Below are 144,179 nucleotides of genomic sequence, written 5' to 3' on the forward strand. Positions count from 1 at the left end.
ACCGCACATCAAAGGTCCTCTCCACGAAGGGAAACTAGACGCGTAGCGTCTAGTTCCCTTCGTGGAGATTACCTTGGCTGTGCAGTGCGCGATGACGTCATCGCGCACCGCACAGTAAAGGACCTCTCTACGAAGGGAAACTAGACGCGTACGCGTCTAGTTTCCCTTCCCAGCGGACAGCGGCAGCAGGGGGACAGCGGGGGCCGGGGGGCACACACTGCAGCAGCGGATCTTGCCCTGGTGCGGCGCCCTCCGGATGGCGCCCTGCGCCCTCCGGAAGGCGGCGCCCCGGGCAAAAGTCCTGCTTGCCCGTGGCAAGATCCGCTACTGGTGCCTTGGCATGGAAAAATTTCTTTATTAGATATGTGATCCAACAGACAGTCTTCCAATAATATACAGGCATAAAGTCCCGGCACTCCTCTTAGATAAGGTAAGATTGCTGCGGTGCCTTCCCAGAGGTGAATTCCTCAATAAATATATTGTAGAATGAGGGCGGCACTCACGCAGACTGATGCAGGTGAAAAAAGGTCAGTTTTATTGATCCGACATGTTTCGGGAACTAGCCCCGTCCTCAGGGCTTTAACAACCCAAACTGAGCAAAAAACAGACATATATACCCTACCCAAAACCAAACAATCATGATAAAATACCACTCACCTGCTCCACGGCGCCATACTGTGCATCCGAACGCCGAGCAGCGCGTTCATGTCGCTCACCACTGACATCATCCAACCGCGCCACGTCACCATCGCCTAGGTAACCAGACACTACTCACGCTGGAAGCCAGGGAGTATTCCGTGATCCACGCTGACAGCCCGTGATGTCATCAGGTGGCGCTCTGTGGTGCGGTTACCGTGGCAACTACAACATAAACAAGAAATAAAACACAATATACATACAATCAGTGCATGGCATAACAATCCTACCGCCTAGATAAGCAATACGTAACAACTATCATATTATTAATGAGACTGTATCAAAATATACTGCTGATATGCTAACTTAGATATCCGCCACTACTACATAACAGCTAAATCTACATTAAAGCAGTTAGGTATCAAGGTAATATACATATTAAGAAGGTTTATAAAAAACACTGAAGGCCAAGATTTTCATTCAGGCCATGAGGAGAAAGGGTACCCAGTTTATGAATCCATCTGGACTCATGTTGTAACAATATTCGATCCCTATCACCTCCTCTGATGGTCTTAGGGACTTGATCAATCAAAATGGCCCTAATACTTGCCACCCCATGTTTATATTCTAAACAGTGACGAGCAAAGGGTTGGTCACTATGACCCTTCTCCAAAGCTTTTTTAATGGCACTTCTGTGTAAAGCCATACGTTCACGAAACTGACGTATGGTCTTGCCCACGTAGGCAAGACCACACGGACATGTCAAAAGGTACACCACATGTGTAGAAGTACATGTGAGACGATATTTAATGGGAATCTTCTTCCCGGAGAGGGGATGGTTAAAGGTATTACCAGTCATAAGTGTGTTGCAGGTGGCGCAACCCAAGCACCTAAAACAACCCAATTTAGTTCTCAAAAAGTGGGTTTCCTGTGCACTAGTCAATTGGGTGACATCTAGTTTAACTATATGATCACCAATGTTTCGGCCTCTAGTATAACTAGGCAATAGTGAAGTGTTGGCCAATGATGACAGAGCTCCCTCCGTCTGTATAATTGGCCACAATGCTTTAGCCTTTTTAATGTTCCTATTAGTGGCCGTGGTAAATCTACTAACCCAGGGCAATTTATGGTTAACCTTACTGCAGGATTTAGCCTCAGGCCTCAAGGCTTGTTCACGAGGAATACTAAGAGCCTTAGATTTCGCTTTTTTAAGTTCCCCCAGGGGATAACCCCGTTGTGCAAATTTATGCAACATACTATCCATAGCTATCTCAGTATCCCTAGGATCTGATGTAATACGTCTTACCCGCATAAATTGTGAAAAGGGTATTCCCCTTTTCAATGAACTAGGATGAAAACTGCGATAATCAAGTAACATATTCCTATCAGTGTTCTTAATAAATAAGGAAGTAGACAGCTTGCCCTGACTAATGGTAATGGCCACGTCTAAATAATTCACAGTGGCACCATCTATAACAAACGTGAATTGTACCGGGTGCTGGGTTGCATTGTGACCCTCCCACAGGTACTTTATTTCAGAAGGTACATTGATGACTTGATAGTATTATGGCAGGGCACTAGAGAGGATTTGATTAACCTATTAAGAACACTGATAGGAATATGTTACTTGATTATCGCAGTTTTCATCCTAGTTCATTGAAAAGGGGATTACCCTTTTCACAATTTATGCGGGTAAGACGTATTACATCAGATCCTAGGGATACTGAGATAGCTATAGATAGTATGTTGCATAAATTTGCACAATGGGGTTATCCCCTGGGGGAACTTAAAAAAGCGAAATCTAAGGCTCTTAGTATTCCTCGTGAACAAGCCTTGAGGCCTGAGGCTAAATCCTGCAGTAAGGTTAACCATAAATTGCCCTGGGTTAGTAGATTTACCACGGCCACTAATAGGAACATTAAAAAGGCTAAAGCATTGTGGCCAATTATACAGACGGAGGGAGCTCTGTCATCATTGGCCAACACTTCACTATTGCCTAGTTATACTAGAGGCCGAAACATTGGTGATCATATAGTTAAACTAGATGTCACCCAATTGACTAGTGCACAGGAAACCCACTTTTTGAGAACTAAATTGGGTTGTTTTAGGTGCTTGGGTTGCGCCACCTGCAACACACTTATGACTGGTAATACCTTTAACCATCCCCTCCCCTCTCCGGGAAGAAGATTCCCATTAAATATCGTCTCACATGTACTTCTACACATGTGGTGTACCTTTTGACATGTCCGTGTGGTCTTGCCTACGTGGGCAAGACCATACGTCAGTTTCGTGAACGTATGGCTTTACACAGAAGTGCCATTAAAAAAGCTTTGGAGAAGGGTCATAGTGACCAACCCTTTGCTCGTCACTGTTTAGAATATAAACATGGGGTGGCAAGTATTAGGGCCATTTTGATTGATCAAGTCCCTAAGACCATCAGAGGAGGTGATAGGGATCGAATATTGTGACAACATGAGTCCAGATGGATTCATAAACTGGGTACCCTTTCTCCTCATGGCCTGAATGAAAATCTTGGCCTTCAGTGTTTTTTATAAACCTTCTTAATATGTATATTACCTTGATACCTAACTGCTTTAATGTAGATTTAGCTGTTATGTAGTAGTGGCGGATATCTAAGTTAGCATATCAGCAGTATATTTTGATACAGTCTCATTAATAATATGATAGTTGTTACGTATTGCTAATCTAGGCAGTAGGATTGTTATGCCATGCACTGATTGTATGTATATTGTGTTTTATTTCTTGTTTATGTTGTAGTTGCCACGGTAACCGCACCACAGAGCGCCACCTGATGACATCGCGGGCTGTCAGCGTGGATCACGGAATACTCCCTGGCTTCAAGCGTGAGTAGCGTCTGGTTACCTAGGCGATGGTGACGTGGCGCGGTTGGATGATGTCAGTGGTGAGCGACATGAACGCGCTGCTCGGCGTCCGGATGCACAGTATGGCGCCGTGGAGCAGGTGAGTGGTATTTTATCATGATTGTTTGGTTTTGGGTAGGGTATATATGTCTGTTTTTTGCTCAGTTTGGGTTGTTAAAGCCCTGAGGACGGGGCTAGTCCCCGAAACATGTCGGATCAATAAAACTGACCTATTTTCACCTGCATCAGTCTGCGTGAGTGCCGCCCTCATTCTACAATATATATATATATATATATAAAAAATATAATATAATATATATATTGACCCGGAAGTATATATATATATATTTTTAATTAGCAGACAGCAGCAGCACGTAGGAAGGAGCCCTGGAGGACTCACGAAGACCGGAGGAGGAGGAGCTGAGACATGCGCACCAGCTGAAGAGACGCAAGGTAGCAAGCCGCAGGACCAGGAGAAGACCAATGCCAGGGAGGAGCTGCCTGTGCCTGTCACCAGAGCCGTCTGCGCTGAGTGGAGAAGACGCCACATAAGAGGAGGAGTTCAGCCAGCAGGACCGGGGAAGTAAATCCAACCTTCAGTGGAGCGGGACCCTGCAGCAATGGAGGAGACTGACCAGCAACAGGAGCACCGGCATCACGGAGGACACCCGCTTGCCGGAGCAAGGACCCGCAGAAGACCCTGGCTGGCTTAAAGAAGATGGTGCGGAACAACGGGGAGGACGGCGCACTTCAGGATCCTGCAGCAGGAGAGAAGATCCCCCTACAGAGCGCAGCAGACCACACTGAAAAGGGTGCATCCCCGGTGCGGTGCTCTGCATCCCGGGTGGCGCCGAAGACGTGGAGTGTCGGAGGTGGCAGAAGCGCCGCAGCTTTGGGTGAGAAACCGCTGCAACCCTTCCGCTGCTAAACTCTGCAAATAGTCAAATAAGAGGGTAGGCTCCCCTCACCACAGTACCCCACAGGATTAGTTAATTAAGGGCCCCACAGGATTAGTTAATTAAGGGCCCCACAGGATTAATTAATTGAGGGGGTAGGATCCCCTCCCTCTATAATGTGAATTTTGGCTCAAACCGTGTGCTATAATGTGAATTTCGGCTCATACCGTGTGCTTTAGGGGTATATTCAAGTGAAGTCGAAAACTGACGTCTGTCGAAAAGACGTCAATTTTTGACTTTTTAAGGTCGAATCGTGATTCGACCTATTCAGTATTTTCGACAATTCGGTGAATTTGACTTGTCAAAAAGCACGTGGATTGGCAGAATAGCTGCCGATCCACGTGCTTACGGCCCCCTTTTCGACCATTTCAGTCCGACATCAAAAGATGTTGGACTGAAATGCGGACCAGAGGAGGAGAGGGGGGAGAGCCGCAGGGAGACGGGGTACTGCCACGGACAGCCAGAGGAGATCAGCGCTACAGCACAGCGCTGCAGCAGGATGTCACAAAGCCGTGCCGCTCACAGCAGTGTCCACCCAGCTCCAGCAAGCTTGCTGGAGCCGGGTGGACACTGCCGTGAGGTCGGGCGGCTGTGTGACATCCTTCTGCAGCCCTACGGTAGCGCTGACATGCTCTGCCTGCTGGCGGCTGTCCCCCGTGGCTCCCACCCCCTCCTCTCCTCCTCCTGGGTCACTCATCTCAATTCGACTTGAAAAAGTCGAATTGAGATGAGATTTGAATAGGGGTTGCCAGATCCATTCCGACAAATGCATGTCGGAATGGATCTGATTTCATTTGAATATACCCCATAATGTGAATTTTGGCTCATACCGTGTGTTGTAATGTGAAAGAGGCACCAGTACTGGATAGTATAAGGAGACTTACTACATTGACGGACACGCCCCCTTTTGAGTGACCACGCCCCCTTTTCGGGAGCACGTGCGCCTTCGGCTCGCGCATAATTGCAACCTTCCCTATTTCATTCCCTCTTCAAAAATTCCTCTTCGTCCACTGCACCTACATCTGTACATACACACCCTCATATCTTTATATACAGTGACACCGGTGGTGTGGGCACATACTTTCCCTTTTAGTTTTGTTTTTGGGATGGGGGGGGGGGGGGGGGGGGGGCGCCATTATTGATCTTGCCCTGGGCTCCAAAAACCCTAGCTACGCCTCTGGGGCCGGCTCTGCTGTACTGTTTATTATATGTTTTTAAAGTTATCTCTTCATTGATATTAGTTCCAGGATTAATAATTATGTGTGGATAATTAGATTATAACGGTAATTCAACCAGTATTTCTTTTTTTACAGTAGTGCAATTCCAATAAAATTATCAATCCCATTGACATTGAAAAAAATAATGAGAAAAGACAATATATGAAACTTTTTATTTTAAAATGCGTGGAATGTTTACAGACAGAACATGGTGCCCTTATCTATTTCAAAAATACACAATATTAGATACTGCAAGAGCAAGAATAGAGGTAAAAATGATACTGCTGCGCAGACCAAAACTTCCGCTGGTACAGGTCACTTTCACGTCACCTGCCGAGGACTGGGAACTGAGTGAACACATATTTTTAGTGGCACAACCCCGAAAAGCAGTCGATAGTTTTGAAGGAGCTGTGAAGAACAAATATTAATATTAGTGAAGAATTCTTGTAACTTCTTTAGTACCTGTAGATAAAATTGTGTGAGAGAACAGTGAGATAACATTTGCCTTTCAAGTGACCCAGGTAAAGTTTGCAGTCGGCCTAAAACATCAGACTATAGCTCAGTGGCTAAAACAATGTGATACAGTAACTATGGCCCTCATTCCGAGTTGATCGCTGGCTAGCTACTTTTAGCAGCCGTGCAAACGCATTGTCGCCGCCCGCAGGGGAGTGTATTTTCACTATGCAGGAGTGCGAACGCCTGTGCAGCCGAGCGGCTGCAAACACATTTTGTGCAAAACAAGACCAGCCCTGTAGTTAGTTATTCTGTGCGATGATTGCTGCGACGAATGACACGGTAATGACGTCAGATGCCCGCCCAGCCAACGCCCGGCCACGCCTGCATTTTTCCAAACACTCCCAGAAAACGGTCAGTTGACACCCACAAATGCCCACTTCTTCTCAATCTCCTTGCATCTGCCAGTGCGACTGAAAGCGTCGCTAGCACCTGTGCAAAACAATGACGCTATTTGTACCCGTACGTCGCGCGTATGCATTGCGGTGCATGCGCAGATTAGCCTTTTTTTTTTATTATCGCTACGCAGCGAACAACGGAAGCTAGCGATCATCTCGGAATGACCCCCTATAGTAGATGTTGTCCCCAGAGCTACAGTACCTGGGTCTCTTCAGTGTCCAACACCCTCTTTTTCTCCCCCCCTTACTCCATCTCTCTCTTCCCCTTCATCTTTCTTTTTCCCTTATCAGCACCTGATTTTATTATATAGATTACTCTTAGCATTATCTCTTTCTTTTCATCTTTGTATGTTTTTCTGGTTCCCTACGGTGTATTTTTTTTCTTTCTGTATGTGGCCTGTGCATCCCAGTGCGTCTTTCTCCTTTCTTTGGTACTGTTATTATTTTTTTAGTTGTGGATAATGTTGTGTCGGCATATTTTATTTGGGTGTGGTAGTGAAAGTCGACAGTAACTAGGTCGACAATGTCTAGGTCGACCACTATTGGTCGACAGTAAAAAGGTCGACAGGGTGTCTAGGTCGACAGGGTCTTTAGGTCGACATGTTCTAGGTCGACAGGTCAAAAGGTCGACATGAGTTTTTCATGTTATTTTGGTGTAGTTTTCTTCGTAGAGTGACCGGGAACCCCAATTAGTGCACCGCGTCCCCTCGCATGGCTTCGCTCGCCATGCTTCGGGCATGGGGCCTTCGCTCCGCTACCGCGTTTCGCTCGGCACAGATTACCGTTCCAATCGTAGTCCACGTGGATCGTTAAGTATGAAAAGGTTCAAAAAAAGAAAAAAATTGTGAAAAACTCATGTCGACCTTTTGACCCGTCGACCTAGAACAAGTCAACCTGAAGACCCTGTCGACCTAGACACCCTGTCGACCTAGTTACTGTCGACCAATAGTGGTTGACCTAGACATTGTCGACCTAGTTACTGTCGACTTTCAGTCCGGATCCCTTTTATTTAGTGCCACTGTGATACTTATGAATAAACCATTGATATTTGACATGGTTTACCTGTCTAAAGATCTCTTGCTGGGTTGCCTTCAACCTAACGACGCTGGTGACGGGCTACTGACTGATGAGTATACATGCCAGCTATCTGCACATACACATTTTGCTACAAGCCAGGGGAGACTCAATCTACACCTAGCATAAGCGGTATAGTCATAATGGATGTCATAACTTCTTCTAACATCAAAACTGAGGAGTAAAAGGGGTTTTGACTCATTCTTCAATGGTACACTAATGGGGGAATCAACTAACCACGTTGGAGCAATCCAATTAGCAGTGATTGCCCTGCGCATAAATCCTCAATGAACTTTGACCCTCCGTAAACATTACAGACTGTTCCCAGAAATCTGGGTTATCCTCAGTATGGGAAACTGTGTTCCATGAACTGGCTTGAGGGGGAGAAATCCCAGGGAGAGTTGCACAAAGAGTCGGGAGACGTGAGCTGTGGTCAGGGGCTGGCTGGCAAATTTCAGCCGGGGGTGCAAACACAAGCATGTAGCCCATGTACTGAGGGGATGTGGGGCGGGATGTACTAAAGCAAAAATGCGGTAAAACCCCCGAAAACTGCAACCCGCCGACACCGTGGACCCGCCGCAGACGCCGACCCCCCTCCCCCGCAGCTTACCTTCCTCCAGGCTGCCCCGGACCCGGAAGGTAATCTCCTCCTTCCCCTAGCAACGCAGCCGGACGTCCTTCCGGCTGCAGGGGGGAGGAGGAGGTGCCGGGGGCAGCCTGCTGCTGCTTCCCAGCATCTATCCTGTGTGGGGACCCCATGGAGGTGACGGGGCCCCCTCCAGACCACCTAACAGGTATCGCGGGGGGCCTCCGTCACCGTATTGCAATGTTGATTGCATATGTTAGTACATATGCGATCAACATCGCTGCGGTATCCGGCGAGGGGCGGCGATGTATGTTAATACATCCCGCCCGTAATGAGATATGAATGTGTATGAAAGTTATGTTTGCCGTTCTGGAATTTGATTGGTTGGAGACTAGAGGAAAGTGTTATTGTGCGTGGGAGGGCATACACAGAGTAAGTGCAGCCTGAAGGAAACCCTGCAATCATGAATAGGAGAGAGCAATGCGTGCGGATGAGAGACGCAGATCTTGTGCAGAGAGGAGAGGTCGATATTGGGAGTTATTTTGAGATAAGCAAAGCAATGTATGTTGGTGTAGTTTGGTTAATGGCCTTGTATTTAAGTATTTTACATTGAGGGCCTGATTCAGAGAAGTATGCAGAGAACAGAATAATAATCTCAGATAACAAGTGCTATTCTGATTATGAATCTGGAATATTAATAACATATTTGGTATTAGTAGACATATGACGCTGTGTTTGGTAGAGAACAGAAATAAAAATATTATAATTACCATAAATATTAGTACGTTGGAGAAGACACATATCTTCACTTCCAGTGCATTGCACGGTGTCCCCAGTGTAACACCAGTCAGATGTAGCCGAAATGCAAGAACGACAGGTCAGTCCATTTGGCTGAGAGTTATCGCTGGGTACTGTGATACATGAAGATAAAACATCAAAATGTATAACTTAAACCTACGTCTAATATAATCTGCTAAAGTAAAATTTTGAGTGAATCTGATTTCTTGACATCCAAATTAAACTACATTGATAATTTAGTCCACACTCCATATGTATCGAACAGGAATCATTGCTGTAAATAATTATATATGCATCTTAACCACAGAAGAATTCTACAACCTTTTAAAAGCATAAGGCGTCAGTTCGCGGAACCTTGTGACTCTACTGCTTTACAGTCAGGGTACATGGTTACCTGTAATTCACTGTGAAACAGCTTTTAGGAGGTGATCTTATATGCGGGTGTTTTACAAGCTATACTTGTACAGTGTTCAGCGGTGGGATGTACAGTATAAGGTTATGATACTTTGGCAAATAAAAACAAAAACAAACGTGCAAAAACAATTATAATTCTGGGATAGAAGAGAAAACACTTACATGCCGAAGGTGATGGAGTGCAGTTATCTGTATTACAACAGGTGATGCCTATCTTTATCTTGATATCAGCAGTACTGATACTTCCAGATGTATCGCACTGATTTTGAGGTATACAAGACATGACAAAGACAGATGATGTGACCCCACCTGCAGAAAAAGAGTTTATTAACTGTCCAAGCCAAAGATACACACCTCTGTGGAACTGCAGGTTACTCAGAGTAACACGGTAGTCAGCCAGGTGTAATCTATGCAGCTAAATGGGTGTAACTATGCTGCCATGGGGCATTAGGGATGGTCATCGACCATCAATGATTACTTATCATCGATGGTTTAAGGCCGATGTCGAATGGTTTTGCAATCGATGGGAGAGAACAAGATGGTTTCCCTCAATCGATGGCTTAGCCTAAACGAATATTATTATTTTTTTACAAGATGCCGGGATACTGAGCATAGCTACACCCCTGACATTCGCAAAGTCCCACCCCCGGCTGTGATTGGCTGGTGGGTCATTCACACAAATAATACGGATTACCATTTTTTATGCTTATAACACCCACCATATGCCAATCACCATTCACTCCATCCTACATGTCAGCCAAGCACAAACACCAGACAGCACAACAACTAGATCATCCGCAATCACAAAGCCTAAGTGGCAAAATAATAATATACAGATGCTGTATATACACTGCTGTGAGATGATGGATGCAGAGTTGCTGCACTGCAGAACAGTGGCGGTTTTAGAGCGGCAGAGGCCCGTGTGCAGGCTCCGTCAGGGCCCCCTTCTATTTAGTCGGCGGCAGCGCTGTAGCTCGGGGCACTAGGCTCCCTAGTGTCCCAGAGTCTACAGCACATGTGCAGATCTCCGGGAAAATGGCTAGGCGGACATTTTCCCAGTGATTTTCTTACTGCGCATGTGCAAAACACCGGGAAAATGGTGTCATGCCATTTTCCCAGTGATTTCTGCAGAGCTGCTGCTTCCCCATGGCACTCCAAAGGATGAGTATTAAAAATAATGGATGCAAGGTGTACGGTGTGGGCCCCCCTGGACCGCACACACTGCACCCATTTTAAATTCGCCAGTGCTGTAGACAATACAAAGAGATGGAATAACAGAATGAATTGGAACAATGCGGTGTGTGAGTGTAATGAGTGCCGGCGGGCTGTCTGTCATGTGGGGGGCAGGGCCACATGTCAACAAACAAAACAGGCCTCCCATACACATCGGCCCACCTGGAATCCAGATACATCACTCCTATGAATTGCAATTTGCATGTAACATCTGCGAGACAACAGATATAACAACATGAAAGCACAGGTCGCACTCAGCAGGTTCACTAACTTTTGTAAACAGTGTTTGGAAATTGCAACTTTTAAATGTAATTCACCGACTCTGCATAACATACTTGCTGTGGATACTGTTCGGGTACTGCCGCAAGCGTTATCCGCGGGGCACGTCATGGTTGTTCCGGTGCAGGAGGAAGAGCCGGTGCCCACACACTGGTTGCAACTGAGAGAAAAACCTGCAATTGGGAATAAAAAATGGAGCAGGTGAAGAAGCATAAAATGAGCACACTGGGTGACAGCCTATGTCTTGTCCTTATAGATGGGATTATTATTATTATTATTATTACATTTTATTTATAAGGTGCCACACGTGTTTCGCCGCGCCCAGGGCCGGATTAACCATGGGGCGGATGGAGCTGCAGCTCCAGGCCCCCCATCAAAATAGGCCCGAAGACTCTGTTGTGACTGCTGTAAAAAGGATTTTTTTTTCCTGCTACAGCAGCCTTCTAAACGGGTGTCCGATGCCCCGCCCCCCAGCCGCGACCCCTCCCCCCCAACCGCGACCCCCCCTTCTCCTGCTCCTGCGGCACTGGCGGCATACTGTGTGTGGTGTGTGCTAATGGCGGCGCAGTGGAGGCTGCGTCACCATCCCTGGCCTCACAGCGATGTCAGCACATGTGACGTTGCAGAATCACCGGCCTGTCACCACCGCATTCACTCTGGAGGAAGCAGCAGCAGGACGGTAACAGCCACTGAGCAGGCTGTTCCGTGTAGGCGTCCTGATGAGCCTGGCAGAATGGCTGAGCATGAGGTGAGGGGCTGGCTTCTAGTATAACTTAGACACTGACTCTAGTCTATGGCTATGTTTATATAAATATATATATATATATATATATTATTTATATATATACACACACACACACACACATGCACACACACACACACACACACACACACAGACATACATACGTATACCGTATGTGTGTGTGTGTGTATATATATATATATATATATATATATGTGTGTATTTGTCTATACTGTATATATCTATGTGTATGTGGTGTATATACATATGCACCATATGTGTGTGTGTGTATATATATATATATATATACACACACACACACACACACACACACACACACACACACACACAATAAAAGAAGACTGCGGAACTCAGGGTCTGATAATTCAAATGTGTGTATTAAAACACAACAAAAGTGGTCACATAGATCTCCAATGTTCCTGGACCTTACTTCCCTTTGTCAAGGTGTGACGTATAAATAAAGGGCCATAACTAGGTGTGGGCGGATGGTGCACTAGTTCTGTGGGTGCACCATCCACATACACCCCAACTGGCCACCGTCAGCATCAGTGCTGCCCGCTACATTTTATAACCGTAGCGTTGCACCTAGCTCCCTCTCTGTCGGACGCATCGATGCTGATATAAAATAGTCGGCAGCGCTGGGCAACAGTGTCAGTCTCCCTGTGTGCTCCGCCCTGCTCCTCCCCTCCTCCTCCACTCGTGCAGCAGCCTAGTGTCCTTCCAGCATACAGGCTGGCCCAGGAACGCGCCTCCTCCCAGCAGGGGGATGCACAAGGGATGCCGGGAAGATGAGTTTGAACAGCGACAACTCCCGCCGCTGACGCCGCCATGGCAACCCGCAATTCTCAGGAAGAGAGCTCCACTGCTGCCAGGTAAGTGCACTGCCTGCCACCAGTGCATAGGTACCTGTGTCTCTGCCCCATTTGCTCAGGCTAGGCTATGGGTACTTGAGCCTAGATGCTGCCTGCTGTGGCTCATCTCTATCCCTCTACCACCGCTCTCTCCCTCTCCCCCTCCCACCCCTCTCTCTCTGTCTCCTTCCCACCCCACACTGTCTCTCTACTTGCCACCTTTTTGTCTCTCCCTCCCTCCCTCTCTCTCTCGTGACTACCTGCCATACTGTGTAAAAGGGGACTCTACCTGCCGTACTGTGTAAAAGGGGACTCTGCTGTACTATGTAAAAGGGAGCTCTGCCTGCCGTACTGTGTAAAAGGGAGCTCCACCTGCTGTACTGTGTAGAAGGGAGCTCTGCCTGCCGTACTGTGTAAAAGGGAGCTCCGCCTGCCGTACTGTGTAGAAGGGACCTCTGCCTGCCGTACTGTGTAGAATGGAGCTCTGCCTGACGTACTATGTAAAAGGGAGGTCTGCCTGCCTTACTATGTAAAGGGAGCTCTGTCTGCCTTGCTATATAAAGGGAGCTCTGCCTGCCGTAATGTCTAAAAGGGGGCACTGCCTGCCGTAATGTGTAAAATGGGGCTCTGCCTGCTGCAACGTGTAAAATGGGGCTGTGCCTGCCGCAACGTGTAAAAGGGGTCTCTGCCTGCCGTAATGTGTAAAAGGGGACTATACCTGGTGTAATGTGTGACAGGGGCTCTACCTGGTGTAATGTGTGTAAGTGGTGTAACTGCAGCGTAATTTGAATAATGGAGACTACTGTGCAGCGTAATATGAATTGGTATTATTTTGTGGCCACGCCCCTATACTTTTGTCGGCGCGCACTGCCTCTATTTTAAAAATTGGGGGGTGCACCAATACTGCTTCTTGCACACAGCGCTAAAATATCTAGTTATGGCACTGTACATATATATATATATATATATATCTCAGGACAACATGGGCAGCTGCAAGGTGAATTTCCAGTGCAGTAAAATTTTCCATGAATCTCCTGGGCAACGCCATGGCTCAACTGTAGAAAGAATAGGCGGCACTCCTGACATATTTTCAAGTGATATATTATTCAATCGAAAGTCAATCTATATAGTCAATCTATATACACACACACATACAGTTATATATATATATATATATATATATATATATAGTCCCAGAAGAAAAGAAACCAGCACCTCCAAATTACTGCATGATAAAATCTTTATCAAAAAATAAGATCTTAAAAGCACCAGAGGCAAGAAACATTAGTAGAAGCACATGGGGTGTCAAAAAACTGCATAATATCATATCACCATTTCAACGTGGTAAGTAGTGCAAGCCTCCAGCAACAAACAGGTAGGTCGCCAGCTGTTTCGGTGCTCAGAGGCACCTTCCTCATGGACAGGAAGGTGCCTCTGAGCACCGAAACAGCTGGCGACCTACCTGTTTGTTGCTGGAGGCTTGCACTACTTACCACGTTGAAATGGTGATATGATATTATGCAGTTTTTTGACACCCCATGTGCTTCTACTAATGTTTCTTGCCTCTGGTGCTTTTAAGATCTTATTTTTTGATAAAGATTTTATTATGCAGTAATTTGGAGGTGCTGGTTTCTTTTCTTCTGGGACTATTGTAACATATTATGTATCCAGCACTCCTAACATGGACAATACTGTGTGCGGCAGGCTATTCCACATATATATATATATATATATATATATATATATATAATATATTGTAATATGCTCATATTATTACATTGAGTTTCCTAGCATTACATGCCTAGGTATGTTCTCCGTTGGAGCTATGCTGACATGAGATAACGGGATGTTCAGAATTTTTTGTGTAATTTATCTAGTCCTTTAAATACTTTGGATCAGTGCTATGATATGGTCCTTACTGGTCCATGCATGTGCACTGTTGTTGGTAGCTGCATTGATGTTTGTGTTACATGGGAGTAACTACTGTAGTTGTGGACATCCAGTTTTGTGTTCCAGTGCATACAGTTCTCAGGGCCGGTCCTTGCCCTGATGGCACCCCGGGCAAAAGTTATGGGCGTGGCTTTATACGGGCGTGGCCAGTCACGCCCCCATTTGCAGCGCCGCTGAAAGGAAATGAAAAAACAAAAACAAAGCATACTTACTATCCCCGCTCCTGATTCCAGACCTGCAGACTTCCGACGACGCCGCTCTTCTCCTCGGATCTATGGGAGAAACGTCAGTCATGACGTCTCTCCCATAGCACAGCATAGGCACTAGAGGTCAATTATGACCCCTAGCGTCTGTGCCACAATTCTGTGCAGTGCGCGATGATGTCATCGCGCACTGCACAGCAAAGGTCCTCTCCATGAAGGGAAACTAGACGCTTAGCGTCTGATTCCCTTCACAGCAGGGGGGGGACCAGCGCCACGAAGGGAAACTAGACGCGTAGCGTCTGGTTTCCTTCTCACAGCAGGGGGGCGGGGGGCACTGCTGGGGGGCACACTGCACAATGGCGGATCTTGCCATGGTGCGGCGCCCTCCGGAATATTGTTCCGGTGGAATAAATAGAAAGGCTTGTGAGACAATGCTGTAATCTCTACCTGATATGCTGTACTTGTGCTTTTATGCTGCCCTATTTGCAAATGTTCTGAGGAATCAAAATGCAGACTCTTGACTTGTTGGTATGCGTTTTGGTCAATAAACGTATGATATTTGTGAGTAAGTGCCCTCTCCTCCTAATGGAATAATGTGGAAATCACTAAAAGCTGGTACAGCGCATGTGTTAGACTGTGTATGCACAGGCGCTGTTGGAGATAATTGGGTATTTAAGTGCTGGGAGTTTTCTTTTTTTCAAACACATGCCTACATACATGTATACAGTACACACACACACACACACACACACACACACACACACACACACACACACACTCATAAAGTACATATACAGCACTGATACCCCCCCCCCCCCCATATCAGAAGCCACACACCCATCATGCTGGTCACACCCTCTTCAGTGGCAAATAATAGGCCCTTCAGAAATTTCAGCTCCAGGTCCATGAGGACCTTAATCTGGCACTGGCCGCGCCGTACAAAGGACAGTACAGGGAGACAAAACATAGCATTACAGTAAATAATTAACAGAAATAGAGTACAGGTAACAGAGCACCACACGTTCTCAAGACATAATACAGCTAAGATGTAAGTATTGATGGAGTGATCATCGTACTACTAGAGGCTGGTGGCCATAGATGGAGATGAGCCTTTACTAGCAGGATAAAGATGGTCGTTGAGTAGGGGAGAGCTGCGAGTGAAATGTGTCGAGACAAGGGCTTAGATAACAAGAGGAAAGAGGGCCCTGCTCTGAAGAGCTAACAATCTAGTGGGGAGGGGCGACATACAGATGACAAGAGGAGCAGGCAAGCGGGAGGTAGCCTGATGGCAGTATGCAAGCAAAGCTGAGATGTTCACGGCATGAGGCAGGGGAGGTGGAGGCGTGGCTTCAGCACTGGGTTATGCATCGGGAGGGTATGCTTTGATGAATAGGTGGGTTTTTAGTGCCCGTTTGAAGCTTTGCAAGGTCGGGGAGAGTCTAATGGAACGGGGGAGTGCGTTCCACTGAAGGGCTGCAGCACGGGCAAAATCCTGAAATTGTGCATGGGAAGCAGTGACCAGGGCGGTGGAGAGGCGACGGTCATTGGTTGACCATAGGGGGCGGGATGGAGTATGAAGGGAAAGGAGGTTGGAGATGTAGGGAGCAGTGGAATTAGAGATGGCCTTGAATGTGAGGAGTTAGAAGAGGATTCTGTAGGGGAATGGGAGCCAGTGTAGAATTTGTCGAAGGAGAGTGGCAGATGTGGTGCGGCAGGAGAGGAAGATAAGCCTAGCTGCGGAGTTCAGGACAGATTGGAGGGGAGCAAGATGGGAGCAAGTGAGGCCAGTGAGGAGGACATTGCAGTAGTCAAGTCGTGAGATGACCAGTGAGTGGATGATGAGTTTAGTTGCACTCTGGGAGAGATATGGGAGAGATATGGCCTGATACAAGCAATGTTGCGTAGCTGGAAATGACAGGATTGTGCCAAAGCTTGGATGTGGGGTGCAAAGGAGAGGGAGGAGTCAAGAGTGATGCCCAAGCAGCGGAGTTGGGGAACGGGGGAGATGGTGGTGTTGTCAACAATGATGGAGATATTGGTCGGGGGTGTTTCTCTGGATGGGGGAAGATGATGAGTTCAGTTTTGTCCATGTTAAGCTTTAGAGAGCGTTCAGACATCCAGGAGGAGATTGGGGAGAGGCAGCTGGAAACCTGAGAGAGGACAGAGGGGGACAGATCAGGAGATGAGAGGTAGAGTTGTGTGTCATCAGCATAGAGGTGGTATTGAAGGCCAAATGAGTTAATGAGCGCACCCAGGGAAGAGGTATACAGGGAGAACAGAAGGGGCCCAAGGACAGAACCCTGAGGGACACCAACAGGAAGGATGGAAGGGTGTGAGGTGGTGCTGGAGGCAGACACAGAGAAGGAGCGGTTAGTGAGGTAAGAAGAAAACCAGTCAAGGACAGTGCTAGAGAGGCCAGCGTTTTGGAGTGTGCGGAGGAGGAGAGGATGATCTACGGTTTCAAAGGCAGCAGAGAGGTCCAGAAGGATGAGCAGAGAGAAGTGGCCCTTGGATTTGGCCAAAAGCAGGTCATTGGTGACTTTCACCAGGGCAGTCTCAGTTGAGTGGAGTGAGCGAAAGCCAGATTGTAGTGGATCAAGGATGGAGTTGTCATAGAGGTAGACTAGTCGTTCAAGTAATTTGGAGGCGAAAGGGAGAAGAGAGATGGGGCGGTAGTTAGTGGGTGATGAGGGGTCGAGGTTGGGTTTTTTGAGAATAGGAGAGACCAGAGCATGTTTGAATGGTGAGGGGAAGATGCCGGTGGAGAGGGACAGGTTAAAGAGGTGAGCAAGGTGGGAGCAGGCAGTGGGGGAGAGGGAGCGGAGAAGATGGGAGGGAAGGGGGTCCAGGGGGCAGGTGGAGGGGGGGGGGAAAGATGAGGGAGTGGACTTCCTTTTCTGAAGTGGGACAGAAGGAGGACAGGGTGGGATAGATAGAGGGGAGGGATAAAGGGGGCAGGGGGTAGCAGAGGGGTGATGGCGGGAGATGTCGTGTTGGATGTCCTCAATTTTGGAGATGAAGAAGGAGGCAAAGTCAGTGGAAGTGAGGGAGGATGGGAGGGGAGGAGGAGGGGGGCGAAGGAGAGTGTTGAAAGTTTCAAAGAGACGGCGTGGACAGGAGGACTGAGAAGAGATGAGTACTTGTAAAAAGGATTGCTTGGTGAGGGAAAGAGCAGAGCTGTAGGAGGAGAGAATAAACTTGAAATGGAGGAAGTCCGGCAGACAGTGAGATTTCCTCCAGGAGCGTTCAGCGGAGCGTGAGCATTTTTGTAAGAAACGTGTTAGCTTGGTGTGCCAGGGATGGGGTTTGGAGCGGCGGAGGGGGACAGAGGAGAGGGGGGCCACAGAGTCGAAAGCAGCGGTTAGGAAAGAGTTATAGAAGGAGGCTGCCTGGTTGGGACAAGTTATAGTGGAAAGAGGAGATAGGAAAGTTTCGAGGGAGGACATGAAAGTGGGGTTGAGAGACCCGAGATTGCATCTGGTGGTGGTGGGTCTGGGCGTGGAGAGGAGGAAGGAGGATGAGAAGGTGAAAGAAAGCAGATGGTTGTCAGAGAGAGGGAAGGAAGAGTTTGAGAAATCAGAGAGATCACATCGGTGGGTGAAGACAAGGTCGAGGGAGTGGCCGAGATTGTGAGTAGGGGTGGAGGTCCATTGAGAAAGTTCAAAGGAGGTGGAAAGGGCGAGAAGATTAGTGGAAGCGGCATTAGTGATGTCAATAGGGATGTTAAAGTCGCCGAGGATGACAGAGGGGAGGTTAGAGGAGAGAAAGTGGGGAAGCCAGGCAGCAAAGTTGTCAAGGAAAGGTGAACAGTGGCCAGGGGGGCGGTAGATCACTGCCACAAGGAGGTGAATGCACTCACTTTGCCAGTGGTCGGGATAATGGTGGTCAGGATACCGAAGCTGGAATCCCGACCGCTGAAAATGCAGACAGCCGGAATGCCGGCTAACACAAATGGGAATAGCGAGCCCGCAAGGGGACTATTTGCACTCGCAACGCTGCCGTAATACTGGCGGACGGGATGCTGGTGACGATATACTGAAGGCTGCCGGTATTTCATTCCTAACCCTTACAGATTCTGTGCTAAATGTGTAAACGGTAATATACTGTATGTATATAACTATATATATATATATATATATATATATATAGATCTCCCTTTGTTGAAGTCCAGACACTGACGGACAAAACGCGTTGGGGCGCTTTGCAGATATCTCCTTTATAGACAGATAAGCTTTATATACCTTTTAATTTTGGACGTGTGTTTTTCATCCATTCCTGTCATTTTTTTATATATTAAATCTATATATTTTACACTGTTAAGGCTGACAATTCCTGTCATTTTTTTATATATTAAATCTATGTATTTTGCACTGTTAAGGCTGACAATTGATTTTAATTGTGAACAAGCTGGTTCCCTAAATATGCCTTGCAATTCCAGACAGTGATATATGACACTAGGTGATTCATTGCACCCTATGGGCGCTCTTCACACCGTCATAAGGGGCTACGCCCCCTTAACCCTTGCACACCCTTGTGGCGTGCAATATTTTTATTATATGGAGTATTACATCCAATCATAATTCTGTGAGTGGTTAAATATTGCACGGACAAAGGGCGTGCAATGGTTAAGGGGTGGAAGTCCCTTGTAATGGCGTGAACAGCGCACGCAGGGCCTGGTGAATCACCTAGTAGGTGCTTTGGTTGGAGGAGTAGGGGGTGCGGTGAAGAGGCGGATGGGATCCTGGGGTGCCACGGGAGGGGCGGTTGCGGTGGTGCCGCAGGTGGGGGAGGGTGCGTGGATGCAGCGGGTGGTGGTCCGCAGCCGCTGTGGGTGGGGGAGGAGCAGTTGCGGGGTTGCCCCGGGTGGAGCGGATGTGGTGGTGCGGCGGGAGGTACGGGCGCGGGGTCTCTGCGGGTGGGGGAGGGGGTCCGGAGCTATTGCGGGTGCTGGAGGGGGGGTGTGGGGGTGCCGCAGATGGGGTGCGGAGGTACTGTGAGTGGGGGAGGGGCGGGTAATGCTTCTCCTGCTTCTCTTCCTGTCAGCAGCTAAGCTGCTGTCCTTCCTTTGGCAGTGGCTCTCCCGGAGACTCGCACAGCAGCCAGTCACTATTGTTAGCGCCAGTGTCCCAACGCGCCGCATTACTCGGAAGATGTAGGTAAAAAACTACAGCTCCCAGCAGCCCTAAGGGGCGGAATGCTTCAGTGCTAAGGGCTGCTGGGAGCTGTAGTTTATTTAGTGCGTCTACTTCCCTATAATGCGGTGCGTTTGGACACCGGTGCTAACAATAGTGACTGGCTGGCAGAACTGAGTGACTGGCTGAATCACTGTAAAAGGTGAGTGTGCTGTACAGTATCAGTGACACTGCACACAGGGTCGGCGCTAGCAGCTCAGCAGAGGGATGCAGTGCAGGGAGGCACCAGGAAGGAGAGACGTTCTCCCTGCTCTGCATCCCTGTGCTGAGCTGCTGCTGCTATCCCTGCTGCTGCCGGCTGCTGTCACACATGCAGTGGCGCCGGAAGCACAAAACCTTCTCTCCCCCTCGGCACCAGCAGCACAAAGCCTCCTCTCCCCCTCCCCTTCCCTGTGTGACATTCAGTGGCCGGGAGGGAGACAAAAAGGGCAGAGCTGGATGGGAGTAAGGGGCGGGGCTACACAGGACCATGCTGCAGCAGGAGGATGAGCTGCTACAGCTTCGGCCAGCCAGAGTTCATTAGATAAGTGTCTGGAAAGCGAGTGAGTGTGTGTATGTATATACAGTGTCTGTGTATACTGTATATATGTGTCAATGTGTATGTGCGTAATGTATGTACAGTATGTGTGTGTGTTTATATATATATGTGTCTGTAGTGTGTGTGTGTGTGTGTGCATGTGTGACTGCTGCATAATGTGTGTAAGCGTCACTGGTACAGGGGGCGTTACGTGTGTAAGCGTCACTGTTACAGGGGGGGGCGTTACGTGTGTAAGCGTCACTGTTACAGGGGGCGTTACGTGTGTAAGCGTCACTGTTACAGGGGGCATTACGTGTGTAAGGGACACTGCTACAGGGGACATTACGTGTGTAAGCGTCACTGGTACAGTAGGAGTTACGTGTGTAAGGGACACTGTTACAGGGGGCATTACGTGTGTAAGTGTCACTGGTACAGTAGGAGTTACGTGTGTAAGGGACACTGGTACAGGGGGCATTACGTGTGTAAGGGACACTGCTACAGGGGGCGTTATGCGTGTAAGCGTCACGCTACAGGGGGCGTTACGTGTGTAAGCGTCACTGGTACAGGGGGCGTTACGTGTGTAAGCATCATTGGTACAGGGGGCATTACGTGTGTAAGCGGCACAGGTACAGGGGGCGTTACGTGTGTAAGCATCATTGGTACAGGGGGCATTACGTGTGTAAGCGTCACTGGTACAGGGGGCATTACGTGTATAAGCGTCACTGCTACAGGGGGCATTACATGTGTAAGCGTCACTGCTACAGGGGGCATTACATGTATAAGCGTCACTGGTACAGGGGGCATGACATGTGTAAGCGTCACTGGTTCAGCGGCATTACATGTGTAAGTGTCTCTACTACAGGGGTCATTATGTGCGCTGTGCGTTTGTAAAGTATGCGAGGGTGCAAATTTATAGTTTGTAGGGGGGCGCCGAACACCGTAGCACCGGCCCGGACTGCACACCCACTGCACTGCACAGCACTGTCGCCTTTTACATTGATTCAGCGTCCTCCGCGATATCACCCTCCATATCTGCTACATTAGCCATTTCGGGGCTCTCAGGCCAGCAGGTTTATTTACATGTATTAAGATTCAAATGACGGTTGTCTGACCAATGCCTACTTAAAACAGATAAGTGATCCGAGCCAAATTTATTATCTCCGGTACCTGCTCTCACCTTGTAATATTTACACTTTTGGGCGCTTGTATTCTCTGTTTCTTGCATTTTATTTTATGTGTATACCCAACACTGTTTCCTTCTTTACAAGCTGCCGCTTACACAATGTATGAGGAGTGTTTCTATTGACTTCAGGTGCCTATACGCTCTACGCAATTCAGTACCACGGATTGTACCCTAGTGCCGTAGCTTCTGTTCTTACACAATATAATATATATATATATATATATTAGAGATGAGCGCCGGAAATTTTTCGGGTTTTGTGTTTTGGTTTTGGGTTCGGTTCCGCGGCCGTGTTTTGGGTTCGACCGCGTTTTGGCAAAACCTCACCGAATTTTTTTTGTCGGATTCGGGTGTGTTTTGGATTCGGGTGTTTTTTTCAAAAAACACTAAAAAACAGCTTAAATCATAGAATTTGGGGGTCATTTTGATCCCAAAGTATTATTAACCTCAAAAACCATAATTTACACTCATTTTCAGTCTATTCTGAATACCTCACACCTCACAATATTATTTTTAGTCCTAAAATTTGCACCTAGGTCGCTGGATGACTAAGCTAAGCGACCCTAGTGGCCGACACAAACACCTGGCCCATCTAGGAGTGTCACTGCAGTGTCACGCAGGATGTCCCTTCCAAAAAACCCTCCCCAAACAGCACATGACGCAAAGAAAAAAAGAGGCGCAATGAGGTAGCTGTGTGAGTAAGATAAGCGACCCTAGTGGCCGACACAAACACCAGGCCCATCTAGGAGTGTCACTGCAGTGTCACGCAGGATGTCCCTTCCAAAAAACCCTCCCCAAACAGCACATGACGCAAAGAAAAAAAGAGGCGCAATGAGGTAGCTGTGTGAGTAAGATAAGCGACCCTAGTGGCCGACACAAACACCGGGCCCATCTAGGAGTGTCACTGCAGTGTCACGCAGGATGTCCCTTCCAAAAAACCCTCCCCAAACAGCACATGACGCAAAGAAAAAAAGAGGCGCAATGAGGTAGCTGTGTGAGTAAGATAAGCGACCCTAGTGGCCGACACAAACACCGGGCCCATCTAGGAGTGTCACTGCAGTGTCACGCAGGATGTCCCTTCCAAAAAACCCTCCCCAAACAGCACATGACGCAAAGAAAAAAAGAGGCGCAATGAGGTAGCTGTGTGAGTAAGATAAGCGACCCTAGTGGCAGACACAAACACCGGGCCCATCTAGGAGTGTCACTGCAGTGTCACGCAGGATGTCCCTTCCAAAAAACCCTCCCCAAACAGCACATGACGCAAAGAAAAAAAGAGGCGCAATGAGGTAGCTGTGTGAGTAAGATAAGCGACCCTAGTGGCCGACACAAACACCGGGCCCATCTAGGAGTGTCACTGCAGTGTCACGCAGGATGTCCCTTCCAAAAAACCCTCCCCAAACAGCACATGACGCAAAGAAAAAAAGAGGCGCAATGAGGTAGCTGTGTGAGTAAGATAAGCGACCCTAGTGGCCGACACAAACACCGGGCCCATCTAGGAGTGTCACTGCAGTGTCACGCAGGATGTCCCTTCCAAAAAACCCTCCCCAAACAGCACATGACGCAAAGAAAAAAAGAGGCGCAATGAGGTAGCTGTGTGAGTAAGATAAGCGACCCTAGTGGCCGACACAAACACCGGGCCCATCTAGGAGTGTCACTGCAGTGTCACGCAGGATGTCCCTTCCAAAAAACCCTCCCCAAACAGCACATGACGCAAAGAAAAAAAGAGGCGCAATGAGGTAGCTGTGTGAGTAAGATAAGCGACCCTAGTGGCCGACACAAACACCGGGCCCATCTAGGAGTGTCACTGCAGTGTCACGCAGGATGTCCCTTCCAAAAAACCCTCCCCAAACAGCACATGACGCAAAGAAAAAAAGAGGCGCAATGAGGTAGCTGTGTGAGTAAGATAAGCGACCCTAGTGGCCGACACAAACACCGGGCCCATCTAGGAGTGTCACTGCAGTGTCACGCAGGATGTCCCTTCCAAAAAACCCTCCCCAAACAGCACATGACGCAAAGAAAAAAAGAGGCGCAATGAGGTAGCTGTGTGAGTAAGATAAGCGACCCTAGTGGCCGACACAAACACCGGGCCCATCTAGGAGTGTCACTGCAGTGTCACGCAGGATGTCCCTTCCAAAAAACCCTCCCCAAACAGCACATGACGCAAAGAAAAAAAGAGGCGCAATGAGGTAGCTGTGTGAGTAAGATAAGCGACCCTAGTGGCCGACACAAACACCGGGCCCATCTAGGAGTGTCACTGCAGTGTCACGCAGGATGTCCCTTCCAAAAAACCCTCCCCAAACAGCACATGACGCAAAGAAAAAAAGAGGCGCAATGAGGTAGCTGTGTGAGTAAGATAAGCGACCCTAGTGGCCGACACAAACACCGGGCCCATCTAGGAGTGTCACTGCAGTGTCACGCAGGATGTCCCTTCCAAAAAACCCTCCCCAAACAGCACATGACGCAAAGAAAAAAAGAGGCGCAATGAGGTAGCTGTGTGAGTAAGATAAGCGACCCTAGTGGCCGACACAAACACCGGGCCCATCTAGGAGTGTCACTGCAGTGTCACGCAGGATGTCCCTTCCAAAAAACCCTCCCCAAACAGCACATGACGCAAAGAAAAAAAGAGGCGCAATGAGGTAGCTGTGTGAGTAAGATAAGCGACCCTAGTGGCCGACACAAACACCGGGCCCATCTAGGAGTGTCACTGCAGTGTCACGCAGGATGTCCCTTCCAAAAAACCCTCCCCAAACAGCACATGACGCAAAGAAAAAAAGAGGCGCAATGAGGTAGCTGTGTGAGTAAGATAAGCGACCCTAGTGGCCGACACAAACACCGGGCCCATCTAGGAGTGTCACTGCAGTGTCACGCAGGATGTCCCTTCCAAAAAACCCTCCCCAAACAGCACATGACGCAAAGAAAAAAAGAGGCGCAATGAGGTAGCTGTGTGAGTAAGATAAGCGACCCTAGTGGCCGACACAAACACCGGGCCCATCTAGGAGTGGCACTGCAGTGTCACGCAGGATGTCCCTTCCAAAAAACCCTCCCCAAACAGCACATGACGCAAAGAAAAAAAGAGGCGCAATGAGGTAGCTGTGTGAGTAAGATAAGCGACCCTAGTGGCCGACACAAACACCGGGCCCATCTAGGAGTGTCACTGCAGTGTCACGCAGGATGTCCCTTCCAAAAAACCCTCCCCAAACAGCACATGACGCAAAGAAAAAAAGAGGCGCAATGAGGTAGCTGTGTGAGTAAGATAAGCGACCCTAGTGGCCGACACAAACACCGGGCCCATCTAGGAGTGTCACTGCAGTGTCACGCAGGATGTCCCTTCCAAAAAACCCTCCCCAAACAGCACATGACGCAAAGAAAAAAAGAGGCGCAATGAGGTAGCTGTGTGAGTAAGATAAGCGACCCTAGTTGCCGACACAAACACCGGGCCCATCTAGGAGTGGCACTGCAGTGTCACGCAGGATGTCCCTTCCAAAAAACCCTCCCCAAACAGCACATGACGCAAAGAAAAATTAAAGAAAAAAGAGGTGCAAGATGGAATTGTCCTTGGGCCCTCCCACCCACCCTTATGTTGTATAAACAGGACATGCACACTTTAACCAACCCATCATTTCAGTGACAGGGTCTGCCACACGACTGTGACTGAAATGACGGGTTGGTTTGGACCCCCACCAAAAAAGAAGCAATTAATCTCTCCTTGCACAAACTGGCTCTACAGAGGCAAGATGTCCACCTCATCATCATCCTCCGATATATCACCGTGTACATCCCCCTCCTCACAGATTATCAATTCGTCCCCACTGGAATCCACCATCTCAGCTCCCTGTGTACTTTGTGGAGGCAATTGCTGCTGGTCAATGTCTCCACGGAGGAATTGATTATAATTCATTTTAATGAACATCATCTTCTCCACATTTTCTGGATGTAACCTCGTACGCCGATTGCTGACAAGGTGAGCGGCGGCACTAAACACTCTTTCGGAGTACACACTTGTGGGAGGGCAACTTTGGTAGAATAAAGCCAGTTTGTGCAAGGGCCTCCAAATTGCCTCTTTTTCCTGCCAGTATAAGTACGGACTGTGTGACGTGCCTACTTGGATGCGGTCACTCATATAATCCTCCACCATTCTTTCAATGTTGAGAGAATCATATGCAGTGACAGTAGACGACATGTCCGTAATCGTTGGCAGGTCCTTCAGTCCGGACCAGATGTCAGCATCAGCAGTCGCTCCAGACTGCCCTGCATCACCGCCAGCGGGTGGGCTCGGAATTCTGAGCCTTTTCCTCGCACCCCCAGTTGCGGGAGAATGTGAAGGAGGAGATGTTGACAGGTCGCGTTCCGCTTGACTTGACAATTTTCTCACCAGCAGGTCTTTCAACCCCAGCAGACTTGTGTCTGCCGGAAAGAGAGATCCAAGGTATGCTTTAAATCTAGGATCGAGCACGGTGGCCAAAATGTAGTGCTCTGATTTCAACAGATTGACCACCCGTGAATCCTTGTTAAGCGAATTAAGGGCTCCATCCACAAGTCCCACATGCCTAGCGGAATCGCTCCGTGTTAGCTCCTCCTTCAATGTCTCCAGCTTCTTCTGCAAAAGCCTGATGAGGGGAATGACCTGACTCAGGCTGGCAGTGTCTGAACTGACTTCACGTGTGGCAAGTTCAAAGGGCATCAGAACCTTGCACAACGTTGAAATCATTCTCCACTGCACTTGAGACAGGTGCATTCCACCTCCTATATCGTGCTCAATTGTATAGGCTTGAATGGCCTTTTGCTGCTCCTCCAACCTCTGAAGCATATAGAGGGTTGAATTCCACCTCGTTACCACTTCTTGCTTCAGATGATGGCAGGGCAGGTTCAGTAGTTTTTGGTGGTGCTCCAGTCTTCTGTACGTGGTGCCTGTACGCCGAAAGTGTCCCGCAATTCTTCTGGCCACCGACAGCATCTCTTGCACGCCCCTGTCGTTTTTTAAAAAATTCTGCACCACCAAATTCAAGGTATGTGCAAAACATGGGACGTGCTGGAATTTGCCCATATTTAATGCACACACAATATTGCTGGCGTTGTCCGATGCCACAAATCCACAGGAGAGTCCAATTGGGGTAAGCCATTCCGCGATGATCTTCCTCAGTTGCCGTAAGAGGTTTTCAGCTGTGTGCGTATTCTGGAAAGCGGTGATACAAAGCGTAGCCTGCCTAGTAAAGAGTTGGCGTTTGCGAGATGCTGCTACTGGTGCCGCCGCTGCTGTTCTTGCGGCGGGAGTCCATACATCTACCCAGTGGGCTGTCACAGTCATATAGTCCTGACCCTGCCCTGCTCCACTTGTCCACATGTCCGTGGTTAAGTGGACATTGGGTACAGCTGCATTTTTTAGGACACTGGTGAGTCTTTTTCTGAGGTCTGTGTACATTTTCGGTATCGCCTGCCTAGAGAAGTGGAACCTAGATGGTATTTGGTAACGGGGGCACACTACCTCAAGAAATTGTCTAGTTCCCTGTGAACTAACGGCGGATACCGGACGCATGTCTAACACCAACATAGTTGTCAAGGCCTCAGTTATCCGCTTTGCAGCAGGATGACTGCTGTGATATTTCATCTTCCTCGCAAAGGACTGTTGGACAGTCAATTGCTTAATGGAAGTAGTACAAGTGGTCTTTCGACTTCCCCTCTGGGATGACCATCGACTCCCAGCAGCAACAACAGCAGCGCCAGCAGCAGTAGGCGTTACACGCAAGGATGCATCAGAGGAATCCCAGGCAGGAGAGGACTCGTCAGAATTGCCAGTGACATGGCCTGCAGGACTATTGGCATTCCTGGGGAAGGAGGAAATTGACACTGAGGGAGTTGGTGGTGGGGTGGTTTGCGTGAGCTTGGATACAAGAGGAAGGGATTTACTGGTCAGTGGACTGCTTCCGCTGTCACCCAAAGTTTTTGAACTTGTCACTGACTTATTATGAATGCGCTGCAGGTGACGTATAAGGGAGGATGTTCCGAGGTGGTTAACGTCCTTACCCCTACTTATTACAGCTTGACAAAGGCAACACACGGCTTGACACCTGTTGTCCGCATTTCTGATGAAATACCTCCACACTGAAGAGCTGATTTTTTTGGTATTTTCACCAGGCATGTCAACGGCCATATTCCTCCCACGGACAACAGGTGTCTCCCCGGGTGCCTGACTTAAACAAACCACCTCACCATCAGAATCCTCCTGGTCAATTTCCTCCCCAGCGCCAGCAACACCCATATCCTCCTCACCCTGGTGTACTTCAACACTGACATCTTCAATCTGACTATCAGGAACTGGACTGCGGGTGCTCCTTCCAGCACTTGCAGGGGGCGTGCAAATGGTGGAAGGCGCATGCTCTTCACGTCCAGTGTTGGGAAGGTCAGGCATCGCAACCGACACAATTGGACTCTCCTTGTGGATTTGGGATTTCGAAGAACGCACAGTTCTTTGCGGTGCTTTTGCCAGCTTGAGTCTTTTCAGTTTTCTAGCGAGAGGCTGAGTGCTTCCATCCTCCTGTGAAGCTGAACCACTAGCCATGAACATAGGCCAGGGCCTCAGCCGTTCCTTGCCACTCCGTGTGGTAAATGGCATATTGGCAAGTTTACGCTTCTCCTCCGACAATTTTATTTTAGGTTTTGGAGTCCTTTTTTTACTGATATTTGGTGTTTTGGATTTGACATGCTCTGTACTATGCCATTGGGCATCGGCCTTGGCAGACGACGTTGCTGGCATTTCATCGTCTCGGCCATGACTAGTGGCAGCAGCTTCAGCACGAGGTGGAAGTGGATCTTGATCTTTCCCTAATTTTGGAACCTCAACATTTTTGTTCTCCATATTTTAATAGGCACAACTAAAAGGCACCTCAGGTAAACAATGGAGATGGATTGATACTAGTATACAATTATGGATGGACTGCCGAGTTCCGACACAGAGGTAGCTACAGCCGTGGACTACCGTACTGTGTCTGCTGCTAATATAGACTGGATGATTGATAATGAGATGAAATCAATATATATATGTATGTATATATAATATCACTAGTACTGCAGCCGGACAGGTAGATAATATATTTATTAGGTATTGGTAATGATGACTGATGACGGACCTGCTGGACACTGTCAGCTCAGCAGCACCGCAGACTGCTACAGTAAGCTACTATACTATAGTAGTATGTACAAAGAAGAAAGAAAAAAAAAACCACGGGTAGGTGGTATACAATATTATATATATATATATATATTATATGCAATTATATATATATTAAACTGGTGGTGATTGATTATTAAACTGGTGGTCAGGTCACGTTGCAACTTGCAACTAGTACTCCGAGTCCTAAGCAGACAATCACAAAATATATTATTATACTGGTGGTCAGTGTGGTCACAACAATGGCAGTGTGGCACTGACTCTGGCAGCAAAAGTGTGCACTGTACGTTATATGTACTCCTGAGTCCTGCTCTCAGACTCTAACTGCTCCCCACTGTCAGTGTCTCCCCCACAAGTCAGATAATACACTTACAGTCACACTATCTAATCTATAAATATCACTTCAGCAAGTAGTATAGTAGTATACAGTATAGTAGTACTCCTCCTAATAATGCTCCCCAAAATACTGTGTCTCTCTCTTCTCTAAACGGAGAGGACGCCAGCCACGTCCTCTCCCTATGACTCTATAAATATCACTTCAGCAAGTAGTATAGTAGTATACAGTATAGTAGTACTCCTCCTAATAATGCTCCCCAAAATACTGTGTCTCTCTCTTCTCTAAACGGAGAGGACGCCAGCCACGTCCTCTCCCTATGACTCTCAATTCACGTGTGAAAATGGCGGCGACGCGCGGCTCCTTATATTGAATCCGAGTCTCGCGAGAATCCGACAGCGGGATGATGACGTTCGGGCGTGCTCGGGTTAACCGAGCAAGGCGGGAGGATCCGAGCCTGCTCGGACCCGTGGAAAAAAGCTGAAGTTCGGGCGGGTTCGGATTCAGAGGAACCGAATTCGCTCATCTCTAATATATATATATACACTCAGCGGGAGCTGCGACATGGCACAATGAAGTAATGAGGGAACACGCTATTTAAGGTATGCATGTTTCTTTGTCGTGTGTGTGTCAGGGCCGGATAAAGGGCCACATGGGCCTGGAGCTGAAAATATTCAAGGGCCTATTGTGAGAAATGGGGGGTATGATCAGTGCTGTGTGGGTGTGGCCAGAGCCATATGGGTGTGTACATCCCCTACACCATCAACTCCAATATCTCCATAAATATGTAAAAATATTTTAAAAAAATGCATAAATATGTGAGAAAAAATAGAAATACAATCTTAATAGTTATGCTTCATGGCAGATCATGTGGCCAGCCTTTGGCTAATGACCATCATGCTGCCATGATGATGGGCCTATTTTTATGCAGAGACCTGGAGCTGGAGCTCCATCCGCCCCATTGTTAATCTGGCCCTGATCTCTGCATCTGTCTCAATTGCTTGAAAACAGGCCACATCGCACTAGTGTATGGGGCCCTTACACTTCAATCAAGAAAGTACAGAAAAATAGAACCTTGTTTTTCAACTTTAAAGGTCACAATATGGGTCATGGGAAGTGCAAAGCCACTAAGGCGACTATTTATTATTAACATTATTTTTACTAAAAGAATGTGAAAAGGGGTGTATTATTTTCACATTATTTTAGTATCACTGAACGTATTATAGGGCATTTGGAACAGTTTCCATAAAAAAACTGCTCCAAATCCTTTAATTGTCATTTTTAGTAACCCACATCACATTTCCCATACTTATGCGGCCGAATTTACTAAAAAAATATATATATATATAAAAACACTGCAGTGTGCCCAGTGATAATAACGCCGGCTCAGGCTGGTGTAATCACGGGGCAGCACTGCGATCTGCAGGACACGGCCAGTGTGATCAGCTCTGTGTGTCTGATGGACACACCAGCTGATAACCTTTAAAAAAAACAACAACATACATACCAGTGCCAGTAGCCGGTGCTCCGATGAGCGCTGCCAGGCACCGGGTCCTCCATGTGCTTTGCAGTGACCCCTGTGCAGTAAATTGATGCTGCAAAGTTGCAGCTCACTTTACAGCACTGGGGGTCACACACAGCAGCAGGATCCGGCACCCGGCAGCCTCCTGGAGCAGCCGACACCAGCTCCTGGGACTGGTAAGTATAAGTACTGCCACTGAACACTTCCAACAGTGTATTTTCACCTGTATTTCTGCTATCCTACTGCTCTGTTCATTTACATCCACCACCCCTATTTCCAAATTTATCATACTATATCACCCCCAAATACTCCTTGTCTGCCCTATCCTTTTCTCTGTCCCCTGCTCCCACCTCTATCCTTCTCCCCTAGTCTCCTACATTTCCTCCTCTCTCCCCTCCTTTGTCTCCCATCCACTCCACTGCCTCACTTCCACTCCTCCCCTGATACCCCACTGTCATTCATCTCTACCCTACCTACAGAAACTCTGATAATCTCATTCACATCACTCCCTTAGACTCTCTCCCTCAATCCTGTGCCCTCTGGAATGCCAGATGTGTCTGTAACAAACTGGTCCCCATCCATGACCTTTTCATCTCAAATTCCCTGCATCTCCCTCTGACACAGTTTCTCCAGCTGCTCTCTCTGCTGGGGGTCTCACATTCTCACACACACCCCGACCTGGGGGTCACCACGGTGGTGGTGTTGGGCTCCTACTACCCTCTAGCTACTTATACCAACTCATACCACCAGAACCATCCCTTACATTATCTACATTTGAGGTCCATGCCATACGCCTCTTCCAACCTGTTCATCTTAGAGTAGCTGTCATTTACCGCCCCCCTGGCATGCCCTCCAAATTTCTTGACAACTTTGCTTCCTGGCTGCCTCACTTCCTCTCTTCTGACATTCCCTCCATTATCCTAGGTGATTTCAACATCCCTATCGATAACCCCACAAAATCACCTGCCTCTAAACTCCTTAACCTCACCTCTTCTCTTGGTCTCTCCCAGCGGACCTCCTCCCCCTCCCATGTGAGTGGAAGCTCACTGGATCTTGTTTTCACTCACCGCTGTGATCTTTCTGATTTCTCTAACTCCCTGTTCCCCCTCTCTCCCCCTGACTTTTAACCTATCTCTATCTGCTTCTCCATCTTTACCAACTAAGACTACAATCACTAAGCGTAACATTGAGGCTATTGACACGACTTTTGTATCTTCCCTGTTTGACTTGCTGCTCTCTCCTATTCTCTCTCTTTCCTTCCCTGAACAAGCTACTTCCCTTTACAATGCTTCCCTTACCTCTGCTCTTGAGTCTGTCGCCCCACCAACCACTATTCACCCTCGCAGATCGACACCTCAACCCTAGCACACCAAATGCACCAGATATCTGCAAAAATGCTCACGTACCGCTGAACGTCAGTGGAGGAAATCGCGCAATAAGGCCGACTTCCTCCACTACAAATTTATGCTCTCATCCTACTTTGCTGCACTTACCATCTCAAAACAGTCTTACTTCAAAAACCTCATCTCCTCCCAATCCTCAAACCCCAGGCGCCTCTTTGCCACTGTCAACTCGCTCCTCTGCCCACCCCCGCCTCAACTCCCCTCTTCGCTTTCTGCTCTTGACTTTGCCACCTACTTCACATCCAAAATTGACTCCATTCGTCAGGACATAACATCCCACCAGAACCTGAGCAACCTCCCTCCTCCATTTCTCAACCCACCCTTTCCTTCCCTCCTACCAACTCTGACATCTTTCTTCCCTGTACCTGGAGAGGAAGTCATGGTCCTCATCCGGTCCTCACCCCCATCCACCTCTCCACTTGACCCTATTCCCTCCCGTCTTCTCCGCTTCCTCTCTATTTCTGCCTGTTCCCATCTTGCCCATCTACTCAATCTCTCACTCTCATCAAGCACTGTCCCTTCTGCCTTCAAGCATGCACTTGTCTCCCCTATTCTTAAAAAACCTACCCTTGATCCAACCAATCTCTCCAACTACCGACCCATCTCTCTTCTCCCTTTTGCCTCCAAACTCCTTGAGCGTATTGTCTACAACTGCCTCACTGTCTTTCTTTCTTCCCACTCACTGCTTGACCCTTTCCAGTCTGGTTTCCGTCCTCAGCACTCCACTTAAACTGACCTCATTGCAGCAAAATCCAGGGGCCACTACTCTCTGCTTATTCTCCTTGACCTCTCTGCTGCTTTTGACACTGTAGACCACCCTCTCCTCCTGCAAATCCTTTACTCCCTTGGTTTGCGTGATACTGCTCTCTCCTGACTATCCTCCTACCTTTCTGACCGTTCCTTCTCTGTCTCCTCTCATGACTCTCCCTCCCCCCCACTTCCTCTGCCAGTAGGTGTCCCCCAAGGTTCTGTTCTTGGGCCTCTCCTTTTCTCTCTCTACACATCCTCATTAGGTGAGCTCATTAGCTCTTCTGACTTAAAATATCATCTCTACGCTGATGATACTCAACTCTACCTTTACTCCCCTGACCTCTCCCCTGCTCTGCTCACTCGTATCTCCAACTGTCTCTCTGCTATCTCCTCCTGGATGTCCCAGCGCTTTCTTAAACTTAACATGTCTAAGACTGAGCTGATCATCTTCCCTCCCTCCCGCATAACCTCACCCCCCACAATTTCAGTATCTATTGATAGCACAACTATCTCCTCTAGCCCCCAAGTGCGATGTCTTGGAGTAATCCTTGACTCCTCCCTCTGCTTCAAACCACACATTCAGTACCTGTCAAAAACATGCATTTCCACCTCAAAAACATCTCCAGGATCAGACCCTTTCTCGCCCCGGATTCTACTAAGACCCTCATTCACTCACTGGTCATCTCCAGATTAGACTACTGCAATCTCCTCCTATCTGGCCTCCCTCAAAAATGCCTCTCTCCACTTCAATCTGTCCTCAATGCTGTTGCCCGTCTCATCTTCCTCACCAAATGTACTACATCCACATCCCCTCTCTTGCAGGACCTTCACTGGCTACCCTTCCCATTCAGAATCCAATTCAAGCTTCTCACACTCACCTACAAAGCCCTCACCCACTCTTCTCCCATTTACATATCTGACCTTATCTCTCTTTACATTCCCACCCGTCCTCTTCGCTCTGCTAATGCACGCCATCTCTCCTGCCAACTAATTACCTCCTCCCACTCCTACCTACAAGATTTTGCACGTGCTGCTCCCTATCTTTGGAATGCTCTACCTCTCCCCATCCGACTCTCCACCTCGCTACAAAACTTAGATGGCGTGCATTACAAAACTTCAAATGGGCTCTCAAGACCCACTTCTTCACCAAACCCAGTCAACTCTCCTCCTAACCCTCTTGTCTATGCTCACTGTCTACCCCGTCTGTGTCACTCTGGTCTGTTAACCCCTCACCATGTAGATTGTAAGCTTGTAAGAGCAGGGACTTCTTTCCTCATGTGCCTTTCCTTTTCTTACTCACACTACCTTATACTCCATACTCCCTCTGATGGCACCTGACCCCGGGTTTTCTATATCTGTCCTATTTTGTCCTGTACTGTAAGTGCGGTTTTCTTGTTTGCTCATTTTATTATGTACTCTGTAATTGGGCGCTGCAGATCCCTTATGGCGCCATATAAATAAAGGATAATTATAATAATAATATTAATAAAATCCGTGGCAGGGGGTTCGGTGGTAGTAATCAGAGGCGGCGCATGGGCAGCGGGGCTTCAGGCTATTTTTCTAAGAAAAATACCCCGTTGATGCTGCCAAGAGGGCATCGCAGGGACAGAGCTTGCTGGTAGCCCCCAGGTTCATTTTGATGGTGAGCTGCTCTCACCATACCTCCCAACTTTCTAGATATCAGGGTCGGGACACTTACGCGGTTATTCGCAATGGTGCCATTTGTCCAGTCACGATACACCTTCACCGTAGCAGCACGCAGACAGGTCACACACTGCGCTTCCACCGTTGGCCCGAAAGCCGATAATTATCCTGTTATGCAACTCGGATAAATCGCCCCTTTTACCCATGACAGCAATGAGTGATATGTGTGCAGACGGCCTATCGCACACCTTATATACCCACCGAGCCAGCGCCCTATACGTGACGTATATCATGTCACATGTAGTAGGTGGTCATGATAATGTGTATATACAGATATATATATATATATATATATAATCTAAATCAAACTAATTGATGTGTATTTCAGGGGCTAAAACCCACATTTACTAACATTTAAAAAATCAATTAAAAAAATTGTGTTAGTAAATACGTACTTTGGCCTCTGAAACACATCACTGATTAAGATCTATTTAAAATAAATAATAAAAAATAAAATTGAAATCGACCTTCAGAAAATATACCCCTGTAGAAAGGATTTATCACCCCCTGGTACAGCTCTGGCAGTCACTCACTATAAAACTATTCCAGTATATATTTATATACAGATGTAATCTCTAGCATAAAGCAGGTGAGAGTACATGCTACTGTAACAGTCTTATGGGCTGTAGCATGTACTTACCTGTGGCTGCCAGAGCTGAGAGGATGCACAGGAATCTGAGGACTGGTCCCATGATGAATCTCAGACTCTAGAAGTGTATCAGACTAGTACTGCACAACAATCAACAGGGTCCTGTTATTAAATAGACCTGGGGGAAGGCGGGGCTGGGTAATTATTACAGTGGTCCAGCACTAATCCTGAGGAAACAAAACTGAAACTACTGTAAGAGATTTTCGTTTTATTAAACAAACTCTATAAAAAGGAAAAGGGTGGAACAATGTGGAGATGGAGCAGAATAAAAAAATTATATCAAGAACACAGTTCGAAGATTAAGAAAATTAAAACAGAAAGGCAGACACAATATTTTTTTGTTTAGCAGCTTTTGCTTTTCTATAACGGCAACATCAATCAGAGCCACCAATGATCAGGGGGGTTAGATAAATGAACGTTTAGTAAATCTACCACTAAAAATTGAGTAGCAATCTTGTATGATCTCCAGGGGTGTATGAGTGCCAGTTGGGTTCTGATAAAACAAAGGTTCTTAATGACAGGAGGAAGACTGTAGCTGGGCCAACCAACTGCACTCTATCTTGTACTGTTGCCTGCACTCTACCTTTTTCGCGGGACAGTCCCGTTTTTTGGGGACTGTCCCGCTGTCCCACCCGTGGGTCGCAGTGTCCCGCAGTGGGAGGGGCAGTTGGGAGGCTCTGTCTCTCGCTGCCCTGCTTAGCAGAGCAGCGGTTAATAGCGCATTCAGTGGAGACAGCGTCTATTCAGTGGAGACAGGAGGAGAGGGGGCATGCCATCGGCTCACAGAGCGCTGGGCATGCCCCCTCAGTGACAAAAACGGGACGTAGCTTGCGATTGCGGGTCCTCCGCAAAGCCACACCCCTTTTGCACAGGCCACACCCTTTTTCGAGAGCGCGCGTGGCTTCGCCGCGCGTGTGTCCCTCCTTGAGCGAGTACAAAGTTGGGAGGTACGCAGTATGCCCGACTTGCACAACTTGCAGCTGGTACAAAATGCAACCAAGGGGTTAACTTTTAATCCCGTTCCTGCCACAGGAACACATTGTAAGCATCAGACATTGCATCGCAGAGAACAGGCAGTTGTTGCCAGATCCTGCATTCATGTTTGGCTGCTGCCGGAACTTTTGGAATGCAATAGCCGGAAGTTCAGAAGGCTGCACAGGAGAGGAATCACAGATTCACGCTGCTGGTCAGTATATTGAGGGTCATTCCGGATTGATCGCTCGCTAGCTGTATTTAGCAGCAGTGCAAACGCTATGCCGCCGCCCTGTGGAAGTGTATCTTAGCTTAGCAGAAGTGCAAACGAAAGGATCGCAGAGCGACTACAAAAAAAAATGGTGCAGTTTCAGAGTAGCTCCAGACCTACTCCTAGCCTGCGATCACTACAGACTGTTCAGTTCCGGCTTTAACGTCAGAAACACGCCCTGCGTTCGCCCAGCCACGCCTGCGTTTTTCCTGGCACGCCTGCATTATTTCGAACACTCCCTAAAAATGGTCAGTTGACACCCAGAAACGCCCACTTCCTGTCAATCATTCTGCGGCCAGCAGTGCGACTGAAAAGCTTCGCTAGACCCTATGTAAAACTACAACGTTCGTTGTAATGGTACGTCAGGCGTGCGCATTGCGCCGCATGGGCAGAAGTGCCGAGTTTTTGCCTCTTCGCTGCACAGCGAACGAATGCAGCTAGCAATCAACTCGGAATGACCGCCCTAATGCAGTGCGAGGTCTGGCGAAAACACAGACCTGAAACCCAGTGGTTATATTGCAAGTTGCATTACAAGGTGCAAATTTAGACAGAAGCATGCACAGATCAGATCAGTGAGATCCATGCATGCTTCTGCCTGTAAAGGTAAAGAAGAAAGAGTTTAAAAAAAAGATTGACTAAGGTTCCCCACGTATTTAAACAACCAGCACTGGACTCTTGGACCGGTCCTGGTTTTTAAAAATACGGGGAGAAAAAAGAAGTAGGGGTCCCACGTATTTTTACAACCAGCATCGGGCTCCACTAGCCAGGTAATGCCGCTGCCGAGAGACACATTTATATAGATCCCTGCGGCCGCAGCATCACACCCCCAAATAGTTACCCCTGCCCGAGGGTCCCCATGTCGACCTAGAACATGTCAACCTAGAAACACTGTCGAGTGTCGACCTAGTTATTGTCAAACAATAGTGGTCGACCTAGAGACCCGATCCCGTCAGGCTGACAGCTGTAAATAGTGTAAAAAAAACAATTAAATAAATATTGTATTTTGTTGTAGAACTACAGATCCCAACAAGTCTCCCCCGCATGATGGTACTTGGAGAACCACAAGTATCAGCAAGCCGGGTATTAAAGGACCCGCTGGTACATGTACTGTAGTTCCACAACAAGAGAATTATTACAATAAATTAGAGATGTGCACTGGAAATCTTTCGGGTTTTGTGTTTTGGTTTTGGATTCGGTTCCACGGTCGTGTTTTGGATTCGGACGCGTTTTGGCAAAACCTCCCTGAAATTTTTTTGTTGGATTCGGTTGTGTTTTGGATTCGGGTGTTTTTTTACAAAAAACCCTCAAAAACAGTTTGAATCATAGAATTTGGGGGTCATTTTGAACCCATAGTATTATTAACCTCAATAACCATAATTTCCACTCATTTTTTCCAGTCTATTCTGAACACCTCACACCTCACAATATTATTTTTAGTCCTAAAATGTGCACAGAGGTCGCTGGATGACTAAGCTAAGCGACCCAAGTGGCCGACACAAACATCTGGCCCATCTAGGAGTGGAACTGCAGAGTCAGGCAGGATGGCATTTAAAAAAAATAGTCCCCAAACAGCACATGATGCAAAGAAAAAAAGAGGTGCACCAAGGTCGCTGGATGGCTAAGATAAGCGACCCAAGTGGCCGGCACAAATATCTGGCCCATCTAGGAGTGGCACTGCATTGTCAGACAGGATGGCACTTAAAAAAATAGTCCCCAAACAGCACATGATGCAAAGAAAAAAAAGAGGTGCACCAAAATTCTGCACTGTCCTCCTTCTATATACTGCGCACAACTACAATGCAGCACAGATATGGATAGTTTTCTTGACGACACAGAGGTAGAGCAATGGACTACTGTACTGTACTGCTATATAAATACTGGTGGTCAGCATAATTCTGCACTGTCTTCCTACTATATACTGCGCACAACTACGATCCAGCACAGATATGGATAGTATACTTGACAACACAGAGGTAGAGCAATGGACTACTGTACCGTACTGCTATATATATTATATATACTGGTGGTCAGCAAAATTCTGCACTGTCCTCCTACTATATATACTGCGCACAACTACAATGCAGCACAGATATGGATAGTATAAATGACGACACAGAGGTAGAGCAATGGACTACTGTACCGTACTGCTATATATATTATATATACTGGTGGTCAGCAAAATTCTGCACTGTCCTCCTACTATAAATACTGCGCACAACTACAATGCAGCACAGATATGGATAGTATACTTGACGACACAGAGGTAGAGCAATGGACTACTGTACCGTACTGCTATATATATTATATATACTGGTGGTCAGCAAAATTCTGCACTGTCCTCCTACTATATATACTGCGCACAACTACAATGCAGCACAGATATGGATAGTATACTTGACGACACAGAGGTAGAGCAATGGACTACTGTAACGTACTGCTATATATATTATATATACTGGTGGTCAGCAAAATTCTGCACTGTCCTCCTACAATATATACTGCGCACAACTACAATGCAGCACAGATATGGATAGTATACTTGACGACACAGAGGTAGAGCAATGGACTACTGTACCGTACTGCTATATATATATACTGGTGGTCAGTAAAATTCTGCACTGTCCTCCTCCTATATACTGCGCACAACTACAATGCAGCACAGATATGGATAGTATACTTGACGACACAGAGGTAGAGCAATGGACTACTGTACCGTACTGCTATATACATGCTGGTGGTCAGCAAAATTCTGCACTGTCTTCCTACTATATACTGCGCACAACTACGATCCAGCACAGATATGGATAGTATACTTGACAACACAGAGGTAGAGCAATGGACTACTGTACCGTACTGCTATATATATTATATATACTGGTGGTCAGCAAAATTCTGCACTGTCCTCCTACTATATATACTGCGCACAACTACAATGCAGCACAGATATGGATAGTATACTTGACGACACAGAGGTAGAGCAATGGACTACTGTACCGTACTGCTATATATATATACTGGTGGTCAGCAAAATTCTGCACTGTCAACCTACTATATACTGCGCACAACTACAATGCAGCACAGATATGGAGCGTTTTTAGGCAGAGAACGTAGATATTTGCAGCACACTGAGCACAGATATTTGCAACACACTGAACACAGATATTTGCAGCACACTGAGCACAGATATTTGCAGCACACTGAGCACAGATATTTGCAGCACACTGAACACAGAAACTGAGAGAACGCCAGCCACGTTCTCTCACTATCTTCTCCAATGCATGAGTGAAAAATGGCGGCGACGCGCGGCTCCTTATATAGAATACGAATCTCGCGAGAATACGACAGCGGGATGATGAAGTTCGGGCGCGTTCGGGTTAACCTAGCAAGGCGGGAAGATCCGAGGCTGCCTCGGACCCGTGTAAAATGGGTGAAGTTCGGGGGGGTTCGAAACCCGAGGAACTGAACCTGCTCATCTCTACAATAAATATATACACACACATACACACACACACACACACACACACACACCGTTAAAGTCACATTTTATTAACACACACTTACATACTCATACACACTTAAAAATACTTACCTACATCCCACGCAGCCATTAATGTCCCCTTGCCCAGTAGAATCCACGGGTTCATTTAGTTCTCCAAGTACAAGCATGCGGGGGATGCTTGCTGGGACCTGTGGTTCCACAGCAAAAGAAAATACTTATTTACTTATTTTTTCCCACTATTTACGGCTTTCAGCCTGGCACCCACCGCCCACGGGTGCCAGGGACAGCCTCGGCTTCACCCCTGAACCCTTGGGTGCTTGAAGGGGTCCCCACTCCCCCAGGGAACCCCTGCCAGGGGGACCCCTACTTTTTTTCTTTCCCGTATTTTTGGAACAAGGACCAGTCCAAAATCCGGTGCTGGTTGTTTAAATACGGGGGAACCCTAGTCGATTTCTTAATGTATTTTTGCAACCAGGACCGACTCAAAGAGCCCAGAGCTGGTTATGCTTGTGGGGGGGACGTGCACGTTTTTTTTTATAATTTTTTTTAACTCTTTCTTTACTTTTACAGACAGAAGCATGCACGGATTTCACTGATCTGTGCATGTTTCTGACAAACTCGCCAGCCAGAAGCTGGTCTATTTATTGGTGAGTTTTTGGTAATGTTTTGTGTGCGAGTTACAAACTCGCATTGCATAACATTGCCCGAGTTCTATCTGTTGTATTGGAAGACCTTTGGATGCGAGTTGTCATGTGCGAGTTTTTAGTAAGGTCAGAAATGTGTGAGTTTACTCACATTCGCACCCATTACATTGGTCGAGTTTGCAAAACGTGCGAGTTCAGCGCTAAACTCGCACATTTGTGTAAAATCGCACTCCATTCCATTTGGCCCCACGTGTTGGCTTTATTAGGTTTCTCCACATGAAATTAGCACTGAGGAGTCTACTAGGCACTGGATAGGGAAGTAGAGGAGAGAGACTAGCAGAATCATCTAGATGGGTTCTAGTTAGAGATGTGCGCTGGACCCGATGATTTCGATTTGGATTTGTTGGTGGGATTTGGATTCTTCAAACCCCCGTGATGGGTTTTGGATTTGGATTTTTTTTTTAAATTGTCAAAAAATGCCAATGTTCTGATATTAATGTTCCCATGCTCCGATGTTTGAAAACTTGATATTGTACAAATGTTTATATATATATATATATATATATATACACACAATACGGTACGACCCGGCACTCAGACGTCTTGATGCATATAGCTTGCTGCGGGTGCCCTCCCTCTAGGTAATAACCCAGACACATGAAGGAACAGAAGGGCGGCTCTCGGAGACTTTTTAAATACAAATAAAGTGCAGTGACTTTATTGTGAACATCAACGTTTCGGGGTCTGCGCCCCGTCGTCAGGATAACAAATTGTGTACAAAACAGTGTTTAAATACCTTATCATACAGTGGTCTTCTCCAGCCAGCTCAGACGCCGCTGCCCGGTTTCCGGCCGTGTCCACAGGTCCCACAGGAACTGACACACCGCCGGGCCGTCCAGCAGGCGCGTCGTAGCTGTGGAGATAGTTACCATAGTAACCAGTCAACAATTCATGTATAAGCATCAGAGGAGGAACATTTTAGTTCCATTTTAGTGTACAGAAATTGCTAGCAGCATAGGACTAATAAAGTGCATCGTGCCAGTGATATCTAATGCTGCTAGATAAAAATAGTTGAGGTGATATTAGACACCAGCTACCTGCTGACATAACCTTAAGTAGGTACCTATGCTAAAATAATTTAGGATGTCTGTAATATCTGTTAATAAACATCCCTTAATCAATGTGTTAACATACCCATAAAAAATGGCACTAACAAAAAAATGGCAAATGGAAGAGCAGAAAAGTGTTTGTAAAAAGTATTTGTAAAAAATATTTATAAAAAGCATCTCAGATAAAGGGATTCATTTAGTCCCTTGGGGTGGATGGTGTTTAATCTATATATCCACCTGGTTTCCAACTGCAGTAATTTTTTGGACCTGTCACACCCCCTAAGTGACTTAGGAATATGGTCGATAATTTTGTAGCGAAGAGTTGCAATGCTATGTTTAAATACTGCATAATGTCGAGCAACAGGTCCTGTTTTAATTGCTTCCCTAATGGCATACTCATGGCACAACATCGGTATGCCATTAGGGAAGCAATTAAAACAGGAGGTAGCGAACAACCTGTTGCTAATATCACCTCAACTATTTTTATCTAGCAGCATTAGATGTATTTATCACTTTTGGATCTTTTTATGCACTTTATTAGTTTGTGATTGTTTGTAGTTTACTATGGCACGATGCACTTTATTAGTCCTATGCTGCTAGCAATTTCTGTACACTAAAATGGAACTAAAATGTTCCTCCTCTGATGTTTATACATGAATTGTTGATTGGTGGTTACTATGGTAACTATCTCCACAGCTACAACGCGCCTGCTGGACGGACCGGCGGTGTGTCAGTTCCTGTGGGACCTGTGGACATGGCCGGAAACCGTGCAGTGGCGTCTGAGCTGGCGGGAGAAGACCCTATATATATATAAAGAAAAAGTACAGCACTCACCAAAATGAGCTCACTTATCCTCACAACATCAATGGATAAATGAATAAATGATGGGGGTTTAGTTAGTGAATTGGCCAATGCACGGAAGACTGCATACCGCTCCAAGGTACCCCACCTTCATGCAGGTCCTACACTATCACAAAATCATAAAAATGAAAACCTGGCAACTGTATCACATAATATAACTGCAAATATGCCCACTTGGTGTAAGGTGTACCTGCCATGACCTCCATGGCTTTTAAAAGGTACACTGGTCACCTGACACTGGCTGATAAATTACTAAAGGGCAGCTGACACAGGTTTAGGATAATTGGGGTGCATGAACAAAGTTTGTGGCCACAGTTAATGAGTTAACCAGGGATTACCAGCAAATAGAAAACCACAGCACTCGCCACCCAAGAAGCGGGGTGCAGTATCCGCACTCGCCACTAATAGGGTGGGGTGCATGTAGCCTATGGCCACCTACTCAAAAATATAGAAACAAAAAGTTCAGCACTCACCAAAATAAACTCACTTATCCTCACAACATCAATGGATAAATGAATAAACGATGGGGGTTTAGTTAGTGAATTGGCCAATGCACGGAAGCCTGCATACCGCTCCAAGATACCCACAAACTTTGTTCATGCACCCCAATTATCCTAAACCTGTGTCAGCTGCCCTTTAGTAAATTATCAGCCAGTGAAAAAAAACCATACTTACCAGTGCCAGTAGCCGGTGATCGGTGCTCCGATGAACGCTGCCATGCACCAGGTCCACCATGTGCTTTGCAGTGACCCCTGTGCAGTAAAGTGATGCTGCAAAGTGGCAGCTCACTTTACAGCACTGGGGGTCCCACATAGCAGCAGGATCCAGCGCCCGGCAGCCTCCTGGAGCAGCCGACACCAGCTCCTGGGACTGGTAACTATAAATCCGTGGGAGGGGGCTCTTTTGAGGCGCGGGGGTAGTCGCAACAAGGGAATCGCGGCACCGGTGGTATTGATCAGAGGTAGTGCATGGACAGCAGGACTTTGGGCTATTTTTCTAAGAAAAATACCCCGATGATGCTGCGGAGAGGCATCGCAGGAACAGAGCTTGCTGGTTGCCCCCAGGTTCATTTTGATGGTAAGCTGCTCTCACCATACCTCCAACTTTCTAGATGCCAGGGTCGGGAGATTTGCGCGGTTATTTGCAATAGTACCATGTGTCCGGTCACGATACACCTTCACCGCAGTAGCACGTGGACAGGTCACACACTGCGCTGTGTCAGAAATACTTCCACCGTGGCCCGAAAGCCGATAATCATCCCGTTATGCAACTCGGATAAATCAACCCCTTTTACCAATTACAGCAATGAGTGATATGTGTGCAGACGGCCTATTGCACACCTTATATACCCACCGAGCCAGTGCACGTCATGCATACCCCCCAACAGTTTGCACACAAAAATCAGTCTGTGAGCCGCTGGCATGCCCCCTCTCCCTCTGTCTCCAATGAATAGACGCTGTGCACATGCGCACAGCGTCTATTCAATGCTGCTCTACTGAGCAGGGCAGCGAGAGACAGAGACTCCCAACTGCCCCCCCACCGCGGGACACTGCGGCCCGCGGGTGGGACAGCCCCCAAAAATCGGGACTGTCCCGCGAAAATCGGGACAGTTGGGAGGTATGGGAGGGTATGCGCCATGTGACGTATACCATGTCACATGTAGTAGGTGGTCATGATAATGTGTATATACAGCTATATATATATATATATATATATATATATATATATATAATCTAAATCAAACTAATTGATGTGTATTTCAGGGGCTAAAACCCACATTTACTAACATTTAAAAATCAATTAAAAAAATTGTGTTAGTAAATACGTGCTTTGGCCTCTGAAACACATCACTGATTAAGATCTATTTAAAATAAATAATAAAAATAAAATAGAAATCGACCTTCAGAAAATATACCCCTGTGTCTATAAAGGGCCACAGAAAGGATTTATCACCCCCTGGTACAGCTCTGGCAGTGTCTCACTATAATCTATTCCAGGATATATATTTATATACAGATGTAATATCTAGTATAAAGCAGGTGAGAGTACAGGCTACTGTAACAGTCTTATGGGCTGTACTTACCTGTGGCTGCCAGAGCTGAGAGGATGCACAGGAAACTGAGGACTGGTCCCATGATGAATCGCAGACTCTAGAAGTGTATCAGACTAGTACTGCACAACAATCAACAGGGTCCTGTTATTAAATAGACCTGGGGGAAGGCGGGGCTACGTAATGATTACAGTGGTCCTGCACTAATTCTGAGGAAACGAAACTGAAACTACTGTAAGGAGAGAGAATTGACTGCATAGGAAAGGAATGAGTTAAACATCTTGTGAGGGGTGGACCTAGCTGTGAGGAAAGTACAGCCTTTGGAAAAGGGGAGGGTTTAATATATATAGGGAAGGCTAGGCCATTTTGCTCTCTCTTGTTGGGGAATTGCCTTGTGAGTGGGTGAGTGCTGCAGTGCAGAACTTCCCATTTTATTCGGTTTTTCGAGTTTTGGGTGTTTTCAGTTCCCTGCATCCCTGCATTACAAATAGCTCCCCTGCATTCCCTTTATTGCACGATGATTTCCCGCCCTCGACGTTCCGCCGGGCCCCCAGCTCGGTACCGCGCTTCTGGCGGTGGAGCTGGACCCGAGGAAGGGGTGGCAGGCATGGGGGATGGGGCTCCGTCCCCTGGGACCTCCACGGGCTCGGGCGGGAGCGCAGGGCGGCGGACCAGGTCAGCCTCGCCGCTGGGGGCCAGGCCGGCTTTGCCGGGCGGGCGGCGGGGTAGGCCGGGGGTCCGGTCATGCCGCCCGGATGTAGACTGGCAGCAGCCCTCGCCTCTGAGCGCGGCAGGCGAAGCAACAGTGTCCGGTGCCCGCGGGCGTGTGCGCATGCGCGTCGCGGTGGGCGCCCGGCGGAGTATCTGTACTCGGCCCCTGTCACTCCCCCCTTGCCGAGGCCGAGTGGAAGTGCCAGGCCGGGGGGGAGGCAGGGCGGGGGTCGGAAGTTCGACGCGTGAAAGGGCCTCGTGCGCCGGGTGTCTCGGAGACTGCGGACGGGAGCTTGATGGCGGGATGCAGTGAGACGAGCGCACGAGGTGCACGCGCGCCCACGCTCGGCGCCGTGCACGCACGTCTGCGCGCAGTGGCGCCGCTAGCCCCATTGTCTCCCCAGAACGCGCCCTGGCAGCCGGAGTCCAGCGGGGGCCGGGGGGGGAGGAGAGGCAGGGCGCTTATAGCAGGCAGCAGGGCTGCACACCATCAGGCAGGGGATATGCACGGGGGTGTAACAGCGCGTGGTGACGATGCGCGCGAGCCCGTGACCCCCGCGAGCGGCACAGTGCGCGCGCAGCTGCGCCGCAGTTTTCTCTGTCTCCCCAACGCACTCCCCTGGGGCCGGAATCCAGCGGACTGTGGGAGGGAGGAGGGGGGACAGGGAATGGGTAAGTGGCCGCAGGGCTGCTGCCCGCGCTGCCCGTTCTCGCATCGGCTCCCTCCCAGCGGCCGGAGATAGCTCAGATTTGCAGGAGGAGGGGGCGTATGTAGAGGTGGAGAGTGAGTGCAGCGCTGGCACCGACGACCAGTCCCCCGGTAGAGGCGGAGCTTGGTGGGGGACTGGTTCGCCGTCGGTCACGGGAACCCCCTTTTCTCCGACAGGACAGCGGGCGCCAGGTGCCCGGCTTACGCATGTTGCGCGTCAAGCGGGGGCCCCGGCTGAAGGTCCATCGGGGTCCGATGCCGCGTTTTGGGGCGGTCAGTACTGGCCACGGTGGTGGCGGCATTAGTGCCGCTGGCCGCGGCTGCTTCCCCAAGGGTAGCTCCAAGTTCCGGCACACCGGTGGCGGCAAGCGGGTCCAGTGGGCAGAGGGTTTCGGCAGCGCAGCGAGTTGCCCGCACCTGCCAGGAGCTTGGGGCTGCCGCCACAGAACTGGATCATGGTCCGGGACAGGACGGGCGGGGGCGCGCAGCGGCGACGCCCCCCTCACGTATTACTCGACACGCGCCGCGATTGCTTGCTGGGTCCTCTGCTCCTTTCTCTTCTACAGGAGATCGCAGGGAAGTGGAGATGGGATAGTCCGAGGAGGAAGACGTCGGTTTGGCCACACCGGAGGATTCCGTGTCGGGACAGTCGACGGCATCAGGTGAGGGGGTGCAGTCGGTAACGGGCTCCTCCACGAGCTCTAGTTCTCGTAGTTCTTCCTCTTCCTCCTCCTCATCTTCTCTGTCGTTGCCGGCGTCTGACGTTAGTAGTACGACTAGGGCGAAGACGCGTGCAACGAAATTCGCCAAGAGGGCGGCGGGACAGCAGAAGAGGCGGAAGAGGCGCAAGTGGCTGAGCGAGGAAGCTCGCAGGGCCAAGAAACGCAGCGATTTGCCCGGGTGGTTCGCTGCGACTACACGGCAGTGATGCGGGGGCTGAGGGATAGCTGCCGTAGGAAGATTTGCAGGGGGGACTTCGTTGATGTGTTCGTCTTGACGAAGGACGCGAAGAAGGAGTATAAGGCGGCGGCAGCAAAGAAGGGCATCGGGGCCGAGGCCTTCCGTACCTTCGATAACTGGCTGGCCGGTTTTTGGGTATTCGCGGTTTGTTACCTGGAAGATAGACCGGACGAGCACATGAACGTCATTCGGTACCTGCATCTCATACACGACATGCAGCGCACATCTTCGGACTCTGAGTGGCGTCGGTTTGACCAGGAATTCAGGGAGAAGCAGGACGGATTGCAGGTCATGGACTTTGGGTGTAAGGACATGGAAGTCTGGCTCAAGGTCACTCGGGCTTCACACCAGGCTAAGGAGCCCCGGAACGCGGGGGCAGACGGGCACTGCGCAGGGTCATCCGCCCAGGGGTCTGGCGCGGACGGCGGATCGGCCAAGCCAGGTAGGTCGGCCGTCCGTGCAGGGGGGCAAGCCGCCACAAAACGGAAATGTTTCGCATTTAACAACGCGGCCTGTTCCTTCGGCAAGCAATGTTGTTTTCGACACTTGTGCTTGCAATGTGGCGGATCCCACCCTGCCTCCTCTTGCTTCAAAGGCAGTCGTCAGGGTACCCGGGGTAAGCAAACTTACCCGAGGCAGGCCACGGGCGGGAGCGCTCCGCAGAGCTCCAACGCCAATTAATTTGGATGCGATGGACCGGTGGTTGGATTGGTATCCAAATAGGGCGGATGCGAAATTTTTGTTTTCTGGTTTTCGTTTTGGTTTTCGCTTGCCTGTTGCGAGCGAGGTGTCGGTGCGGGCCCAGCGGAACCTCCAGTCTGCCCTAGCCTTGCCGTTGGTGCTGCGGGAGAAAGTGGATAAGGAGGTCAAGTTGGGCAGGATGGAGGGATCGTTTACATCGCCCCCGGTGGATGGTTTGGTCATCTCTCCGGTGGGGGTGGTTCCCAAGAAGACTCCAGGCGCTTTTCGGCTCATTCAGCATCTTTCTTACCTGTCGGGGGTATCGGTCAATGACGCGATACCGCCGGCTCATTGCTCGGTGGTTTATCAGTCGTTTGACGAGGCGTTGGAGATGGTCCGCAGTTACGGGACTGGGGCCCTCATGGCTAAGATTGATGTTGAGTCCGCTTTTCGTTTGCTGCCGTTACATCCGGACTCATTCCATTTTATGGGTTTTCGGATAGGAACGGAATATTTCATTGACAAATGTTTGCCGATGGGATGTTCCGTTTCATGCTCGTTTTTCGAACGGTTTAGCACGTTTCTGCATTGGTGCGTGGAGTCTTCGTCGGGGGGTCACGGGGTCGCCCATTACCTCGATGACTTCCTGTGTGCAGGTCCGGCAAATTCTTCATGGTGCGGCGACTTGCTTTTCAGCATACGAGCTCTGTTTTACCAATTCGGCGTTCCCGTGGCCGTGGATAAAACAGAGGGACCGGCCTCCTGTTTGTCCTTTTTGGGGATTGAGATTGACACGGTGGCGGGATTGTGTCGGCTGCCTCGGGACAAGGTGGTGAAGCTCCGCGACACTATTTGCCGGTTCGAGGGGTCGCGTAAGGTTACACTGAGGCAGGCGCAGTCCTTGCTGGGCATGTTGAACTTTGCTTGTCGGGTAATCCCAATGGGCAGGGTTTTCTGCCGGAAGCTAGAAAGGGCGACTGCGGGGTGTGCCAGACCACATCATTTTGTGCGATTGTCCTCCAAAATTAAAAGGGATTTGGCCGTATGGGCCTCGTTCCTGGAAGACTTCAACGGGGTGTGTATATGGCAGGCGCCAACGGTGGACAGCGCTCGGTTGCAGCTGTTCACCGACGCAGCGGGTGCCTCTGGATTCGGTTGCTATCTGGAGGGATCTTGGTGCGCGGCCTCGTGGCAGACGGAGTGGCATCGCGAAGGTTTAACTAAGGACCTGTTGCTTCTGGAGCTTTTCCCCATTATGGTGGCGCTGGAGGTCTGGGGCGATCGGCTGGCTCATCGCAGCATCTTGTTTAGATGTGACAATCTGGGCGTGGTGCATTCGATTAATAACCAGAGGGCAAAGTCGCTGGTGGTTCTGAGGGTGCTGGGACAGTTGCTATTGACATGCCTACGTAGGAACCTGTGGTTCCGCGCGTAGCATGTGCCCGGTCTGGAGAACGGAATTGCCGACGCTTTGTCGCGAGGGCAATGGGAAAAGTTTTGTTTGTTGGCAACCAAGGCCGACGAGCATGGTTTTCATTGTCCCGGTTATGTTTGGCAGGTGATCGGGCCGGACTGGAGGGTCTAGCGTTGCGGTCAGTCGCGCAACCACGCTTAAGGCTTACGGACAAGCTTGGAGCGAGTGGGAGGAGTTTGTTCGAGGACGAAAACAACAAGGTAAGAGCAGGCATCGGATGATGCTTTCTTTTATTTGGCAGTTGTATGTTTCGGGTAGGTCCAGAGCGGTGGTATCCCGGTACTTGGCTGGTATTTCATTTTTCAGCAAAATACAGGGCGTCCCTGCCGTGACAAAAAGCGGTATTCTGCTGAAGGCGATGAAAGGATGGGCGCGAGTCGCGCCAATGCCACCTGACAGGAGGCGGCCCATCGATGCGGCTTGTTGCCGGCTGTCATCAGGGCGGTTGGAGGCATCGCGTCGTCCATGTTTGAGTCGTTGTTGTTCAGTTTGGCGTTCTCAATGGCTTACCACGGGGCCTTTAGGGTTTCGGAATTGGTAGCGCCTTCTAAGCGAGTCGCGCATGCTGGTCGGGGAGGTGGTGGTGGGTGAGAGGTCCTTGCTATGCAGATTGCGGCTCTCTAAGACGGACCAAGTGGGGAGAGGTCGATGGGTCACCTTGGTTCCGGCACTTGAGGAGAGCATTTGCCCAGTAAGGTTGGCAGTGCAATATGAGAGAGGTACGGCCCGACGGTCGGGGGTCATGGCTGCTGCATTATGACGGGCTGCCGGTGACGAAGTATCAATTTCGTTGGATGCTGGGTCGCTGTCTGGCGAGCTTGGGCCTTCCACCCGCTGCGTTCGGGACGCATTCCTTCCGCATAGGAGGCTGCGACGTCGGCTGCGGCGACGGGATTTTCCAGGGCTGAAATCCAGGCGGTGGGGCGATGGAAGTCGTCGAGTTACAGACGATATATTCGCCCCGTTGCATGAGATGTTGGCTGGCGCGTGGTATTTTTGTTTAATTACAGTTGTATAATCATGTTGTTACAGTTCAGTGCATTATAGTATTGTGCGTTTGTTTGTTCCCCCTTTTTATCCTACTCAGGGATTAGCTACTCGCCGTTGCTGGCATGAGCCGGCAGCGGGGGTCTGGAGTTCTTTTGCGATTTTTTGCCTGACTTGACGGACTGAATTCTAATCCACAATTCGGCTGATCAGTTCTAATTAAAGTCCCTCAGCAGGTTTTTACGCTTTCACCTCCAGCTGAGTTCTTACATGTTTTTCCCCATTTTATACCCCCCCCTGTTTATTTTCTTATTTTAATTTTAATTTTCCCATTGTGTGTTTATGTCCGCTTCAAATTGGCATGAAGCTTGTGCAGATCGGCTAGGCCGTGACTTCTGCAATAACGAAAACTAACATTTTTTTCTTTTGGGCAGATCCTTCAGGTTAATGCATTTAATAAACAATGGTATAGATTATTAGTAACCAATTTTACCTCCTTTTCCTCCTCTTCAGGTTGGTTTGAAGATGACTATTTGGGTGGCTGGCCACTCTTATATATATTGTGCCGCCAAGTTTTTGGCCTCGGAGGGGGCTCAGACTTTGCCTAGGGCTCAAGGTGTTCGTTGGCTTGGTTGGCGAGGGATGAGGTGGAAAGAGCTGAGGAGTAGGCTAGTCAGTCAGGCCAGCAAGCATGGGGTCCCTAGGGTCCTGGTTGTCCATTTAGGTGGCAACGACCTGGGGAAGAGGACATCCTTGGAGCTGTGGTGGGCCATGATACAGGATCTGGCAAGTGTGGCCGCAGCATGGACCAATTGTGTATTGGTGTTCTCCTTGATGGTGCCAAGGTTGAGTTGGCGGGGTGTGGCGGACAGTCGCCAGATTGATGAGGCCAGAAAGAAGGTGAATGGGGCGGTGGCGAAGTGGTTGCTGTCCCACGGAGGCAAGGTAGTTCGCCACCCTAGGATTCGGTTCCGAGACAGTCACCTTTTTCGGCCGGATGGTGTGCATCTATCCAATGAGGAGATGATGCTTTTCCTGGAGGATCTGGGTCTAGTGTTGCAGGAGTTAGGGTAAGGTTATGGTGGCGGTGCGAAGACTTTGGGGATGAGTCTTTCGCTGTTGGCGGAAAAGAACAGCAGTTTGTAGTTGTATGGTAAGCTGTAGTGATTTACAGTTTGGTGTGGTTTAGGTGCACTCACCTCCATCGACTTATTGGCCGCTCGACCACCCGTCCGGGAAGGCAGCGGCAGGACACCCATCAGGGTGGGTAGTCACTGTGGGGGTTGAGTTGTCACCTATTACCGGTTTTGATAGTTTGTAGTTAAATTAGGATGGTTTCAAATTTTTTGCATTTTAAGGTTAGCTTAGTTTAATAGAGCCGTTCTTTTTTCTGCCACCATATGCCGGCTGAATCGGCATCTTAACAAAAATTTTCAATTACAGGTTTGCTTTGGTTAGGGTCAAATAAATAGCTAGCAATTTTTCTGCCAAAATTCAAGTCTCCGTGTCTTTATTTCTTGGTATAGAGGTAATGAATGCTTTACTTTGAATGAAGGGGTCCACCGAATATCACTAGGATGTTTAGAGTTTAGAGTTTTATTAAACAAACTCTATAAAAAGGAAAGGGGTGGAACAATGCGGAGCTGGAGCAGAATTAAAAAAATGATATCTAGAACACAGTTCGAAGATGAAGAAAAAGAAAACAGAAAGGCAGACGTTAATTTTGTTTAGCAGCTTTTGCTTTTCTAGAACGGCAACAGGAATGAATGCTCATCAGTCAGAGCCACCAATGATCAGGGGGGTTAGATAAATGGACGTTTAGTAAATCTACCCCTAACAATTCAGTAGCAATTTTGCATGATCTCCAGGGGTGTATGAGTGCCAGTTGGGTTCTGATAAAACAACGGTTCTTAATGACAGGAGAAAGAATGTAGCTGGGCCAACCAACTGGACTTAAGCTTGGGAGTGTATCTCAGCTTAGCAGAAGTGCGAACGAAAGGATCGCAGAGCGACTACAAAAAAAAATGGTGCAGTTTCAGAGTAGCTCCAGACCTACTCTTAGCTTGCGATCACTTCAGAATGTTCAGTTCCGGCTTTGACGTCACAAACACGCTCTGCGTTCGCCCAGCCACGCCTGCATTTTTCCGGCAACGCCTGCGTTTTATCGAACACTCCCTGAAAACGCTCAGTTGACACCCAGAAATGCCCACTTCCTGTCAATCACTCTGCTTCCAGCACTGCGACTGAGAAACTTTGCTAGACCTCGTGTGAAATTACTTCGGCCGTTGTGAAAGTACGTTGCGCGGATATAGATGGTCATTCTGAGTTGTTCGCTCACTAGCTGTTTTTAGCAGCCATGCAAATGCTATGCCACCTCCCACTGGGAGTGTATTTTAGCTTAGAAGAAGTGCGAATGAAAGGATCGCAGAGCGGCCACAAAGTTTTCTTGTGCAGTTTCAGAGTAGCTCAAAACCTACTCAGTGCTTGCAATGACTTCAGACCATTCAGTTCCTGTTTTGACGTCACAAACACACCCTGCGTTTACCCAGCCACGCCTGCGTTTTTCCTGGCACGCCTGCATTATTTCGAACACTCCCAGAAACGCCCTCTTCATGTCAATCACTCTGCGGCCAGCAGTGCGACTGAAAAGCTTCGCTAGACCCTATGTGAAACTACAACATTCGTTGTAATAGTACGTTGTGCGTGCGCATTGCGCCGCATACGCATAATTGACGATTTCTTGCCTCTTCGCTGCACAGCGAAAGAATGCAGCTAGCGATCAACTCGGAATGACCGTCCTAATGCAGTGCGAGGTCTGGCGAAAACACAGACCTGAAACCCAGTGGTTAAATTGCGAGTTGCATTACAAGGTGCAAATTTTGACAGAAGCATGCACAGATCAGATCAGTGAGATCCGTGCATGCTCCTGCCTGTAAAGGTAAAGAAGAAAGAGTTTAAAAAAAAATTGACTAAGGTTCCCCACGTATTTAAACAACCAGGACTGGACTCTTGGACCGGTCCTGGTTTTCAAAAATACGGGGAGAAAAAAGAAGTAGGGGTCCCACATATTTTTGCAACCAGCATCGGGCTCCACTAGCCAGGTGATGCCGCTGCTGAGAGACACATTTATATAGATCCCTGCTGCCGCAGCATCACCCCCCCCCCAAATAGTTACTCCTGCCCGAGGGTCCACATGTCGACCTAGAACATGTCAACCTAGAAATCCTGTCGACCTAGTTATTGTCAAACAATAGTGGTCGACCAAGAGACCCGATCCCGCCAGGCTGATAGCTGTAAATAGTGTAAAAAAAATAATTAAATAAATATTGTATTTTGTTGTAGAACTACAGATCCCAACATGCCTCCCCCGCATGATGGTACTAGGAGAACCACAAGTATCAGCAAGCGGGGACCCGCTGGTACATGTACTGTAGTTCCACAACAAAATAATTATTACAATAAACATTGATAATGCCGATTAATTACCTTATAACATTCACTAAATACGGGTAAGAGACTCAATACGCAATTGGCGTATGGGGTACCGTAAGGGTATGCACTAACGTAGCAGATGCTTAGTCGTGGTCGAGACGCACATGCGGCACGCTCGCTCACAGCTTAACGCTTGGTGTCGAGCACGCTATAGGCGGCCGACTACCGTAATGCTACGCAACTAGCGCAGCGGACGCTTGTGAACACGAGGGGAACACGAGCGGCGCAGACGCTCACGGGATGACACTCAGTATACCTTGTATGCAACACACTGAAAGATTGAGCTTATACTGTAAACCTTACTACTGAAATACTGTAGCGATATAACGCTGCTTAACATTGTTAATATAAAAGCTGGTTGAGCGATTGAGACGCTCCGATTACCCTCTGCAATGTAATAAACACACAATACCTTGCTAAGGCTCCAAAACCTTTACTAACAAGCTTTAGTTATATTAAAAGGGGAAAAACAGTTAACATTTCATACACTACAGGTTAACATCAATATCTAACAGAATAACTACACATAAATACACAATAGCGGCACAATCGCAAACAATACCATACAATGAGAGAGAGAGAGAGAAAGAGAGAACGTGGCAATATACAGTCAGAGATTTAGAATGGTCACAGAGAGAACTTACACACTGGGGGATGATCGCTGCGCAGTCCTGGTACCAGCTCCGAGTTAGTCAATGATGAAAACCGTTGTGGGGAGAAGACTGAGCTGGGCCAGGCTGGCTGTTCTTATATACACTGCATACAGTATACTACAAAGGGACCTATAATCTCATTGTTCATTGGACACAGGAATGTCTCCCCGCATCATAACAAAAGGTCATAGGTTGGTTTGAACAGGTGGGCTGTGACTATATCGAACTGCTCAGGTGGGAGGGAATCTCAAGATTCCCGCCGCATGGATAATGAACCGCAAATATAGTAAATGTCCAGAAACTACTAATAGACATAACTATACGCAGGAGCGATTAATCTTTACCTAACCAGCACCGGATTGTTCCTAATAAAATGTTCTTTAGTTAGGTACCAAACACCACCGCTCAGACCCTATCTGACCCTTCGTATCATGCAAAGAGGAATTCCTCTGTTCACTGACCAGTTACATTAAACAAACTTACAGTTATTATTAAGGAGAACATTATCTATAAAACATACTATTTGGTTTTACTATGTAACAATTGAGTCGCCCGCTAGACGCACACAAACTCTACCGTAAATGCACATACCACGCGCTCGAGCGCATGGCCGAGGAGGCGCCGTCACGCAACTGCGAATATGCACACACACGGGAGAGAATGTGCATGTGCAGCGGGCAAGCACATGGGGTGAATATATGGCAACGTGTAGCATGATATTTTTCCGACTTTGACAACATACACATACACACGCACACCGTGAAAGTCACATTTTATTAACACACACTTACATACTCATACACACTTAAAAATACTTACCTACATCCCACGCAGCCATTAATGTCCCCTTGCCCAGTAGAATCCATGGGTACATTTAGTTCTCCAAGTACAAGCATGCGGGGGATGCTTGCTGGGACCTGTAGTTCCACAGCAAAAGAAAATACTTACTTTTTTTTACACTATTTACGGCTATCAGCCTGGCACCCACTTCCCACGGGTGGCAGGGACAGCCTCGGCTTCACCCCACTCCCCCAGGGAATTCCTGCCAGGACGACACCTAATTTTTTTCTTTCCCGTATTTTTTGGAACAAGGACCAGTCCAAGACCCGGTGCTGGTTGTTTAAATAAGGGGGAACCCTCGTCGATTTTTTCATGTATTTTTGCAACCAGGACCGGCTCAAAGAGCCCGGAGCTGGTTATGCTTGTGGGGGGGATGTTCATGTCTTTTTTTATAATTTTTTTAACTCTTTCTTTACTTTTACAGACAGAAGCATGCACGGATTTCACTGATCTGTGCATGTTTCTGACAAACTCTCCAGCCAGAAGCTGGTATATTTATTGGTGAGTTTTTGGTAATGTTTTGCGTGCGAGTTACAAACTCGCATTACATAACATTGGCCGAGTTCTATCTGTTGTATTGGAAAACATTTGGATGCGAGTTGTCATGTGCGAGTTTTTAGTAAGGTCAGAAATGTGTGAGTTTACTCACATTCGCACCCATTACATTGGTCGAGTTTGCAAAACGTACGAGTTCAGCGCTAATCTCGCACATTTGTGGAATATCGCACTCCATTCCATTTGGCCCCACGTGTTGGCTTTATTAGGTTTCTCCACATGAAATTAGCACTGAGGAGTCTACTAGGCACTGGATAGGGAAGTAGAGGAGAGAAACTATCAGAATCATCTAGATGGGTTCTAGTTAGAGATGTGCGCTGGACCCGATGATTTCGATTTTGATTTGTTGGCGGGATTTGGATTTGCCAAACACCCGTGACGGGTTTTGGATTTGGATTTTTTTCAAAAATTTTCAAAAAACGCCAATGTTCTTATTCTAATGTTCCCATTCTCCGATGTTTGAAAACTTGATATTGTACAAATGTTAATAAATAAATATATATATGTATATATTAGAGATGAGCGGGTTCGGTTTCTTTGAATCCGAACCCGCACGAACTTCACTTTTTTTTTCACGGGTCCGAGCGACTCGGATCTTCCCGCCTTGCTCGGTTAACCCGAGCGCGCCCGAACGTCATCATGACGCTGTCGGATTCTCGCGAGACTCGGATTCTATATAAGGAGCCGCGCGTCGCCGCCATTTTCACACGTGCATTGAGATTGATAGGGAGAGGACGTGGCTGGCGTCCTCTCCATTAGAATAGATTAGAAGAGAGAGAGAGAGAGAGAGATTGTGCAGACAGAGTTTACCACAGTGACCAGTGCAGTTGTTGTTAAGTTAACTTTTATTTAATATATCCGTTCTCTGCTATATCCGTTCTCTGCCTGAAAAAAACGATACACAGCAGTCACACAGTGTGACTCAGTCTGTGTGCACTCAGCTCAGCCCAGTGTGCTGCACATCAATGTATAAAAGCTTATAATAATTGTGGGGGAGACTGGGGAGCACTGCAGGTTGTTATAGCAGGAGCCAGGAGTACATAATATTATATTAATTTAAAATTAAACAGTGCACACTTTTGCTGCAGGAGTGCCACTGCCAGTGTGACTAGTGGTGACCAGTGCCTGACCACCAGTATAGTAGTATATTGTTGTATACTATCTCTTTATCAACCAGTCTATATTAGCAGCAGACACAGTACAGTGCGGTAGTTCACGGCTGTGGCTACCTCTGTGTCGGCAGTCGGCACTCGGCAGGCAGTCCGTCCATCCATAATTGTATAATTATATACCACCTAACCGTGGTATTTTTTTTTCTTTCTTTATACCGTCGTCATAGTCATACTAGTTGTTACGAGTATACTACTATCTCTTTATCAACCAGTGTACAGTGCGGTAGTTCACGGCTGTGGCTACCTCTGTGTCGGCAGTCGGCAGGCAGTCCGTCCATCCATAATTGTATTATTATAATATATACCACCTAACCGTGGTTTTTTTTTCATTCTTTATACCGTCATAGTGTCATACTAGTTGTTACGAGTATACTACTATCTCTTTATCAACCAGTGTACAGTGCGGTAGTTCACGGCTGTGGCTACCTCTGTGTCGGCAGTCGGCAGGCAGTCCGTCCATCCATAATTGTATTATAATATATACCACCTAACCGTGGTTTTTTTTTCATTCTTTATACCGTCATAGTGTCATACTAGTTGTTACGAGTATACTACTATCTCTTTATCAACCAGTGTACAGTGCGGTAGTTCACGGCTGTGGCTACCTCTGTGTCGGCAGTCGGCAGGCAGTCCGTCCATCCATAATTGTATTATAATATATACCACCTAACCGTGGTTTTTTTATACCACCTAACCGTGGCAGTCCGTCCATAATTGTATACTAGTATCCAATCCATCCATCTCCATTGTTTACCTGAGGTGCCTTTTAGTTCTGCCTATAAAATATGGAGAACAAAAAAGTTGAGGTTCCAAAATTAGGGAAAGATCAAGATCCACTTCCACCTCGTGCTGAAGCTGCTGCCACTAGTCATGGCCGAGACGATGAAATGCCAGCAACGTCGTCTGCCAAGGCCGATGCCCAATGTCATAGTACAGAGCATGTCAAATCCAAAACACCAAATATCAGAAAAAAAAGGACTCCAAAACCTAAAATAAAATTGTCGGAGGAGAAGCGTAAACTTGCCAATATGCCATTTACCACACGGAGTGGCAAGGAACGGCTGAGGCCCTGGCCTATGTTCATGGCTAGTGGTTCAGCTTCACATGAGGATGGAAGCACTCAGCCTCTCGCTAGAAAACTGAAAAGACTCAAGCTGGCAAAAGCACCGCAAAGAACTGTGCGTTCTTTGAAATCCCAAATCCACAAGGAGAGTCCAATTGTGTCGGTTGCGATGCCTGACCTTCCCAACACTGGACGTGAAGAGCATGCGCCTTCCACTATTTGCATGCCCCCTGCAAGTGCTGGAAGGAGCACCCGCAGTCCAGTTCCTGATAGTCAGATTGAAGATGTCAGTGTTGAAGTACACCAGGATGAGGAGGATATGGGTGTTGCTGGCGCTGGGGAGGAAATTGACCAGAAGGATTCTGATGGTGAGGTGGTTTGTTTAAGTCAGGCACCCGGGGAGACACCTGTTGTCCGTGGGAGGAATATGGCCGTTGACATGCCAGGTGAAAATACCAAAAAAATCAGCTCTTCGGTGTGGAGGTATTTCACCAGAAATGCGGACAACAGGTGTCAAGCCGTGTGTTCCCTTTGTCAAGCTGTAATAAGTAGGGGTAAGGACGTTAACCACCTCGGAACATCCTCCCTTATACGTCACCTGCAGCGCATTCATAATAAGTCAGTGACAAGTTCAAAAACTTTGGGTGACAGCGGAAGCAGTCCACTGACCAGTAAATCCCTTCCTCTTGTAACCAAGCTCACGCAAACCACCCCACCAACTCCCTCAGTGTCAATTTCCTCCTTCCCCAGGAATGCCAATAGTCCTGCAGGCCATGTCACTGGCAAGTCTGACGAGTCCTCTCCTGCCTGGGATTCCTCCGATGCATCCTTGCGTGTAACGCCTACTGCTGCTGGCGCTGCTGTTGTTGCCGCTGGGAGTCGATGGTCATCCCAGAGGGGAAGTCGTAAGCCCACTTGTACTACTTCCAGTAAGCAATTGACTGTTCAACAGTCCTTTGCGAGGAAGATGAAATATCACAGCAGTCATCCTACTGCAAAGCGGATAACTGAGGCCTTGGCATCCTGGGTGGTGAGAAACGTGGTTCCGGTATCCATCATTACTGCAGAGCCAACTAGAGACTTGTTGGAGGTACTGTGTCCCCGGTACCAAATACCATCTAGGTTCCATTTCTCTAGGCAGGCGATACCGAAAATGTACACAGACCTCAGAAAAAGAGTCACCAGTGTCCTAAAAAATGCAGCTGTACCCAATGTCCACTTAACCACGGACATGTGGACAAGTGGAGCAGGGCAGGGTCAGGACTATATGACTGTGATAGCCCACTGGGTAGATGTATGGACTCCCGCCGCAAGAACAGCAGCGGCGGCACCAGTAGCAGCATCTCGCAAACGCCAACTCTTTCCTAGGCAGGCTACGCTTTGTATCACCGCTTTCCAGAATACGCACACAGCTGAAAACCTCTTACGGCAACTGAGGAAGATCATCGCGGAATGGCTTACCCCAATTGGACTCTCCTGTGGATTTGTGGCATCGGACAACGCCAGCAATATTGTGTGTGCATTAAATATGGGCAAATTCCAGCACGTCCCATGTTTTGCACATACCTTGAATTTGGTGGTGCAGAATTTTTTAAAAAACGACAGGGGCGTGCAAGAGATGCTGTCGGTGGCCAGAAGAATTGCGGGACACTTTCGGCGTACAGGCACCACGTACAGAAGACTGGAGCACCACCAAAAACTACTGAACCTGCCCTGCCATCATCTGAAGCAAGAAGTGGTAACGAGGTGGAATTCAACCCTCTATATGCTTCAGAGGTTGGAGGAGCAGCAAAAGGCCATTCAAGCCTATACAATTGAGCACGATATAGGAGATGGAATGCACCTGTCTCAAGTGCAGTGGAGAATGATTTCAACGTTGTGCAAGGTTCTGATGCCCTTTGAACTTGCCACACGTGAAGTCAGTTCAGACACTGCCAGCCTGAGTCAGGTCATTCCCCTCATCAGGCTTTTGCAGAAGAAGCTGGAGGCATTGAAGAAGGAGCTAACACGGAGCGATTCCGCTAGGCATGTGGGACTTGTGGATGCAGCCCTTAATTCGCTTAACAAGGATTCACGGGTGGTCAATCTGTTGAAATCAGAGCACTACATTTTGGCCACCGTGCTCGATCCTAGATTTAAAGCCTACCTTGGATCTCTCTTTCCGGCAGACACAGGTCTGCTGGGGTTGAAAGACCTGCTGGTGACAAAATTGTCAAGTCAAGCGGAACGCGACCTGTCAACATCTCCTCCTTCACATTCTCCCGCAACTGGGGGTGCGAGGAAAAGGCTCAGAATTCCGAGCCCACCCGCTGGCGGTGATGCAGGGCAGTCTGGAGCGACTGCTGATGCTGACATCTGGTCCGGACTGAAGGACCTGACAACGATTACGGACATGTCGTCTACTGTCACTGCATATGATTCTCTCAACATTGATAGAATGGTGGAGGATTATATGAGTGACCGCATCCAAGTAGGCACGTCACACAGTCCGTACTTATACTGGCAGGAAAAAGAGGCAATTTGGAGGCCCTTGCACAAACTGGCTTTATTCTACCTAAGTTGCCCTCCCACAAGTGTGTACTCCGAAAGAGTGTTTAGTGCCGCCGCTCACCTTGTCAGCAATCGGCGTACGAGGTTACATCCAGAAAATGTGGAGAAGATGATGTTCATTAAAATGAATTATAATCAATTCCTCCGCGGAGACATTGACCAGCAGCAATTGCCTCCACAAAGTACACAGGGAGCTGAGATGGTGGATTCCAGTGGGGACGAATTGATAATCTGTGAGGAGGGGGATGTACACGGTGATATATCGGAGGGTGAAGATGAGGTGGACATCTTGCCTCTGTAGAGCCAGTTTGTGCAAGGAGAGATTAATTGCTTCTTTTTTGGGGGGGGTCCAAACCAACCCGTCATATCAGTCACAGTCGTGTGGCAGACCCTGTCACTGAAATGATGGGTTGGTTAAAGTGTGCATGTCCTGTTTTGTTTATACAACATAAGGGTGGGTGGGAGGGCCCAAGGACAATTCCATCTTGCACCTCTTTTTTCTTTTCTTTTTCTTTGCATCATGTGCTGATTGGGGAGGGTTTTTTGGAAGGGACATCCTGCGTGACACTGCAGTGCCACTCCTAGATGGGCCCGGTGTTTGTGTCGGCCACTAGGGTCGCTAATCTTACTCACACAGCTACCTCATTGCGCCTCTTTTTTTCTTTGCGTCATGTGCTGTTTGGGGAGGGTTTTTTGGAAGGGACATCCTGCGTGACACTGCAGTGCCACTCCTAGATGGGCCCGGTGTTTGTGTCGGCCACTAGGGTCGCTAATCTTACTCACACAGTCAGCTACCTCATTTCGCCTCTTTTTTTCTTTGCGTCATGTGCTGTTTGGGGAGGGTTTTTTGGAAGGGCCATCCTGCGTGACACTGCAGTGCCACTCCTAGATGGGCCCGGTGTTTGTGTCGGCCACTAGGGTCGCTAATCTTACTCACACAGCTACCTCATTGCGCCTCTTTTTTTCTTTGCGTCATGTGCTGTTTGGGGAGGGTTTTTTGGAAGGGCCATCCTGCGTGACACTGCAGTGCCACTCCTAGATGGGCCCGGTGTTTGTGTCGGCCACTAGGGTCGCTAATCTTACTCACACAGCTACCTCATTGCGCCTCTTTTTTTCTTTGCGTCATGTGCTGTTTGGGGAGGGTTTTTTGGAAGGGACATCCTGCGTGACACTGCAGTGCCACTCCTAGATGGGCCCGGTGTTTGTGTCGGCCACTAGGGTCGCTTATCTTACTCACACAGCGACCTCGGTGCAAATTTTAGGACTAAAAATAATATTGTGAGGTGTGAGGTATTCAGAATAGACTGAAAATGAGTGTAAATTATGGTTTTTGAGGTTAATAATACTTTGGGATCAAAATGACCCCCAAATTCTATGATTTAAGCTGTTTTTTAGTGTTTTTGGAAAAAAACACCCGAATCCAAAACACACCCGAATCCGACAAAAATAATTCGGTGAGGTTTTGCCAAAACGCGTTCGAACCCAAAACACGGCCGCGGAACCGAACCCAAAACCAAAACACAAAACCCGAAAAATTTCAGGCGCTCATCTCTAGTATATATACACACAAAATTCAATCATTTAAAAAAGAAACACAACCATTTCTGAGCAGTTTTGGAAAAAAAAATTGCCAGTTAAGGGGGATATCCTATTAGCCCCGGTAAAACATTGCGTGCGAACACTTATGTTTTTAATTTTTCCCCCCGATGTTTAACAGATATTTTTTTCTAACAGGCTATCCTGATTGATCGCCTGTAAAAAAATGCCCTTTCTCCCGAAAACACACAGGTTCAGTGAAACCAGTGTGTTTTTGGTAGAAACAGACCCATTTTCGCACAAAAATGTGGCTGTTTCTGGGGATTTGTTTTCGCCTGCCTGATTAGCCGCGTCTCGTGCTGGTTTATCGGGGCTAATTAGATTGCCCCCAAAGCTAGCACTAGGTACAGTATATAAGTAAGGGGTAGAGACCGACCTGCCTGCGTCCCTCTAACTCGGCTATTACCCCCCCATGAATAGACGACTCGGAGGTAGGATTTTGGATGAATAATCTGGCCACAGCTTTATTTTTCTTACATCGTTACCTATGTTGCAGGGCACCAAAAAATAAGCAGTGTGCAAGGCAAGTTTTCGTTATCCCCCTGTTTTTTTCCCGGTGGGTGTGCCCGCCTACCCGGTAGGCGCCACAGCCACACCCCTTCTAGGGAAACCCGCCCACTGTGGCGCATCTCACGCTCGCTTGGCACGCCGCCCACATGGCCCAACCGTCCAAAGCTGGTGCCGAGCGTGCGGCCATTTTCCGAGGGTGAGTCTGCAAACCTCGTCTGGTTCCCCCTTTACCTATGCCTATGCTTGTTTCCGCCGCCCACCAACTGTGACAACAGTTTGACATTCAATGGATTGACAATCCGTACCTAATATTGCAAAGCACACTTACACCTTAAAGCAACACACAGCAAACAAAGGTATACATACATATATAATTAAAAAAAAAAATTATTTTTTTTTGCACACCTAGCTGACACTTCACAACATGCGGGTTGGGTGAGTGGGTGAACTCTGCCCGTGCTGCTGTACGAATCCTCCCGTCTCTCCGCCCCCGGCTTTTAACCCCTTCTGGGCCACCCCCTCCCCTTCGGCTTCCTAATGGCCGCTCCATCCCCAGGTGTGAAAAGGGGAGTGCCGGGCATACCTGCCCGTCCCCCCCTTTCTCCCGCCGTTGGTCCGCGGGCCGCACGGCGTCCCTCCCCCTTAGCCTGCTCCGTCGCCATTTTTGGCTCCTGCGCTCTTGTAAGGGGTAGAGACCGACCTGCCTGCGTCCCTCTAACTCGGCTATTACCCCCCCCCCCCCCATGAATAGACGACTCGGAGGCAGGATTTTGGATAAATAATCTGGCCACAGCTTTATTTTTCTTACATGGTTACCTATGTTGCAGGGCACCAAAAAATAAGCAGTGGGCAAGGCAAGTTTTCGTTATCCCCCTGATTATTTCCCGGGGGGGGGGGGGCGGGGTGACAGCCACACCCCTTCTAGGGAAACCCGCCCCCTGTGGCGCATCTCATGCTCGCTTGGCACGCCGCCCACATGGCCCAACCGTCCAAAGCTGGTGCCGAGCGTGCGGCCATTTTCCGAGGGTGAGTCTGCAAACCTCGGCTGGTTCCCCCTTTACCTATGCCTTGCGCGCTGCTTGTTTCCGCCACCCGAGGATCTCAGGCCACCCTGAGAACCGAAGCCCCCACCCTGCAACTAATGCTCAACAATTGCCTCCAAAGCCTCCTGCACTGCGTTGTTAAATAAATCAATGCCTACGTCTGACAGATGCACCCCGTCCCCCCTGTACATCCCCTCCCTACAGCTCGTAATATCCCCGTGTCGTATTGTGCTGCCCCCCATCGCCGTGACCAGCTTACTCACTGCTGCGTTCACTTTTTTCCTTGCTCTATCCACATCCGCCCCCCTCCAAGCTCCATACCACGTCAGCCTGGGGATGATGCTAGACCAAACTAATTCGGCCGAGCTCCAGCGGTTCTTCACCCATGCCAAGTCTACCCCCATGGCCTTAAGCAGATCAATAGATTTTACCTTGCCTAGGTCGTTGCCCCCTAAGTGCAGCACTATCACATCTGGGCAACCCGCAAACTCTTCCGTGAGCAAAAGAGACCTTCTTAGCTCATGCCATCTCATTCCCCTCCTCCCGAACCAGAATACCTTTCCGACCCTGGCCGAAGCCCCAGCTGCCGTCCATAGGGCCTGGCAGCGGCACTGTTTGCCGCCCAATAAACGTAGGAATGCCCGACAATCCATATGCGCCTCCTTCCGCCGCGACCTGTTGGAGGGGGGGGGGGGGATACTTATGTTAGCGAAGCCGGTACACCTCCTACTATGGGCCTGATATATGTCTTATAGCTTTCGGACCGCCACCGACCTAGCGCCTTAATCTCCTCTACCGGCCGCCCCTCATTTGCTGCTGAGGTTGCAGCTCCTATCCTGAACGAGTGCGTTCCAAATTTCCGCACATCCCAGCCCAGCTTCCTAATGCATTTCTTAAATACCGCCGTGAACTGGAACTTAGTTAGCGACGTCGCATCTCCGTGAACAGGGAAATTCTTTCCCGTCATAGGCCTGACGCCCAGATACTCTCTGACTGCCATCACTGGGCACACTGCTGCTTTGTGCTGTGCCTTCAACCGAACCCATCTACCCTTGCCCCCCTAATCTGTCTTGGACTTCAGTATCTTGCACAGCACTGTGTCCTCAGTGATTGCGACGTTCTCAGTCTGCAGCCCCGAGGCGAGTGCCTGCTTGCTCTCGGCCACCAGCTCGCTCACCCTGAAAGCTCCGCTGAAAGCCATAATGAAAGCTGTTCTAAACAACATAGCCTCGTGCGTGTCCCTGCATATCAACGGCACCGCGCTGACCAGCTTTTCTAGTCTTTGTATGGTCACTGGCTCTCTACTGTCCGGTTTCTTCCCCTCCACCCGGGCCCAGCCCTTCATTATTGTGCGCACCACGAAAGTCTTGGTCTCATCCTGGCCACCCTCAAGTTTTGTAAAAAAGGAAATACCGGCGAGTGTAGTGCTAACCTTGGCCCTGGAAGCTCACTCCCTTCTTAACATACCCAGGAATGCCAGTAATCGCTGTCCTGCGGCCTCACCCTCCTGGCCTGGCGTGCTCCTAAATTGTTGCCACTTCTGCCAACCGGCCTCGTATGCTCTCCACGTTTTCGCCGCCAGTGATTGCTTGATGAGGTCACTCAAATTGGCTCGACTATCTGCCAAAGACGGGAGGGGCATGTTAAGCCTGACGTATGCGCCTGCGGCGCTAATGCCTTAAAGACCTCCCACTACTGCCTGGACAATGCATCTGCTAAAACATTTTGCTCCCCTGGTACGTGTTTTGCCCTGAATGTGATATTATGCCTGAGGCAAGCCGCAACTAGCCTCCTTACCAGCCTGATAACTGGTGGAGATGATGCACTTTGATTGTTGATAATCTGCACCACCCCTAAGTTGTCGCACCAGAACAGAATGTGCCTGTTGGCCAGCCTGTGCCCCCAGATGTCTACTGCCACTACTATTGGGAACAATTCCAAAGCTGCCAAGTTCTTGGTCAGCCCTGTGTCCGTCCACCATGCTGGCCACCGCTCGGCGCACCACTCCCCCTGCAGATAGGCCCCGAAGCCGGTGGCCCCGGCTGCGTCGATGAACAGCTGCAACGCGTGATTGTGCGAGCTTGCTGTCTGCCACATGCACACACCGTTGAAGTGTAGGATGAATTCCTCCCATACTCGCAGATCTTCTCTAAGCTCCCTGGAAATGCGGATAAAATGGTGCCTTTTTCTCACGCCTGCCATGGCTTGCTCCAGACACCTTTTAAAGATTCTTCCCATGGGGATTACCCGGCACGCAAAGTTCAACCTCCCTAACAAGGCCTGCATCTGAGCCAGCGTAACCTTCGTTGTTTTCACGCAATGCGCGACCTCCCTACCTAACCTCTCCACCTTGTCTGCCGGCAACCTACACTACCCCTTTTCTCAATTGATCTCTATGCCCAAGTATGATATTACTGCCTTTGGGCCCTCGGTTTTTTCCTGCGCAATGGGAACCCCGAATTCCCTTAGCATGCTCTGGAGCTCCTGCAACAGCTGTCCGCATTGACTCGACTGCGGTGGACCTGCCAGCAAGAAATCGTCCAAGTAGTGCACTATGGCTTACGCCCATGTGCGCTCCTCCATACACCATTGTATGAATGAGCTAAATGATTCGAAGAACGCGCATGAAATTGCGCATCCCATGGGCAAGCATTTGTCTATAAACCAGTACCCGTCAAACCGGAAACGCATGAGCCTGAAACTATCTGGGTGCAGGGGCAGGAGCCTAAAAGCGGATTCAATGTCCAGCTTTGCCATGAGCGCGCCCTTTCCCTGCTTCCTCACCATCTGTACTGCGCTATCAAACGATTGGTATTGCATTGTATTACCGAGCACTGACCCTTATCCAGCGCATCGTTTACTGATGCTCCTTCTGGATACGATAGGTGCTGTATGAGCCGGTATTTTCCCTGTACTTTTTTAGGGACCAGGCCCAGCGGTGAAATCACCAGCTCTGGTACTGGCGGGGAACTGAATGGTCCCGCCATCCTACACAGCACCAGCTCCTTTACGATTTTTTCCTGAACTACGAGCGGTTGCTCCGCAATGGACTTTAAATTTCTGCTATTAACTGTTGGTGGCACGCTTTTTGATATAGGAATCCTGAACCCCTCGGCAAACCCTGCCCGCAACAGCTTGGCTTCGTCAGGCTTGGGGTACCTGGAAAGCCACTCCAGGACCCTGCCCAAGTTGACAGGGGTAATTGCTTTTGACAGCCCCCCCTGTTGCGGGTAACTTTTGTGTGTGACTAGCCCTTTTCTTGTTGCAGTTTTTTCCCGAGTGATTCGCGTTGCAGAAATTGCAGGCATGCTTAAACTTGCACTGTGCCCGTGCGCACTGTGACTCATTGAATGCCCAGCATTTAAATTCCTGCTTCTGCTTGCTAGGCCTCCCCGCACCGGGCTTCTGCCCTGGCAGGCCTTTCTCCAATGAGCCGCTTGCTTGCGCTCTGAGCCACTCATCTAAATCCCTGATTCCAAAGTTAATGGGCTTGTCGCTTGCCACGTTCCGCCTAAATGCTTCGTCGTATGTGCGCCACACGGCACCACCGCACTCCTTGTACGCTGAATAAATAAGATCTGTATACTTCAGCATGCCCATGGCCGCTTCCGGATAGGCCTCCGTATAACAACCCATGTAGGCAAACATGCCGCTCAACCAATTCTCTATTGCCTTGTAGGAGTCTGATGGCTCGCCCCCCTTTGGCGTGGCTTTCTCTTTGTCCCTCAACCCCGCCACTGTAAGCGAGCAAATATCTACGAAAGCTCCTCTCACAATTTCTTTCTTAGCCTCCTTTGGCAAGCGCCTGGCCACTGACCCCAACTCGCATCCTACCGCCACCCCCTTCTTGCCGGAACCCCCCTGTCCTTTTATTCACGTGGCCATCTGGCTACCCGCTGCATCTACCCCTGGGTTGCTCGTCTTCTTCTTTTTACTATTCTCCCTTGCTAGCTTCAGCTGTTCCTTTAACACCTTAACTGCCTCGTCCTCTTCAGATTCTGAAGAACTACTGTCCTGCGTAATAACCCGCACTGGTGACCTACTACCGCGCACGCCTGTAAACCTAACAATAGCATTGCTAACGTCATGCACAACCCCCGCATTAACATTCACAGTATCAACATTGCAATTATTACTGATGTTCTCACCATCCTTGCGCGAAGAAGAACCGTCTGTCCCGCTGCTGGTGTTCACTGCGACTCCTGGATTGCTCACGCTGGCTGCGGCGTGAGGGAGCTGCATTGCTGTCGCTGAGACCACGCTGAACGTAGCGCTGGCCGTGCCTGTTTAACTCTTGTGCTGGGCCGCTGGGCTTGGTGACGTATGCGGCCGCTGGAGTAACCGCCAAGGTTGCTGGCTGTTGCGCTGCTGTGGTAGCCGCGCTGGGTGCGGCATGGGCCGTGCTGCGATTCCCCGACGGTGTCTGACTGGACCCTGATGGTGCTCCCCCTTGCTGATGCTCCGCCCCTTGCGCTGGCCCAGCGCCGTGATGGTGTAGCCGATTTCCTTGTTGTTCGCTCCTGCCGCTGCGTAAAAATTGATGGATGTCCTCCCGCATGTCCCTATGATAGTGTCTCTCAGAACGCTCCCAGCAGCAGCCGCAGCCGAGATGCTGCGTGCTGAACTCCTGCGCTGGTGGAAAAGCGTAGCAAGCGGCCCCGGCTGGCGACCTTTGCGCCCTAGTGTATCCGTAAGGGGAAGGGCAATGCCGTATGCTCCTGGGGGGGGGGGGAGAACTGGGGGGAGCTCTGTTGCTGATATGGTGACCTGGCTGCACGATCCTAATGCTGTCTCTGCCCCCTGCTATAACGGGCCTCAAGCTGCCTTCTGTCCCTTGGTGTAAACGGCGGTGGAGGCAAGATACACCCATGCCCCCTGAGAATCTGCCGCCGGGTCATGCTCACTGCTAGGATCTTCCGACCCCTGTTACTGCCCCCCTGTCCCACTTTGATGGACCACCCTGCCCGCTGAGTATGCCGGGGAGGGGGTATGTGACACTGTCTGTGCTGCTGGGGAGCTGGGGATAAATGGCTGTGGCTCATTACCGATCTCCTGCTCCTCCCGGCCCAGGCACGTCTGCGTCCCTAGCCACGGGCCTCTTCTCCGCTATCCCCGGGGTAGCTTAATGGTGGAGGTACCTATCAGAAATTAAAAGTAGATCCAACGGCACGTATTGCTAGGGCACTCTTGGACCTTAGCACACATGCTTTGGACAATAAGATTATTACAAAGAGTGAACACGAGTTTCTGAATATTAAGGACCCCACCACTCCTACCATGTATGTTCTCCCGAAGGTTCATAGGACCCCCTCCACCCTCCGGGTCGACCTATAGTATCTGGGTGTAATAGTCTGACTAGCAACCTCTCGGCTATGGTAGATCACTATTTACAGCCATTAGTGGTAACAACTAGATCCTTTGTGAAAGACACTGGGGATATCCTGAGGAGCCTGACAGACTATAAATGGGAAACAGGTGACTTCCTGTGTACAGCTGATGTGTGTACACTGTACACAATTATAGATCTGGAGAATGGTCTCATGGCGGTCTCTTATTTTCTGAATAGGAGCAGTTATAGTGAGCCTATAAGAACTTTCATTTTAGATAGTATTAGGTTCATTTTATTAAATAATTATTTTTTTCTTTGACGGAACGTTCTACATACAACGGATTGGCACAGCCATGGGCACCAGGTTCGCCCCCAGTTATGCCAATTTATTTATGGCATACTGGGAGGACATCCAGATTTGGCATGAGGGTGTCCTGGTGGCGGGCCTGGTGTCCTGGCGGCGCTATATCGATGACGTATTCTTCGTCTGGCGTGGGGACGAGGAGTCATTGCAATCGTTCTGCCATGAACTTAATCGAAATACTATGGATATCAAATTCACCTTTACTCAGAGTCAGAATGAGGTTTACTTTTTTGGCCTTGAGTATTTATATCCATAATGGAGAGGTTCAGTCGAAAACTTATAGGAAAAAAAACAGATTCCAGCTGTTTCATTGACAGAACAAGTCAACATCATGTGCCCTGGCTGGACGGGATACCCTTCAGCCAGTTCACACGGGTCAAGAGAAACTGTTCTGATGTAGTGGTAAGAGATCAGCAATTAGATGAACTCACAGACCGATTAGTACAAAAAGGATATACACCTAATGTCCTTGAATCGGCTAGAAAGAGGCTATATGAGGTAGATAGGTCCCAACTATTGGCAATCAAGGAAAAACCTACTAATTCGGATGATAGATTTAAGTGGGCCTTCATTAGCCAGTACAGCAGTTCCTTTAAAGGTATAGAAAAAGTGTTCACCAATAACTGGAATATTCTAAAACAGGATGTGGTGATTGGTGATCTATTACCAGATAGACCTACCTTTATTTATAGGACGTCTCAATCCCTCAAAAACCAGCTTGTCAGGAGTAGCCTGGACATGGAATTGAGACAGAGTGTGAGAACTAAAGGTTTTCACCGTTGTGGTGACTGCCTAATGTGTAGGACTGTTAAAGCCCCAGTGAGGAAATTTACGGAATATACTGTAAATGGCCATACATATCCCATTCGGGATTTTATTACGTGCCATACTAAAAACATTATATATGTGCTTGAATGTGTATGCGGCCTTGCCTATGTTGGCAAAACAGGAAGGAGTGCCAAGGTGAGGTGGGCCGAGCATATTTATAATATTCGAAAGGGCCTTGAATCGCATAATGTATCCTCACATTTTAAAAGAATACACAATTCCAATACAGGGGCATTAAAGAATTTTTGGGGGATACAAGTAGTACAACAAAAGTGGCGAACTAGGGACTTAGAAAAAAGACTCTCCCAAACAGAGATGAGGTCTATTCACCGTTTGGGTACCCTTAGTCCAAGGGGACTGAACGGTGAATTTGAACTAAAAAGCTTTCTGACCTAGTTCACTTACCCATCTAAGTATCTACTTTGTATATTGTCCTATGTTTGAACCATGTAGATAATACTGGTAATTGCTGCTATTTTTTCCTTTTTTTCTATATATATGTGTCTTATGTATGGATGTATACCAGTCCAGGACTTTATTATCATATTGAACATGAAACGTAACCACAAAGGATCAAGGATGCGGGTCAGGTGTATTTCCTGATCAGTGGAACGCATGGAAGTAATAAGGAGACTTGCGATGTAGAGTAAAAAGAAGCCGATTCTACAACTTCCGGATATGTGAAAAGCTGGTGACCCGCACAGACCATTTCCGGTTTCCGGTAATTGCTGCGCATGTGTGCCGTACGGAGCGCGATGTCTGGATCTTGAATGGAGACATCCTTTACAACTTCCGGATATGTGAAGCGCAGGCGACCCGCATAGACCACTTCCAGTTTCCGGTGATTACTGCGCATGTGCGCCGTACGGAGCGCGATGTTTGGTTTCTGATTGGAGACACCTGGGACTGGTAATTAGTTAAGTTTAAAAGCACTACCTTGGAGCCAGTAATTTACGCTTCTGATGAAGGACGTTTTCGTCCGATACGCGTTAAGTGTGGCTCTTTGTTTTTAAACCATTGTTGATCTTGGGACTTCTGGACACGATTACCCTCTGTGACCCTGCATGCTGTGTGACATCAGGAGAGACTGTGCACATCCTCCAAATACCATCTGCTGCAGCTGCAAGGCGATTTTGGGTGATATACCATCTGTGTTATCCCATGAAGTCTTACATGATATGCTCTTGTTCTTTTAACTTCTTGTAAGTTTTATCTATCCATTAAAACCAGTGCGTGTTTTTACAAAAAATACTACACTATGGCTTGTCTCTAATGGTTCCTCTTATTACATACCCATTCATATTGGGGGAGGAAGCACCTATCTTTCAGGTTACTCTGGGATACCATTTGTTCCAGTTGAATATTGACGCTGTGCTACGAGGATTATTTAGAGTGAATATCCATCGTCTTTCTGCAGCCTATGAGAAATACCTCTTTATAAAGGGTGAATGCATTTTATATCAGTTGATTATATGTATATACTTCTACATGTCACTTGTTGAGCGCTACCTTCATGTGTGAAAATTCCTCTTTTCCATTGTTACTCACCGATTGCTGCCTGGTGCTGCTGGGGGGCTTCCTTGCTTGTCCCTTCTTCCTCGCTGCCTGCGCTCCGCGCTTAACCCTAGATCTCTTCTTCTTTGAGTCCTGCCGTGGATGTTCTTCCCTCCGACCACCAGGGGGAGATCCGGTCAGCCGAGCTCCTGCTACATGCTGCTGCTGGCTCCCTCGTCTATGGTCCGCTCTGTGCTGCACGCTTTCCTGTCCGGCTGGCTCCCGAAAATGCTGGGGCAATGCTCTCCTCCTTGCTGCCCTGGCTTGTGGGATCCCTTGGGCCTCTGTGAGAGGTGAAACTGCGGTGCGTGTGGTGGTGCCTGCTGCCGTACAGGTGTAGACTCGGTACTCACCAGGCGCCGCTCTCTCTCACCTTCAGGTACCGGAACCTCCAACGGACCTGGAAATCTTCAGTCGGATCCGGACACAGCGATTCCCTCTCGGAGCTGACCGACGACCGAACTGAGGAGAGAATAATTTACCTTAAAGGGGGTATCGACCCTTCTTCCACTGGAACAGGGGATACCCCAGGGGTGACCGCGACCTTCACCGGTTGGGTGAATGGTCATCACCGGCACAAAGCCTCAGCCACCCAGATTTCACACACTTGCGCTTTCGCACGTAGTGTGATGAAAAGGATTCTCACGTCCGTGAGCAATCCCGACTCCGGCGCTTGGGGACAGACAAGGGACAAACGTACACAGATGCTACTCACCGTCACAAGTCTTGCACTCCGATCTTCTCCACTTACAGGTCCCTGTAAGGAGGCAAAGAGAAACAGCCGTGCAGGGCCAAGAACTACCCTAGTGTGCGTCCGCTACACTAGCTACATAAACAGAGCCCTCAAACTAGCTCGTGTGGGTGGTGCGACACAACTATGCACAACTTAAACAACGCATACACTTTGCCCTGCACGGTAACAACATACATCACAATATCGGTATACAAGATCACACGGTGTTGTCCCTTTAAATCCCTACCTGCCGCTGGAAGGGGGTGGGCGCCGCACGGCCTACCCACCTAAATACCTCAGGGTGGCCTGGGCATAGCGCCCAGGGCCACCTGTACTCACCTCGGGGAAACACTGATTCACTGGGCCTAGCGCCCACTAACTGCACACAGGCCGGAGGCCTGACTTCGCCCACGGGCCTAGCGCCCGCCTAACTTGCTGCCCGTTGGGTGACCTGGGCCTTGTGCCCAGGGTCACCTTATATGTACCTAATCGGCCAAAATACACCCCCCCGGCCTCATGCCCGCCCAACTGTGCCACAGGGAGGGTGGCTTGGGCCTAATGCCCAAACCACCTAATAAAATAGTGACCCCAAACTTCTATCTGCGCCCCAGGCCTAGTGCCTGAATTGTGCCCTCGGGCCTAATGCCCGTCCCTGGTGGTCGAGGGAGGAAAAGGGGAGGGGGAAGGATAGCCTCACTGAGGCCTCACCTAATCCGGGGGCCTCCGGCACCGTCTTCTGCCGCTGACCCGTCCTGGCCAGCGGCGTCGCCTCCGCTGCTCCGCGTCCAGCCGCCGCTGGACATCTTCTTCCCGGAGCCCGACCGCTGGCCTTCTCCTCGCGCTCTTCCACGCGCGCGCTGACCTCCGCTCCCGCCTGTCTTCTTCGCCGCTCTTCGGTGCGGCCTTTTCTTCAGCGCGGCCTTTTCTTCAGCGCGGCCTTTTCTTCAGGCTCCCGCCCGGCGTCTGACGTCAGATGCCGGGGGCGGGGCCTATGACGCGGCGAGCGCCGATTGGCTCGCTGCGTCCCTCTCTGATTGGCTGCTGCTCCGGGAGCCGCGATTGGCTCCCGGAGGGCGCCAAGATTCAATAGCCCCTGCAGTCTCTGGTCCGGCGCAGGGAAAAAGGTAATCCCTGCACCGGACACCCACCGCCACGCACCCAGCGCTGGGGACAGACAAGCTGCCCCAGCGCTGTCCCCAGCTAGGGACAGCCCCACTGATGTGCCCACAGGGCACATCTCTACATTTTCCCCCCCTTTTTCCTTTGTAGTTCCTACAAAGGTCTCCACGACGTCCATTGTCCGCGGGTCAGGGAATTCCGAGGTCCCTCCAGCGAGGTTGTGTTCGAGAGCCCAGCCTGGACCGGCCGTGACCCCACACCCTTCCTCCTCCAGCTCCGGGTCCCTCTTACGTCCTGACCTCCATCGGCGGATCCTCTGGGGGAGTGGCATCTCCTCACGGCCGCTCGACTTTGGCCACCATGGGGAATCTTCTTCCACGGGGACAACAGTCACCCACTCTCGACCTTCGATATCGTCTGTGGCTTCGTCCCTGTCTTCCGGGTGTGGTATCGACCACCACCCAACAGCGGAATCCTCCGGGGCATCCGTTTCCTCCCGGGCAACAGCCACCACATGTCGCATTTCCTCGTGGGGCATCTCCAAAGGTCCTGTGTCTTCCTCTGGAACGGGTCCTCCCACGGCATCATGATCCTGTCCCCGTACGTCCGTCCATTTCGGCACTCCCGGCAGGTACTCTTGCCCCAGGATTATCTCCTCCTCTTCACGGAGGGCATTCAACTGGGAGCATGACTCCACCCGATCCTGCCAGTCACTCTCGTCGGCGCTTCCGATGCCAGAGTCGTCCTCCATCTGTTCTGGGAGGGATTCGTCGGCGGACAGCTCACCGTAGTCCGAGTCCTCCTCCGATATCTGGACTGGGGTATCGTTTTCCTCCTCAGCGTACTTAGTCTCTTCCGCTGGTACCTCTGCTTCCTCAGCGTACTCCTTCGCTTCCGCTGGCATCTTTACTTCCTCAGCGTACTCCTTCGCTTCCGCTGGCATCTCTAGGTACCCAGGACACATCTGATCCGCACGTCCTGGACGTGGACGGTTCCATCGCAGGGAGATTCCGGACGTCTCAGTCACTGGGTCTTCACGCTTTTCTTCGCAGCGTGGTCTCTTCTCCTCCCAGCCGTCCACCTCTGCCTGCTGCGGGAAAGGATCCTTCGTTACTGGGGTCACTTTCTTGGGACAGAGTAGGTCCGCGGCATCTTCCCAGGGGCACTCACTGGCCGCATGTTCTGGTCGCCGACACTTCCAACAAGGAAGGGCCACTGCCACCTTCTCCAAGACGGGTTCCTGGTCCACCTCCTTCACTGGGGAATCTTCACCCGTTGGTTCCGGCTCAGAGGAAATGGGCACCTGCGAACTAACTTCAAGCAAGGCCTTCCGCTCCATTTCCCTGGTTTCCTCCTCCCATCTCTGGGCGCGACCATCCGCAATCATCCGGTCTTCATTCCACGGACAGTCGGGAAGCGCATGTCCTCTCGCCTCGCAGAGCGCACACACAGGCTCTGCAGCCACCCGGTCCCAAAGCTGCTGACGAGACTCCGTCATCTGCTTCACCGTGGCCTCGTAGTCCGTCCTGTCTTCAGTCCATGGACATTCCAGGAGCCGATGTCGGGGATCTCCACAGCTTTCACACCGGGAATCAACCTCGTCTTCGCTCAACTCTTCGTCCCAAGGACAACTGTTGTGCTCATGCCCGTAGTTTCCGCAGAGCAAACACCAGGACTCCTCCTTCGCTTGGCCCTTCTGACGTCTTTGGTCCGCTTCCTGGACCACCTTCTTTGGGGACGTCTCTCGCCAAGTACACTCGCCGGCAAAGTGCCCTGTTTGCCGACATTTCTTGCAGGGCATCACAGCGGCTTTCTTGCGCCCCTTCTCCCGGCGCTCTTCCTTTCCACGCTGGACCGACCGCTTCACCATCTTCAGGAGGTCTGCCCCAGACACCGTCACCCAGTCGCTCTGGTCCGCACACATCCGGGGGTGAGTCTTCTCCGGAGCCGTCCGCAGGGAGGTCTTCTTGGTGGCGTTCCACATCGTGTCCGCCGACTACGCCAAGTGTGAGAGGTGAATCTGCGGTGCGTGTGGTGGTGCCTGCTGCCGTGCAGGTGTAGACTCGGTACTCACCAGGCGCCGCTCTCTCTCACCTTCAGGTACCGTTCCGGACATGGCGGATCCGGACACGGCGATTCCCTCTCGGAGCTGACCGACGACCGAGCTGAGGAGAGAATATTTTACCTTAAAGGGGGTATCGACCCTTCTTCCACTGGAACAGGGGATACCCCAGGGGTGACCGCGACCTTCACCGGTTGGGTGAATGGTCATCACCAGCACAAAGCCTCAGCCACCCAGATTTCACACACTCGCGCTTTTGCACGTAGTGTGATGAAAAGGATTCTCACGTCCGTGAGCAATCCCGACTCCGGCGCTCGGGGACAGACAAGGGACAAACGTACACGGATGCTACTCACCGTCACAAGTCTTGCACTCCGATCTTCTCCACTTACAGGTCCCTGTAAGGAGGCAAAGAGAAACAGCCGTGCAGGGCCAAGAACTACCCTAGTGTGCGTCCGCTACACTAGCTACATAAACAGAGCCCTCAAACTAGCTCGTGTGGGTGGTGCGACACAACTATGCACAACTTAAACAACGCATACACTTTGCCCTGCACGGTAACAACATACATCACAATATCGGTATACAAGATCACACGGTGTTGTCCCTTTAAATCCCTACCTGCCGCTGGAAGGGGGTGGGCGCTGCACGGCCTACCCACCTAAATACCTCAGGGTGGCCTGGGCCTAGCGCCCAGGGCCACCTGTACTCACCTCGGGGAAACACTGATTCACTGGGCCTAGCGCCCACTAACTGCACACAGGCCGGAGGCCTGACTTAGCCCACGGGCCTAGCGCCCGCCTAACTTGCTGCCCATTGGGTGACCTGGGCCTTGTGCCCAGGGTCACCTTATATGTACCTAATCGGCCAAAATACACCCCCCCGGCCTCATGCCCGCCCAACTGTGCCACAGGGAGGGTGGCTTGGGCCTAATGCCCAAACCACCTAATAAAATAGTGACCCCAAACTCCTATCTGCGCCCCAGGCCTAGTGCCTGAATTGTGCCCTCTGGCCTAATGCCCGTCCCTGGTGGTCGAGGGAGGAAAAGGGGAGGGGGAAGGATAGCCTCACTGAGGCCTCACCTAATCCGGGGGCCTCCGGCACCGTCTTCTGCCGCTGACCAGTCCTGGCCAGCGGCGTCGCCTCCGCTGCGCCGCGTCCAGCCGCCGCTGGACATCTTCTTCCCGGAGCCCGACCGCTGGCCTTCTCCTCGCGTTCTTCCGCGCGCGCGCTGACCTCCGCTCCCGCCTGTCTTCTTCGCCGCTCTTCGGCGCGGCCTTTTCTTCAGGCTCCCGCCCGGCGTCTGACGTCAGATGCCGGGGGCGGGGCCTATGACGCGGCGAGCGCCGATTGGTTCGCCACGTCCCTCTTTGATTGGCTGCCGCTCCGGGAGCCGCGATTGGCTCCCGGAGGGCGCCAAGATTCAAAAGCCCCTGCAGTCTCTGGTCCGGCTCAGGGAAAAAGGTAATCCCTGCACTGGACACCCGCCGCCACGCACCAGAGAGGGGGATGAATAGAAGACTGCCTTTAATACCCACTCAGGGCATTATGAATATTTGGTGATGCCTTTTGGGCTCTCTAATGCCCCGGCAGTCTTCCAGGACTTCATGAACGATGTGCTCAGGGAATATTTGGATAGATTCTTAGTTGTATACTTAGACGACATCCTAATCTTCTCCCATTCCCTGGAGGAACATCGGAAGCATGTACACTTAGTCCTCCAGAAACTCAGAGACCACCGGCTTGGGGCGAAGCTGGAGAAGTGCGAATTTGAAGTTCAGCAAATCGCATTTCTAGGATATATTATCTCCCCAGAAGGTTTCCAAATGGAGGGTTCCAAGGTACAGGTAGTCCTGGATTGGGTGCAGCCCACTAGTTTGAAGGCGCTTCAGTGTTTTCTGGGCTTTGCGAATTTTTATAGACGATTTATCGCTGGATTTTCGTCTATAGTGGCGCCCTTGGTGGCACTCACTAAGAAAGGGGCGGATGTTGCTCACTGGTCTTGTGAGGCCAAAGCGGCTTTTGCCCGTCTCAAAAGGGCATTTGTCTCGGCCAAGGTGCTGCGACACCCAGATCCAGAGCGTCCTTTTGTGGTGGAGGTGGATGCCTCTGAGGTGGGTATTGGGGCAGTGCTCTCTCAGATGGGGGTGTCTGATAATCGCCTTCATCCCTGTGCTTACTTTTCCCGTAAATTTTCGCCTGCCGAGATGAATTATGACGTGGGTAACCGGGAATTGTTGGCTATTAAGGATGCACTCGAGGAGTAGAGACACTGACTTGAGGGGGCTAAGTTTGTGGTCTCAATTCTCACCAACCATAAGAATTTGGCATATTTAGAGTCAGCGAAGCGCCTCAATGCCAGGCAGGCACGATGGGCTTTGTTTTTTGCTAGCTTTAATTTTTTGATAACATATCGCCCTGGGTCAAAAAACATCAAGGCTGATGCGCTCTCGCGGAGTTTTGCTCCAATCAAGGAGACCACCGAGGAGCCATTGCCCATTGTGTCCCCATCATGTATTAAAGTGGGCATTACCCAGGACCTCTTGTCATTAGTCCTTAGAGCACAGGAGCAGGCTCCTCCAGACCTTCCGGTAGGTCTTTTGTTTGTGCCTCCTAGGTTAAGACAGCGAGTGTTCCTGGAATTCCATGCCAAGAAGTCGGCAGGTCACCCGGGCATTGCCAGAACTCGGGAGTTGCTATCTAGGGCGGTGTGGTGGCCATCGATGGCTAGGGATGTGGATCAGTGGGTTCGGGCATGTGACATCTGTGCCCGAAATAAGACTCCTAGAGGGGTTCCTGTTGGCCCATTACATCTACTCTCTATTCCATCTAAGCCATGGACCCACATTTCAATGGATTTTGTGGTGGACTTGCCCAAATCCTCGGGGATGACAGCCATCTGGGTTGTCGTTGACAGGTTTTCGAAGATGGCGCACTTCGTTCCACTGGTTGGGCTGCCATCGGCCAGACGCCTGTCTGAATTATTTATGCTGCATGTTGTGCACCTCCACGGGTTGCCACTTGATGTGGTCTCTGACCGCGGATCCCAGTTTGTGGCCAAATTCTGGAGGGCATTTTGTTCCGATCTCCAGATTTCTGTCAGCTTGTCGTCAGGCTACCATCCGCAGTCTAATGGGCAGACTGAAAGGGTGAACCAGACCTTGGAGCGGTTCCTCAGGTGTTATGTCAGACTGACTGGGTTGCTCATCTGTCCATGGCGGAGTTTGCCTATAACAACGCGGCTCACTCTGCTACAGGGATCTCTCCCTTCCTTTGTGTGTATGGGCATCATCCTAAGGCCAATTCTTTTGACCCCCTGGACTCCACGCCTGGTGGTTCCTCTGTGGTTTCGGTCCTTAGGGGTATTTGGAGGAAAGTGAAGAAAGCCCTTGTGTCTGTGTCATTAGTGACCAAAAGGGTTTTTGATAAGCGGAAAAGACCCTGCAGCTTCAAATTAGGAGACTTCGTCTGGTTGTCTACCAAGAATTTGAAGTTGAGACAGCCATCTCATAAGTTAGGCCCCCGGTTCATCGGCCCTTATAAGATCACTAGGGTTATCAATCTGGTGGCATTTCAGTTAGATCTGCCCCGTTCTTTGGGTATCAATAAAACATTTCATTGTTCCCTTTTAAAACGGGCGATTAGTAATCCTTCTTCCAGTGGAAGACCTTCCCCTCGTGGCCAGAGGGAGTTTGTTGTTGAAAGGATTCTTGACTCCAAGATGGTTTGGGGTCGGCTTTCATTTTTGGTGCACTGGAAGGGGTATGGCCCGGAGGAGCGGTCGTGGGTGCGCAGTTGTGATCTTCATGCCCCCAGACTGATACGCTCTTTCTTCTCGCAGTTCCCCGATAAACCCGGTCGTAGGGGTTCTTTGACCCCTCGTCAGAGGGGGGGTACTGTTAGGGTCTCCTTCCCTGTGCTGCCACGTCGTCATGGCAACCGGGAGGCAAGTGCTAGCGGAGTAACCTGAGCGCAGCTGATACTCCGGTTCGGGTCTTTTGCTGTGCAGTGGTTACAGGCTCTGTGCCCGGCAGGGGATCCGGTGCTGGTTTTTGTGCTCACAGTCTGTGAGGTCTGAGTGGGGCGTGGACAGCACCTGCTATATAAACCCTCTTCTCAGGTTAGGCAGATGCTGCTGAATCTTTGTTGGTTAGTCAGTTCCTGAAAGTTAGCTAGTACTGTGTAACTTTGTATTTGTTCGTTGCTTACTGCAAATAGGCCTTGGGATTTGGTACTACACTCTGCCAATCCAGACCTAGCAGTAAGACTGGAGTCAGTCGTTTAACCTGCTGGGGTTCTTTTGCTACTCTGTGAACCTAGCAAGTTTGCGGCTGTATTCTCAGACTTGCCTGCCAAAATCCTTTCTCACTGTGCAAGGTGTTCAGGTGTCAGTTTAGTGGCAGTAAGCTGAACCAGTGCACTACAAGTGAGGACTAGGATTGTGGAGACTCTCATTGTGTCTATTATTCCATCTCTGACCAAGGAGTTTACTGCCACACCCGTTGGTAACCCTTTAGGGTTTTGCTGTTGCCCTTAGCAACAGCATTTCGGGTTCTCTACGTATTAAATCACAACATCTCGCTTCTTTCCATCTGAGCATTCCTAATACTAGGGAGACACCCAGTTTATTAGCCTTTGGGCTTCTCTGTTCACTTTGTGTTTATTTTGTTACTCTATCACCTTCTGTGTATGTTATGTCATATTCCCCAGTCTGTCTGTGAGTTCATTTGTTTTGCATCCCTCTCCGTTCAGACACCAGTACATTCCTGCTGGCACTGGTGTGCATAACATGTATGGACTAGGAGAAAAGGATTTACCGGTAGGTATTAAAATCCTTTTTTCTCATTCGTCCTAGAGAATGCTGGAGTCCACTTCATGACCATGGGGTTTATACCAAAGCTCCAGTACGGGCGGGAGAGTGCGGATGACCCTGCAGCACCGATTGAAAGAACTTGAGGTCCTCATCGGCCAAGGAGTCAAACTTGTAGAACCTTGCAAATGTGTTTGACCCTGACCAAGTAGCTGCTCGGCAAAGTTCTAATGCCGAGACCCCCCCGGGCAGCAGCCCAGGATGAGCCCACCTTCCTAGTAGAATGGGCTTTCACCGACGTCGGTAACGGCAATCCAGCCGTAGAATGAGCATGCTGAATCGTACCTCTGATCCAGCGCGCAATAGTCTGCTTGGAAGCAGGACACCCAATCTTGTTGGGAGCATACAGAACAAACAGAGCCTCTGTTTTCCGTATCCGAGCTGTTCTAGCTACATAAATCTTCAAAGCCCTAACCACATCCAGAGACTTTGACTCAGTGAATTTGGCAGTAGCCACTGGCACCACAATAGGTTGGTTTATGTGGAAAGACAAAACCACATTTGGAAGAAAATGTTGGCGAGTTATCAACTCTGCCCTACCTTCATGGAAGATCAGGTAAGGGTTCTTGTGAGACAAGGCCCCCAACTCCGACACCCGCCTTGCGGATGCCAAGGCCAAAAGCATCATCACTTTCCAAGCAAGAAACTTCAACTCTATCTCCTGTAGAGGCTCAAAACATTGTGATTGAAGTAACTGCAACCCCACATTAGGGTCCCATGGTGCCACTGGAGGCACAAATGGAGGCTGGATATGCAGAACCCCCTTCACGAAGGTCTGAACTTCTGGAAGAGAGGCCAATTGTTTTTGGAAGAAAACCGATAAGGCCGAAATCTGGACCTTGATTGACCCCAATCTAAGGCCCGCATCCACACCAGCCTGCAGAAAATGGAGAAAACGTCCCAACTGAAACTCTTCTGTAGGAGCCTTCTTGGATTCACACCAAGACACATATTTTCTCCAAATACGGTGGTAATGTTTAGACGTTATTACTTTCCTGGCCTGAATAAGCGTGGGGATGACTGCCTTGGGAATACCCTTTCGGGCTAGGATCCGGCGCTCAACAGCCATGCCATCAAACGTAGCCGTGGTAAGTCTTGATACACGCACAGCCCCTGCTGCAGCAGGTCTTCGCGAAGAGGAAGAGGCCGAGGATCTTCTATGAGCAACTCCTGAAGATCTGGGTACCAAGCCCTCCTTGGCCAGTCTGGGGCAATAAAGATTGCTCGAACTCTTGTTTTTCTTATTATCCTGAGAACTTTTGGGATTAGCGGAAGTGGAGGGAAGACATACACTGACCAGAATACCCACTGGACCACCAGTGCATCCACTGCTATTGCTTGAGGGTCTCTCAACCTGGAACAATATCTCTGAAGCTTCTTGTTGAGACGAGATGCCATCATGTCTACTTGAGGAACTCCCCAGAGACTTGTCACCTCTGTGAAGACTTCTTGGTGGAGGCCCCACTCTCCTGGATGGAGATCGTGTCTGCTGAGGAAGTCTGCTTCCAAGTTGTTTACTCCCAGAATGAAAATCGCTGACAGAGCCTTTACATGTTTTTCTACCCAGAGGAGGATCTTTGTCACCTCTGCCATTGCCGCTCTGCTTTTCGTTCCACCCTGCCTGTTTATGTACGTGACTGCTGTTACATTGTCCGACTGGATCTGCACGGGATGATCTTGAAGAAGATGTACCGCTTGTCGAAGGCCGTTGTAAATGGCTCTCAATTCCAGCACGTTTATGTGAAGGCAGGCCTCCTGACTTGACCATTTTCCTTGGAAGCTTTCCCCCTGAGTGACATTTCCCAGCCTCAGAGACTTGCATCCGTGGTTACCAGGAGCCAGTCCTGAATCCCTAACCTGCGTCCCTCTAGTAGGTGAGAACTGTGTAGCCACCACAGGAGCGAAATCCTGGCTTTGGAGGACAGGATTATCTTTCGGTGCATGTGTAGGTGGGAACCCGACCACTTTTCCAACAGGTCCCACTGAAATACTCTGACATGGAACCTGCCAAACTGTATTGCCTCGTGACTTTGGTAAATTTATGATCCAACCGTGTTTTTGGAGTATGGACAGGGAGAGTGTGATGTTCTGTAGCAACTGCTCCCTGGATCTCGCTTTTATCAGGAGATCGTCCAGATAGGGAATTATATTGACTCCTTTTTGACGAAGGAGGACCATCATCTCCGCCATCACCTTGGTGAATACCCTCAGCGCCGTGGAGAGACAGAAACGTAACGTCTGGAATTGGTAATGGCAATCCTGAACCGTAAATCTTATATAAGCCTGGTGAGGAGGATAAATGGGAACATGCAGGTAAGCATCCTTTATGTCTACTGACACCATATAGTCCCCCTCCTCCAGACTGGAAATCACTGCCCTCAGTGATTCCATTTTCCATCTGGAATTGGTAATGGCAATCCTGAACCATGAATCTTAGATAAGCCTGGTGAGGAGGATAAATGGGAACATGCAGGTAAGCATCCTTTATGTCTACTGACACCATATAGTCCCCCTCTTCCAGACTGGAAATCACTGCCCTCAGTGATTCCATTTTGAACTTGAACCGTTACATGTAGAGATTCAGATTTTTTAGGTTTAGGATCGGTCTGACCGAGCCGTCCGGCTTCGGAACTACAAAGAGGCTTGAATAGAAACCCTCCCCTTGTTGTGACAAAGGTACCAGGACTATGACCTGGTCCTGACATAATTTTTGAATTGCCGCTGTTACTGCCTCTCTTTCTGGAAGAGAAGCTGGCAAGGTTGATTTGAAAAATCGGTATGGGGGAACATCTTGAAACTCCAGCTTGTACCCCTGGGACACTATTTGAAACACCCAGGGGTCCAGGCCAGATTGAATCCAACCCTGGCTGAACAGTTTGAGACGTGCCCCCACCCAAGCGGACTCCCGCAAGCGAGCCCCAGCATCATGCTGAAGATTTGGCAGAAGTAGGGGTTGACTTCTGCTCCTGGGATCCTGAAGCCGCTGTGGACTTCTTTCCCTTTCCCCTTCCCCTACCAGCAAAGAAGGGGGAACCTTTCGCCTTTTTGTATTTATTGGGCAGAAAGGACTGCATGTGGGAGTGATATGTCTTTTTTGCTGGTTCAGGAGCAGAAGGCAAAAAAGTCGACTTACCTGCGGTAGCTGGCGAGACTAATGCATCCAGTCCATCACCAAATAAGGCCTCACCTTTAAATGGGAGAGCCTCCATATTCCTTTTGGAATCTGCATCTGCGTTCCACTGGCGAATCCACAATGCCCGTCGAGCCGATACTGCCATGGTAGCGGCTGTTGAACCCAAGAGTCCAATATCTTTCATCGCTTCTAGCATGTATGCTGCAGCGTCTTTGATATTCCCTAACTTAAGGAGTATCTCATCTTTATCAATCATGTAAATTTCTGATTAAAAGCTGTCTGACCATTTTTCAATAGCGCAACTCACCCACGCGCAAGCAATTGTGGGCCTGAGCAGCGTACCATTGGCCACATAAATGGATTTTAACATAGTCTCCATTTTGCGGTCTGCCGGCTCCTTTAGTGAAGCCATCCCAGGTGCAGGGAGAATCACCTTCTTTGTCAACCTGGACAGTCTAACACAGGGGGTGACTCCCATTAGTCCTGTCCACTGCTGGGAAAGGATAAGCCATCTTAATCCTCTTGGGAACTCGAAATTTCTTTTCGGGATTCACCCACACCCCTTCAAAGAGAGTATTAAGCTCATGGGAAGGAGGGAAGGTCACCTTAGATCTCTTTTCCTTATAGAAATAGGCCTTCTCCTGAGGTACAGGAGTGGCTTCCGTAACTTCCAGAACCTCCCTTATAGCAACAATCATACTGTACATTGTATATTTTTCGCCAATTTATGATATATTTCTCTGGAGTCACAATCGTCAACACAGGAATCAGTGTCCGTGTCGGTATCAGTATTTACAATATTTGCAAATGCTCTCTTATGTGACCTAGAGGGGTCGCCTGCGGATTGAAGAACAGAACCATGAAAAATAACATCTTCCACAGACTTTCTCCAGCATTCTGCATAAGATTTAGACACGTACTTCTTTCACCCATGCAGGCTCTTGGTGTGCCGGCAGCGCCACCACATTACAACTCTGTGTCCCTAAAACATACCTCCCAACATTGGAGTGCAGGATGGAGGGACATTTCCGCGCGCCGTAGGCGCGCACCCGAAACCAGGGGGCGTGGCCTGTCTGAAAGGGGGCGTGGCCTCGTGGCAAGTGCTGCGATCGCAAGCCACACCCGTTTACATCATTATGGGGGCATGAACAGCGCTGTGAGAGCTGCTGGTCATGCCCCCTGTCCCTCTCTGCCGTGAATAGACGCTGTGCGCATGTGCATAGCATCTATTCACCGCTGCTCTGCTCAGAGCAGCGAGTGACAGGGGGGATCTCCCAACTGCCCCCCCACCCGCGGGACACTGCGACCCGCGGGTGGGACAGCGGGACAGACCGTAAAAAACGGGACTGTCCCGCCAAAATCGGGACAGTTGGGAGGTATGCCTAAAATGGCTTCCTCAGGGGAAGAACTCCCTGCCTCAGACATGTCACACTCGTGCCCTACACACACACAGACACTCTGGGACTTATAGGGGACAGACAAACAGTAAAATCTGTCAGAAGGACACAGTGTATTAGCAGCCAGTTCACGACCCCAGCGTCAGCATATAATGCCTGTGAACACAAAATGCCCACTGAGATGCAGCGCTTATTTTACAATGTAAATACACCTGTAAAGCTCCATATTCGCTGTGCCCCCTCCCCCCTGTTTTGCACCCTGATACTTGTAGTCAGAAGTGGAGGAGGACCAGCATTGTCTCTGCAGCTGAGGAGAGAGAGAAAATGGCACTGAGCAGTGTGCTGGCTGACTGAGGAGGAAGCTCCGCACCCGCAATGGCGCGTCCTCTCCTCAGAGATTTTCACATAATATTTATACTGGCGGGGGAAGGGCAGTGTCTAGGCTTCTTATGCCCCCCTTTAGCCAGTTTTTTTTAAGGTATTTTGCTGCCCAGGGCACGCCCCCCCCCCCACCCTGCAGTGCCTGTGTGTGTGGGCAGCAATGGGCCGCTGCGCTCCCGCCAGCCGTGCTGTACATTAGCCGTCACTCTCTTGATTGGAGATCTATCTTCTTACACTCACCTGTCTTCTGACTTCTGGCTCTATGGGGGAGGGGGGGGGGGGTGACAGCGTGCTGTGGGAGTGAGCATATGGACACTAGTGATGAGCGGGTTCGGTTTCTCGAAAACCGAACCCCCCCGAACTTCACCCATTTTACACGGGTCCGAGGCTGGTTCGAACCTTCCCGCCTTGCTCGGCTAACCCGAGCGCGCCCGAACGTCATCATCCCACTGTCAGATTCTCGCGAGATTCGGATTCTTTATAAGCAGCCGCACGTCGCTGCCATTTTCACTCGTGCATTGGAGATGATAGGGAGAGGACGTGGCTGGCGTCCTTTCCGTTTATTCACTTTATTGTTGAACTTGATTGCTTAATTGTGGGGAGGACTGGGGAGCAGCTGTTAGGAGGAGTACAGTGCAGAGTTTTGCTGATCAGTGACCACCAGTCCGTTCTCTGCTTGAAAAAAATGCTCCATATCTGTGCTCAGTGTGCTGCATAATAATATATCTGTGCTCACACTGCTTAATTGTGGGCACTGGGGAGCAGCTGTATTATATAGCAGGAGTACAGTGCAGAGTTTTGCTGACAGTGACCACCAGTATACGTTGTCTGCCTGAAAAACACTCCATATCTGTGCTCAGTGTGCTGCTTTATTGTGGGGACTGGGGACCACCAGTATAATTAATATTATATAGGAGGAGTACAGTGCAGAGTGGCCACCAGTATACTATATATAGCAGTACGATACGGAAGGCCACTGCTGTGCCTACCTCTGTGTCGTCATTAAGTATACTATCCATCTACATTCTATACCTGTGGTGCATTTTAGTTTTTGCAGTTTGCCGACACAGTGACCACCAGTATACTATATATAGCAGTACGATACGGAAGGCCACTGCTGTGCCTAACTCTGTGTCGTCATTAAGTATACTATCCATCTACATTCTATACCTGTGGTGCATTTTAGTTTTGCAGTTTGCCGACACAGTGACCACCAGTATACTATATATAGCAGTACGATACGGAAGGCCACTGCTGTGCTTACCTCTGTGTCGTCATTAAGTATACTATCCATCTACATTCTATACCTGTGGTGCATTTTAGTTTTGCAGTTTGCCGACACAGGGGTAAATTTACTAAGATTCGTATTTTCCAGATTCAGGTCAAAGTTCAATCACGAATGACATCGACAGTGTAAAATTGCAACTTTTTGAATTGATTACGACTAATTTACTAAGCTGTCGTATTCGGGTTTTTCTTTTGTTCCGATGTCGATGTCATTCGTGGTTTTCTGCTGTAGAATGCGGCCGCGTTTGTTGTTTCGTGGCCGTGTTTTTGGGTTTTTTTACGACTGCGTCACATGTCTGTTACGGCAGTGATTTTGAAATTGCGGCCGCGTTTTTAGTCCTAAGTTTCGTTTTTGTCACGCGTCCGTGATTGGTTGTATTCGTGAAGGAGGAGTGTCTGTGCATATTACTATAAAACCGCCCCAAACACACCGCACCTCGTGGGTTTAGCTAGTGGAGAGGAGAGAGGAAGGTGTATTTGGAGTTGGTGAGTTTGGTGGAGTTTTTGGAGGATTTGGAGAGGAGTTTTGTGATTGTTGAGTGCTGTACTGTGTGTGTAAGTAGTCTTGTCATATTTGTAGTATTGTCTTTTCTCAGTTTGTCAACTTTTTTGTCCTTGTAATTTTTTTTTAGTCTTTTGTCATTGTTTGTGAGTGAGTGAGTGAGTGAGTGAGTGAGTGAGTGAGTGAGTGAGTGAGCGTGTGTGTTGGCTGTGTGGTGTGTAGTAGTAGTAGTAGTGGAGGAGTGTGTTTTGTGTTTTGATTTTTCAGTGGTTTTTGACGTTTGTCCTCATGTCAGACTCAGAGGTCAGTGTGGTGGCGGAGGTTAGTGAGGTGGAGGCTGGTAGTGAGGTGGAGGCTGTTAGTGAGGTGGAGGCTGTTAGTGAGGTGGAGGCTGTTAGTGAGGTGGAGGGGGGTAGTGAGAGGGAGGAGGTTAGTGAGGAGGAGGAGGAGGGGATGCCTGTTGCTGCATTCTCCAGTGATAGTGATGGTGTTGTGGCTCCGCAGCCACGCACCACTACCAAGACTGGCAGGAATATTAAGTTCAGCTATGCTGAAAACATGGCGTTGGTGCGTGAGCTGATGAAGCACCATCGCCAATTGTTTGGTCAGGATGCTGGCAAGGTGTCCTCCCGCAGGAAGTCTGTCCTGTGGGGGCAAGTAATAGTTGCCGTCAATAGTGAGCGTGTGGTGAGGCGGACTGAGGACACGTGTCGCAAGAGGTTCTATGACATAAAGCGGCGTGTCAAGGCCAAGATGGCCAAAGAGGCAAAATCAGCCTGAAAAACCGGAGGTGGCCCCCCTTTCCGGGCAACCTATCGGGAGTGGGAGGAGCCTGTGCGGGCATTGATTCCTGCAGAAGTGGTGTCTGCTACTCATGTCCGGGATTCGGACCGACCCACGCAGGATGGTGAGTTGGATTTGTTAAATTTATTTTTAAATGTCCTCTAAATGTTTTTTATTAAATTTTTTAAGGTTAAAGGATGCAAAAATTGTTGGTCAGATATTGTAGGCCTATGCACCCTTAAGGTGTGTTTGTGTTTAGAAATTGCATTTTCCATCTTGCCTTGGCTGTATTTTTTGTTTAATTTTGCGCAAAAACAGGTGCAATGCCTGCTGGTATGTGTATTTGCAATAATAATTTTGCGATATTGCTTGGACATCGGTGTTGTATCTAATTGTATTTTTTAATATTTGATTTATTTACTTCCAAAAAAAGGTTCTAAAAATTCAAAATTACATTTTGGTTACATTTGCAAGTAGTCAATCTATGCAATATCTGACGCATAATTCTCAAATGTAACAGATTTATTTGGTGCAACACCATGTACATTTTGATATACACCACAAATTAAGGAAGCACGAAGATCTTAAGCAGAAATTAGTTTAATTTAGAATACCTAATAGATGGTTACAGTACACTAAGGCTTTGCAGTTATAATTTTGACACAAAGCATGGTAATAATGTTTGCTCCACTTTTTCAACAGTCCGACAGTCCAGCCGGCCAGACAGGCCTCAGACAACTCAGGATGATGCTGGGATTGCAGGTAAGACTTCACTGTAGTCACATATTCTGCAAACACATAGAAGTACAAAATATTAATGTTTATATATTCTCATAGGTTCTGCTTCTGTAAGCCGACCTCCTGTAAGGCGCCCATCACAGGGCTCGGGCCACTTACCCAGGAGGCCAAGTAAGACAGTGCGTCTTGGCACGGAATCTGCGGCTCCAGCTTCCCCACCCAGGCGGCGCATTTCTGCAGTGTCACCCCAGCCACCACTGGCACTATTGGCGAGTCCACAGAGTGATGAGCCCCGATCACCTCAGTTATCTGGTGAGTCAAAACAGAAACTAAACACATAGCAAATAATCTACACAGTACAGTTACTATGTAGTGAGTTGTAGTTGAGATTACATGTTTGCCATAACAAGCAATGTGATGTTACGTCTTCAATTGGTAAAGGTGCAAATGCTTAATTTTACAATGTCTTAGTGGTTCCTATCGCCAACATCATTTTTAAAAACGAACATACATTTGTAATAATTTTGGCCACACACGTGCACATTAAAATAAATTAAAAATCAAACAAAAAACATTAAAAATAAACACGCTCCACAACATTATAGTGTTCACACATCTCCCCTGTCCGGTATGTAGACTGCTTACTTGCTCCGCTCCTCTGGACTATCCAGGTAAGCAGTCTATATCGTGGACAGGGGAGGTGACATAACACTGTAATGCTGTGGAGGGGAGGTAGTTAGGTGAGGATTACGCAAGTCTGTCTATGTGCACGCCTGTGATGGTATATATGTTTTTTGTGAAAAAACAAATTATCAGTTTTGAAAAACAACTCTAAAAACTTGAAAAAAGGAGTATTATGAATGTAGTAATGTGTAGAACTAGCAAATATATTTTAAGAAAAATAAACATTGCATGTTGGCCACCCCATACAGAGCCCAGCTTGATGGCCGACGTGGACCAGCAGGGACAAGACCAACAGGCAACTTTCACACTGCAACTAACACCTGTTGACCCGAGCCAGCCAATACAGCTGCAGGATATCCCCCAAGCCTCCATGAGTCCACAACTGGCACAAGCTCCACCCCAGCCACAAATACCAGATGACTTTTGGGCCAGTTGGACAAGCCAACAGGCACAAAGCAATGCCAGCCTGACCGCACATACCCAACACCTTGCCAGTCTGCCCCATCATCTACCGCGCATTAGTCGCAACTCGGGCAGACTGATTGTCCAAGTAGGCCGAATCGCAACATCGATGGAGCAAATACGGGCTGACAACAACCAAATGCTGGCTCATTTAACGCGCATCATTGATGAGCAACAGCGCCATCAGCAGGCACTCGTACAACTCATTCAGCACAACCAGGTTGTGAATGAGTCTTTATCCCGGATTGTAGCCAGCCACACTGCAACCAACACACAACTGAATGCTAGCATAAATAATTTGAGCAACAACATAACATTGATGGCAGCTCAACAAGTGACCTCCAGCTCTGGAACCACGACCCCTATCCAAACGCCAGTAACCTCCCCTGTTCGGCGTTCCTCCAGATCACGTGCCAGTGAGCCAGCACAAAGCACAGCACCCAGCACACACAAGCGGAAAAAATAAGACTTTTGACAAATGTGATTTACGCAATAAAAATTTTGATTTGACAAACACACAACTTCCTGTGTCCGTCTCAAACATTGTAGAAGCTGCTATGTATGTATGTATGTATGTTTTTCATGGGTAATGACAGAAAATGTATTTATAACATAAACTAAGTACAATGTACACACCACTATAAACAACAAACAGTAAGTAACAAAACACACAATTGAAAGTATTGCAAAGTGTTTAGGCAAGGATAATTACATCCTACAAAAACTTACCAGAAAAATACCGCTGGATCACTTCTTGCCGTACCTGCCTCCCTACATATGTACTCACACTGTCACCAGATGGTTCTAACTCCTCTGCTTGCTGACTGCTTTCTCCCTCATCATGTGCCAGATGTTGACTTAAACACAGATTATGGAGAAAACAGCAGCAGAACACAATTCTAGTCACCTTTGAGGGACTATACAACAAAAGGCCTGCAGATTTATCCAGACACCGAAACCGTGACTTCAGCACACCAAAACATCTTTCTATCACATTATGTGCATGATTGTAACTGTGTTCAGCAGGAGAATCAGGTTGGGACAATGGAGTAAGGAGCCAAGAGTAGCAGCCGTAACCCCCATCACCTGAAAAACAGATATAGTCAACATTAGTACATGTGTTAGATTATTCTTTCCCCTACTCAAAACTAGAGTTTGTGGTTAAAAGACATACACACAAAACATTTTAAACATACCCAACAGCCAGCCATCAGGCATTTGTCCGGCCTCAAATTTATCAAAGAGCGATGACTGACTGAGGATGAAGGAGTCATGGCAGCCACCAGGGTAACCTGCAACAACACTCATAATTTTAAAGTTTGCATCACAGACCACCTGGACATTAGTTGATTGGGCCAGATGTCTATTCGTATATATGTATTGGCGGCCCCTAGGTGATCTCAGCTGAACGTGTGTGCAATCTATGGCCCCCAGCACATTGGGCATGCCAGCAAGCTCATAGAAAGCTACCCTGACAGCACGCCACTCCGACTCCTCGGTAGGGAAGCAGATTGAGGCATTAATATGTGGATCCAAGACATCCAAAACCTGAGTGGACATTAAACAAGCTAAGGTGAGTGTCATGTTAGATATTCTATACAATACTGTGTTGTTTGTACTTACAGAAGCAACACTTAGACATAACCGCCTATGTATTTTTAGTCTCACCTGATTCAAATATCTAGAAAAGGTGGGCTGTGAGATACCAATCACGTCGCCTGCCACAGCCTGGAAGCTCCCAGTAGCCATAAAGTGTAACACAGCCAGGAGTTTGTGTAGGCCTGAGACAGAGCGAGAGCGTGCTGTCTCAGGGTCTAGGCCCAGTTTGACAAGGTCATACAGGTGGAAAATGTTGGTTCTATTTAGGCGGAACATCTGTATGACCCTATCATCGGACAATGCGTTTAAGTTTAAACGCCCTCTAAAAAAACGAGGCTGGCGCAGCCTCCGCGGCACCTGGACAACCTGTTGACCATGTTCACTTACCTGGGCCTGATTCCTGGAAGCCTCATGGAGCAGTCTAAGGTATCCCACAGCAAACATAAATTCATTGGCACACACCACAGCCGCCATTTCAGAGTGAGAGAAATTCAAAATGTGCCTGGAACACTTTTATAGGGCCAAACATTCAGGTGTGAGTAATGGATAATTGAGTACACATGTAAACACGCTTTTCAAATGCTGGCGCGTTTTTTTTTAGGAATTTTTTACGATTTGTATTTTTTCGCGGCCGCAAATGCATTTTCACGGCAGAAATTACAATTACGAATGGTTAGTAAATGACCGAGATTCATATCTAAACAGGCGTATTTTGACCGATGGTGTATTCATTCGTGATTTTTACCTTGAACTTCCAAAATATTACGAATGACCACATCACTGCCGTGATTTGAGTTTAGTAAATTACCGAGATGACACTTTGATGAAAAAACGGCATCTCGGTCAAAATCGGGAGCTTAGTAAATTTACCCCACAGTGTCCACCAGTATACTATATATAGCAGTACGAAAAGGAAGGCCACTGCTGTGCCTACCTCTGTGTCGTCATTAAGTATACTATCCATCTACATTCTATACCTGTGGTGCATTTTAGTTTTGCAGTTTGCCGACACAGTGACCACCAGTATATTATATATAGCAGTACGATACAGAAGGCCACTGCTGTGCCTACCTCTGTGTTGTCATTAAGTATACTATCCATCTACATTCTATACCTGTGGTGCATTTAGTTTTGCAGTTTGCCGACACAGTGTCCACCAGTATACTATATATAGCAGTACGATACGGAAGGCCACTGCTGTGCCTACCTCTGTGTCGTCATTAAGTATACTATCAATCTACATTCTATACCTGTGGTGCATTTTAGTTTTGCAGTTTGCCGACACAGTGAACACCAGTATACTATATATAGCAGTACGATACGGAAGGCCACTGCTGTGCCTACCTCTGTGTTGTAATTAAGTATACTATCCATCTACATTCTATACCTGTGGTGCATTTTAGTTTTGCAGTTTGCCAACACAGTGTCCACCAGTATACTATATATAGCAGTACGAAACGGAAGGCCACTGCTGTGCCTACCTCTGTGTCATCATTAAGTATACTATTCATTTACATTATATACCTGTGGTGCATTTTAGTTTTGCAGTTTGCCGACACAGTGTCCACCAGTATACTATATATAGCAGTGCGATACGGAAGGCCACTGCTGTGCCTACCTCTGTGTTGTCATTAATTATACTATCCATCTACATTCTATACCTGTGGTGCATTTTAGTTTTGCAGTTTGCCAACACAGTGTCCACCAGTATACTATATATAGCAGTACGAAACGGAAGGCCACTGCTGTGCCTACCTCTGTGTTGTCATTAAGTATACTATCCATCTACATTCTATACCTGTGGTGCATTTTAGTTTTGCAGTTTGCCGACACAGTGTCCACCAGTATACTATATATAGCAGTGCGATACGGAAGGCCACTGCTGTGCCTACCTCTGTGTTGTCATTAAGTATACTATCCATCTACATTCTATACCTGTGGTGCATTTTAGTTTTGCAGTTTGCCGACACAGTGTCCACCAGTATACTATATATAGCAGTACGATACGGAAGGCCACTGCTGTGCCTACCTCTGTGTCATCATTAAGTATACTATCCATCTACATTCTATACCTGTGGTGCATTTTAGTTGTGCGCAGTATATATAGTAGTAGGCCATTGCTATTGATACTGGCATATAATTACACACATTAAAAAATGGAGAACAAAAGTGTGGAGGTTAAAATAGTGAAAGATCAAGATCCACTTCCACCTCGTGCTGAAGCTGCTGCCACTAGTTATGGCCGAGACGATGAAATGCCATCAACGTCGTCTGCCAAAGCCGATGCCCAATGTCATAGTAGAGAGCATGTAAAATCCAAAAAACAAAAGTTCAGTAAAATGACCCAAAAATCTAAATTGAAAGCGTCTGATGAGAAGCGTAAACTTGCCAATATGCCATTTACGACACGGAGTGGCAAGGAACGGCTGAGGCCCTGGCCTATGTTCATGGCTAGTGGTTTAGCTTCACATGAGGATGGAAGCACTCATCCTCTCGCTAATAAAATGAAAAGACTTAAGCTGGTAAAAGCACAGCAAAGAACTGTGCGTTCTTCTAAATCACAAATCCCCAAGGAGAGTCCAATTTGGTTGGTTGCGATGCCTGACCTTCCCAACACTGGACGGGAAGAGCTTGCGCCTTCCACCATTTGCACGCCCCCTGCAAGTGCTGGAAGGAGCACCCGCAGTCCAGTTTCTGATAGTCAAATTGAAGATGTCACTGTTGAAGTACACCAGGATGAGGATATGGGTGTTGCTGGCGCTGGGGGGGAAATTGACAAGAAGGATTCTGATGGTGAGGTGGTTTGTTTAAGTCAGGCACCCGGGGAGACACCTGTTGTCCGTGGGACGAATATGGCCATTGACATGCCTGGTCAAAATATAAAAAAAATTAGCTCTTCGGTGTGGAATTAATTCAACACAAATGCGGACAACAGGTGTCAAGTAGAGATGAGCGGGTTCGGTTTCTTTGAATCCGAACCCGCACGAACTTCACTTTTTTTTTCACGGGTCCGAGCGACTCGGATCTTCCCGCCTTGCTCGGTTAACCCGAGCGCGCCCGAACGTCATCATGACGCTGTCGGATTCTCGCGAGACTCGGATTCTATATAAGGAGCCGCGCGTCGCCGCCATTTTCACACGTGCATTGAGATTGATAGGGAGAGGACGTGGCTGGCGTCCTCTCCATTAGAATAGATTAGAAGAGAGAGAGAGAGAGAGAGAGAGATTGTGCAGACAGAGTTTACCACAGTGACCAGTGCAGTTGTTGTTAAGTTAACTTTTATTTAATATATCCGTTCTCTGCTATATCCGTTCTCTGCCTGAAAAAAACGATACACAGCAGTCACACAGTGTGACTCAGTCTGTGTGCACTCAGCTCAGCCCAGTGTGCTGCACATCAATGTATAAAAGCTTATAATAATTGTGGGGGAGACTGGGGAGCACTGCAGGTTGTTATAGCAGGAGCCAGGAGTACATAATATTATATTAATTTAAAATTAAACAGTGCACACTTTTGCTGCAGGAGTGCCACTGCCAGTGTGACTAGTGGTGACCAGTGCCTGACCACCAGTATAGTAGTATATTGTTGTATACTATCTCTTTATCAACCAGTCTATATTAGCAGCAGACACAGTACAGTGCGGTAGTTCACGGCTGTGGCTACCTCTGTGTCGGCAGTCGGCACTCGGCAGGCAGTCCGTCCATCCATAATTGTATAATTATATACCACCTAACCGTGGTATTTTTTTTTCTTTCTTTATACCGTCGTCATAGTCATACTAGTTGTTACGAGTATACTACTATCTCTTTATCAACCAGTGTACAGTGCGGTAGTTCACGGCTGTGGCTACCTCTGTGTCGGCAGTCGGCAGGCAGTCCGTCCATCCATAATTGTATTATTATAATATATACCACCTAACCGTGGTTTTTTTTTCATTCTTTATACCGTCATAGTGTCATACTAGTTGTTACGAGTATACTACTATCTCTTTATCAACCAGTGTACAGTGCGGTAGTTCACGGCTGTGGCTACCTCTGTGTCGGCAGTCGGCAGGCAGTCCGTCCATCCATAATTGTATTATAATATATACCACCTAACCGTGGTTTTTTTTTCATTCTTTATACCGTCATAGTGTCATACTAGTTGTTACGAGTATACTACTATCTCTTTATCAACCAGTGTACAGTGCGGTAGTTCACGGCTGTGGCTACCTCTGTGTCGGCAGTCGGCAGGCAGTCCGTCCATCCATAATTGTATTATAATATATACCACCTAACCGTGGTTTTTTTTCCATTCTTTATACCGTCATAGTGTCATACTAGTTGTTACGAGTATACTACTATCTCTTTATCAACCAGTGTACAGTGCGGTAGTTCACGGCTGTGGCTACCTCTGTGTCGGCAGTCGGCAGGCAGTCCGTCCATCCATAATTGTATTATAATATATACCACCTAACCGTGGTTTTTTTTTCATTCTTTATACCGTCATAGTGTCATACTAGTTGTTACGAGTATACTACTATCTCTTTATCAACCAGTGTACAGTGCGGTAGTTCACGGCTGTGGCTACCTCTGTGTCGGCAGTCGGCAGGCAGTCCGTCCATCCATAATTGTATTATAATATATACCACCTAACCGTGGTTTTTTTTTCATTCTTTATACCGTCATAGTCAGTCATACTAGTTGTTACGAGTATACTACTATCTCTTTATCAACCAGTGTACAGTGCGGTAGTTCACGGCTGTGGCTACCTCTGTGTCGGAACTCGGCAGGCAGTCCGTCCATCCATAATTGTATTACAATATATACCACCTAACCGTGGTTTTTTTTTCATTCTTTATACCGTCATAGTCAGTCATACTAGTTGTTACGAGTATACTACTATCTCTTTATCAACCAGTGTACAGTGCGGTAGTTCACGGCTGTGGCTACCTCTGTGTCGGAACTCGGCAGGCAGTCCGTCCATCCATAATTGTATTACAATATATACCACCTAACCGTGGTTTTTTTTTCATTCTTTATACCGTCATAGTCAGTCATACTAGTTGTTACGAGTATACTACTATCTCTTTATCAACCAGTGTACAGTGCGGTAGTTCACGGCTGTGGCTACCTCTGTGTCGGCACTCGGCAGGCAGTCCGTCCATCCATAATTGTATTACAATATATACCACCTAACCGTGGTTTTTTTATACCACCTAACCGTGGCAGTCCGTCCATAATTGTATACTAGTATCCAATCCATCCATCTCCATTGTTTACCTGAGGTGCCTTTTAGTTCTGCCTATAAAATATGGAGAACAAAAAAGTTGAGGTTCCAAAATTAGGGAAAGATCAAGATCCACTTCCACCTCGTGCTGAAGCTGCTGCCACTAGTCATGGCCGAGACGATGAAATGCCAGCAACGTCGTCTGCCAAGGCCGATGCCCAATGTCATAGTACAGAGCATGTCAAATCCAAAACACCAAATATCAGAAAAAAAAGGACTCCAAAACCTAAAATAAAATTGTCGGAGGAGAAGCGTAAACTTGCCAATATGCCATTTACCACACGGAGTGGCAAGGAACGGCTGAGGCCCTGGCCTATGTTCATGGCTAGTGGTTCAGCTTCACATGAGGATGGAAGCACTCAGCCTCTCGCTAGAAAACTGAAAAGACTCAAGCTGGCAAAAGCACCGCAAAGAACTGTGCGTTCTTTGAAATCCCAAATCCACAAGGAGAGTCCAATTGTGTCGTTTGCGATGCCTGACCTTCCCAACACTGGACGTGAAGAGCATGCGCCTTCCACTATTTGCATGCCCCCTGCAAGTGCTGGAAGGAGCACCCGCAGTCCAGTTCCTGATAGTCAGATTGAAGATGTCAGTGTTGAAGTACACCAGGATGAGGAGGATATGGGTGTTGCTGGCGCTGGGGAGGAAATTGACCAGAAGGATTCTGATGGTGAGGTGGTTTGTTTAAGTCAGGCACCCGGGGAGACACCTGTTGTCCGTGGGAGGAATATGGCCGTTGACATGCCAGGTGAAAATACCAAAAAAATCAGCTCTTCGGTGTGGAGGTATTTCACCAGAAATGCGGACAACAGGTGTCAAGCCGTGTGTTCCCTTTGTCAAGCTGTAATAAGTAGGGGTAAGGACGTTAACCACCTCGGAACATCCTCCCTTATACGTCACCTGCAGCGCATTCATAATAAGTCAGTGACAAGTTCAAAAACTTTGGGTGACAGCGGAAGCAGTCCACTGACCAGTAAATCCCTTCCTCTTGTAACCAAGCTCACGCAAACCACCCCACCAACTCCCTCAGTGTCAATTTCCTCCTTCCCCAGGAATGCCAATAGTCCTGCAGGCCATGTCACTGGCAAGCCTGACGAGTCCTCTCCTGCCTGGGATTCCTCCGATGCATCCTTGCGTGTAACGCCTACTGCTGCTGGCGCTGCTGTTGTTGCCGCTGGGAGTCGATGGTCATCCCAGAGGGGAAGTCGTAAGCCCACTTGTACTACTTCCAGTAAGCAATTGACTGTTCAACAGTCCTTTGCGAGGAAGATGAAATATCACAGCAGTCATCCTACTGCAAAGCGGATAACTGAGGCCTTGGCATCCTGGGTGGTGAGAAACGTGGTTCCGGTATCCATCATTACTGCAGAGCCAACTAGAGACTTGTTGGAGGTACTGTGTCCCCGGTACCAAATACCATCTAGGTTCCATTTCTCTAGGCAGGCGATACCGAAAATGTACACAGACCTCAGAAAAAGAGTCACCAGTGTCCTAAAAAATGCAGCTGTACCCAATGTCCACTTAACCACGGACATGTGGACAAGTGGAGCAGGGCAGGGTCAGGACTATATGACTGTGACAGCCCACTGGGTAGATGTATGGACTCCCGCCGCAAGAACAGCAGCGGCGGCACCAGTAGCAGCATCTCGCAAACGCCAACTCTTTCCTAGGCAGGCTACGCTTTGTATCACCGCTTTCCAGAATACGCACACAGCTGAAAACCTCTTACGGCAACTGAGGAAGATCATCGCGGAATGGCTTACCCCAATTGGACTCTCCTGTGGATTTGTGGCATCGGACAACGCCAGCAATATTGTGTGTGCATTAAATCTGGGCCAATTCCAGCACGTCCCATGTTTTGCACATACCTTGAATTTGGTGGTGCAGAATTTTTTAAAAAACGACAGGGGCGTGCAAGAGATGCTGTCGGTGGCCAGAAGAATTGCGGGACACTTTCGGCGTACAGGCACCATGTACAGAAAACTGGAGCACCACCAAAAACTACTGAACCTGCCCTGCCATCATCTGAAGCAAGAAGTGGTAACGAGGTGGAATTCAACCCTCTATATGCTTCAGAGGTTGGAGGAGCAGCAAAAGGCCATTCAAGCCTATACAATTGAGCACGATATAGGAGATGGAATGCACCTGTCTCAAGTGCAGTGGAGAATGATTTCAACGTTGTGCAAGGTTCTGATGCCCTTTGAACTTGCCACACGTGAAGTCAGTTCAGACACTGCCAGCCTGAGTCAGGTCATTCCCCTCATCAGGCTTTTGCAGAAGAAGCTGGAGGCATTGAAGGAGGAGCTAACACGGAGCGATTCCGCTAGGCATGTGGGACTTGTGGATGCAGCCCTTAATTCGCTTAACAAGGATTCACGGGTGGTCAATCTGTTGAAATCAGAGCACTACATTTTGGCCACCGTGCTCGATCCTAGATTTAAAGCCTACCTTGGATCTCTCTTTCCGGCAGACACAGGTCTGCTGGGGTTGAAAGACCTGCTGGTGACAAAATTGTCAAGTCAAGCGGAACGCGACCTGTCAACATCTCCTCCTTCACATTCTCCCGCAACTGGGGGTGCGAGGAAAAGGCTCAGAATTCCGAGCCCACCCGCTGGCGGTGATGCAGGGCAGTCTGGAGCGACTGCTGATGCTGACATCTGGTCCGGACTGAAGGACCTGACAACGATTACGGACATGTCGTCTACTGTCACTGCATATGATTCTCTCAACATTGATAGAATGGTGGAGGATTATATGAGTGACCGCATCCAAGTAGGCACGTCACACAGTCCGTACTTATACTGGCAGGAAAAAGAGGCAATTTGGAGGCCCTTGCACAAACTGGCTTTATTCTACCTAAGTTGCCCTCCCACAAGTGTGTACTCCGAAAGAGTGTTTAGTGCCGCCGCTCACCTTGTCAGCAATCGGCGTACGAGGTTACATCCAGAAAATGTGGAGAAGATGATGTTCATTAAAATGAATTATAATCAATTCCTCCGCGGAGACATTGACCAGCAGCAATTGCCTCCACAAAGTACACAGGGAGCTGAGATGGTGGATTCCAGTGGGGACGAATTGATAATCTGTGAGGAGGGGGATGTACACGGTGATATATCGGAGGGTGAAGATGAGGTGGACATCTTGCCTCTGTAGAGCCAGTTTGTGCAAGGAGAGATTAATTGCTTCTTTTTTGGGGGGGGTCCAAACCAACCCGTCATATCAGTCACAGTCGTGTGGCAGACCCTGTCACTGAAATGATGGGTTGGTTAAAGTGTGCATGTCCTGTTTTGTTTATACAACATAAGGGTGGGTGGGAGGGCCCAAGGATAATTCCATCTTGCACCTCTTTTTTCTTTTCTTTTTCTTTGCATCATGTGCTGATTGGGGAGGGTTTTTTGGAAGGGACATCCTGCGTGACACTGCAGTGCCACTCCTAGATGGGCCCGGTGTTTGTGTCGGCCACTAGGGTCGCTAATCTTACTCACACAGCTACCTCATTGCGCCTCTTTTTTTCTTTGCGTCATGTGCTGTTTGGGGAGGGTTTTTTGGAAGGGACATCCTGCGTGACACTGCAGTGCCACTCCTAGATGTGCCCGGTGTTTGTGTCGGCCACTAGGGTCGCTAATCTTACTCACACAGTCAGCTACCTCATTGCGCCTCTTTTTTTCTTTGCGTCATGTGCTGTTTGGGGAGGGTTTTTTGGAAGGGCCATCCTGCGTGACACTGCAGTGCCACTCCTAGATGGGCCCGGTGTTTGTGTCGGCCACTAGGGTCGCTAATCTTACTCACACAGCTACCTCATTGCGCCTCTTTTTTTCTTTGCGTCATGTGCTGTTTGGGGAGGGTTTTTTGGAAGGGACATCCTGCGTGACACTGCAGTGCCACTCCTAGATGGGCCCGGTGTTTGTGTCGGCCACTAGGGTCGCTTATCTTACTCACACAGCGACCTCGGTGCAAATTTTAGGACTAAAAATAATATTGTGAGGTGTGAGGTATTCAGAATAGACTGAAAATGAGTGTAAATTATGGTTTTTGAGGTTAATAATACTTTGGGATCAAAATGACCCCCAAATTCTATGATTTAAGCTGTTTTTTAGTGTTTTTGGAAAAAAACACCCGAATCCAAAACACACCCGAATCCGACAAAAATAATTCGGTGAGGTTTTGCCAAAACGCGTTCGAACCCAAAACACGGCCGCGGAACCGAACCCAAAACCAAAACACAAAACCCGAAAAATTTCAGGCGCTCATCTCTAGTGTCAAGCCGAGTGTTGCCTTTGTCAAGCTGTAATATGTAGGGGTAAGGACGTTAACCCTATACATCACCTGCAGCACATTCATCATAAGTCAGTGACAAGTTCAAAAACTTTGGATGACAGCGGAAGCAGTTCACTGACCACTAAATCCCTTCCTCTTGTAACCAAGCTCCTGCAAACCACACCACCAACTCCCTCAGTGTCAATTTCCTCCTTACCCAGGAAAGCCAATAATCCTGCAGGCCATGTCACTGGCAAGTCTGACGAGTCCTCTCCTGCCTGGGATTCCTCCTATGCATCTTTGAGTGTAACGCCTACTGCTGCTGGCGCTGCTGTTGTTGCTGCTGGGAGTCGATCGTCATCCCAGAGGGGAAGTCGGAACACCACTTGTACTACTTCCAGTAAGCAATTGACTGTCCAACAGTCCTTTGCGAGGAAGATGAAATATCACAGCAGTCATCCTGCTGTAAAGCAGATAACTCAGGCCTTGGCAGCCTGGGCGGTGAGAAATGTGGTTCCGGTATCCATCGTTAATTCAGAGGCAACTATAGACTTGATTGAGGTACTGTGTCCCCGTTACCAAATACCATCTAGGTTCCATTTCTCTAGACAGGCGATACCGAAAATGTACACAGACCTCAGAAAAAGAGTCACCAGTGTCCTAAAAAGACTCAGGACTATATGACTGTGACAGCCCACTGGGTAGATGTATTTCCTCCCGCAGCAAGAACAGCAGCGGCGGCACCAGTAGCAGCATCTCGCAAACGCCAACTCGTTCCTAGGCAGGCTACGCTTTGTATCACCGCTTTCCATAACAGGCACACAGCTGAAAACCGCTTACGGGAACTGAGGAAGATCATCGCAGAATGGCTTACCCCAATTGGACTCTCCTGGGGATTTATGACATCGGACAACGCCAGCAATATTGTGCGTGCATTACATCTGGGAAAATTCCAGCACGTCCCATGTTTTGCACATACCTTGAATTTGGTGGTGCAGAATTATTTAAAAAACGACAGGGGCGTGCAAGAGATGCTGTCGGTGGACCGAAGAATTGCGGGCCACTTTCGGCATTCAGCCACCGCGTACAGAAGACTGGAGCACCACTAAACATTCCTGAACCTGCCCTGCCATCATCTGAAGCAAGAGGTGGTAACAAGGTGGAATTCAACCCTCTATATGCTTCAGAGGATGGAGGAGCAGCAAAAGGCCATTCAAGCCTATACATCTGCCCACGATATAGGCAAAGGAGGGGGAATGCACCTGACTCAAGCGCAGTGGAGAATGATTTCAACGTTGTGCAAAGTTCTGCAACCCTTTGAACTTGCCACACGTGAAGTCAGTTCAGACACTGCCAGCATGAGTCAGGTCATTCTTTTCATCAGGCTTTTGCAGAAGAAGCTGGAGACAGTGGCGGATCCAGGGGGGGGGCACCCAGGCACGTGCCCCCCCTGTCATTTAGGATCACTAGCTGCAAGTACCGCTGTGGTGTACATGCCGGCAGGAGGCTCAGCAGGGCTACACTAGCAGCGCGTTACCAGGCCCGGCAAAAGCAGCCGCGTTGAGCGCCGGACCTGTGAGGGCGCTGCTGAAATCAGCGTCACTCTGATGCCTGCTGGCCGCCGCTCACTACCACCCGCCGCTCACCGCCCACCTGCCCAATAAAGCTGCCAGCCCAGGTTATTACTTTCACCGCCGCTGTATCTCCGGAGCAGAAGCTGGAGCTTAGCGTAGCTGGTGTCTCCAGCGCTGCCCCCACGAGAAGCAGCGGGGAAGAAGCTGTTCGGGCTGCCTTCACCCAAGTGCTCCCCGGCCCACAGCCAGCCGGCCTCTCTGCAGCTCCCCCCTCCTAGCCCCAGGGTGCTCGGCAGGTCCGGCCACGGCAACACCTGCTTCACTAACATCACGGCCAGGACCGCAAGGAGGTGACAGAGCACTGGGCCACGATCCTGCATTCCCTCTGGACCCTGGAGTACACTCCCCAGCACAGCCGCGAGATTGAAGGTGAGAGTCGGACAGTCACAATTTTGTTTGAGGGTTATCCCAGTCTGTGGAACTACTTATCCCAGCATGGACAATGCAAACTTCCGGCTGTGATTTGTAGTTCCACAACAGGTTGGGACATATGATTGTGCTCACCCTAGGCGTGGTGTTGGCCCCTCTACAATAAAGAGCCCTACACATTTATCGATCCGCCGCCGAGCTGCCCGACAGCAGATACGGCCGACGAGCGACTCAACAGCGGGGGGGGGGGGGGGGCAGTGACGGGGGGAGTGAAGTTTCTTCACTTCCCCCGTCACACGGCTCCATAGAAGGGCAAGCAAATATGGACGTAATCGTCCATATTGGCCTGCATGCACAGCCAACGGGGGACCAGCGATGAACGAGCGCGGAGCCGCACATCGTTCATCGCTGGAGCCTCCACACTCAAAGATATGAACGGTATCTTGTTCATTAATGAACAAGATTGTTCATATGTTTGATATCGCCCAGTGTGTAGGGCCTATAAGACCGGGTGATGGCCTAGTCTGATAATTTCTGTATGCTTCATGCAAAAAATACAGGGTGTTGCTTCGGGGTTTATGTAGCAGAAGGTGCCTTGCGGAAGTCACCGTACATTGTAAATCCTGCAGCTACACATCCAAAGACCAAACCCCCACCCCCATGCCCGCCCGCCTGCCTTTCCCTATCGTGGTGCCCCCCCTGTCATTTTGTTCTAGATCCGCCCCTGGCTGGAGACATTGAAGGAGGAGCTAAAACAGAGCGATTCCGCTAGGCATATGGGACTTGTGGATGGAGCCCTTAATTCGCTTAACCAGGATTCATGGGTGGTCAATCTGTTGAAATCAGAGCACTACATTTTGGCCCCCGTGCTCAATCCTAGATTTAAAACCTACTTTCTATCTCTCTTTCCGGCAGACACAAGTCTGCAGAGGTTCAAAGACCTGCTGGTGAGAAAATTGTCAAGTCAAGCGGAACGTGACCCGTCAACATCTCCTCCTTCACATTCTCCCGCAACTGGGGGTGCAAGGAAAAGGCTAAGAATTCCGAGCCCACCCGCTGGCGGTGATGCAGGGCAGTCAGGAGCGAGTGCTGACATCTGGTCCGGACTGAAGGACCTGCCAACGATTACTGACATGTCGTCTACTGTCACTGCATATGATTCTCTCACCATTGAAAGAATGGTGGAGGATTTCATGAGTGACCGCATCCAAGTAGGCACGTCAGACAGTCCGAACGTATACTGGCAGGAACAAATAAGATTTTACTCACCGGTAAATCTATTTCTCGTAGTCCGTAGTGGATGCTGGGAACTCTGAAAGGACCATGGGGAATAGCGGCTCCGCAGGAGACTGGGCACAACTAAAGAAAGCTTTAGGTCACCTGGTGTGCACTGGCTCCTCCCACTATGACCCTCCTCCAAGCCTCAGTTAGGATACTGTGCCCGGAAGAGCTGACACAATAAGGAAGGATTTTGAATCCCGGGTAAGACTCATACCAGCCACACCAATCACACCGTATAACTCGTGATACTATACCCAGTTAACAGTATGAAAACACTGAGCCTCTCAACAGATGGCTCAACAATAACCCTTTTGTTAACAATAAATATGTACAAGTATTGCAGACAATCCGCACTTGGGATGGGCGCCCAGCATCCACTACGGACTACGAGAAATAGATTTACCGGTAAGTAAAATCTTATTTTCTCTAACGTCCTAGTGGATGCTGGGATCTCCGAAAGTACCATGGGGATTATACCAAAGCTCCCAAACGGGCGTGAGAGTGCGGATGACTCTGCAGCACCGAATGAGAGAACTCAAGGTCCTCCTCAGCCAGGGTATCAAATTTGTAGAATTTTACAAACGTGTTTGCCCCTGACCAAGTAGCAGCTCGGCAAAGTTGTAAAGCCGAGACCCCTCGGGCAGCCACCCAAGATGAGCCCACCTTCCTTGTGGAATGGGCTTTTACTGATTTAGGATGCGGCAGTCCAGCCGCAGAATGCGCCAGCTGAATTGTGCTACAAATCCAGCGAGCAATAGTCTGCTTAGAAGCAGGAGCACCCAGTTTGTTGGGTGCATACAGGATAAATAGCGAGTCAGTTTTCCTGACTCTAGCCATCCTGGAAACATACATTTTCAAGGCCCTGACTACGTCCAGTAACTTGGAATCCTCCAAGTCCCTAGTAGCCGCAGGCACCACAATAGGTTGGTTCAAGTGAAAAGCTGATACCACCTTAGGGAGAAACTGGGGACGAGTCCTCAATTCCGCCCTATCCGTATGGAAAATCAGATAAGGGCTTTTACATGACAAAGCCGCCAATTCTGACACACGCCTGGCCGAAGCCAAGGCCAATAACATGACCACTTTCCACGTGAGATATTTTAGATCCACGGTTTTAAGTGGTTCAAACCAATGTGATTTTAAGAAACTCAACACCACGTTGAGATCCCAAGGTGCCACTGGAGGCACAAAAGGGGGCTGAATATGCAGCACTCCCTTTACAAAAGTCTGAACTTCAGGCAGTGAAGCCAGATCTTTCTGAAAGAAAATCGACAGAGCCAAAATCTGGACCTTAATGGAACCCAATTTTAGGCCCATAGTCACTCCTGACTGTAGGAAGTGCAGAAATCGACCCAGCTGAAATTCCTCTGTTGGGGCCTTCCTGGCCTCACACCACGCAACATATCTTCGCCAAATACGGTGATAATGGTTTGCGGTTACTTCTTTCCTAGCTTTAATCAGCGTAGGAATTACTTCCTCCGGAATGCCCTTTTCCTTTAGGATCCGGTGTTCAACCGCCATGCCGTCAAACGCAGTCGCGGTAAGTCTTGGAACAGACAGGGCCCCTGCTGTAGCAGATCCTGTCTGAGCGGTAGAGGCCATGGGTCCTCTGATATCATTTCTTGAAGTTCTGGGTACCAAGCTCTTCTTGGCCAATCCGGAACCACGAGTATCGTTCTTACTCCTCACCTTCTTATTATTCTCAGTACCTTTGGTATGAGAGGCAGAGGGGGGAACACATAAAACGATTGGTACACCCACCGTGTCACTAAAGCATCCACAGCTATTGCCTGAGGGTCTCTTGACCTGGCGCAATATTTCTCTAGTTTTTTGTTTAAGCGGGACGCCATCATGTCCACCTGTGGCCTTTCCCAACGGTTTACCATCAGTTGGAAGACTTCTGGATGAAGTACCCACTCTCCCGGGTGTAGATCGTGTCTGCTGAGGAAGTCTGCTTCCCAGTTATCCACTCCCGGAATGAACACTGCTGACAGTGCTAACACGTGATTTTTCGCCCATCGGAGAATCCTTGTGGCTTCTGCCATCGCCATCCTGCTTCTTGTGCCGCCCTGTCTGTTTACATGGGCGACTGCCGTGATGTTGTCTGATTGGATCAGTACCGGCTGGTTTTGAAGCAGAGGCCTTGCCTGACTCAGGGCATTGTAAATGGCCCTCAGTTCCAGAATATTTATGAGTAGGGAAGTCTCCTGACTTGACCAAAGTCCCTGGAAGTTTCTTCCCTGTGTGACTGCCCCCCCAGCCTCAAAGGCTGGCATCCGTGGTCACCAGGACCCAGTCCTGTATGCCGAACCTGCGGCCCTCTTGAAGATGGGCACTCTGCAGCCACCACAGTAGAGATACCCTGGTCCTTGGAGACAGGGTTATCAGCCGATGCATCTGAAGATGCGATCCGGACCACTTGTCCAACAGGTCCCACTGAAAAGTTCTTGCATGGAACCTGCCGAATGGGATTGCTTCGTAGGAAGCTACCATTTTTCCCAGGACTCGCGTGCAATGATGCACCGATACCTGTTTCGGCTTCAGGAGGTCTCTGACTAGAGATGACAGCTCCTTGGCTTTCTCCTCCGGGAGAAACACTTTTTTCTGCTCTGTGTCCAGAACCATCCCCAGGAACAGTAGACGTGTCGTAGGAACCAGCTGTGACTTTGGAATGTTTAGAATCCAACCGTGCTGTTGTAGAACTTTCCGAGATAGTGCTACCCCGACTAACAAAAACCCCTCTGTGCCGTGTACAGTCCAAACGGCAGTGTCTGGACTTGGTAATGGCAATCCTGTACCACAAATCTGAGGTACTCCTGGTGAGGATGGTAAATGGGGACATGCAGGTAAGCATCCTTGATGTTCAGGGATACCATGTAATCCCCCTCGTCCAGGCTTGCAATAACCGCCCTGAGCGATTCCATCTTGAACTTGAATTTTTTTATTTTTTTTATTTATGTATGTGTTCAAGTATTTTAAATATAAAATGGGTCACACCGAACCGTGCGGTTTCGGTACCCCAAACAGTGTGGAATAGTAACCCCGTCCTTGTTGAAGTAGGGGCACCTTGACTATCACCTGCTGGGAATACAGCTTGTGAATTGCCTCTAGCACAGCCTCCCTGCCTGACGGAGTTGTCGGCAAGGAAGATTTGAGGAAACGACGGGGGGGAGACATCTCGAATTCCAGCTTGTACCCCTGAGATACTACTTGAAGGAAACAGGGATCCACCTGTGAGCGAGCCCACTGATCGTTGAAATTTTTGAGGCGGCCCCCCACCATACCTGGCTACGCCTGTGGAGCCCCCGCGTCATGCAGTGGACTCAGAGGAAGCGGGAGAAGAATTTTGATTCTGGGAACTGGCTGACTGGTGCAGCTTTTTCCCTCTTCCCTTGTCTCTGTGCAGAAAGGAAGCGCCTTTGACCCGCTTGCTTTTCTGAAGCCGAAAGGACTGTACCTGATAATACAGTGCTTTCTTAGTCTGTGAGAAAACCTTAGGTAAAAAATTTTCTTCCCAGCTGTTGCTGTGGATACGAGGTCCCAGAGACCATCCCCAAATAATTCCTCACCCTTATAAGGCAGAATCTCTATGCGTCTTTTAAAGTCAGCATCACCTGTCCAGTGACAGGTCTCTAATACCCTCCTGACAGAATGGACATTACATTAATTTTGGATTCCAGCCGGCAAAATATCCCTCTGTGCATCCCTCATATATAAGACGACGTCTTTAATATGTTCTTATGTTAACAAACTTGTATCCCTGTTTGACAGGGTCACCGACCACGCTGCAGCAGCACGATCTGCAGGTCTCAGTATAGTACCTAAGTGTGTAAATACAGACTTCAGGATAGCCTCCTGCTTTTTATCAACAGGTACCTTCAAAGTGGCCGTATCCTAAGACGGCAGTGTCACCTTTTTTGACAACCGTGTGAGCGCCTTATCCACCCTAGGGGATATCTCCCAGCGTAACGTATTCTCTGGCGGGAAAGGGTACGCCATCAGTAACTTTTTAGAAATTACCAGTTTCTTATCGGGGGAACCCACGCTTTATCACACACTTCATTCACTCATCTGATGGGGGAACAAAACACTGCCTGCCTTTTCTCCCCAAACATAAAACCCATTTTTAGAGGTACTTGGGTTAATGTCAGAAATGTGTAACACATTTTTTATTGCCGGGATCAAGTCACGGATGTTCCTAGTGGATTGTGTATATGTCTCAACCTTGTCGACACTGGAGTCAGACTCCGTGTCGACATCTGTGTCTCCCATCTGAGGGAGCGGGTGTTTTTGAGCCCCTGATGGCCTTTGAGACGCCTGGGCAGGCGAGGGCTGAGAAGCCGTCTGTCCCACAGCTGTTACGTCATCCAGCCTTTTATGTAAGGAGTTGACACTGTCGGTTAATACCTTCCACCTATCCATCCACTCTGGTGTCGGCCCCACAGGGGGCGACATCACATTTATCGGCATCTGCTCCGTCACCACATAAGCCTCCTCATCAAACATGTCGACACAGCCGTACCGACACACCGCACACACACAGGGAATGCTCTGACTGAGGACAGGACCCCACAAAGCCCTTTGGGGAGACAGAGAGAGAGTATGCCAGCACACACCAGAGCGCTATATAATGTGGGGATTAACACTATAACTGAGTGAATTTTCCCCAATAGCTGCTTGTATATACAATATTGCGCCTAAATTTAGTGCCCCCCCTCTCTTTTTAACCCTTTGAGCCTGAAAACTACAGGGGAGAGCCTGGGGAGCTTTCTTCCAGCTGCACTGTGAAGAGAAAATGGCGCCAGTGTGCTGAGGGAGATAGCTACGCCCCTTTTTCGCAGACTTTTCTCCCGCTTTTTTATGGATTCTGGCAGGGGTATTTATCACATATATAGCCTCTGGGACTATATATTGTGATTATTTTGCCAGCCAAGGTCTTATTATTGCTGCTAAGGGCGCCCCCCCCAGCGCCCTGCACCCTCAGTGACCGGAGTGTGAAGTGTGTATGAGGAGCAATGGCGCACAGCTGCAGTGCTGTGCGCTACCTTGGTGGAGACTGATGTCTTCTGCCGCCGATTTTCTGGACCTCTTCTTGCTTCTGGCTCTGTAAGGGGGACGGCGGCGCCGCTCCGGGACCTAACACCAAGGACGGGCCTGCGGTCGATCCCTCTGGAGCTAATGGTGTCCAGTAGCCTAAGAAGCCCAAGCTAGCTGCAAGCAGGTAGGTTCGCTTCTTCTCCCCTTAGTCCCTCGGTGCAGTGAGCCTGTTGCCAGCAGGTCACACTGTAAAATAAAAAACCTAACATATACTTTCTTTCTAGAAGCTCAGGAGAGCCCCTAGTGTGCATCCAGCTCGGCCGGGCACAAAGATCTAACTGAGGCTTGGAGGAGGGTCATGGTGGGAGGAGCCAGTGCACACCAGGTGACCTAAAGCTTTCTTTAGTTGTGCCCAGTCTCCTGCAGAGCCGCTATTCCCCATGGTCCTTTCGGAGTTCCCAGCATCCACTTGTACGTTAGAGAAAGAGGCAATTTGGAGGCCCTTGCACAAACTGGCTTTATTCTACCTAAATTGCCCTCCCTCCAGTGTGTACTCCGAAAGAGTGTTTAGTGCAGCCGCTCACCTTGTCGGCAATCGGCGTACGAGGTTACTTCCAGAAAATGTGGAGAAGATGATGTTCATTAAAATGAATTATAATCAATTCCTCCGTGGAGACATTCACCAGCAGCAATTGCCTCCAGAAAGTATACGGGGGCCTGAGATGGTGGATTCCAGTGGGGACGAATTAATAATCTGTGAGGAGGGGGATGTACACAGTGAAAGGGGTGAGGAATCGGAGGATGATGATGAGGTGGACATCTTGTCTCTGTAGAGCCAGTTTGTGCAAGGAGAGATTGATTGCTTCTTTTTTGGTGGGGGCCCAAACCAACCAGTCATTTCAGTCACAGTCGTGTGGCAGACCCTGTCACTGAAATGATGGGTTCGTTAAAGTGTGCATGTCCTGTTTATACAACATAAGGGTGGGTGGGAGGGCCCAAGGACAATTCCATCTTGCACCTCTTTTTTCTTTCATTTTTCTTTGCATCATGTGCTGTTTGGGGACTATTTTTTTGAAGTGCCATCCTGCCTGACACTGTAGTGCCACTCCTAGATGGGCCAGGTGTTTGTGTCGGCCACTTGTGTCGCTTAGCTTAGCCATCCAGCGACCTTGGTGCGCCTCTTTTTTTTCTTTGCATCATGTGCTGTTTGGGGACAATTTCTTTGAAGTGCCATCCTGCCTGACACTGCAGTGCCACTCCTAGATGGGCCAGGTGTTTGTGTCTGCCACTTGTGTCGCTTAGCTTAGTCACACAGCGACCTTGGTGCGCCTCTTTTTTTCTTTGCATCATGTGCTGTTTGTGGACTATTTTTTTGAAGTGCCATCCTGTCTGACACTGCAGTGCCACTCCTAGATGGGCCAGGTGTTTGTGTCGGCCACTTGTGTCGCTTAGCTTAGCCATCCAGCGACCTCGGTGCAAATTGTAGGACTAAAAATAATATTGTGAGGAGTGAGGTGTTCAGAATAGACTGAAAATGAGTAAATTATGGTTATTGAGGTTAATAATACTATGGGATCAAAATGACCCCCAAATTCTATGATTTAAGCTGTTTTTTAGGGTTTTTTTAAAAAAAACACCCGAATCCAAAACACACCGGAATCCGGCAAAAAAATTTCGGTGAGGTTTTGCCAAAACGCGTCCGAATCCAAAACACGGCCGCGGAACCAAACCCAAAACCAAAACACAAAACCCGAAAAAATAAGAATTTACTTACCGATAATTCTATTTCTCGTAGTCCGTAGTGGATGCTGGGAACTCCGTAAGGACCATGGGGAATAGCGGCTCCGCAGGAGACTGGGCACAAAAGTAAAGCTTTAGGACTACCTGGTGTGCACTGGCTCCTCCCCCTATGACCCTCCTCCAAGCCTCAGTTAGGATACTACGGACTACGAGAAATAGAATTATCGGTAAGTAAATTCTTATTTTCTCTGACGTCCTAGTGGATGCTGGGAACTCCGTAAGGACCATGGGGATTATACCAAAGCTCCCAAACGGGCGGGAGAGTGCGGATGACTCTGCAGCACCGAATGAGAGAACTCCAGGTCCTCCTCAGCCAGGGTATCAAATTTGTAGAATTTAGCAAACGTGTTTGCCCCTGACCAAGTAGCTGCTCGGCAAAGTTGTAAAGCCGAGACCCCTCGGGTAGCCGCCCAAGATGAGCCCACCTTCCTTGTGGAATGGGCTTTTACAGATTTTGGCTGTGGCAGGCCTGCCACAGAATGTGCAAGCTGAATTGTATTACAAATCCAATGAGCAATAGTCTGCTTAGAAGCAGGAGCACCCAGCTTGTTGGGTGCATACAGGATAAACAGCGAGTCAGATTTTCTGACTCCAGCCGTCCTGGAAACATATATTTTCAGGGCCCTGACTACGTCCAACAACTTGGAGTCCTCCAAGTCACTAGTAGCCGCAGGTACCACAATAGGTTGGTTCATATGAAACGCTGAAACCACCTTAGGGAGAAAATGAGGACGAGTCCTCAATTCCGCCCTGTCTGAATGGAAGATCAGATAAGGGCTTTTACAGGATAAAGCCGCCAATTCTGACACGCGCCTGGCCGAGGCCATGTCCAACAGCATGACCACTTTCCATGTGAGATATTTTAACTCCACAGATTCAAGTGATTCAAACCAATGTGACTTTAGGAACCCCAAAACTACATTGAGATCCCAAGGTGCCACTAGAGGCACAAAAGGAGGCTGTATATGCAGTACCCCTTTTACAAACGTCTGAACTTCAGGAACTGAAGTTAGTTCTTTCTGGAAGAAAATTGACAGGGCCGAAATTTGAACCTTAATGGACCCCAATTTTAGGCCCATAGACACTCCTGTTTTCAGGAAATGCAGGAATCGACCTAGTTGAAATTCCTCCATCGGGGCCTTACTGGCCTCGCACCACGCAACATATTTTCGCCAAATGCGGTGATAATGCTTTGCGGTTACATCCTTCCTGGCTTTGATCAGGGTAGGGATGACTTCATCCGGAATGCTTTTTTCCTTCAGGATCCGGCGTTCAACCGCCCTGCCGTCAAACGCAGCCGCGGTAAGTCTTGGAATAGACAGGGTCCTTGCTGGAGAAGGTCCCTTCTTAGAGGTAGAGGCCACATGTCCTCCGTGAGCATCTCTTGAAGTTCCGGGTACCAAGTCCTTCTTGGCCAATCCGGAGCCACGAGTATAGTTCTTACTCCCCTCCGTCTTATAATACTAAGTACTTTTGGTATGAGAGGAAGAGGAGGGAACACATACACTGACTGGTACACCCACGGTATTACCAGAGCGTCCACAGCTATTGCCTGAGGGTCCCTTGACCTGGCGCAATACCTGTCCAATTTTTTGTTTAGGCGGGACGCCATCATGTCCACCTTTGGTTTTTCCCAACGGTTTACAATCATGTGGAAGACTTCTGGGTGAAGTCCCCACTCTCCCGGGTGGAGGTCGTGCCTGCTGAGGAAGTCTGCTTCCCAGTTGTCCACTTCCGGAATGAACACTGCTGACAATGCTATCACATGATTTTCCGCCCAGCGAAAAATCCTTGCAGCTTCTGCCATTGCCCTCCTGCTTCTTGTGTTTACGTGAGTGACTGCCGTGATGTTGTCCGACTGGATCAGCACCGGCTGACCTTGAAGCAGAGGTCTTGCTTGGCTTAGGGCATTGTAAATGGCCCTTAGCTCCAAGATATTTATGTGAAGTGATGTCTTCAGGCTTGACTACAAGCCCTGGAAATTCCTTCCCTGTGTGACTGCTCCCCAGCCTCGCAGGCTGGCATCCGTGGTCACCAGGACCCAGTCCTGAATGCCCAATCTGCGGCCCTCTAAAAGATGAGCACTCTGCAACCACCACAGGAGAGACACCCTTGTCTTTGGTGACAGGGTTATCCGCGGATGCATCTGGAGATGCGATCCGGACCATTTGTCCAGCAGGTCCCACTGGAAAGTTCTTGCGTGGAATCTGCCGAATGGAATTGCTTCGTAGGAAGCCACCATTTTTCCCAGGACCCTTGTGCACTGATGCACTGACACTTGGCCTGGTTTTAGGAGGTTTCTGACTAGTTCGGATAACTCCCTGGCTTTCTCCTCCGGGAGAAACACCTTTTTTCTGGACTGTGTCCAGGATCATCCCTAGGTGTCGTCGGGATCAGCTGCGATTTTGGAATATTGAGAATCCAACCGTGCTGCCGCAACACTACTTGAGATAGTGCTACCCCGACTACCAACTGTTCCCTGGATCTTGCCCTTATCAGGAGATCGTCCAAGTAAGGGATAACTAAAACTCCCTTCCTTCGAAGGAGTATCATCATTTCGGCCATTACTTTGGTAAAGACCCGGGGTGCCGTGGACAAGCCAAACGGCAGCGTCTGAAACTGATAGTGACAGTTCTGTACCACAAACCTGAGGTACCCTTGGTGAGAAGGGTAAATTGGGACATGGAGATAAGCATCCTTGATGTCCAGAGACACCATATAATCCCCTTCTTCCAGGTTCGCAATCACCGCTCTGAGTGACTCCATCTTGAATTTGAACCTTTGTATGTAAGTGTTCAAGGATTTCAGATTTAACATAGGTCTCACCGAGCCGTCCGGCTTCGGTACCACAAACAGCGTGGAATAATACCCCTTTCCCTGTTGTAGAAGGGGTACCTTGATTATCACCTGCTGGGAATACAGCTTGTGAATGGCTTCCAATACCGCCTCCCTGTCGGAGGGAGACGTCGGTAAAGTAGACTTTAGGAAACGGCGAAGGGGAGACGTCTCGAATTCTAATTTGTACCCCTGAGATACCACCTGAAGGATCCAAGGGTCCACCTGTGAGTGAGCCCACTGCACGCTGAAATTTTTGAGACGGGCCCCCACCGTGCCTGAGTCCGCTTGTGACGCCCCAGCGTCATGCTGAGGACTTGGCAGAAACGGGAGAGGGTTTCTGTTCCTGGGAACTGGCTGTTTGCTGCAGCCTTTTTCCTCTCCCTCTGCCACGGGGCAGAAATGAGGAGCCTTTTGCCCGCTTGCCCTTATGGGGCCGAAAGGACTGCGCCTGATAATACGGCGTCTTCTTATGTTGAGAGGCTACCTGGGGTAAAAATGTGGATTTCCCAGCCGTTGCCGTGGCCACCAGGTCTGTTAGACCTACCCCAAATAACTCCTCCCTTTTATAAGGCGATACTTCCATATGCCTTTTGGAATCAGCATTACCTGACCACTGTCTTGTCCATAACCCTCTTCTGGCAGAAATGGACAGCGCACTTACTCTTGATGCCAGTCGGCAAATATCCCTCTGTGCATCACGCATATATAGAAATGCATCTTTTAAATACTCTATATCTAGGGTATCAATATTGTCAGTCAGGGAATCCGACCAAGCCACCCCAGCACTGCACATCCAGGCTGAGGCGATTGCTGGTCGCAGTATCACACCCGTGTGAGTGTATATACATTTTAGGATATTTTCCTGCTTTCTGTCAGCAGGTTCCTTAAGGGCGGCCGTATCCGGGGACGGTAGTGTCACCTGTTTAGACAAGCGTGTGAGCGCTTTATCCACCCTAGGGGGTGTTTCCCAACGTGCCCTATCCTCTGGCGGGAAGGGGTATGATGCTAATAACTTTTTAGGAATTAACAGTTTTTATCGGGGGAAACCCACGCATCATCACACACTTCATTTAATTCCTCAGATGCAGGAAAAACTACAGGCAGTTTTTTCTCACCCAACATAATACCCTTTCTAGTGGTACTGGTATTATCAGAAATATGTAAAACATTTTCCATAGCCTCAATCATGTAACGTGTGGCCCTACTGGAAGTCACATTCGTCTCTTAATCGTCGACACTGGAGTCAGTATCCGTGTCGGCGTCTGTATCATGCCATCTGAGGTAACGGGCGTTTTAGAGCCCCTGATGGCTTTTGAGACACCTGGACAGGCACAGGCTGAGTAGCCGGCTGTCTCATGTCATCAATCTTTTGTAAAGAGCTGACACTGTCACTTAATTCCTTCCATAAGCTCAGCCACTCAGGTGTCAACTCCCTAGGGGGTGACATCTCCATTACAGGCAATTGCTCCTCCTCCACATCATTTTCCTCCTCATACATGTCGACACAATCGTACCGACACACAGCACACACACAGGGAATGCTCTGATAGAGGACAGGACCCCACTAGCCCTTTGGGGAGACAGAGGGAGAGTATGCCAGCACACACCAGAGCGCTATATATATACAGGGCATACTTGCCTACCCTCCCGGAATGGCCGGGAGGCTCCCGAAAAACGGGTGACCCTCCCGGCCCCCCGGAAGCGCAGGCAAGTCTCCCGATTTCTGCGGGTCACCCCCTGCCCGCCGCCCACTTCACGAGTAAAGTGGGCGGTCCGGGCAGGCGGTGACGCGATTCTTGTTGAATCGCGTCATCTTAACCACGCCCCCTGCTGTATAATGCCGGTAATCGCGGCATTACACAGCGGGGGGCGTGGCTTAAATGACGCGATCTGAAAGCCACGCCCCGTCCCGTCTCTGATCCGCCCCCGTCCTGCCCCCCTGCCACGTCACTTCACTGCCCGCCCGCCTTCTGCTGAGCCGACGGGCTGCTCTCTCCCGGAGAGAGCAGCCCAGAAGTCGGCAAGTCTGATACAGAGATAACCTTATAGAAGTGTTTTTCCCCTTATAGCTGCTGTTTTATTAATACTGCGCCTAATTAGTGCCCCCCTCTCTTTTTTAACCCCTTTCTGTAGTGTAGTAACTGCAGGGGAGAGCCAGGGAGCTTCCCTCCAACGGAGCTGTGAGAGAAAATGGCGCCAGTGTGCTGAGGAGATAGGCTCCGCCCCTTTTTCGCGGACTTTTCTCCTGCATTTTTATGGATTCTGGCAGGGGTTAAAATACATCCATATAGCCCTGGGGGTTATATGTGATGTATGTTTGCCAGCCAAGGTGTTTTTATTGCTGCTCAGGGCGCCCCCCCCCCAGCGCCCTGCACCCTCAGTGACCACAGTGTGAGGTGTGTATGAGGAGCAATGGCGCACAGCTGCAGTGCTGTGCGCTACCTTGGTGAAGACTGATGTCTTCTGCCGCCGATTTTCCGGACCTCTTCTTGCTTCTGGCTCTGTAAGGGGGCCGGCGGCGTGGCTCTGGGACCGGACTCCGAGGCTGGGCCTGTGTTCGGTCCCTCTGGAGCTAATGGTGTCCAGTAGCCAAGAAGCCCAAGCTGGCTGCAAGCAGGCAGGTTCGCTTCTTCTCCCCTTAGTCCCTCGATGCAGTGAGCCTGTTGCCAGCAGGTCTCACTGAAAATAAAAAACCTAAAACTAAACTTTCACTAAGAAGCTCAGGAGAGCCCCTAGTGTGCACCCTTCTCGGCCGGGCACAAAAATATAACTGAGGCTTGGAGGAGGGTCATAGGGGGAGGAGCCAGTGCACACCAGGTAGTCCTAAAGCTTTACTTTTGTGCCCAGTCTCCTGCGGAGCCGCTATTCCCCATGGTCCTTACGGAGTTCCCAGCATCCACTAGGACGTCAGAGAAATGTCCGGTGCACATCACTAATAGACACGGCTAGTGTTCAGTACCCTTCAGGAGCTAATGGTGTCCTGTCAGCCAGAAGCAGACCCATGAAACTCTTCAGGAAGTTGGTTCCTACTTCTGCCCCCTCAGTCCCATGAAGCAGGGAGTACTCCCTGAAAATAAAAAACATAACATAAGTCTTTTCAGAGAAACTCAGTAGAGTTCCCCTGGAGTGCATCCAGTCTGCCTGGGCACATTTCTAAAACTGAGGTCTGGAGGAGGGGCATAGAGGGAGGAGCCAGTTCACACTCTTTGAAAAGTCTTAAAGTGCCTATGGCTCCTGCGGAACCGTCTATACCCCATGGTCATGAAGTGGACCCCAGCATCCCCTAGGACGTATGAGAAAACTAATAACTGCAGCCCTCCTGAAAGGGTAATGTAGTATTTTCCCACCAGCTCCTGTGCACTGCAGCTGTGTCCTGTCCTCTGTTTGCAGCTGCAAGACACTGACTGGGGGTCATTCCGAGTTGATCGCTCTCTACGGATTTTCACAGCACAGCGATCATGGCAGAATGAGGCTAATCTGTGCATGCGTATGCACCGCAATGCGCACGCGCGTCATACAAATTCAAAGAGCTTTGTGGTTTTGCACAGGTTCTAGCGACGCTTTCAGTCGCACTGGCGGACGCAAGGAGATTGACAGGAAGTGGAAGTTTCTGGGTAAAATGCAAGTGTGGCCGGGCGTTTGCTGGGCGGGTATCTGATGTCATTACCGTGTCATTCGTCGCAGGAATCACACAGAATAAGTAATTACAGGGCTGGTCTTGTTCTGCACAAAATGTGTTTGCTGCCGCGTGGCTGCACAGGCATTCGCACTCCTGCAAAGCGAAAATACACTCCCCGGTGGGCGGCGACTATGTGCGTTTGCACGGCTGCTAAAAGTAGCTAGCGAGCGAGCAACTCGGAATGAGGGCCACTGTCTCTGCTCCTCCCACCGTCTGTTACTTCAAAGCAGAGCTACCTCCAGGGCTGTCCTTCAAAAGGAAGGGTAGGCTGCGTGGCCTATTTCCCAGCTACATAGTCAGTAGAGCCCATTACTGTTCTGCTCTGTCAGATGCTTGTGAGACAGCACCATTGGAAGCAATGGGATCCCCACAGGAGTTTGGTCACGGGTCAATGAGGATCTCCGGTCACATGAATCGAAACTGGCTTTACATAAGCTATACAGCACTCCTGTCACACACCAGCAGCTGCCTCTGCGCCAAGTTCCTGCTCTCAGTCCCTCCAAGATGGCTGCTGCCCAACTGCCAACTGTCTCTGAAGACAGCTGCAACTGCCACTGCACAAGCTGTCTCTCACTCTCTGGGATCAATACGCCTGTTGCTTATTGGTCAGTGTCCCCATGCCAGACACAGGCATAGGTAGCCCTATCCCTGCTGCGAGTTTAATAGTGTCCAGTTGTAATAGTACCCCGGTGTGTGAGTGAAATTGTACCTGCTTTCTTCAGGCGACTCTTGCGGCTTTGAGACCTCTCCCGACTTCTTCCTCAGGAGCCTGGGGCAGAAGAATAATCACCCCAAGGAGGACCCCACGGATAAAGGAAATGCAAATGGGTGGTGACCATACTTACCTACTCTCCCGGATTCTGCGGGAGACACCCGGTTTCTCTGACGTCCTAGTGGATGCTGGGAACTCCGAAAGGACCATGGGGAATAGCGGCTCCGCAGGAGACTGGGCACAACTAAAGAAAGCTTTAGGTCACCTGGTGTGCACTGGCTCCTCCCACTATGACCCTCCTCCAAGCCTCAGTTAGATTTTGTGCCCTGCCGAGTTGGATGCACACTAGGGGCTCTCCTGAGCTTCTAAAAAGAAAGTATAGAATTAAGTTTTTTATTTTACAGTGAGACCTGCTGGCAACAGGCTCACTGCAGTGAGGGACTAAGGGGAGAAGAAGCGAACCTACCTGCTTGCAGCTAGCTTGGGCTTCTTAGGCTACTGGACACCATTAGCTCCAGAGGGATCGACCGCAGGCCCGTCCTTGGTGTTTGGTCCCGGAGCCGCGCCGCCGGCCCCCTTACAGAGCCAGAAGCAAGAAGAGGGCCGGAAAATCGGGGGCAGAAGACATCAGTCTTCACCAAGGTAGCGCACAGCACTGCAGCTGTGCGCCATTGCCCCTCATACACACTTCACACTCCGGTCACTGAGGGTGCAGGGCGCTGGGGGGGGGGGGGGGGGGGGGCGCCCTGAGAAGCAATAAAAACACCTTGGCTGGCAAAACAATCACAATATATAGCCCCAGAGGTTATATATGTGATAAATACCCCTGCCAGAATCCATAAAAAAGCGGGAGAAAAGTCCGCGAAAAAGGGGCGGAGCTATCTCCCTCAGCACACTGGCGCCATTTTCTCTTCACAGTGCAGCTGGAAGAAAGCTCCCCAGGCTCTCCCCTGTAGTTTTCAGGCTCAAAGGGTTAAAAAGAGAGGGGGGGCACTAAATTTAGGTGCAATATTGTATATACAAGCAGCTATTGGGGAAAATTCACTCAGTTATAGTGTTAATCCCCACATTATATAGCGCTCTGGTGTGTGCTGGCATACTCTCTCTCTGTCTCTCCAAAGGGCTTTATGGGGTCCTGTCCTCAGTCAGAGCATTCCCTGTGTGTGTGCGGTGTGTCGGTACGGCTGTGTCGACATGTTTGATGAGGAGGCTTATATGGTGACGGAGCAGATGCCGATAAATGTGATGTTGCCCCTGTGGGGCCGACACCAGAGTGGATGGATAGGTGGAAGGTATTAACCGACAGTGTCAACTCCTTACATAAAAGGGTGGATGACGTAACAGCTGTGGGACAGCCGGCTTCTCAGCCCGCTCCTGCCCAGGCATCTCAAAGGCCATCAGGGGCTCAAAACCGCCCGCTCCCTCAGATAGCAGACACAGATGTCGACACGGAGTCTGACTCCAGTGTCGACAAGGTTGAGACATATACACAATCCACTAGGAACATCCGTGACTTGATCCCGGCAATAAAAAATGTGTTACACATTTCTGACATTAACCCAAGTACCTCTAAAAATGGGTTTTATGTTTGGGGAGAAAAAGCAGGCAGTGTTTTGTTCCCCCATCAGATGAATGAGTGAAGTGTGTGAAAAGCGTGGGTTCCCCCGATAAGAAACTGGTAATTTCTAAAAAGTTACTGATGGCGTACCATTTCCCGCCAGAGGATAAGTTACGCTGGGAAATATCCCCTAGGGTGGATAAGGCGCTCACACGGTTGTCAAAAAAGGTGGCACTGCCGTCTTAGGAACGGCCACTTTGAAGGTACCTGTTGATAAAAAGCAGGAGGCTATCCTGAAGTCTGTATTTACACACTCAGGTACTAGACTGAGACCTGCAGATCGTGCTGCTGCAGCGTGGTCGGTGACCCTGTCAAACATACTAGTTTGCTAACATGAGAACATATTAAAGACATCGTCTTATATATGAGGGATGCACAGAGGGATATTTTGCCGGCTGGCATCCAAAATTAATGTAATGTCCATTCTGTCAGGAGGGTATTAGAGACCTGTCACTGGACAGGTGATGCTGACTTTAAAAGGCGCATAGAGATTCTGCCTTATAAGGGTGAGGAATTATTTGGGGATGGTCTCTGGGACCTCGTATCCACAGCAACAGCTGGGAAGAAATATTGTTACCTCAGGTTTCCTCACAGACTAAGAAAGCACTGTATTATCAGTTCTGCACAGAGACAAGGGAAGAGGCAAAAAGCTGCACCAGTCAGCCAGTTCCCAGAATCAAAATTCTTCTCCCGCTTCCTGTGAGTCCACAGCATGACGCGGGGGCTCCACAGGTGTAGCCAGGTACGGTGGGGGGCCGCCTCAAAAATTTCAGCGATCCGTGGGCTCGCTCACAGGTGGATCCCTGTTTCATTCAAGTAGTATTTCAGGGGTACAAGCTGGAATTCGAGATGTCTACCCCCCGCCATTTCCTCAAATCTGCCTTGCCGACAACTCCCTCAGGCAGGGAGGCTGTGCTAGAGGCAATTAACAAGCTGTATTCCCAGCAGGTAATACTCAAGGTGCCCCTACTTCAACAAGGACGGGGTTACTATTCCACACACCTTGGGGTACCGAAACCGCATGATTCGGTGTGACCCATTTTATATTTAAAATCCTTGAACACATACATAAAAAAATTCAAGTTCAAGATGGAATCGCTCAGGGCGGTTATTGCAAGCCTGGACGAGGGGGATTACATGGTATCCCTGGACATCAAGGATGCTTACCTGCATGTCCCCATTTACCATCCTCACCAGGAGTACCTCAGATTTGTGCTACAGGATTGCCATTACCAAGTCCAGACACTGCCGTTTGGACTGTACATGGCACCGAGGGTGTTTACCAAGGTAATGGCCGAAATGATGATACTCCTTCGGAAAAAGGGAGTTTTAATTATCCCGTACTTGGACAATCTCCTTATAAAGGCGAGGTCCAAGGAGCAGTTGTTAGTCGGGGTAGCACTATCTCGGAAAGTGCTACAACAGCACGGTTGGATTCTAAACAGTCCAAAGTCACAGCTGGTTCCTACGACACGTCTACTGTTCCTGGGGATCGTTCTGGACACAGACCAGAAAAAAGTGTTTCTCCCGGAGGAGAAAGCCAAGGAGCTGTCATCTCTAGTCAGAGACCTCCTGAAGTCGAAACAGGTATCGGTGCATCATTGCACGCGAGTCCTGGGAAAAATGGTAGCTTCCTACGAAGCAATCCCATTCGGCAGGTTCCATGCAAGAACTTTTCAGCGGGACCTGTTGGACAAGTGGTCCGGATCGCATCTTCAGATGCATCGGCTGATAACCCTGTCTCCAAGGACCGGGGTATCTCTACTGTGGTGGCTGCAGAGTGCCCATCTTCAGGAGGGCCGCAGGTTCGGCATACAGGACTAGGTCCTGGTGACCATGGATGCCAGCCTTTGAGGCTGGGGGGCAGTCACACAGGGAAGAAACTTCCAGGGACTTTGGTCAAGTCAGGAGACTTCCCTACACATAAATATTCTGGAACTGAGGGCCATTTACAAGGCCCTGAGTCAGGCAAGACCTCTGCTTCAAAACCAGCCGGTACTGATCCAATCAGACAACATCACGGCAGTCGCCCATGTAAACCGACAGGGCGGCACAAGAAGCAGGATGGCAATGGCAAAAGCCACAAGGATTCTCCTATGGGCGAAAAATCACGTGTTAGCACTGTCAGCAGTGTTCATTCCGGGAGTGGATAACTGGGAAGCAGACTTCCTCAGCAGGCACGACCTCCACCCGGGAGAGTGGGGACTTCATCCAGAAGTCTTCCAACTGATGGTAAACCGTTGGGAAAGACCACAGGTGGCCCGCTTAAACAAAAAAAATAGAGAAATATTGCGTCAGGTCAAGAGACCCTCAGGCAATAGCTGTGGACGCTCTAGTGACACCGTGGGTGTACCAGTCGGTTTATGTGTTCCCCCTTCTGCCTCTCATACCAATGGTACGGAGAATAATAAGAAGGAAAGGAGTAAGAACGATACTCGTGGTTCCGGATTGACCAAGAAGGGCTTGGTACCCAGAACTTCAAGAAATTATATCAGAGGACCCATGGCCTCTGCCACTCAGACCGGACCTGCTGCAGCAGGGGTCCTGTCTGTTCCAAGACTTACCGCGGCTGCGTTTGACGGCAAGGCGGTTGAACTCCGGATCCTAAAGGAAAAGGGCATTCCGGAGGAAGTCATTCCTACGCTGATTAAAGCCAGGAAAGATGTAACTGCAAAACATTATCACCGCATATGGCGGAAATATGTTGCTTGGTGTGAGGCCAAAAAGGCCTCAACAGAGGAATTTCAACTAGGTCGATTTCTGCACTTCCTACAAGCAGGAGTGACTATGGGCCAGAAATTAGGCTCCATTAAGGTACAGATCTCGGCTCTGTCGATTTTCTTCCAGAAAGAACTAGCTTCACTACCTGAAGTTCAGACGTTTGTGAAAGGGGTGCTGCATATTCAGCCCCGTTTGTGCCTCCAGTGGCATCTTGGGATCTCAACGTGATGTTGAGTTTCTTAAAATCACATTCGCTTGAGCCACTTAAAACCGTGGATCTAAAATATCTCACGTGGAAAGTGGTCATGTTATTGGCCTTGGCTTCGGCCAGTCGTGTGTCAGAATTGGCGGCTTTGTCATGTAAAAGCCCTTATCTGATTTTCCATATGGATAGGGCGAAATTGAGGACTCGTCCCCAGTTTCTCCCTAAGGTGGTATCAGCTTTTCACTTGAACCAACCTATTGTGGTGCCTGCGGCTACTAGGGACTTGGAGGATTCCAAGCTACTGGACGTAGTCAGGGCCTTGAAAATTTATGTTTCCAGGCCGGCTAGAGTCAGGAAAACTGACTCGCTATTTATCCTGTATGCACCCAACAAACTGGGTGCTCCTTCTTCTAAGCAGACTATTGCTCGCTGGAGTTGTAGCACAATTCAGCTGGCGCATTCTGCGGCTGGACTGCCGCATCCTAAATCAAAAAAGCCCATTCCACAAGGAAGGTGGGCTCATCTTGGGCGGCTGCCCGAGGGGTCTCGGCTTTACAACTTTGCCGAGCTGCTACTTGGTCAGGGGCAAACACGTTTGCTAAATTCTACAAAATTGATACCCTGGCTTGGACTTGGAGTTCTCTCATTCTGTGCTGCAGAGTCATCCGCACTCTCCCGCCCGTTTGGGAGCTTTGGTATAATCCCCATGGTCCTTTCGGAGTTCCCAGCATCCACTAGGACGTCAGAGAAAATAAGATTTTACTCACCGGTAAATCTATTTCTCGTAGTCCGTAGTGGATGCTGGGCGCCCATCCCAAGTGCGGATTGTCTGCAATACTTGTACATGGCTATTGTTAACTAAAGGGTTATTGTTGAGCCATCTGTTGAGAGGCTCAGTTGTTTTCATACTGCTAAACTGGGTATAGTATCACGAGTTATACGGTGTGATTGGTGTGGCTGGTATGAGTCTTACCCGGGATTCAAAATCCTTCCTTATTATGTCAGCTCGTCCGGGCACAGTGTCCTAACTGAGGCTTGGAGGAGGGTCATAGTAGGAGGAGCCACTGCACACCAGGTGACCTAAAGCTTTCTTTAGTTGTGCCCAGTCTCCTGCGGAGCCGCTATTCCCCATGGTCCTTTCGGAGTTCCCAGTATCCACTACGGACTACGAGAAATAGATTTACCGGTGAGTAAAATCTTATTTTTAGGGTAGTCCCCCGCAGCCCCCGGAGGAGTGGGCACCCCTCCCGCATTCTGCCCACTCCCTAGTGAAGTGGGCATAATAGGGAGAATAACACAGTAAAATCACGGACCCTGTGGGGGGGCGGAGCCTAATTACGCGATCAGATGCTAATCGTGTCATTTTAGCCCCGCCCCTAGCCATATTTCATCCAGTTACAGTTGTTTACTGGTGAGTGGGCGGAGCCTACTGATGTAATCAGCTTGGCTCCTCCCTCATCCCTGCCCACCTGCTTCTCCTCTCCGGTCATCTCCCGGAGAGTAGATTTAAAATTTCGGTAAGTATGGTGGTGACAACACGTTTATTAAATCAGGGGAGAGAAACGTCACCGTTTAATATACTCAAATGATGACGACTAAAAAGTTAACGCCACCTCAGAGGCACGGGGTGGAATATCCGGTATCATCTGTATCATAAGCATAAGTGTCATCACATATTATTTGCATAATAAGCATAAAAGTTGTCACATATCATTTGCATAATAGGTATAGGCGTTATCACATATAATTTGCATAACAGACATAAATGTTGTCACAACCTCAACATATGTGTTGTTCAGAACATAGGGGGTAATTCCAAGTTGATCGCAGCATGAAATTTTTTAGCAATTGGGCAAAACCATGTGCACTGCAGGGGAGGCAGATATAACATGTGCAGAGAGAGTTAGATTTGGGTGTGCAATCTAATTTGCAGTGTAAAAATAAAGCAGCCAGTATTTACCCTGCACAGAAATAAAATAACCCACCCAAATCTAACTCTCTCTGCATATGTTATATCTGCCAGACCTGCAGTGCACATGGGCCCTCATTCCGAGTTGTTCGCTCGCAAGCCGATTTTAGCAGCATTGCACACGCTAAGCCGCCGCCTACTGGGAGTGAATCTTAGCTTCTTAAAATTGCAAATGAAAGAATCGCAATATTGCGATTACAAACTTCTTAGCAGTTTCAGAGTAGCTTCACACTTACTCGGCATCTGCGATCAGTTCAGTGCTTGTCGTTCCTGGTTTGACGTCACAAACACACCCAGCGTTCGCCCAGACACTCCTCCGTTTCTCCAGCCACTCCCGCGTTTTTCCCAGAAACGGTAGCGTTTTTTCCCACACGCCCATAAAATGGCCTGTTTCCGCCCAGAAACACCCACTTCCTGTCAATCACACTACGATCGCCGTGAGTAAAAATACTATCTACATTGTAAAATTACTTGGCGCAGTCGCAGTGTGGACATTACGCATGCGCACTAAGCGGAAAATCACTGCGATGCGAAGAAATTTACCGAGCGAACGACTCGGAATGAGGGCCATGGTTTTTCCCAATTGCTAACTTTCTTGCTGCTGCGATCAACTCAGAATTACCACCATAGAAAGAAAACAAAGGTCTTTCAACCAGGAGAGTTCAGGATAATTCAACCAGTATACTAACGCGCCACTAGATGGCGACAGAAACTTAAATAAAAGAAAGTCTTTAACGTGATACACAATCCGGAAAAGTCTATAAGGAACGGTCTAAGCGGATTACAAAGGTCAGCTGATATGTAGGACCCAGCTGCAGAGGAAACAACGTGGTGAGAGTAAATAGGCCTCTATGTGAAGTTATTGTGGCAATCCTCTCCAGAAGTCGGGTATGAATTATCAAGTGTCTTAGTAATAGACAGGGCCAGCCTTTCACGTAAACCTGCATTAGGTGCTGTGGGATATAACTGGTAAGGTCCAACAGAGTATAAGGATATATACTATTTCACGCACTTGTGCTTCATCCCCGGGATTCGTCCAGACAGTACCATGTGAGCCTAATACTGTGGGGCAGCCTTGCGGGCTGGTCGGAGCCGGGATAAAATGCCCCCTGGAGTGTCTCTCTTTGTATCAGTGTGCCCTAAATTTCAATCAGGCCAGAAGTCTTGGGCTTAATTAGGCTGACAGGCAGGGAGGTGAGGGCTGAGTGATCCCAGTGTCTGCTGCATGGGGTGCTCCCCGAGGCTCACCCTGGGTCTCAGGCAGGATGGCGACGGTGGATGGCTCTTCATGCGTGGTGCTGGGGCAGCCGGATGTCCCGATCTCCCTTCTCTGCTGTCCTTGGCTCTCCCCAGCGGTTGGCGGGCAAATCACGGCTGGCGGGTCCCTGCTCTTCCTCTCTGCGACTGCTGGGCAGGTTGCGACTGGCGGCTTCCTTTCAGGCGCGGGGATCACATCTCCTCCACCCGCACTGCGGCTCTCTCCTCGGTGTGCTGTGCCTGGTGGCGATGATCAGCGGTCCTTTCCCCGGCAGCTTACAGTGCGATCGCGGCACTCCCTTCAGTGCAGCCGTGTCCCCTCCACTCTCCGCAGTGGCGTCTCTTCTCAGAGGCAGAACTCTGGGAGGCAATGGAAAAAAGCATAAATAAACATGTTTGTTTATGCTTTTTTTCCACGTTGCATTTTATAGCATAGCAGCTTGACAAAAACGCCGGTCGGGTGTTGAAACGTTGGTGGCTTGCACTATGCCTGTTTGAAATATTTTGCACCTTTATCTAATACAGTTTTTTTGGCTTTAACCAAATTCCTGGAGTGCTGCCTGGTTCCTTTCATGCAGCTTGGGGACATGCTGTTATAGCTGAAGGAACCCTCCATTGTTCTATATATATATATATATATATACAGGTTGAGTATCCCTTATCCAAAATGCTTGGGACCAGAGGTATTTTGGATATCGGATTTTTCCGTATTTTGGAATAATTGCATACCATAATGAGATATCATGGCGATGGGACCTAAATCTAAGCACAGATTGCATATATGTTACATATACACCTTGTACACACAGCCTGAAAGTAATTTTAGCCAATATTTTTTATAACATTGTGCATTAAACAAAGTGTGTCTACATTCACACAATTCATTTATATTTCATATACACCTTATACACACAGCCTGAAGGTCATGTAATACAATATTTTTAATAACATTGTGTATTAAACAAAGTTTGTGTACATTGAGCCATCAAAAAACAAAAGTTTCACTATCTCACTCTCGCTCAAAAAAGTCCGTATTTCGGAATATTCCATAGTTAGGATATTTGGATATGGGATACTCAACCTGTATATATATATATATATATATATATATATATATATATATATACACACGCACACATACATACATATATTTATCTTAATATAGGAAATAGGGGGGCACAACATCAGATTAATTATCCCCACAGGGTTCATCGTTCAGCGGTCTCTATAGTTGCAAATAATTTCTTAATATCGTCACTCTCAAAGGTACAAGTCATAGATCTCAGTGAGTAAAAGTGTTGCCTCTATGACTTGAACCTTTGATAGTGACGATATTAAGAAATTATTTGCAACTATAGAGACCGCTGAACGATGAACCCTGTGGGGATAATTAATCTGTCTTGTGATTATTGGGTATAGACAGTGACATTCGAGTAATTATTTATTAAGTCAAATATTTTCACCTGGGCAGTTATTCACTATCACATACAACTCCATTTATGGGGTGTCAATTATGCAAAATAAAAATGGTAATTTGCATATATACATAAAATAACTCTTTGAAGTTGTGTGCTACTTAATCTTATTATTTAAATATTGAATTGAAAGTTAAGTTTTATTGTCTAACTACAATCATAAGAGTGCCCCAACACAGAGTCTTTCTTTTTTCTCTTTGTTTTTTGCTATACATTTACTAACAGCCAAACTGAAATCTAATGCCTCAGGAGTAACATATCATTCATACGCCAAAGAAAGAGATTTCATGCTGCTTTAGGTACCTGTACTGTTAACACCAGACTATTATTAAATACTGGACTTAGGGGGAGATGTACTAAGCAGTGTTAAAAGCGGAGAAGTAAACCAGTGGAGAAGTTGCCCATGGCAACCAATCAGCATTGATGTAACATTTATAATTTGAATACTATAAAAGTATACAGAGCAGCTGATTTGTTGCCATGGGCAACTTCTCCACTGGCTCACTTCTCCACTAATATCACTGCTTAGTACATGCAGGGCCGGTTTTACGCATACGCTGGTTACGCAGCTGAGTAAGGCGCAGCATACTCAGCTGCACCAGCAACATGTGTAACGCTGGCCCTACCTGATATGCCCCCTGTGCACTGCTGTGACTGCCCAGGTCCTCACCGAGCAGGCATTGATGTTGGCGCCGCCACGCCGTGTCTGGCAATGCACCCGGCTACGGTTACGTGAAGAATCCCAAAACCAACTACCACTCCCAGAAGTCCTCTCGGAGGGACAGCATGGGCTGCTGGGAGTGGTATTTTATTTTTAGATTCTTCACATTACTGAACATGCAAAATAAACTACCACTCCCAGAAGCCCTTGCTTCTTCATAGTACTACAGTGCGGTGCGGTGGCAGGTTTATGGTACAGCGTGGCCACGGCGGCGCCAGCACCATTGCCTGCTCAGCGAATCTCCGGGCAGGAGCTGGCAGGCTGCACAGGGGGCATATTTGCTGACTGTGTTGATGAGGCTGGGGAGTGACCCTGTGCCGGAATCACCGCGCTCCTCACTCTTGTCTATGGCTGCGCGCCGGGTAACAGCCACTGAGCTGCGGGTGCCTGCTGGCTCCTCCCTGGGAGTAAGGTCTATGACGTCTGCCTGCAGCTTTGTCATGGTGCAACTGCGCAGGGAGAGATTTCTGCTTCTCTGGCACCGACATCAAGGAGGACTAGGACGTACCACCGCACCGTCACTCTGACAATGCCCTCCGCTGGCTGGAACAGTATTATGTGGGATAGCTGGAGCCGGAGGAGAGGGTAGAAGCGGCACAACAGGTGAGACGGTTTTGAGGATTATGTGTGGTGGGCTGCACCCAGCATGCATAGACAGGCGTACTTATAATATGCTGCCCATTTAGAGAGGGGTTGCCTGTTACCCACCTAGTGCAGGTGTGGTGCTGTGCTATAAAGTGTACATCAGCAGGACACCCACAGGGCAGAGGTACTTTAATCTGGGGTTGGGTGGGTGTGCGCGTATAAGGGGCTCTACTGTGGGGTAACATGTATAAGCGACTCTACTATGTGGTGTAACATGTATAAGACGATGTACTGTGTAGTGTATTGTGAATAACAGACACTACTGTGCGGTGTAATGTGAATTAGTACTATTCTGTGACCACACCCCTCCCCCATGAAGCCACTAAGGGGCACCAAAATATATATTCGCTTACCAGAATAATTTGTCTCGGGCCAGCCCTGAGTACATGTCCCCCTTAGTCATAGAACATAACCATAAAGTGCACCACCTAGTACTCATTTGATTAAAGGATTCTTGCAGAAGAGGACCTTTTCCACAATTGATCCAGAGTATTAAACTAATGTTACCAGTTTCTCTGCAAAGACAAACATTCTCTAATGGGAAAGAAGTGTCTATGCATTTAAAGAACTAAAATCCCTGAATTAGGGACCAGAAAAGTGCACCAACGATTGCCTGTCCTATTTTTAAATTAAGAAAAGAGGAGAACTCTTAAGGTGGGTACACACTGATATATATCTGCACATCAATTGATCTGCAGATATATCTATGGACGGATCGGGCAGTGTGCTGTGCATACACACTGCCCGATCCGTCAGGGACTGACGTCATGAACTGGGCGGGCGTGTACACACGCCCGCCCAGTTCAGCTGTCAATCACCGCCGACTGCCGCAGCATGTGTACGGGCGGCCAGCTGGTCACCCGTACACACACAGCGATGTGCCAATATATCGGTAGATATATTGGCCGTCGGCTGTGCTGCGGGGCCGACGAGATATGTCTGTGAACGACGGAGTTCACAGACATATCGCCCGTACACACTGGCCGACGGACCCGCGATATATCGGCCAGTGTGTACCCACCTTTAGACCCAGAAAACTGTTAACCATTAGATGAATATTTTCTTACATAAAGTTATATAATTAATACCATAATAATACATTGTATGAGGAACAGTGGCTGTGTGTTGTTATAAATGAAAGTAGACAAATGTTAAAAGGTGAATATATATTTCTGTTGATGTTTATGCACAAGCTACTCCCTGAGTATATATAAAACAAGGTAGTGTGACCAGTGTGTATTAAGAGGGTCATTCACATGTGATTGCTGTGCTGCTAATTTTGCTGTCCTGCGTTCAGATAGTCGCCGCCGTGTATTTTTGACGTGCAAGTGTGCGATGCTAGGTGTACGCGGAGCTGCAAAAATTCACGTTGTGCAGTCTCTGCGCAGCCCAGGACTTACTCCTACAGTGCGATCACATCAGGCTGATCGGGGCCGAATCCGACGTCAGACACCCTCCCTGAAAACGCTTGGGCACGCCTGCGTTTTTCCGATCACTCCCAGAAAACGGTCAGTTGCCACCCACAAATGGCTTCCTCCTGTCAATCACCTTGCAAACGTCCGTACGAATGGAATTTTCGCACCATCCCATCGCTGGATGGCGATGCCCGTTGTTGTTGTCCGTCGTGCGTGCGCATTGTGGTGCAAATGCATGCGCAGTTAGTACCTGATCGCCCGCTGTGTGAAAACGCACAGCAGCAATCAGATCTGAATGACCCCCCCCCCAAGTTTTTTGTGTTTGATTTCCTATACTGTGCAGAATATGCTTATATGCACTACAAACCATTGCTTAGTCATAGCTGCTCATTAGGGCAGTGTAATGGTTGGCCGAAGATAAATCTTGGGAGGGACTACCCCTAGTTTAGCCTGTATAATCTCTATCTGACATATGACTTGTGGCTTCATCTACGAGTAGCATTTTAGTGCCCAGAATCGCTATGAAAGGCTGTCAGTATACTGTATGTGCTTGAGTTTTCATCAATAGACCAATATACTTTACCAAACACCTTACTTGTGCACCGCACCTGTTTAAGGTATTAACATACACTATTAGAAAACTTTTTAACAATTATCGGCATTTTTATTGTATAATCTGTTTTTGGTTGCTTAGTGACAACATTCCCAAGAGAGATTACAGAAACAAATTATCCTCAGTTCAAGCGCATATATTTTTTTGTAATATTTTTTTATTTAGTCCTAAATTATTAAATAGCCATGTGTGTATAAATGAAAATAAAACTGTAATTCAATCTCTTCTTTGACTCTAGAGCCATAGTTACATTCAGAATTATCAATCCCATTAATTTTGAATAAACTACAAAAAAGACAAAATATTTTTAAACTTTTTTAAATTGTTCTATACTTTTAACTCAATAAGTTTCTATTGAAAAACAACGAACATTACAAGTTATGTACACTCACATGGATAGGCGGTAGCTTTTACAGAAGATTGATGAACAAAAAAGAAAAATACAAAATGCAGGAGAACAAGGAGGAGAGGAAGGAGGAAGGAAACCAGAAGCAAAAATCACCAAAATACAAATGTAGGGGTAAATTTACTAACACTTCTAAAATTTAAGTGCTGATATTGCCCATAGCAACCAATCAGATTCTGATTGGTTGCTATGGGCAACAACACCACTTTTCAATTTTAGAAGCTTTAGTATATATACCATGGAGACGGAGGCATTGCAAGGCATCACAATCCATGTTACTCCTTAAAACATGGGCCAGCACAACCAACAGCCATATCTAAAGAACGAGAACATATCCAGTCCAAGCCAACCTAGTGAGACAGAGGTCAATTGGGAGTGGAATGATGGGAGATATACTTTTAGGGACAGAACATGAAGCTAGATGTGGGATGATTGCACTTATCTATTTAACAAAAACAGCTATTACAATTCCAAGAATAAAGGAAAAAATTGGACTACTGCGCAGAGCAAATGTTCCGCTGCTGCACGAAAATGACGTTTTCATGACCAAGTTTTCCAATTTTGCAGACTAGGTGCCAAGTGAGCAGACACTTTTAGTGGCACATCCCCGAATCGCCACAGATTGTTTTGCAGGAGCTGTGAAGAACAAACATTAGAAGTATCAGTGAAGAATTCTTGTAACTTTTTTTAAAGAGAAATAGTACATACTGTAGTAACCACTTTTTCAGTACATAGGCCCTCATTCCGAGTCGTTCGCTCTGTATTTTTCATCGCATCGCAGTGAAAATCCGCTTAGTACGCATGCGCAATATTCGCACTGCGACTGCGCCAAGTAATTTTACAATGAAGATAGTATTTTTACTCACGGCTTTTTCATCGCTCCGGCGATCGTAGTGTGATTGACAGGAAATGGGTGTTACTGGGCGGAAACACAGCGTTTTAGGGGCGTGTGGATAAAAACGCTACCGTTTCCGGAAAGAACGCAGGAGTGGCCGGAGAAACGGGGGAGTGTCTGGGCGAACGCTGGGTGTGTTTATGACGTCAAACCAGGAACGACAAGCACTGAACTGATCGCACAGGCAGAGTAAGTGTGGAGCTACTCTAAAACTGCTAAGTAGTTTGTAATCGCAATATTGCGAATACATCGTTCGCAATTTTAAGAAGCTAAGATTCACTCCCAGTAGGCGTAGGCTTAGCGTGAGCAACTCTGCTAAATTCGCCTTGCGAGCGATCAACTCGGAATGAGGGCCATAGGGAGATTTTCTCAGTACATAGTAAGAGGTGGTGACCTTTGCCTATGAGATCAGGGAGGTGCAGCTTCCATTCAGCAGGAGACACCAGAATAAACCTATCTATGGCTAAAATAGAATCTAAGGGGGTCATACTGAGTTGATCGCAAGCTGCCGATTTTCGCAGCACAGCGATCAGGTGAAAAATTGGCATTCCTGTGCATGCATATGGGCCGCAATGCGCACGCGCGTCGTACGGGTACAAAGCCCGTTGTGGTTGTGCACAGGTTCTAGCGAAGTTTTCAGTCGCACTGGGGGCCACAAGAAGATTGACAGGAAGGGGGCGTTTCTGGGTGTCTTCTGACCGTTTTCAGGGAGTGTTTGCAAAAACGCAGGCGTGTCTGAAAAAATGCAGGCGTGGCTGGGCATTCGCTGGGCGGGTGTATGACGTCAAATCCGGACACGAATAGGCTGAAGTGATCGCAAGCGCTGAGTAGGTTCAGACTGCACAAACTGTTTTTGCAGAGCTCGGCTGCACAAGCGTTCGCACTTCTGCTAAGCTAAAATACACTTCCCAGTGGGCGGCGGCATAGCGTTTGCATGACTGCTAAAACTAGCTAGCGAGCGATCAACTCGGAATGACCCCTTAAATTAGTAGGAGTGATGTGCATAGGAGGCTGCCTTGCGAGCAGGGTCTTCCTCCCTCTATGTCTGTCTGTTTTTGCCCAGTTTCGTTCTATTACTGTTGTAAAGCGCAACGGAATATACTGCGCTATATAAGAAACTGTTAATAGTATACAGTAAATAAATAATGAATGTCGAGAGTCACAATATTTACAGTTATGATGTCATCATCTCCACCATACTAATGTTAGGGTTAGGCTACAGAAGTGGATGGATAAGGTTAGTCTGTGGGAGAATTAGGCTATGTACACATTAAGACTACATCACAAACTATGCAATGTCGTCCGCAACGGGACCCGACATCGGCAAGTGCATACACACTCGCTGATGTCCGGTGCATTCGGCAGTATGGCCCTCGTAAGCATCATTGCACGTCGGACCTTCATGTGGGTCCGACATGTGATGCAGCGTACAACCCGCGGGAGCACGCATCGTACAGTATATATCGAGAATACACACTATACCATATTGCTACTAAGAACTGGCTTATATCATGTATGCGATATTACATAATGTGTACGCACCATCAGGGTTAGGCCGTGGGAGGGGAGGATTAGCGTTTGGCTGTGGGAGCTGTAGCGTAGGGGTAGGCTGAGGGAGCAGATCTGAGGAGGCGTGTCCCCCTTAGCATATGACCCAGGACAATAAAACTTAACCGGGTGAAGTGTTTCCTCTGGCTGTGGCATTACCCCCCCTGCTAGTGGAGGTAGAGTAGGTTTGAACTTGGTCAGAGCTGGATTAAGGGCTTCATAGGCCCGAGGGTGAAAATTATGAAGAACTTTCTGTGAGTAGCGGAAACAGTGGGGCCAGTTCTGTGCGAGTATGGCCATCTCTGTGTAGGTGTGGCCAATGCTGTGTGGGTGTGACCATCACTGTGTGGGTGTGGCAAGTTGTGTGTGGTAGTGGTCAGTGCCATGTGGGTGTGTCTAGTGCCCTGTGGGTGTATTCATCCCCTACACTATAAGCTCCAATGAAGCAGAGGAGATGAGTATCTCAGGCTAGTAAATATATACGTTATGGTAAGAACTTACAGTTGATAACGTGATTTCTCTTATGTCCACAGGTATCCACAGGATAACATTGGGATATTGTCGAGCGACAGCGAAAATGGCACCAACACGGTCACAAGCTTTTTGGCCTCCCAGGAAGCATTGGGGCCTCCACTATATAGTCCCGCCCAATGACTCAGTCAGATCAGTTCTTTCCACAGCGATTTTAGGCAGGAACATTAGGTAGAGACCTGTACAGGCAATACAAAACTGATCTGACTGAGTCAGTGGGCGGGACTATATAGTGGAGGCCCCAATACATCCTGGGAGGACAGAAAGCTTGTGACCGTGTTGGTGCCATTTTCGCTGTCGCTCGACAATATCCCAATGTTATCCTGTGGATAATCCTGTGGACCCAGCCAGAGAAATTTCTGGGTTACTCAAAGTTCCACTTCTAAGATCTTGGTAAATTTGGAAATTGACTGCATAATGACAATTCCTCCCATTCTTCATATCACGCAGTAGTTGGTAGAGAACAGAAACATAATATTATTACACTTACCATTTATATAAGTACTTTGGAAGACACAGATTTTTTCTTGTACATTACATGGTGTCCTCAATGTAACACAAACCATTTTTAGTCGACATGCCAGATGAACAGGTGATTCCGTTTGGCTGAGACTTATCGCCGGGAACTGTAAGATATTAGTTGCACAAAATTAAATGGACAAGGCAACAAGTCATCAAACCTCTTGGTGATTCCTATTATCATTTTAGTTTCTCTTGCGTCCTAGGGGATGCTGGGGTCCATTTTAGTACCATGGGGTATAGACGGTTCCGCAGGAGTCTCTGGCACTTTAAGACTTTTCAACAGTGTGAACTGGCTCCTCCCTCTATGTCCCTCTACCAGACCTCAGTTAAGAAAATGTGCCCGGAAGACTGGCTGCACACCAGTGGAGCGCTACAGAGTTCTGCTGGAATAGACAATGGCCCTCATTGCGAGTTGATCGCTCGCTAGCTACTTTTAGCAGCAGTGCAAACGCTAGGCCGCCGCCCTCTGGGAGTGTATCTTAGCTTAGCAGAAGTGCGAACGAAAGGGTAGCAGAATAGTGTTGAAATTTTTTCATGCAGTTTCAGAGTAGCTGGAAACCTACTCCTTCCTTGCGATCACTTCACACTGTTTGGTTCCTGGTTTGACCGCTTCAGACTGTTTGGTTCCTGGTTTGACGTCACAAACACGCCCTGCATTTGGCCAGCCACTTCCCCGTTTCCCCAGGCACGCTAGCGTTTTTACCTGACATGCCTGCGTTTTTTAGCACACTCCCGGAAAACGGCCAGTTACCTCCCAGAAACACCCACTTCCTGTCAATCACTCACCGATCAACAGAGCGACTGAAAAGAGTTGCTCGGACTTGTGTAAAACTGCATAGTTTTGTGTGAAAGTACTTGGTGTGTGCGTACTGCAGCCCATACGCATGCGCAGAAATGCCGATTTTTAGCCTGATTGCTACGCTGCAAACAACGGCAGCTAGCGATCAACTCGGAATGACCCCCTTTGTTAGATTTTTTATTTTACTGCTGGCAACAGTTCCCTGCTTCGTAGGACTTAGGGGGGGGGGGGGGGGGGGGAGTAGGAACCAACTTCTCCATTAGTTAAATGGCTCTGCTTCCGCTGACAGGACACCATTAGCTCCTGAAGGGTACTGTGAACACAGCCCTTGCCTGGCTGCTGCTCACTCCTACAGCGCTGCCGCCACCCCATAACACAGCTAAGAAGTCAGAAGGCTGGTGAGTATTAACCGGAGACCTGCAGAGAGGGGTTCTCCAGTCATCATGGCGGCATAAAGGTACCAGCGCAGCGCGGGATGCTGCGCAAAACATGCCTCTCAGCACAGGGTGCAGTGTGCGCAGGTGGGTGGGGGGGGGGGCGCACCCTGAAGGACATGGTTAAATCCTTACTCTCACTGGCACTAAAGTACACACATGGGAGCCGCTGGTGTACATACCCCAGCCAGTATAAATATTGTATTGCTGTGGCTGAACAGCGCCATTACAGGGGGCGGGGCTTCTCAGATTTGTTAGTCACACTCAATTGGCGCCATTTTCTCCTCACAGAGACGCCGGAGCGCTGATCCTGAGCGCTGCTTCTCCTCACATCGCTGATACAAGTAACAGGGTGTTATACAGGGAGGGGAGCACATAATATTGAGGTCTGCGGACTTCATATTGGATATAAAGTGCTGTGATATAGATATATATATATAGATATATATATACACACACACACACATCTTTCTTGTATGCAATACATATAGGGCGCGTGGTGTGGATTGGCAAATCCCTCTGGGTCTCTCTGACAGACTTCAGGTAGATCTGTTCCCAATAGCTCCCCTGTGTGTGAGTAGTGTGACTGTACACGTGTGTACCATCTCTAGAAAAAGTTCTTCCCCAGAGGAACCGATTTTGGAGGCACAAGAGTGTTCTGAGCCTGTGTGGGTGAGAAAGTTGCAGAGTGATAGGTCTAAACTGGCAAAGAAATTCTCTGAGTCTGAACAGCAGGCAAAGTATTGGAGACAGTCTGTGGAGGATGCATTGTTTACTGATTCCTCCACGTCACCCACTCGGGACCCCTCCAGTTCCCAGAAAAGGTCTCTGGCCCAAATTATACAAAGGAACACTGACACTGATTCTGACGCGGAGGTCGACACTGGGGATTTGAGAGGGGTAGATCACAAACTGGCTAAGAGCATTTAATGTATGAAGTCGCTATAAAAGAGGTGTTAGAATTTACTGACACAACACCTGCCCCTGAGGAAAAAGATGATCTTAAATTAAATAAAAAACAGGTGGTGACTTTTCCTCCGTCTAACCCGGAAAAGAACTTTGCTATTCCTAGAAGGTTGCGGGTAGCGTACCCTTTCCCTGAAGAGGACAGGCATAAGTGGGAGTCACCCCCAATGGTAGACACATCAGTCTCAAGGCTGTCGAAGAAAATCATTTTGCCTACCCAAGGGTCAGCTTCCTTAAAAGAACCTGCTGACCGCATGCTAGAGACGACTTTAAAGTCTATATATGTACTACGGTTACGTTACTCAGGCCCACAATTGCGTCTGCGTGGGTAGGTAACGCAGTGGAAAAATGGGCAGACAACTTGATTGTTAATATTGACACTGTCGATAAAGATGATATGCTTCTAATTCTAGGTCATATCAAAGACTCTGAAGGTTACTTGGTTGAGGCTATGAAGGACGTAGGCTTACTGGGCTCAAGGGCCTCTGCTATGGCGATTTCAGCCTGCAGGGCACTCTGGATACACCAATGAAATGCTGACGCAGAATCCAAAAGAAATATTGAGGCGCTCCCTTGCAATGGAGAGGCCCTCTTTGGTGAAAAGCTGGATGCCATGATATCAACTACTACATCGGGCAAGTCAGCTTTTCTGGCGTCAGCAGCTGCGCCGCCTAAAAAAGTATATCATTCTCATACTATGCAATCCTATCGGCCCAACAAGTACAAAAAGAATCAGAATCAGCTTTATTGGTCAGGTATACTTGCGTATACTAGGAATTTGTCTTCGGTTTGCTATACACCAGCCAAGTAGGTAACAGATAAGCAGGTGGAGGGAGGGGGGGGGGGGCAAGTAGAGTCACACAGATAAGTATACGGTAGGGACACAAGTTAGTTACATGTACGTCTAGTCAGTCAATGTTCAGGAGTTCAGCAGACGGACCACTTGGGGAAAGAAACTTTTGAGGCTTCTGGTGGACCTGGCAGTGATGGTCCTGTAACGCCTGCCTGAAGGAAGCAAGTTAAACATGCTGTGGCCGGGGTGTAGCTGGTCTTTTACCATCTTCATTGCCTGCTTTTTAGCTCTGGACAGGTACAGGTCCTGGACTGAGGGAAGGTCAGCCCCGATGATCTTCTTTGCGGTTCTGACCACCTTTTGGAGCCTGCATCTGTCCCTAGCGCTGGCGGAGCTGTACCATACGAGTATCGAGGAGCACAGTACCGACTCCACAATCGCGGAGTAGAAGAGGAGCAGAAGCTTCTGTGGGATGTTGAACTTCCTTAGTTGCCTGAGGAAGAACAACCTCTGCTGTGCTTTCTCAACAGTGGCGTCAGCGTTGGACCCCCATTTAAGGTCCCGGGAGATTTTGGTCCCTAGAAACTTGAAGGAGTCCACTAGTGATACCATATTGTCAGCAATAGTTAGCGGAGGTGCACTAGATGACTTCTTCCTGAAGTCCACTATCATCTCAACAGTTTTGAGTGGGTTGAGCTCAAGGTTGTTGTGGATGCACCACTGGGCCAGCCGGTCTACTTCCCGTCTATAGGCCGATTCGTCTCCGTCCTTGATGAGGCCGATGATGGTGGTGTCATCGGCAAATTTGATGATCTTTACTGATTGCGCCTCTGAGGTACAGTCATTTGTGTACAGGGAGAAGAGCAGGGGTGAGAGGACACAGCCCTGAGGGGCCCCTGTACTAATGGACCGCGCTTGAGAGGTGAATTCCCCCGCTTTCACCACCTGTGTCCTATCTGTCAGGAAGTCTACTATCCAGGAACAGGTAGCTTCTGGGACACCTAGGCGAAGCAATTTGGGGTGGAGGATGCTGGGCACGATTGTATTGAAGGCCGAGCTGAAATCGACAAAACAGGACCCTCGCGTAGGTACCGGGAATGTCTAGGTGCTGTAAAATATAGTGCAGGCCCAGGTTGACTGCATCCTCGACACACCGATTCGATCAATAGGCGAACTGCAGGGAGTCCAGTTGGGGGACAGTCACAGTTTTCAGGTGATTCAAAATCAGACGCTCAAACGTTTTCATGACCACAGACGTCAGTGCTATCGGCCTGTAGTCGTTCAGGTTCGTGATAGAGGGTTTCTTGGGGACCGGGACGATAGTAGACCTTTTGAGGCAGGAAGGGACTTTCTGTAGCTCCAGCGATTTGTTGAAGATATTGGTGAATATGGGGCAAGCTGACCCGCACATGCTCTTAGGGCAGATGGTAACAGTCCATCAGGACCCGGAGCTTTCCTGAGTTTGGCCCTTTTGAACAATGCCTCCACCTCTTCTTGGGCGACTTGCAGTGCCTGGGGTTGGCCGTCAGTGTTCGGGGCATCGTAGAAGTGATTGTTTGGGTTGCAGGGTACTTCTTTTGCGAACCTGCAGTAAAAGTGGTTCAGTTCGTCTGGTAGGTGCATGGTGGTGGACTTTGATGTTTTCCTATAGTTGGTTATGGATTGCATTCCTTTCCATACAGATATGGGTTCATTGGTGGAGAGATCGTTTGTCAGCTTGTCCGAGAACCGCTTTTTTGCTAGCCTGATTCCTTTATTCAGAGAGTTCTTAGTACGGTTGTATAGTGCTCTGTCACCGCTGCTATAGGCCTCCTCTTTGGCTCAACGAAGTTGCCTGAGCTGGGCATTGAACCAGGGCTTGTTGTTGTTGTAAATGCGGTAAGTCTTGGTAGGTATACACATGTCCTCACAGTAGCTGATGTAGGATGTGACAGTGTCTGTCAGGTCATTCAGGTCGGTTGCCGAGGCTTCGAAGACCCCCCATTCCGTGCAGTCAAAGCAGGCCTGGAGCTTCATCTTGGCCACAATGGTCCATTTCTTAACAGTCTTGAAGACAGGCTTAACCACTCTCAGCTTCTGTGCATAGGTAGGGAGTAGGTGGACGAGGCAGTGGTCAGATAGGCAGAGTGCAAAGAGTACCCCCTTCTTTGCAGGAAGAGGTAGAGGAAGAGGTAGGAAATCTACAACACCATCAGGCTCCCAGGAGCAGAAGTCCGCAACTACTTCTGCAAAAGTCGCAGCATGACGCTGGGGCTCCCCAATGGGAGTGCGATCGGGTGGGGGCACGTCTGTTTTTCAGCCAGGTCTAGGTTCACTCAGATCTGGATCCTTGGGTATTACAGATACATTCCCAAGGTTACAGGTCGGAATTTCAAGACCTTCCCCATGCCGATTTCTCAAATCAGCCTTGCCAGTTTCTGCTCAGGACAGCGCAAATGTCCTGAACGCAATACACAAATTATGCCAAGACAAGGTAATTTCCTTGGTTCCTGACGAACAAAAGAACCAAGGTTTTTATTCAAGCCTGTTTGTGGTGCCAAAGCCGGATGGCTCGATCAAACCTATTTTAAACCTAAAATCTCTGTATCTTTATTTAAAAAGGTTCAAGTTCAAGATGGAGTCCCTGAGGGCGGTGATCTCCAGCTTGGAAGAAAAGGAATTTCTGGTGTCAGTGGACATCAAGGATGCTTACTTGCATGTCCCCATTTACCCGCCACATCAAGCATACCTGAGGTTTGCGGTTCAGGATTGTCATTACCAATTCCAGACATTACCGTTCAGGCTCTCCATGGCTCCGAGAATATTCACCAACGTGATGGCGGAGATGATGGTTCTCCTCCGCAAGCAAGGAGTCAACATAATTCCATACTTGGACGATCTCCTCATAAAAGTGAGGTCCAGGGACAAGTTACTCCAGAACATACCATAGTCCCTGACGGTGCTTCAGCAGCACGGTTGGATCATCAACTTTCCAAAATCACAATTGGAACCGACAATGAGGTTATCATTTCTGGGAATAATACTGGACACCGAGGTACAGAGAGTATTTCTACCTGTGGAAAAGGCTCATGAAATCCAGAGCATGGTCAATCAAATTTTGAGACCACGAAAAGTATCGATTCACCAGTGCATTCGCCTGCTGTGAAAATTATAGCAGCTTACGAGGCACTACAATATGGCCGATTCCATGCCAGAGTTTTCCAGTGGGACCTACTGGACAAGTGGTCCGGGTCACATCTCCACATGCATCAAAGGATTATCTTGTCGGCGAAAGCCAGAGTTTCGCTCATGTGGTGGCTACAAATTTCTCACCTCCTGGAGGGCCGCAGGTTCGGGATTCAGAACTGGATCCTTTTGACCACGGATGCAAGTCTCCGAGGTTGGGGAGCAGTCACGCAAGGGGAAAGCTTCCAGGGAAGATGGTCAAGTCAGGAAACTCTTCTTCACATAAACATTCTGCAATTGAGAGCTGTGTACAATAGCCTTCATCAAGCGGCACACCTTCTGCAAGGTCGTCCCATTCAGGTCCAGTCAGACAATGTAACAACTGTAGCGTACATTATCTGTCAAGGCAGAACAAAAAGCAGAGCGGCAATGGCAGAGGTGACAAAGATACTCCTCTGGGCAGAGAGACATGCAAAAGCTCCGTCTGCAATTTTCATTCTGGGAGTGGACAACTGGGAAGCAGACTTCCTCAGCAGACACGATTTTCATCCACGGGAATGTGGCCTCCACCCAGAAGTCTTTGCAGAGGTAGCAAGTCGTTGGGGCGTTCCTCAAGTAGATATGATGGCTTCACATCTCAACAAGAAGCTTCAGAAATATTGTTCCAGGTCGAGAGACCCACAAACAAGAGCGGTGGACGAACTGGTGACCCAGTGGGTGTTTCAGTCAGTGTATCTGTTCCCTCCACTTCCACTAATTCCAAAAGTTCTCAAGCTTGTCAGAAGAACAGACGTTTGAGCAATCCTCATTTCCCCAGACTGCCCAAGGAGGGCCTGGTATCCAGATCTTCAGGAGTTATTGCTGGAAGATCCTCAGCCACTGCCTCTTCACGTGGACCTGCTTCAGCAGGGGCCGTTAGTTTATCAAGACTTACCGTGGCTGCGTTTGACGGCATGGCTGTTGAGCGCCAGATCCTAGCCTGTAAGGGTATTCCTACTGAAGTTATTCCCACACTTATTCTGGCCAGGAAAGGGGTAATGTCCAAACATTATCATCGTATTTGGAGAAAATATGTCTCTTGGTGTGAATCCAAGAAGTCTCCTGCGGTGGAGTTTCAATTGGGATGGCTTCTCCTATTTCTACAGGCGGGTGTGGATGCTGTCTTGAGATTAGGGTCTATCAAGGTCCAAATTTCGGCCTTGTCCATTTTCTTTCAGAAACAAATAGCTTCTCTTCCTGAAGTACAGACGTTTGTAAAGGGGGTTCTGCACATCAAACCTCCCTTTGTGCCTCCTGCGGTGCCATGGGATCTTAATGTAATGTTGCAGTTCCTTAAATTGGACTGGTTTGAGCCTCTACATGAGGTTATGTTGAAGTTTTTAACTTGGAAAGTGGTCATGTTGTTGGCCTTGGCATCAGGCAGGCGTGTGTCTGAATTAGGAGCTCTGTAACACAAGAGTCCTTATTAGATCTTTCATGAAGATAGAGCTGAACTGAGAACACGTCAGCACTTTCTTCCTAAGGTTGTGTCTTCATTCCATATCAACCAACCAGTGGTGGTGCCAGTGGCTTCTGACACCTCAGCCGTTTCCAAGTCCCTGGATGTCGTCAGGGCGTTGAGGATTTATGTTACAAGAATGGCTCAAATACGGAAAACAGAATCTTTGTTTGTCCTCTATGACCCCAACAAGATTGGGGGTCCTGCTTCTAAGCAGACTATTGCGTGCTGGATCAGAGGTACCATTCAGCACGCTCATTCCACGGCAGGATTGCCGTTACCGACTTCGGTAAAAGCCCACTCTAATAGGAAGGTGGGTTCGTCCTGGGCGGCTGCCCGGTGGGTCTCGGCATTACAAATCTGCCAAGCTGCTACTTGGTCAGGGGCAAACACGTTTGCTAAGTTTTACAAGTTTAACACCTTGGCTGCTGACGAACTTAAGTTTGGTCAGTCAGTTCTGCAGGAACATTAGCACTTTCCCGCCTGTACTGGGAGCTTTGGTACATCCCCATAGCACTAAAATGGACCCCAGCATCCTCTAGGACGTAAGAGAAAATAGGATTTTAATAACCTGCCGGTAAATAATTTTCTCGTAGTCCATAGAGGATGCTGGGCACCCGCCCAGTGCTCATTTTCGCCTGCAGTTTTTACATTTTATCTTTTTACACAGGATCTCATGTGTTAAGATGTTTTACAGCAGTTGCTGTTATGTTAGGCATGCACGTTAGCATGGGTTGTGTTGTAGGCCACGTTTGGCGGCATGTTTTGTTGTATGGTGTGAGCTGGTGTGAATCTCACCACTAGTTTAATATGAATTCTTCTCTCAAAGATGTCCGTCTCCTCGGGCACAGTTCCTATACTGAGGTCTGGAGGAGGGGCATAGAGGGAAGAGCCAGTTCACACTGTTGAAAAGTCTTAAAGTGCCAGAGGCTCCTGCAGAACAGTCTATACTCCATGGTACTAAAATGGACCCCAGCATCCTCTACGGACTACGAGAAAAAGATTTACTGGCAGGTAATTAATATCCTATTTTTACATTAGGGTGCACATTACTCTTCATATTACTCAGGTTGGAACATGAAATACAGCTGGTGGGGCAGATTTTGCTTGTGTAAAATGTGCAACTTTATGCTAATACCACAGAAGCCATTCCTTGGTGTACAGCTGTATGTGCGAGGACAGGGAACGCCAATGGGTGTCGTACTGTATATAAGATTCACAGTAAAAAGATAGACATTAGGTGAACCCAACATGGTTGACATGGAAAATGTAGACAGAACAAAAGGCTGACAGGGTGAAATGGTTGACACACAATGGTCAATGCAAGTTTTTTTTTATTTTTGGGTGTCATTTTATATCTTTAACCATATGAGACCCCAATTAATGGAAATATGTACAAGCATGGGCTCGCTCCGCTCTCCAACTTTGGGAGAGGGGGCTCACTACCGCTACACTCAGCACATTACTATTCCCAATCGTAGTCCTCGTGGACAGTAAATCAAGCCAAAGTTTAAAAAAACATGTAAAAAGCCCCAAAACATGTGTCAACCATATGTGTCGACAATTGACATGACAACCTTTTGAACCTGTCGACCATAAGCATGTTTGTACGTGTCGACCATATGGTTTCGACCTATTGAATGTCAGCCTATACATTGAAACCCATTTTCAAGGCACTTCGGAGACCATGGGGTATATTTACTAAGGTCCCG

General features: G+C 48.7%; 1 protein-coding gene and 1 long non-coding RNA gene across 4 annotated transcripts; both read right to left on the reverse strand.

The window, feature by feature from the left end:
• Positions 1-5,849: 5,849 nt before the first annotated feature.
• LOC134965901 (phospholipase A2 inhibitor NAI-like) lies at positions 5,850-118,082 on the reverse strand. Of its 3 annotated transcripts, none has more exons than XM_063942299.1 (5): positions 118,019-118,082; positions 11,043-11,159; positions 9,637-9,783; positions 9,033-9,173; positions 5,850-6,099 (listed from the first exon to the last, which is right to left on the reverse strand). In XM_063942299.1, the coding sequence occupies exons 2-5, from the start codon at positions 11,095-11,097 to the stop codon at positions 5,918-5,920; spliced, it is 525 nt and encodes a 174-aa protein (XP_063798369.1). In that variant the 5' UTR covers positions 11,098-11,159; positions 118,019-118,082; the 3' UTR covers positions 5,850-5,917. The 3 variants fall into 3 exon arrangements, with proteins under 3 accessions (XP_063798369.1, XP_063798368.1, XP_063798367.1); XM_063942298.1 differs by lacking the exon at positions 118,019-118,082 and adding an exon at positions 44,609-44,711; XM_063942297.1 differs by lacking the exon at positions 118,019-118,082 and adding an exon at positions 35,161-35,269.
• LOC134966957 (uncharacterized) lies at positions 88,604-90,629 on the reverse strand. The gene is made up of 3 exons (XR_010188748.1): positions 90,527-90,629; positions 88,811-88,960; positions 88,604-88,701 (listed from the first exon to the last, which is right to left on the reverse strand). It is a non-coding gene; the product is annotated as an uncharacterized LOC134966957 (long non-coding RNA).
• Positions 118,083-144,179: the final 26,097 nt, after the last annotated feature.

The sequence above is a fragment of the Pseudophryne corroboree genome, chromosome 10 (assembly GCF_028390025.1).
Source record: "Pseudophryne corroboree isolate aPseCor3 chromosome 10, aPseCor3.hap2, whole genome shotgun sequence".
Lineage (NCBI taxonomy): Eukaryota > Metazoa > Chordata > Amphibia > Anura > Myobatrachidae > Pseudophryne > Pseudophryne corroboree.

Coding starts and splice junctions, on each gene's coding strand:
- LOC134965901 (XM_063942298.1), bottom strand. CDS start 44,660: ATGGGACCAGTCCTCAGTTTCCTGTGCATCCTCTCAGCTCTGGCAGCC. Junction 9,174..9,636: donor CACTCCATCACCTTCGGCAT/GTAAGTGTTTTC, acceptor CATGTATCACAG/TACCCAGCGATAACTCTCAG. Junction 6,100..9,032: donor CCAACGTACTAATATTTATG/GTAATTATAATA, acceptor TGTTCTTCACAG/CTCCTTCAAAACTATCGACT.